The sequence below is a fragment of the Miniopterus schreibersii genome (assembly GCF_964146895.1).
Source record: "Miniopterus schreibersii genome assembly, chromosome: 11".
NCBI lineage: Eukaryota > Metazoa > Chordata > Mammalia > Chiroptera > Miniopteridae > Miniopterus > Miniopterus schreibersii.
In genome coordinates this window covers 45235884-45380062 of record NC_138111.1, presented here as the reverse complement: position 1 = coordinate 45380062, position 144179 = coordinate 45235884, and the positions used below count along the sequence as shown (strand labels likewise).

Sequence of the window (144179 nt, the reverse complement as noted above, 5' to 3'; positions counted from 1 at the left end):
GCGATGAAGACTTTCCCCTGTTTTCTTCTAAGACTTTTATAGTTTTAGCTGTTACATTTAGGTATTTGATCCATTTGCTATAAGGTAAAAATCCAAAACCTTCTTTTATGAAGGATATTTGATAGATATAGGATTGATGGAATTTTGTTTTTTCCTTTCAGCATTTTAAAGATTTCATTCCATTGTTTTTGGACACCACTGTTTTTCATATAATTGTTCCCATGTGGGTTAATGTATCTTTTTCCTCTGGCTACTTTGAAATTTTTCTTTTTACTTTTGGTTTTTAGCAGTTTGTGATTTGCCTGGGGATGGGGGGGTGGGGAGACATATGTATATGTGTATACACAATTATGTGTATTTTATCCTGCTAGGAGTTTGCTGAACTTCTTGGATTTGGATGATGTTTTTGTCAAATTCCAAATTTAAGATTTTTTGCCATTATTTCATAAAATATTTTGCCTGCCCATTCTCTCTTCTCCATCTAAGGCTCTAATTATACATGTGTTAGCTCATTTGATGTTGTCCCATAGCTCCCTGAGATAATTTATTTTTATTTAATCTTTTTTCCTCTGTCCTTCAGATTGGATAATTTCTATTGATCTGACTTCAAGTTTACTCTTTCTTCTGCCATCTCCAACTGTTTCATTAGCCCATCCAGTAATTTTTAAAAAAATTTTCTACTGCACTTTTTAGCTCTAGCATTTTCATTTCTTTTTAATAATTTCCATTTCTCTGCTGAAATTCCTATCCTTTCATTCTTTAAAATTATATTTTCCCCTAAGGAGTTGCTTCATCTCCTCCCCCATTCACTAGGCTGGTTCTAGGATTAAATCTCAGCATAACTCAGTTGGGTGAAGCTGGGCCTATAAGGGAAGAAAAAGACCATATTCCAAATAAGTTGCAAGAATTGGCTAGCATGTGTGCCAGGGGAATACCCTTGGGATTGTATGTTGAGGGTTCTTGATCAAGGGGCCTGGAAAGTAAAACTGGATAAGCAAGATTTCATTGACTTGGGGGCACTTTCTTGGAATATGAGATTGAACATATTTGCAAGGACCTGAGACTATAAGACCAACTGGCTGACAGGGTGACTCTTAGAAGGTTGGAAAGAATGATGGTAAATGCTGAGTTTCCCAGAAGGTAGCAAAGTTAGGAAAGCGGCTGAAAGAAGTAGGCATGCTGAAATGAATAAATTATGTGAAACCAGAAGACCTTCAGAGTATTATGTACCACAGAAGGGCTCAGAACATGTCATTTACCAAGCTGTTAGATATGTACTGGTCAGAAGTTCCTAGGGTCATTAAGAAGTTCAATGGTAGCTCTCCTCTGCATGTCTGGGCTGATGGTAGGAGCTGCAGTCACAGAGCTGGGTTCATTAATATCCATGGGGATGATGGGGCCCCTAAATAGTAGAGGCCACATGGTAGTGCTTCACTGCCCAAAGCTAAGGCGTCACAATTATCATAGTGGCTAGCAAGATCAGAAGGGCTACCAAAAAAGTTTGTGCCGCAGGAAGTTGTGGAGATGATAATGGAGTTTGGCATCCCTATGGGGAAAATAGACAAGCAGCTATTTTAGCAGGCATTCATAACAAGAGTGCTGTGTAATTAAAAGGGGGAAAGGCAAGCATGGAGGACAGAAAGCTGAGGGCAGTAGTTCTAATAGAGTAATCATGCCTTGCACAGTTCCTAGACCTGAGCCAATTTTTAAATCTAGACCCCCCATTAACTGAAAAGGTGGATAGGTTCGTAGGAGGAAGGACTGTGAAACATGAGAGCAACTAAATACTATAATGATTTTTTCAGTTCTTCCTTATGACCATTTACTTAGGTAACTGTACACTGGAGAAAAAGGAATGTCCAAACATTTTGGGAACCATTAGATACAGAGTCTGAATTAACATTGGTAACCAGACAGACAGAATGTCATTATAGCCCTTTGATAGAGTAGGCTAAGGGAGCTAAGTAATAAACAGTTATGATAAAGTCCAGCTCATAGTGGGGCCTAGTGGGCTCACTAACCCACTCAGTTGACATTTCCCCAGATCCCAAGGGTATAATTAGAATTTATATGCTTTGCATTTGGAGTAATCCCCATATTAGGTATTTGGCCTAAGAGAGAAGAGCTATGATAATAGGGAAAACTACCTAAAAACTTCTGAAACTGCCTTCCCCAACCTGTGAAGATATTAATTAAATTATAACAAACAGCATCACAACCTTGAGGGGGGACAGATGCTGATGGAAATTAGTGCCACTTTTAAAGGCCTAAAGGATACAACAGTAATGGTCTCTATCATATCTCCAGTCTGATCTGGCATAAAACCAGTCTCATAGATCAATGGAACAGAATAGAAAGCCCAGAAATAAACGCAAACATATATGGTCAAGTAATTTTCGACGAGGCCACCAAGAATACACAAAGGGGAAAAGATAATCTCTTTCATAAATGGTATTGCAAAAACTGAATATCCAGATGTAAAAGAATGAAATTGGATCTATATCTCACACTGTACACAAAAGTCAACTCAAGAATGTATTAAAGACTTAAGCATAAGACCTGGAACCATAAAACTCCTATAAGAAAATATAGGGGAAAAGTTCCTTGACATTGGTCTTGGCAACAACTTTTTAGATATGAAACCAAAAGCACAGGCTACAAAAGCAAAAAATAACTACATCAAACTAAACTGTTTCTGTGAAAATAAAATAAAAGTAAAAACTTTCTGCAAAGGAAACAGTACATACACACACACACACACACACACACGAATATTAACATTAAAAAGAAGAAATCCTGCCATATACAACAACATGGATGAATTTAGAAGACATTATGCTGGTGAAATAAGCCAGACACAGAAAGACAAATGCTGCATGATCTCACCTATATGTGGAACCTGAAACATTCAAACTCATAGAAAGAGAGAGTAGAATGATGGTTGCCAGGGAGTGGGGATGGGAAAATGGGGGGAGGGGATGCTGGTCAAAGAGTATAAACTTTCAGTTGTAAAATGAATAAGTTCTGGCAATCTAATGAACAGCATAGTGACTATAGTTAAAAATAATGTATTGTAAACTTGAAATTTGCTACAAAAAAACAGAAAGTAAAAACTAGTCTGATCTATTTGTCTATTTTTATGCCACTACCACGTTATTTTTATTATTATAGCTTTGTAGATTTTTTGTAACGTATGTAATTAAATATTTATTCCCTTTCATACCTAAGAAGATTAAGTTGTCTGAGACTTTTAAAAACATCTTTTAGTTTTAAACTTCTCATTTGTGTACCTTTCTTACCTTGTTTAACAGTAAGACACCTGAGAAGTTAAATTATCTACATGATTGCTTAAAGCAGTTTCTGCCAAACTTTTTCACTTAGCATGCATAGAAAATAACATTTACACAGCTGCCTAGAGTAAGCAGAAGAGGCAACTCAAATCCAGGCTGAGCTGGGAGCCCTGGCGTCCAAAGAGCCTGAGGGGATTGTATGTTCACATATCTATAACTCTCACATTACATGAGGTGGAAAGTTCTGGAATGCTGAGGCCAATGGAAGCATGCTGACTAGGTCAGCGGAAGGGACAGGATGTGGTTCATAGTGACAGTGGACTAAATGCACCATAATCTTTACTCAAGTGGTAACAAATTATTAAATTTTGTATATATTATGAAAGTTGACTCAGGCAAGTCACTTAACATCTCTGAACATTAGTTATAAATCATTAACATGAGGATAAATAACATCTACCTCATAGAGTTACATGTAAAGTATTTAGTTTGTAGATAGTACAATGTAAGGTATTTAGTTTGACTCATTGATCAAAGTAAGCAACAGGGGATGGAACCAAAAGTCTTATTAAAAGACTTCAGAAAATCACCCACCCATTTATTTAATATGCACCTAGAAAATACTTATCAAAGTAAGTATTTGCACTTTGAATACAAGTACAAACTTGAAGAGGTTACAGTTAGAGTTCCTCCAGGAAGCCACTTGGATGAATCTGAGACTCCTACACTTTGAAGTGCAAAGTGATTTGATGTGAGCTACAAATGCCCAACTATAATGACCAGAGGAAATACCAGGTACAACTCTTATTTACTAAAGTGTCTTTTGAGGAGAACACACCTGTGCATTTTACCAATCTTTCAGCATCTATGCAGGGCCAGATTATCCAACAGGAGCTTTAGGTCAAGAGAAAATTGGAGAAGAGAATTAGTGATACCTGATACAGCATTTCAAGGTTAAACTTTAGATTTTTCTATCCTGGCTGACCCCCAGACTTTGGGGTCTAATGTTTACTACATAGAAGACCAACCTTTCAACAATCCTGGTTTCCGTGAAATTGAAGGAGAATATGAGCTAACAGTTTCAGACTCAAGAAGGAACACGTACAGTCCAAGTCATACCACACTCTGCTCAATAAGCATTCTTTTTAAAAAAATATTTTTAATTGATTTTAGAGAGAGAGAAGAGGGAGAGGGAGAGAGAGAAGGAGGGGGAGAGAGAGATCGATTTTTTGTTCCACTTATTTACATATTTATTGGTTGATTCTTGTATGTGCCCTGACCAGAGATTGAACCTGCAACCTTGGCATATTGGGACAACATTCTAACCAACTGAGTTACCCCGCCAGGGCCTAAACAAACATTTTGACAATGGGGAAAAAACATTTCAAATTAATTTTTAAGAGATTATCCAGAGGGTCTTGTGTAATATGATGCTCTGAAAATGGTGTGACAGAAATAAGTGGCTCTGTGCATGCTCAGTACTGTACCTGCATCTGTATTGCATCTCCATGGGCAAGTGCTGAGCATAGAAGATAAAAGGAACAATGAGGAGCCATTAGGAACCTTATCTAGGAGCAGGTGTGAGTCTGGGAAGACACTCAGTGACCCTGGAAAACCATGCTGCCAGCTCTGTCTCAAGCTAATCTCCTGGGCCTTTATTCGAGGTGTCTGCTCAGGGTGGATGCCTAGAGACAAGGACCCCTGGCCTTTGGGCTGGATGCCTCTGAGTGCCCCCCCAGGCTCACTCTTCACCCCCACAACCCTGCTCTGTGACCACAGAGGCCGACTTTATAGGTTGCCCCACTTAACAACCTTCTGGTGGGATCTAGTGAGCTTTTACCAAGTGATGCTGTGTAACCAACTCAGGTTATCACAGCAAATGTTTATTTCTGTCTCGTGTTACACAAAGCTGAGGGTGGGTGGGACATACACGGCTTTGTGGCTCAATTGGGCGTGAGAGCCCTGCAGGTATGTTCTACACATCTGTCTTCTCATCCAAGGACCCTTGCTGAAGGATCAGTCACTCTTGGGGCATAAAGGAACAGAGTGAGACTGTCGCTCCTCCCCCTCCCCCCCTCCCCAAGTCTCTGCAGGTTGCAGATTCCCTGTCCTGAACCCTCAGCTGCCACCTGACAGTTGCTTCCTAGAGCTATGCTCTCTGGGCCCAGTCCTGCTCCTTCTGGAGGCTTCCAGCACAAGAAGCAGCACCATCCTTGGTTTCCCTTCACCCTTCCCAAACTTTTGTAACTGATTCTTTCATTAACCTGCCTCAGCTTCCCTGTTTGGGGTCCCATGGTTTTCCTGTTAAGACCTGTCTGATAGAGCCTTGTTACAGAGTTAGAGACTGCACAGACTATTCTGTGGATAGATCAGGGCGCAGGAGAGGCCTGCGGACCTGAGACAGCAGAAACTGAATCCCAAGCCAGAAACGAATCTGCCTGGCAGGCAGCCACAGTAAAGCCAGCAGGCTGCTGCCTGGCCCTTTTGTCTTGTTTCTGGCAGCACTGGTACCTGTCCCAGGTCAGAACTTCATTTCATTTGTCTCCCTGGATGTGCCCTGTTATTTATTTCATACTCCTCTACTTAGCAGGTAGAGTTGCGCTCAGGCCCACACCCTCAGATTTGGAGCCTCTTTGACACTGATCCCTTTCTGGAATTGGATTGGAGTTCTGCCCCTTTCCTGCTGGCTGATGGGGCCATAATCTGTAGGTCCCTCCTTGGTGGGAGGTGATAGATGTGTCAAGAAGTGTACCCTCTCCCCCCCTCCCCCCCTGTGATTGCTTTCCATGATCCCCCTTTCTTTCCCTTCTCTCTGGCTTCACTCTGGGAACATAAGAAAACCTTGGTATCTGAGAGTGATGGTTCACAACCATGGGTCTGGACATTGGTAAAGTTCAAAAGCCCCCAGGTGAGTCCAATGTTCAGCCTACTGTTCTAGAGAATGGCCCTGGCAGAGAGTCTTCTGGGAGGTTCAGCGATGAGAGGGCTAAGGGCACGAGTGTGCAGGGCAGTATCTCTGTGGAACATCTGAGCCCCCAGCTACTTCAGAGCAACCAAACCACGTGTGAAAAGCATGTGGTGGTCTTGGGACCTGGCATCTCTAAAGAGTATCAGGCTGGGCCCTTGAGTACCTGAGCCTCACGCCAGCCCTGTTTGCTCTGTGGTGACCCCTCCTGCAGGTCTTTTGCATTCCTCTGCTCCAGCCCATGTTAGTCTGACAACTTGGGCTGCTGGCTTTGCCTTCACTACCTCTGCTAGTTTGTAGTTGGTCTCCTTCCTACCTAACTTTCTGTTACAGAGTAACTGTCCCCTTTGGTTGGATTCAAGGATCTTCTGTTAATGATGCTAAAAGTATATCCAATGGACCATGTCTGGGATCCCCCCTCTCATTCTTCCCTGGGTCTGGTTTGGGGTCCTGGTGAGAGATTTTCCAAAAGACCCAAAGTAATTTGGCGAGTGTGCTTACAGATTGGGATATTAGTGAAAAAGGGGCAGGAGTGAGTGGTTGACTCTAAGAAGATAATTATGGTCTCCTGTGCCATTAGCACAAGGATTATATGTAGGTTAAAATAACACTTTTCTATAAATTAAAACTTTTTTTAAAATAAAGTTTTTAAAAGGTTACCACAACTATAACACAACTAATAATAATAGGAGTCCCTACTTTGTTGGCCTCACCAGGTACTACAGTCAAATTTGTCAGCTGATGAAGAATATATGTTAAAATTAGGAATGAGAAAAGTTACAGGTGTGTATTGACATAATACACTTACAACTATTAAGAAAATTAAGCCTTTGGGATCCATATCTGTAGCACTCCTCTCCAGCCATTTTTTCGCAAAGAATTTTGGGCCTTGTGAGGCACATTCCAAGGATGATTCTAAAAAAAGGAAACCATGGATTCTACCAGGTAGCTTAGCTTAGCACCTACTAAAACTAAAGAAAGGATTCTCCCACACATGGTAAGCTAACTTAAACCTGGGTGAGAAAAAACTATCCAGTTCTTAGATATATGGAAATTTGTAGACTTTTTGTAAAAAATGACATACATTGGTGTGGGATTCACTGATGAATCAGCCTGACAATCAAACCTTTTGTACCTGGAAAATGGAATGTGGTCATGAGTAAGGACAGCCTGAGTGAGAAACACTTTTGCATGAGTGCACAAGATGAGCAAACAGTCATAACAGATAAGAGTAGAGTGGTTTCCATGGTGGGGATGAAGTTGCACAAAGGAGATCTGGAGGAAAGGAAGCACCACAGGCTGGTGCAGAACCTGTGCCCTAAGCCTGACTCCAGACCCTTGACTGTATCTTCTTTCTTCTCATATCTTATCATGCTCACTTCTAGAAAGAGCCCTGCTTTGATGTAGCTCTGCATCTTTCTTCCATCCTGGCTTGTCTTGGAACGTGCTCTTTATTGGATATGAACCAACACAGGATGTTCCCTTGACAAGTGGTCATTTAAAGTAGTTCCACATTTATATGTTTATATAAAAAAGTATTGTGTAAGATCATATTTGAGAACGGGTTTCTGCCTGTGAAAAACAGTTTAAAAACCACTAAGCTAAATTAGGCCTATAATGCATGGAGAGTATCATTTCTGCCCTGCAGGGAGGAATCTGAGCTGTTAGATCCAACTAAATAAGAGATGGGGTTCTGACTCCTAGTTCCTGCTACCTCTGAATTAGTAACTGAGGTAGTTACCAGAAGAAGCTGAGGTCAAAAGGATGCAGTGTAGCTATGAAGTGGGGAAAGTCAGGACCTCAAAGTAGAGTAGAAACATGAGGGGTCATAGCCAGTCAAACAGCCACATGAGTCAGTCTTGTTTCATCCACTTTCCACCCAGCCACCTACCACCACACTACTGGATGTTTGAAGCAAATCCCAGACATTATCTCAACTCATCTATCAATATTTCTTTATGTTTCTATAAAAGAGAAGGACTCTTGCCCTGCAGGTGTGGCTCAGTGGTTGAGCATGGACCTATGGACCAGGAGATCATGGTTAAATTCCTGGTCAGGGCACATGCCTGGGTTTCAGGCTCAATCCCCAGTAGGGAGCATGCAGGAGGCAGCCAATCCATGATTCTCTTTCATCATTGATGTTTCTATCTCTCTCCCCCCTTCCCCCCTCTTCCTGAAATCAATAAAAACACATTTTTTAAAAGATAAGGACTCTTTTCCCCTCAGCTTTATTGAGATACATATAATACTGTGTAAGTTTAAGATGTACAACATGAAGATTTGATACATGTAAATATTGTGTAATAATTAAAATTCACATACCCATCACCTCACATAATTACCTGTGTGTGTGTGTGTGTGTGTGTGTGTGTGTGTGTGTGTGTGGAGAGCATTTAAGATGTACTCTCTTGGGAACTTTCAAGTATATAATAAAGTATTGTTAACTATAATCACCATGCTATTCATTAGATCCCCAGAAAGTATTCATCTTATAACTGGAAGTTTGTATCTGTTGACCAATATCCCATTTTCCCCACCCTGGCAACCACCATTCTATTCTGTTTCTATGAGTTTGGCTTTTTTGGATTGCACAATGTAAGTGAGATTACGTAGTATTTCTCTAAATACTATGTAATCTTTTAAAACAAAACACAATTCTATTATCACACTTAAAAAAAAAACACATTGTTTTCATTTTAAATTTTATTTTTGTTTAAAATATTACAGATGTCCCTTTTTCTCCCCAATGACCCATTCCACCCCGTCCCATCCCCCTCCCCAGTCCCGCTCCCCACCAGTGTCCGTGTCGTTGGCTTGTGCATATATGCACATAAATTCTTTGGTTACTCTCTCCCCCTCCACCCACCCCCCTCCTCCATCCCTCTGACATTCGTCAGTCTCATCTATGCTTCCATGTCTTTGAATCTGTTCAGTTCATCAGTTTATTAAGTTCTTTAGATTCCACGTATAAGCGAGATCATGTGATGTTTGTCTTTCATTGCCTGGCTTATTTCACTTAGCATAATATTCTCCAGGTCCATCCATACTGTCCCAAAGGGTACGAGGTCCTTCTTCTTTACAGCTGCGTAGTATCCCATGGTGTAAATGTCCTACAGCTTTTTATCCACTCATCTACTGATGGGCACTTGGGCTGTTTCCAGATCTTAGCTATTGTAAACTGTGCTGCTATGAACATTGGGGTACAAATATTCTTTCTGATTAATGTTTCAGGATTCTTAGGATACATTCCTAGGAGCAGAATCACTGGGTCAAAAGGCAGCTCCACTTCTAATTTTTTAAGGAACCTCCATACTGTTTTCCATAGCGGCCGCCCCAGTCTGCATTCCCACCAGCAGTGTACTAGGGTTCCCCTTTCTCCACACCCTCGCCAGCACATGTCCTTTGTTGATTTGTCGATGGAGCCATTCTGACAGGTGTGAAGTGATGCCTCGTTGTGGTTTTAATTTGCATCTCTCTGATGATTAGCGACGTCGAGTATTTTCTCATGTGTCTCTTGGCCATCCATATGTCCTCTTTGGAGAAGTGTCTATTTAAGTCCTTTGCCCATTTCTTAATTGGGTTGTTTGTCTTTCTCTTGCTGAGTGCTATGAGTTCTTTGTACACTTTGGAAATTAGCCCCTTATCTGATTCATCCTTGGCAAATATGTTTTCCCAGACGTGGGGTTCCTTTGTATTTTGAGGCTGTTTTCTTTTGCTGTGCAGAAGCTTTTTAGTTTGATGTAGTCCCATATGTTTATTTTTTCTTTTGTTTCTCTTGCCCTAGGAGATGTCTCGACTATGTGGGATGTCTGTGACTTTATTGCCTATGTTTTCTTCCAGGATTTTTTGGTTTCGTGACTTATATTTAAGTCTTTTATCCATTTTGAGTTTATTTTTGTGTATGGTGAAAGTTGGTGGTCTAGTTTCATTTTTTTGGCATGTATCTGTCCAATTTTCCCAGCACCACTTATTGAAGAGACTGTCTTTACTCCATTGACTACTCTTGCCTCCTTTGTCAAATATTAACTGACCATAATGGCGTGGGTCTATTCATTTTCTTCTTTTAAAACAAAATACAATTCTATTATCACACTTAAAAAAATAACATTATCTTTAACATTTTAAAAGATCCAGTCAGAGTTCAGATTTCCTTGTCTCTTACCTTTTTAACCTTTTGTTTGTTTATATCAGGATCCAAACAAGATCATCCTCTTGCATTTGTTATTATGTGTCTTAAATCTCTTTGGTTATCTATGGGTTCATCTTTTCCTCTTTCTTTCCCTTGCTGTTTGTTTGTCAAAGAAACCAGATAGAATATTTTTAAAATATTAAAGTTTGAACAGAGCAAAACAGCAGTTCTGTTCATCTGAATCATTGTCTTCAGTCAGAAATAAAACAAAAGTTTTAGTTGTGGACATCATGTGAAAACTATACAAGTTTGATAAAACTCTTTCTACATGGCAGATGCAAGCAATCTGAAGTAAACTGTGATTGGTCAGAATTATTTTTAATTGAAACTTAGTTTAAGTGGAAGAGTCTAGTAATATATATATTTATTATTTATATATAATAATATATGTAGTTTTTTTACATCCTGCACACAGAAAAATTTTTAATAAATGTCAGTCCACTTATTTAATAATACCTTCAGCCACCTGACAACATTTGGCCATGGATTAGGTTATGTATTTACTGAAATTTTCCTATGTCCTTCTAGAAATACGTGGTCAGAATCATCAAGACCTTTTATATTTATTTATTTATCCTTACCAGAGGATATGTTTTTATTGATTATTAGAGAGAGGGGAAGGGAAGGAGAGAGAGAGAGAAAGAGAGAGAGATGAGAAACATCCATCGGTTGCTCCCAAACGCACCCCAACTGGGAATCAAACCTGCAACCTTTTTGGTGTACTGGACAACCCTCCAACCAACTGAGCCACCTGGCCAGGGCCATCTTTTAATGGAGCGGGTTTGAGGAGCTGAGGAAGAGGACAGTATCATGTGGGCATCCAGATATGACATTTGGATAAAGGGATGGATGGTGGGGCCTGTCCTAAATTAAGGAGCCCAGGAGGAAGAGCTAAACTCAGGAGGAGTTGGAGAAGAGACGATAAGTTGACTTCAGGAGACAACAGCGGCAGTCACAGGCTCTGCTCCTGCCCCATCTCTGCCAGTGCTATTGAATCCAATCATTTTTCTGAGAGCCATGGTGCTTCTCCCCGAATGGAAGAGCTTGCTCTTTCAGCTCTCAGAAAGAATGACCTCTACATGATTTAGCCATTAAGCAGCCACCTGGCCAACCCAATTGGGGGCTGCTCTTAGGGGGTAATCTATAGGAAACTCTTTGGAAAGTGGATGGCAGAAGAGACATAATCTTGTGAACACTTTACTGATTCTGCCCCAAATCTCTCAATTCCTTCTGACATGCGCGAAAGATTCTGGTCTTCCCTTGTCCCTCCTATCCTACTACTCCCAGGCCTTATACCTACAGCAGTCTTAATCTCCCTTTATTTAATGGAGAGTCTTAAACTCAATGTATAGGGCCTGAACAGGCCCAAAGTCCCCCTCATTTCTTCTCCCAAGTAGTCTCAACATGTCCCTTACCCAAATTATACTTCTGAAAAATTTGAAACCACCATATTACCCCCCAAATCAGTAAAGTTGTAAGTAAAATATTATGTAAAATATAGCACAATCTGTTAAAAGTAATCACATTGTACAGGGGATAAGTAAAATTAACTGGGTTAAATAAAAAAGGACACAAAAATATATGCAAGCTGTGTGATAACTATGTATGTGTTAAAATTGTGTTTGTAAAAAAAGAAAAAAAGGAGCATTTTCTTTTGCTGGCCTTCTCTCTTGCTTTCACTCTCTGATGAAGCCAGATGACATGCTGGGAGAAGTTCTATGGAAAGGCCCACGTGGAAAGGAACTGTTCTTACAGGAATCATGTGAAATAGAATTTATCAGATTCTTGTATTTGTAGGTACAAACCTATAAGAAACCTACGAGCAGCAAATAAATCCTTTATCGTTGATATGTGAAAGAAACTTGATGGATGGTTCCCCAAATTTTTCTACAAAAACAAACAAACAAAAAACTCAAGGGAAATAAATGTGTTATAAAAGTATTTCAGACAACTAATCAAAAAATATGTTTTCTGGGAAAAAATTTTTTTAAAAGAATAGAAAAACAGCAACAATTTTACCAGGGGTATCAGGATTGTTGATGGATATTTTCACGTTAAAATTTGCTTTAATACACATAATTTTAAATAGAAACAACATAAAAATGAGTTTGTTGGATTAAAAAAAAGAAAGCACGATCCTTGAAAAATAATCAATGTAGGTGAAGAAAAGGATAATATAGTGAAAAATAAAAGTCATCCTTATTTCTAAAGGTGGGAATGGTTAACTACAAAGCAATTGGATAGATGATTTCCAATTGATTTTTACATTTATTTTATTTACTTTATACTTTATTAGTTCTCTGATGTGTTTAATAAGCTATATGAAGTGTTTAAATCATTTTGGAAAGCAGGGATATGTATCATATCTCTGATACATGTGTCACATTCATTAATCAAACTATAAGAATCTGTTTGGAAAACAGCTTGTAAGATAACAAAGTCTGCCACAAAGAACTTTGTTTGGCAGTTATAATTCCCAGTACATTTTTATGTAATTACTATATTTCTTGGAAAACCACAGAAAGTAGCAGACTGATGAATTCTCATTTTGAGAGTGTGGGATCTGCCAGGGATTTTGCTCTGTAGAGTATGGTAGGTTGAGTTGGGCCCCCGGACAGAATCAGAGTTGAGTGGAACAAGTCCCCGTTCAAACAAATTTACACTTGAATAGAGAGCCCACAGGGTGCAGGTCAAGGCAGGACTGCATTGTAAAATTCTGCTCAGAAGATGAATGCCAGAGAGAGATGGTTCCTTGAAAACATTACAGGAAAGCCCAGCTGGGCCTGCTCAGAGTTGAGCATTGACCTATGATTCCCTGTCAGGACACATGCCCAGGTTGGGGGCTCAGTCCCCAGTGTGGAGTGTGCAGGAGGCAGCAGATCAATGACTCTCTCATCATTGATGTTTCTCTCTTTCTCTCTCTCTCTCTCTCTCTCCCTCGCCCTTCCTCTCTCTGAGGTCAATAAAGATATATTTTTTTAAAAAAAGAGGCTATGTTATCGAGGAAGTTGGGGTATCCCTTTCCCCACTGAGTGCTGGGGGTGGAGTCCTTACGATAGGTCAAGAAAAAGAATTTTCTGAAACTCAAGTGAGAGGATGAGTGATTTTTTATTTGCATGGAATTACATCCCTGGGTTTCCAAAGTCCCATTTCCCTTAATCTAGTCCTAGAAGAAGGGTAGCTGGGGATTCAGTAGAGCTGAAAGCAAAGCCAGTGTCCAGAGTTTCTATTCCATGTTGCAACCAGGTACAGTTTAGTATCAGACCAGTTACAGTTCATTAGTTCATTGTGTTTGGCGGTTCACATGGCCATGGGCCATGTGGATGAATTCAGGAGAGCTGAGAGTATGCCCACCTCCTGCAACAAGAGTCCCAAGAGAGCAAACTCCTTTGTTTAGGCTGCCAGGGGTGAGGAACCTTTTTTCTGCCAAGTGCCATTTGGATATTTATAGCATCATTTATGTGCCATACAAAATTATCAACTTAAAAATTAGCCTGCAATATTTGGTCAAACACTTATAACTCGCCCCTAATGTGATGGCTGGAACTGCTTCTCTTTGGTGAGGTTTTGGCAGGGCCAGACCAAATGATTTCCCGGGCTATATAAGGCCTGTGGGCCCGATGTTCCCCACCCCTGGTTTAGGGGATCAAATATCCCAAATTTTGTGCCCTTCCAGTGGCTATGCCCATTCTGACCAATGACCTGTTCCCAGGTGTGACTGACAGCAAGCACTTTGGCTAGTCTCCCCAACTTTACTGGGCATGTGTCTGTCTCCCCTCTGTTGGACTCCTGGGGAGTGTAAAGTTGTAGCTTCCTGGTAAAGCTGCCCAAATGACGTGCTTATAATATTTGGCCTTCCCTTTGTTCCTTTCCTGTTATTAATAACTAAGTTAATTACAATGCTATCAGCTAGATAAACTGAAAATCAACAATTTTTCATGGACCCATCAGAAAACTGACTAAGGTCACAGTACAAGTCACCACTCTGAAATCTGAAGAGACAGGCACATCCAGAGAGGCAAAGCTAAGATACATTTACCTGAAGCAGAAGCTGCTAGAACCATAAACTGGTATAATGCTTAAATGGTATTTTGATGCATTGCTGGAGATTGTGTGGACCAATGGGCTAGTTTGAAAGTGAAAAACTCCTAGGGGACCCTACACTTTTTCAGCTTTTAACCCACCAGGTTCTCACAGTAAAGATCTAAGAAAAATTTCTTGTGGCTCTGGCAGAAGAAAAAACCAAGAGTAACCATTGTGAAATACGTCTGGAATCTTCTCTGTAACAATGGCTCACTCTCCAAGTGAAAGTACTTTGCCAGAACCTTAGAACACTGGGAAAGGGCACCCCTTCTACTTCAGCCTCTTCCAGCCTTCCTGTCTCACCTAATTGGGTGGGTGGGTGACGAGCATAATCAATAGGCATCGGGACTTCAAGAAGGTAGATTTGGAAAGATGAAACCAGGGAAGGAAGTGGGGGATAGGATGAAAAAATTGTATCTCTGAAGAAACCCTTGTGAAGGTCACTGCCTGAGATATAATCAGAAGATAATAGAATGTTCCCCTGCCCCACACCACACTGATGGGGTTGCACTATGACAACAGTGAATCACAGCTGAAAGAAGCAAGATACAAACTTTCTGAGGACGAATACTGAGGGAAGCCCAAAGTCAAGAGATGAGCCAAAAATAAGGACGCTATAGGAATTTGAAGCCTCTGACACCAGTATCTACAGGAAATATTTAAAACAGCCCAACTCCTAACCAAATTAATATCCTCTAAAGGCAGTCTAAAATCACAAGGCAATTAGCAGAACCAGATTCAGATGTGACATAGATATTGGAATTACCAGACAGTGAATTGAAAATACCTATGATTATTAAGAGCTGTAATGAAAATAGTAGACTACATGCTAGAACAGATGGAAGGTATAAGCAGAGAGACAGAACTTCTAAGAAAGAATCAAAAGGAAGTTGTAGAAATAAGCACAGTAAGAGAAATAAAGAATGAATTTGATGGGCTGACTCATCAGTAGACTGAACATAACTAAAGAAAGAATCAGTGGCCTTTAATATATGTCAATAGAAACTTCCCAAGCTGAAATGCAAAGAGAAAAAAAGAAAGACAAGAAAAACGGAACAGAATATCCAAGAACTGTGGGACAATATCAAAAGATGTAACAATGTCCCTCTGGCCTGGTGGCTCAGTTGGTTGGAACATCGTCTTTTACACCAAAAGAACAAGTCTCAAGAGGAAATGAAAAATACTTTGAACTAAATTAAAATTAAAATACAATTTATCAGAATTTGTGAGATGCGGAGATTAGAAGGAAATTTAAAGCATTAGATTCGTATATTAAAAGAAGATTTAAAATCAATGACTTAGTTTCCATCTTAGAAAACTTAAAAAAAGGTACAATTTAAGCCTAAAGCAAACAGAAGAAAATAAATCATAAAAAATTAGAACAGAATTAAATTGAAAAAAAGGTGTTTAATGAAGAAAATCCATGAAACCAAAAGCTAGTTCTTTGAAAACATCAATGAAATTGACCAAGTTCTAGTCAGTCCAGCCAAGAAAAAATTAGAGAAGATACAAACTACCAATATCAGAAAAGAAGGAGGGTCATCACTACTGATTCCGACACATTATAAGGTTAATAAATGAATGCTATGAACTTAATGCCCATGAATCTGACAATTTTTCTGAAATGGATCAGGTCTCTATTTTTTTTAATCGTTAAAAAAATTTGGATTTTTATTGTTTTTGCTAAATAATACTTTAAATTTTTTATTTTGAAGGCAAGGCTTGAATTATTTAATTTTGATCCATTTATTTAATTTGTTTAAAAAGGAAGGGGAAAGAGATCATGGCCAGAAAATAGTAGTTGACCCCCACCCCCAAAGCTCTGGCCGGTCACATGAGCATCACCCACATCCCACTCAGTGCCTGATACTCCATTGGATCACCTGAAGGCATGGGGCAATGGGTGCCAGTTTTAGCTTTCAGCAGGTTATTCAAACCAGACAAGCTGGTGGGCTAAAGCCTGGAATTCTTTCCAGGTTTTTCTGCCCATCGGCTGAGCACATAGAAACTGTCATAAGCTTGTAAAATTTAAAGAAAGTGGGGATGGGCATACGAGCAGGAGGTTGGCAGAAGAGAAACTATAGGTAACCCAAGCTTTCTCCTGGGCTAGTGACTCTGGATACACACCTAAAGAGAGGTTGCCATACATGGACTCCAGGTTTCTGATGAAAGAGTATCATCTCTCGAGGAGGAGCTGAGATGTGCCAAGCAAAATGGCTGTGATTAGGACACTGGAGAAAAAGCAGCTGGCTCTCCCATCTAGGAGACAGGAGAGTGGTGAAGAGGTTTTTCCAATACCATGAAGTAAGACAAAAGGCAGAGGGAGCATCCTGAGGTTTCAGCCAGATGTGAGACCGGTACACACATAAAGACTGAAAACCGTCAGGAACCCTCGGATGAGGAAAGTCAAAGGTGAAAAGATAGAAGCCAGAAAGAAATTTTCAAAAATAAAATGAACAAGGTGACTGTTCCAGTAGAGGGTTGTGGAAAGGACAAGGTAGACCAAAGTCTGTTAGTCAAGTAATGACTCAACTTTTAAGTTTTTCTCTTGTTATTTTTTGTTGGGTGTTTTGTTTGCCTAAGTCTAAGATTTGGAAATGCTGACTGGCCCTTTGTTAACAAGAGCCAACATGAAATATAGGATCCCTTCCATATCCTGGCCTGCCTCCGCCGAAGCCACCCCCATTGCCTCAGTGTGACAGAGCAGCCTCCTTCTGCGGTTGCTGAGCTTGTGAATGCCACAGTATCTTTTGGCTTTCCACATTTCTAAAATGTTTTTCAGCTGTTTTGCATACATCGTTCAGTGCACTCCCTTCTTTGTCTTTATAGTTTTCCAGAAAAACCCTACCAAACATTTATGGAAGAAATAATACCAGTTCTCTAGGGTCTTTTCCAGAAAGGATAATGAGAGGGAATAGTTCTTAATTTATTCTATAATACCAGTATCACCTTAACAGCAAAATCAGATGTAGACATTACAAGAAATAAAAACTGTGAATCAATATCTTTCATGAATGTAAATGCAAAATTCTTTAACAAAATATTAGCACATCGATCCAACAAATCATAGAAAGAATTATACACCAAAACCAAGTGGAATTTATCTCATGTATGAAAACTGGTTCAATATTTTTAAAATTAGTCAATATAATTTACCATATTGACAGACTAAAGAAGAAAAATATATGATCATATCAATTGATGCAAAAAAACTATTTGGCAAAACTCAGCACCCATTTGTCATAAAAACTCTTAGAAAACTAGAAATTGCAGGGAATTTCCTCAACTTAGCTAAGAACATCTACAAAAAAACCTATAGCTACTCTCATACTTAATAATAAGAGAACGAATAGATACTTTAACCTTAAGATTGGGCAAGGATATCCTCTATTACCACTCTTATTCAACATCATATTGGCAGTCTTAGGTAGTGCAATAATAAAAGAAAAGGATTTTTAAAGTACACAAATTGAAGAGGAAGATCTAAAGCTCCTTGGTGCCTAGATGACAGGGTTGTCTATGTAGAAAACCTGAAATCTACAAAAAAAACCCAAAGCTTCTGGAACTAAAAAGCAAGGTCACAAAGCACAAGGCCAATTATATAAAAAAGTTAATTGCTTTCCTATATACCTTAAATAAATATTAAAATTCAATATTCTAATAAAAATTAGAATTTCTAATAAAAAATTACAAAATTACAAAACATTAAAGAAATAAATAATATATAAATAAATGAAGAGATATTCTGTATTCATGGATAGGAAAGCTCAATATTGCTAAAATGTCAATACTTCCCAGCTTAATCTGTAGATTCAACACAATCCCATCAAGATCCAGCAAGCAGTTTTGTATATATCAACAAACAGATTTTTAAGTTTATATAGAAAGGCAAAAGTCCTAGAATAGCCAATACAATATTGATGAAGAAACAGGTTGGAGGATTCATACTACCTAAAATCAAGACTTATTATAAAGCTACAGTGATACAGCATAGTATTGACAAAACAATAGATACATAAATTAATGGGACAAATAGTCCAGAAATAATCCACACAAATATAGTCAAATGAGTTTTTACAAAGGTGCAAAGGCATTCAATGGAGAAAAGATAGTCTAGATGATGCTGACCAATTGGAAATCCATTTGCCAAAAAATGAACAGACACAGACCTCCTACCTTACACAAAAATGAACTCGAAACAGATCTTAAGCCTAAATGCCAAATGCAATACTGTAAAACTCCTAGAAGAAAACATAGGAGAAAATTTATGTGACCTTGGGTTTTCTGATGAGTCTTTAGATACAACATCAAAAGTATAATACATGAAAGAAAAAAATTAATTACCTAAAATTTCTTAAAATTAAAAACTTCTGCTCTGCAAAAGTCACTGCTGAGAGAATAAATCTGGGAGAAAATATTTGTAAACCATAAATGTGATAAAGGGCTTGTATCCAAAATGTACAAAGAACTCTTAAAACTCACAACAAGCAAACAACTCAATTTAAAATTGCAAAAGATCTGAATTAACACCTCATCAATGAAGATATGTAGATGACACATAAGCATGTGAACAGATGCTCAACATATTTGTCTTTAAAGAGATGCAAATTACAACAATAATGAGATACCACTCATACCTATTGGATTAGCTAATAGCCAATACATTGACAGCATCAAATACTAGTGGGGATGCAGAGCAACAGGATCTCATTTATTGCTGGTGGGAATGCAAAATGATACAGCCACTTTGGAAGATAATTTGGCCATTTCTCACAAAGCTAGACATATCCTTGCAATGCATTCAAGCTATCGTGCTCCCTGATATTTACCCAAGCTGAATTGAAAATTTATGTTAAATAAATTAAATTTATGTTAAATAAAGCTTAAAACAGCTTTATTCATAACCACTGAAAACTGGAGCAACCAAGATGTCCTTACTAGATGAATGGGCAAACAAACTGCGATACATCAATTCAGCAATTAAAAAGATGAGTTACAAAGCCTTGCAAAGAAATGGATGAATCTTAAAAATGCATTTTGCTAAATAAAGTAAAATATAAAATAAATCCCCAAAAGGTTTAAACTGTACCACTCCATTTACATGATATTCTGAAAAAGGCAAAACTATAGAGATAGTAAACAGTTAAATGGTTACCATGATCTAAGGGTGGGGGTGAACTGAATAGGTGAAGCACAGAGAATTATGTTGAGTGGTGAAACTATTCTGTATGACACTGCAATGGTGGATACACAATGTTATATAATTGTCAAGACCCATAGAATCTTACGGGGCAAAGAGAAAACCTTAATGTAAACAAATTTTAAAAACTTATTCAGGGGGTTGGGGGATCTCAGCAAGCCATTTATGCTGTGATAAAAGAACCTAGCTGCATTACGAGTATATGAAACATCCTCACCTAAGGACATGAGGGGAAAGGTGCTAAACTACATAACTTTGGAAGTAAGTGGAGTCTATAAGACTAGAGGCAGAAAAAAATCTACATAAGCACTGTACTCTGGTTGATAAGTTGTTTCCCATGAGGCTACGGATTAACAATTCTGCTACTGCTCTATATTTATCCTGGATTTAAACAATTAAGTAAATTGGGAAACAGGTGGTGGGAGCCAGATTTCTCACTGTTGGAGTAGGAATTTACAGGTGAGCACAGGGAGGAAGATAAAATGATCTGTGTGGTAATGGATTCCTTTTAGACATTTGTGTGAACTAATGTTTAGCTTAATATTGATAGAGATGGTTAGGTATAGAAATATTTATAGATGTGTTTATATACATGGATTGGTATACATACATATATTTCCTTGCTCTGTCAGCTATGGGGACTTAGAAGCCATGACACACCAGTGACAGTGACCACATCTAGCAACCAGATCTTGGTGTCTAATACCATAAAAGGAGCCAGGACTCCTTGGAGAAATGGCTAATTTTAGAACTGGGACAGGAAATACATAAGATGAGCCTGGAGCATCTTGTAGTGCCAGAAAGTAAGAAAGTGCTAAAACAAAAGAAAACAAAATACAATAATGGGACACAGGAGCCAACTGAAGAACTCCTGATGGACAAAGAACAATTTGAGCAACAAAATAAATAAGTATTGAATTATAAGGAAAACTATAAAATAAATACTATCAATGAGTCCATACTGATATAAATAAATAAATGAGAACAGACAAATCTCTTTTGCAGAAGAATTATAAATAATTCCTGTAGACACTGCACTCAGGAGGTAGAACATAACTCCCCACTCCTTCAAAGCGGCCCGTGCACAGTGACTTCCTTTTGAAGAGTACAGTATGGAAAGGGGAAAAAGAGTAACTTTACAGTGGAGAAACCTGACAAACACTACTTCGGCCAGATGACCAAAGTTGATATCAACAGTCGTAAGTTATGTTGATGGCATGTACCCTTGATAGGATGTGATGAGAATGACACTCTACTACATGGTCTTCCTCGCCAAAACCCATAACCCAAATCTGATCATGAGGGGGAAATCACACAAATCTCAATAGACAAATATTCTACAAAATACCTGACAAGTACCTCTCCTTTGATGTCCAGGCTATCGAAAACATGGAAAATCTGAGAAACTGTCAGGCCAAGAAGAGCCTACGGAGGTGTGATGATTAAATGTAACATGGTACCACCCTGGCCTGTGTGGCTCAGTGGTTAGAGTGTGAGCCCACCCACCGAAGGGTCACAGGTTCAATTCTCAGGGCACATACCTGGGCTGCAGGTTTGATCCCCCGCCCCGGTTGGGGCACATGCAGGAGGCAACCAATCAATGTGTCTCTCTCACATAGATCTCTCTCTCTCTCTCTCTCTCTCTCTCTCTCTCTTCCTCCCACCCTCCCTTTCTTCCCCCCCCCCCTCTAAAAATCAATGGAAAAAATATCCTCAGGTGAGGATTAACCAAAAAAAATAAAAGCTATGTCATATCCTAGATGAGATCATGGAACAGAAAAAGTACATTAGGTAAAAACTAAGAAAGTCTGAATAAAGTATGGACTTTACTTAATACTACTTGATCGATATTGGTTCATTGTAACAAATGTACCATACTAATGAGATGTTAATAATCAGGAAAGCTGGATGCGGGCTATATGGGAAATCTGGACTATCTTCACAGCTCTTCCGGAAACCTAAAACTATTCTAAAATAAAAAGTTTATTTTATAAATTGAAGGATAAAAGTAAAGAAAAATAAAGCACTGACCCAGAAATTCCAATATTCAACTAACAGGACTTTCACAAACTCAGAAGAAAGCATGTAAATTATCAAAACGTGAGAATATTTCCCAGAAGTGAGGAATATGAGTTTCCAGACTGAAAGGAGAAGATAATGAAGAACCTATGTTATAAGAGCTGTGTTATAATGGTGCTTCTTATCGCAGATAAATAGGAAACTCTAAATGCTTTGGCGGTGGGGGTGGGCAAAGAAATGAAATGGAGCAGAAATTTAAAAGGCATCTAACTTCCCAGCAGCATTCCTAGCCGTAGAATGCGTTGGGAAACACCTTACACATTCTGAGGGAAAACTGTTTCCATCCTAGCCATGCCAACCACCAGGTACAATGGTGGAATCAGTACAGTTTTAGATGCGCGTGGTATCAATAAATTTACCTCTGAATATCCTTCTAAGGAAGCCATGGAGAATGTGCGTCACCCAAATGAGAGTATAGCCAAAAAAGTGGAAGACACAGGATCCAGGAAACTGGACCCCAACACAACAGAGAGACAATGGAGGTGCCTGGGATAGAGGCAAAGCTGGGCTGGGGTGGCAGCTGTGTAGTGCCCCAGACAGCACCGGTCCAGGTCAGAGCCAGAGGACGGAGCTCAGGAACACAAGCAGACCCAAAGCCAGGCAAAACACCACCTAGGTAAAGCGGTGTGTTTGACAGTGTGGGAGACTGTTGAGAGCTTGTTGTAGACTGGAGTGTGGAAGAATTATAACAAATACACAGAAAATTAAGCGAAAAAAAAGAAAAGGTAATGAGTGATTAATTATGGAGAGGTCACTATCAACAAAGGAAATAAAAGCATAGTATCCTTATTATTTTATTAGCAGGAAACGGTATGTATCTGGATATAATAATGTAAATATTGACTCAACCAAAAATCTTAATAAAACTTCTGAGATTAGAAGAGTAGGCGTAGGAATGAAGGAAATGAGCTGAGATGAGGGGGGTGCAGATAAGCCAAGCCCTCTCTCAGTGTTTTAGTTTCTAAAGGTTGCTGTATCAAATTACCACAAACCGGGTAGCTTAAAACAACAGTAATTTATTTTCTCACAGTTCTGGAAGCTAGAAGTCTGAAATCAAGGTCTTAGGAGGGCCATACTCCCTTGAAAGCCTCTAGCAAAGAATCCTTTCTTACCTCTGTTGGCCCCAGGAATTCCTTGGCTGGTGGTAGCACAGCTTCAGTCTCTGCCTCCATTTTCAAATGACCTTCTTCTCTGTGTGTCTCTATGTATCCTCTCCTCCTCTGGTAAGGACGCCAATCACTGGATCTAGGGACCACCTTAAACCCAAGGTGATTTCATCTCAACATCATTAACTAATTGCATCTGCAAAGGTCCTAATTTCAAATGAAGTCTCATTCTGAAATTCAAAGTGGACATGAATTTTGGGGGACACTATTCTCTCCAGTACCATACAAGGAAGTCTATGAATAATGTCAGAAATTTACGTATCAAGAAGAAAAAGTATATTCTACATGGAAATAAACCCTAAAAATTGCATTAAAACAATTAAAAGTGGTTGTCTTTGTGGAGCAAGAATCAAGGGTGGGGAGAGATCAGATAGGAACTGCTAAGTTTTATTTCAAACTAATATTATGTGACCTTCACAACTAAGTGTGTATATTGTTCTCTCTTTTCCCAAACAGCATAAACAACAGGCTGAGAAACATTTTTCTTGGCCTTGAGCTGTGCCACCTGGGGGAGGGGAGATGTATCCACTCCAGAGATTAAACTCGGATTTGTTTTTGCTCCAGCAGTGTGCTGGAATTTCCCCTCTAGAAACCTGGACTTCCACAAAGGCTCTGTCATCCGTAGATAATTGTCTAAGAGGTTGTTTTCCAAAGGTAACCCAGACTGCAGCCAAGAGGAGGGGCTAGAGCTGGTTTAAAAGGCTACTACTGCCAAGTCCACAACTAGAACTAAGGTTTGTATACCTGTCACCCAACTCATGAGTGGGTGAGAATTCCCCTGGGCCTCTTGGTGTATTGTGCAGGGTCCCACAGCTCCCACAAAGGCGCTTTTGTCTGCAGATAAATGACAAATTATTATTGTTGGGGGTGCGGGGAGCAAAAGCAAGGGGTGTCTTATTCCACGAGGATGCTGATGTCATTCTTTCTGAGCCATCTTTTCATTTGGGTTTTTGAGACTTCTACATTGCTGCTTAACATGCAAAGAAGCCCTCTGTAAAGACAGCTCTGAGAAAAAAGCATTAAATATAGATTTTGACATAGATAGTAACATAACCATTTCTCTGCCAATTTTTAAAGAGGAAAAAAGAGGTATCAGAGCTAGAAACCTTGTAAATGAGAATGAAGTGGAGATGGAGATAACAAGGGCTAAGTGAGTAAGTCTTTGTCAGTTGCCAATCCCCACAGCTGCTTAAGGAAAACTGATCTCACCTAAGGGAAAAAAGGGTTGCAGAGAAAATGCAATTTCTCAGTCTATGACTTGTTTCACATCTTGACTTTGCCTGGGTCATTGGTTCTCCGTAAACCTGATCTTATGACTAATTTTGCGCCAATAATGATTGAATAGAAAAAGAGAAGTGTTAATATCACTGGTTAAGCAATAGTTTCTTATCCCAATTCCCAGAAAAGATTGATTGTTGCATTTTAATTTCTCTTCAGCATGAGCTCTGCCTCAGGGGGCCAGCCTGAGCCAAGACTTTGGAAGTAATCAAAGTTTGCTATCAACATTCTTTTCACGTCACTTTTCTGCTCCTTTCCCACTTTCAGACAGCCATTTATCTCAGTCTACCACCTGGCTGTGAGGACAACACACTCAGACGTTGCCCCCTGTCCCACACCAAGTCCTCCCCACCTCAGCTGCCCCATGCATTTAACACATACTCACTGAGGACATAATGTGCCCATGTCGCCAAGAAGGTCCTGAGGATATAGGAGGATATGGAGTTGAAGGGCTCCTAGGCCAGTTACGGAGACCTACAGTGCTCTGTGTTCCAGTGGGATCTACTAATTCATGTGAAATTATATAAACGACACCACACTTACTCTACCCTCTGAGAAGTATCTGCATTTTAAGAGGATCTCCAGAAATGAAAAACTCATCCTAAGAGAATGATTCCCCCGATGGTGGAAATTTTAGTAGGCAACAGGCTCATGAAGGAGATATGCTGGGGCCAGAAGGTATATTTTGGACCACACCATGTAGAGAATTGTTTACACCACGTCAGACTGCCAAGCAGTCTGCACAAAATATGTTGATTCTTGATAAAAATGTACCAACTAGCTAAGTAGAGAGAGAAATAGATAAGCAGAGAGACAGATAATAAATAAGTACACAAATGGTCTGGGAAGTTTACTGATGATGACTTAAATGACATCTTGTCACATATTTAATAACAGAATTGTTTGCAGGTATTGGAGAACTGATGAAGCAAACAGGGAATGCTGAAGGTACTGTGGAAATGGAAGAAAGCTGCTACGGCCCTGGCCGGTGTGGCTCAGTGGTTAAAGTGTCTGCCCAGCAACCGAAGGGTCGAGGGTTTGATTCCTAGTCAAGGGCATGTACCTGGGATGCAGGTTCGATGCCCACATGCGGGAGGCAACCAATCGATGTGTCTCCCTCACATCGATGTTTTTCTCTTCCTCTCTCCCTTCATCCCTTCCACTCTCTCTAAAAAAATCAATGGGAAAAGTATCCTTAGGTGAAGATTAACAAAAAAGCAAAGCAAAGCAAAACAAGAAAGCAAGAAAGAAAGAAGAGAGGGAGGGAGAGAGAGAGAGAAAGAGAGAGGAAGGAAGGAAGGAAGGAAGGAAGGAAGGAAGGAAGGAAGGAAGGAAGGAAGGAAGGAAGGAAGGAAGGAAGGGAGGGAGGGAGGGAGGGAGGGAGGGAGGGAGGGAGGGAGGGAGGGAGGGAGGGAGGGAGCCATGACTGCTAGGGCTGGGAAAATAGAGGAGAGTTTGGAAATTAAATCTTATAAGCTTGAAGAAGTCTTTAAGGACTGGGATTCAGACTTCTGAGGAAGTGCTGCTCAGCAGTTAATGGGGCTAGAAGTGTTTGGAGGAGGGACCACAGAGCTGGACTGAGGCCTCTGAGGAAGGGACATAAGCTAGTGGGGGCTGCTGTCTCTGGAGAGGTGCAATGGAGCTGGTTCTAGGAGTGTTGGGGAAATTGCAAATTAGAATCAACTGTGGCTAAGGTAGGACACTGTACTCAAGGTGAAGATCTTTTGCTAGGGTGATGGGAGAGGAATGGGAAACAAATAAGGAGCCAGCCCCTTCTGCTTCCTCCAGCCTTCCTCCAGGCTCTGTTCAGTACCACCTATTGACAGGGCCTAGCAGGGTCCAGCTGGCAAAAGAGTAGTGGGGTTTGCAGAATCCTGGCCCCAGCATCATAAAGGTGAAGAGAGAAGGGTGAGTTTGAAGCTAAGGGGCAGTAGCTTAATAGCCCACACACATCTCATCTTAGACATTAGTGTTTCCCACTTTTGTTTTTCAGAAATCTCTTTTGCTTTCAAATAAGTGATTTAAAACTTAAAATTATATTTCTTAAAAGTTATCTCTGACTGATATAACATTCAATTTATCAGTCATCTTTCTGCATAGAAATTAGACCCTCATTTGTTGAAAAATATATACCCATTTATTAAGGGCTATTGTTCCTTCAAAGGAAGTAAATATAGAGAGTAGCCACTTTACTATAAGGTTTGGGAAACCTTTTTCCCCAGAGGGACATGATCAGGATTTGAATTGTATATTAAAAATATGGAGATTTCTCAAAAATTGATCAAAACACTCAGAACATAGCAAAGTGAAGTCTCAAAAGGAAATTACTCTGCCAGAGAGTTTTGAGGGCTCCTTGTACATGTTCAGGTCTTTGAGGGTAAATGTGTACTCTGCAAAAACTGGTAAAATATTCCTTCAACAATGTAAACAACAGCATCAACAAAAACTTACTGAGAGGTTACCACATGTCAGGCACTAGTCTAAGTACTTAGCACAGTATAAAATATTTAATCCTCACAATGACTCTAGAAAGCATCTTTATTTTACAGACTAATTAACTTCCCAGAGTCACACAGCTAGTTAGTGGCACAGCCAGGATTTCAACCCTGCAGTCTGGTTCCAGGCCCCATATATCTAGCTTCTATTCTATCAGTCCTCGGTGTGGTATTCTCATGGAAATTTATATATTTTTAGAAAATGTGCTCCTAAATCGAAAGCAATCAAATGCCTTTTCTTAAAAAGGTGCTATAAGAATAAAGAAAACTTGCCAAGGAACAACACTGCCACAGTTTACCATTTATGAAAAAGAAACATAGTCAGCATCTCTCTCAGCCATGTCATCCCACTGCTGGAGGACACCGGGACGTGGGCTCAGGATTCTGTGGTGAGTCCTCCGCCATCTGGTTCGGGCACAGGGACATCCAGTGCAGGCCGAAAGTGTAGGCAGAAATACTCACAGGTCACATCATGACATGGAGAAAACAAAACTTACCTAAACAAGAAACTTACCACAAATCATTCTCTCTAAAAGATTATGCAGAGCATAAGAAACCAGGCTCCAAAGAGCGCATACAGCATGATCCCGTTCATATGAAGCTCTGGAGCAGGCAAATCGAACCCGTACTGACAGTGCAGCCGCGCTGGGCGGGCCGGGCGCGCTGACGGACAGAAGCCCAAGGGGAGTTTGGAAGCATTGTCATTGTTCCCTGTCTTGGGTATGGTGGTGGTTATGTGGGTATGATCATTTGTCCAAACTCATGGAACTGTATACTCAGAATAGGTACATTTTGCTCTATGTACATTATTCTTCAGTAACATTGATAAGAAAACATTACTACATATTATTTCTGGAGAAGGAAGTTTAATTTACTCAACATATACTTACCGAGTGCCTACTATGTCCCAGCTCTCTTCTGTAAAGTTTTATATCAATAGTGAACAAAACAGATAAAGATCTCTGCCTTCGTGGAGCTTACATTCTAGCAGGGGAGAAAAGAAAATAAACAACAAATAGGGAAAAAATAAGAAAATTATGTAAAACTTAATGGTTCAAAACTGAGCGTTTGGCAATACTAACTCTAACAAAAATTGTTGAGTTGTGACCTTGAGTAAAATGCTATATATAACTCATTCACTCAATATTTAATAAGCACCTATCATGTGTCAGGCATTTCTAATAGCAATCACAGTTACAAAAAATATATAAGACATAATCCTTATGCCGAACGGGTTTACGGAGAACTATACATGCATAAGCAATAAACTCCCATGTGATAAAGACTGATAGGTAGGCGCAAGCACAGGTGCTTTAGGGATGTAACTGAATCTTGGATCAGGGGAGGCTCTGTAGAGGAAGTGGCTCCTAATCTAGAGCTAATCGATGAGCAGAAGATACAGGTAAAAGAGAAAGGAGAAGGTGCCAGGGAGGGGAAGAGCCTATGCGAAGACTCACTGGAGAGAAAGACTATGGCCTGCTCTGGAAACTGAAAGGGAATCATATGATTGCAGTGGGAGGTTTGGAAAAGATAAATGTTGGGAAAAGAGAGGTTGAGAGGAATCACAATCTTCTTGAAAACCTTCTAAGAATCTCGGAAGTCTCGTGGAAGAGATTGGATGTTTTCTTAGAGGCTGAGAGAAACAATTTGAAAGGTATTAAGCAGAGAAAGTATATGAAAAGATGCATACTTAAAAAAAAAAGTTAGCTTTCTTTAATGCCAACAAGTATTGGTATACAGCCCCACCACCCAGACAAGCCCCAAAGATATACTAATGGTTAAAAGTGATATATTCCTGGTTTAAATGTTTTACAACTTCTAACTATATAGATTGATATAAAGTAAAAAATTAGTACATCATCACCAAATTGTTAAAGAAAATTTAAGAGATATATCAACCCAACTATAAAGTATTTGCATTTAGATTCAAACAAATTAACTGTAAAATGATATTTATGATGGATCTGGGGAAACTTGAGCCCTGGTATAGAAAATTTGGTTATATTAAGAAAATATTGTTATTTTTTTAGATGTGATGGGTCCTTATATCCAAGAGCTGTGCTAGGGTAGCCACTAGCCACATGTGCTATTTAAATTTAGATTTAAGATCATTAAAATTAAAATTAAAAAGTTTAGTTTCTCAGTCACATCAGCCACATTTCAAGTGCTCAATAGCCACATATGGCTAGTGGCTACTGTATTGGACAGTACATATATAGACTATTTCCATCACTGCAGGCAGTTCTGTTGGGCAGCGCTGTCTTAGAGATATATCCTGAAGTACCTACCAATGAAAAAATATAGTGTCTGAAATTTGTTTTAGAATAATCTAGTGGGGATAGAAGTAGAGTGGTCAGGAATATAGACAAAACAAGACTGACCATGAATTGATCATAACTGAAGCTGCCCGTTGGTTATCTATTCTCCCTACTTATATATATGTTTGAAAATTTCATTAATAGAAAGTTAATAAAGAAAGACTCCACGCTCCCTCCTTTTACCACTCTCAACCCTCAGTACTTCTCCTGATAGATAACTGTTTTTTCTGGAATCCTTAGGAAAATAATAAAAATAATGTACATATGCATATGACAACATTTCATATATTTTATAAATTTGCCAGAAAGGATAATACCATAAATTCTGTTCAATACTTTGTATTTTTTCAAAAACAATGATTTGTAATGAGATAGAGCAGATTCTTCTCAAGGCTAAAGACTAAAAAATGAAATAGTATCATTCAGATAACATGGAAATGGATACTTGGCTTGCTCAAAAGTTATTTCCTTGTGAACTTCAAGACCTGGAACCAGAATGTCAGGATGTTCTGAACAGTTGAATTTCCACTGTGGCTTCATCTGACCAATGCTCGCTTTGGAAGTCAACAGCATCAAAGAGCCTGGTCTAGTCACCTCATATCCCACAGAGGAAGAGACAACTCCATCCAGGATGAGGTGAACACAGTGGGCATAGACACACCTGTTGGCAAAGAGGAGTGCATGTCTCCTGAGAAATCTACCAAAAATCTAACAAGGCCTCCCAAATCAATAACCAAAAGCCCAGAATTCAACAAAATAGCCCCACAAAGAATCGCTGAAAGATCTGATGGTGATAGAGCCAAAGGCAACTGTAAGAGAGAGAAAAAAACACCTCAATATCTTTCTAGCAATATGGATGACACCATACCCAAGAAGTATAGAGCAAACCATTATGGGAAAAAAAAAAAGATTTTTTTTAAACAAAAAAATACATTCTTAAAATCTACAGGAAAAAAATCCCAATTACATCAACTACAACAAAAATAACACTACTTCAACTGGGCTTGCAACTGGGTTTGCTAATCACACACTTGAGAAGACGCTTATATTCTAAATATATTTGGAAAAGCTCATGTGACAACAGTAAAAATAAAAGACTAATATAAAGACAAATAATACAATTAAATAATGGACACAGAATGTGAGTAGATGTTTCTCAGAAGGAGAATTCAAATGACCAATTAGCACATGAAAGATGCTAGATGCTAGTCGTCAGGAAAATGCAAATCAAAACTAAAGCAGGTAGCTGATCACACAACTAGCATGACTGTGAAGACACACAGACAAATGGCGGCAAGGATGTGAGGAAGTGGGAACCCTCACACATGGCTGATGGCAAGTAAAGTGGGAAGACATCTGGCTGTTCCTCAAAATGATGAACCTGGTTACCACACAATGCAGCAATTCCACGCCTAGGCGTCTACATATCCCAAGAGGAGTGAAAACAACTATCAACACAAAAACTAATGCGCAGACACTCACAGAAGCATGGAAACAACTTAAAAGTAAATCAGGTGACTTGGATACACAAAATGTGGGCTATTCGTGCAATGGAATAAGAAAAGTGAAGTGCTAATTCATGGCACAAAACCAATGAACCTTGAGGACATTACCAGTCTTCACAAAGACCACACATAGTATCATATCACCTACATGAAATGCACAGTAAAGCCACTCTGTAGAGTCAACTAGTAAAATCTCTGACTCACAGAAAGTGGGTGGACTGGAATGCAGGGTAACCGCCAGTACAAATAACTTTTCTTTTGGGGGTGATAAAAAAATGTTCTAAAGTTAGAATATAAGGATAGTGATATAATTCTGTAACTATACTAAATATAATTGAATTTTATACTTTAACAGGTAAACTTTAAATTATATCTCAATTAAAGTGGTTTGCAAATAGGTTTAGAAAGCTAAAAATATCGTTAAACTAATGGCAACTTTATTCAAAAGCAATAGATCTTGAGCAAATAAAATCTAGCATGAAAAAGGAAAAATTACAGATGTTTCAGAGATTGAGCAGGTTAAAAAGGTTCTACAAAGTACTCATGGAAAAATTTTTTTACATAGGATGTAAATTGTTTCCGGGGGCAGGGGTTCCCCATACTTCAAACCAAGCAATCCTTAGAACACCAGCTGCTTGTCCAAGAATCCAACTCAGTTCTCACACTGTGCACCCAGCAATGCCTCCAGACACAGCAGGTTGATGGCTCAGTCCCAGGAGACTGCACAGCACCCCACCCCCCGTTCAGAGGCCAGTCTCAAGCCCAGACTGTCACCTGTACTTCTAAGTAACTGGCTACAAAGCAGAAGTTCTCAAGACCCGCTCCTTGAATTCAATCAACTGGCCGGAGAGGCTCACAGAACTCAGAGAAACAGGTCATATCCCTGGTTTAGTGTAAAAAGTTATATAACTCAGGAACTTTGCGTCTTTTATTAAATGAGATATTCTTCTAGACTATTTCAATTCAGCAGGTACAAATCTTCATTCTTTCTAAAAGCTACTCAGTATTACATTGTATGGGCATATCATAATTACTATACTTTATTTAAATAGTCACCCATGGATAAATACAAAGTGGAGAATGAATTTGGGGGATATCGGAGTAGGTGGGGAAGACCTGCAAGATACTTACCTGAGCGAGATGTATCAGATTAAGGTAATTCAATGGGGTAGAGAGAAGAGCTTAGATTTTAAAAAATATTTAAAAGGTAGAATTAAGAGAACGTGGTGATTTCTTGAATCTGAAGAATGAGGGTGTGTCTGAAAGGAGGAGGCTGCCAAGCCTTCTAAGGTCAGGAGAAAGTGGAGACACTTTCAGCATATACTTGATGGAAGCGAAAAGATTGAGTGAAATGACCTCCGGCCTTCATGGGCTACAGTTCCCTCCTTGAAGAGCATGAAAAGGCACCTCTGACTCTCCATGTCTGGGTCATATGCACAACCAGCGTGAAACCATTCTAGAGCCAACCCCATGAGGCACTGTCATTCGACATGCCAATGCTGACATGCATTATTCACGAGCACCCAGAGAGTGACGCAGAGCGCGCTGCAGAAAGGCTAGTGCGGAGAGTGAAGGCTGGGAAGCTGTGGCTGTTACGCTCGTCATCGGTGCGAGCGAGGTGGAAAGCCTGATCTAAATGGGGCAGTGGGCGAGGGAATGAGGAAACAGGTTTGAGGAATAACTAGGCTAGTTAGCTTTACGAGTTGCAAGGTGCCTAGGCCCACTCAGATTATCTCAAGTGACTGTAAAAGCCACAATAAGAAACAGGAAACTAAGTAATCTCAGGTTTTGTAGAGAAATGGTCATTATCAGGATATGACAACTCACTCACTCATAGTTTACAACTTACTCACAGCTTTTGCTTGCTCGTGATTTCACTACTTCATGGCTTTTACTTTTACAGTTTTCTCTCCGTTATTGTCTGTGTCTGTGTTTCTCTACTATCTGTGTCCCTCTCTCTATGTCTCAAAGTCTCGTATGCAGAGAGAAAATATGACTGGTTGAATAAATCATTAGCCAATATGAAGAGGAAAGCTTCTATGCCTCCACCTGGGTGGTCTCTGAGTCAGATCCCATTCCTTGTTAAGTGGAGGATTTATGTATTATCAGCATAAATACAGAGGGTACACAAACTGTAGCAGTTCAAAAGGAAAAGCTTAATGTGTTTAGGATGTTGCCGCGGCCGGGTGGGGGGGTGGGGGGGTGGGGGGGGTGCCGGTTGGTCTAACACCTAAGAAACTCGCAGAGAGTGATGAATTTCTCAGTGTCCCCCAGTTGATCTATGAACCAGAATGCCAAATTATCAATTCACAATGAGAAATTTTTAATTATAAGGACCTAAATTATTAAGTCCGTGTGATTTATATATTCTTTCCCAATGGGAAGACTTACATCTTCATTCCCTGAAGGGAGAGAACGGAAGGGCAAAGGGCACAGCGTGCCTGCCGGCTGGACTGCCTCTACCCCTACCTTTCTGGGGACTTTTTAAAGAGCTTATATGGCAGCAAGCAGGACCACGTCACATGCCCAATATATCTACAAGTCCGGCTGAGAAATATGGGTTAAAGGGATGTGACAGTTTTACAAGTCATAAAACGCTAGAGGGGCATTCTGGAAATACAGCAGTAGCAGTGACATAACTTTTGAATCCCCACATAAAACAGAGCAACTAATCAGTAAACTAAAAACTCTTAGCGTTTTATATACTAGATAATAATGGATTTGCATTTTATCCACTAGAAACTGAAACTTTCTCTCTCTCTTTCAATCCTCACCTGAGGACATTTTTTCCATTGATTTTTTTAGAGAAAGTGGCAGGGAGGGGGGAGTGGAAGGGAAGGGGGAGGGGAGAGGCACAGGAGAGAGAGACAGAGAGACATTGATGTGAGAGATGCACATCAATTGGTGGGGAATCTGCAACCCAGGTATGTGTCCGAAATCGAACCCAGGACCCTTCTCTGCACCGGCAGACGCTCTAACCACCGAGTCCCCCCGGCCTGGGCCAAACTTCCTTTTGAAAGTAAGATTACTGTCAGTATCTGTAGCCACATCACCCCTTTGTCCCTCAAGCTTCTCTAAGGTAATTCATATTCTTGTTGGAGGAGCACGGCTTCTTCATCCCTACCCTTAGAGCAATAGCACCACCCTGTGGCAACACGGAGATGTTTCCTCACAGAACTGTTCTTAATGCGCCAAGTAACTCTTTAGCAGTCTGGTGAAGTTTGAGATGCCTTCTCAGATTAATGTTTTTAAGTGCAGAAAATACAATACATAGAATTACAAAAGAAACCAGTTACATGAAAATAGTGTTGTAGCCAAATGTCCATGGACTCCAGTTGAGAAGCCATAATAGAATAGGAACATGAAATTACTGTTCCTTCAAAAACAAGTCCTCTCTATTATTCTTGTAATTTAAGGATCTTTATTGTAATTGAGTTTGCAGATATTCCTTCAGAAATTACATAATGGTTTTTGCTTAATGTCTATGAGTATTTATACACATAATATTTATTTTAAGAAGAGAGAGGGTATGAGAGACAGAAGAGGAGTTTCTATGGAATAAAAACAGTCTGAACAGTGAAAAGTGTTGAGTTTTGTATTCAGGTTCTTTAAGTACTTGAAATTTGGATACTCCTGCCAAGAAGAAAGAATGGATTTCATGGTACTCCTGAATGGGTGATCTTGAGCATAAGGGCTGATTGCTTTTATGGGGCCCACGAAGTGGGACAAAGTGGACAATAAATGCTATTATATAGCCCTGCTGGGTAAATTCTGCTCCAGAATGCCCAGAGTTAAGTTCCTTCAGAGGGTCAGAGAAGTAGCTCCAGGTACCACACTACAGGGCATTGTGAGGACCCTGTTGCCAGTCAGGTGAGGGGTGGCTACTGGACTGCAGCCTTCTGAAATGGGGGCACAAGGAGGGGGCTGGGAGGATGGGAAGGAGACAATTAACACTGCAGATTTTAGCAATAATAATGATTTACCCAATTTTTCAGGCTCTCCTGGGTATATGGCAGGATTGTACTTTGCAGCCCCCTGTAGTAAATGGAGTCATATGATAGGTGCAGGCCAATGAGTTGTCAGTGGGAGTGACATGTATCTCTTCCTGGTCAAGAATTTAATTGTAAATATAAGACCACCCAGAAGTCTCTTTCCCGTTGACATAGGGAGCAATAACATTCAAGACAGTAGCTACTTGGTCAGCCTGGGTGTCTGGGTAATTACAGTGGGCAGAGTTCCCCTGCTGACTTTCCATGGATATGTGTAGTATGATTGAAAAAGAAATCTCATTTAAAACCATAGATATTTGGGAATTACTCATTACTGTGTCATAACATAACCTATCTTGACTGTCTCACTCAGCCAGGTACTTAACTAAATGCTTCAAGTATTTTCATGTTCAATCCTCTCAATATATGTATTTTCTTTTTCCCATTTTTCAGATGAGGAAACTAAGGCTTAGAGAGTTTGAAGACTTAGCCAAGGTCAGGCAGCAGGGTGAGTCCTTTTATTCTATATTATTTCTCCTTAGTTACTGTCATCCTACCTCCCAAGACCTATTTGATGCCGCATTACACGGTCCCAATAGTAGAAAGAGAAATGCATGGAACCAGGGAGGCAAGAGGAAGGATTGTTTCTAGCCTGTGGATACTGAGTCATCCTCCACATGCAGCGCACAAGAATTCGGCCAACCTCTCCTCACTACTTTGAACTGGTTTTATGCTCTCTTTCCCCACAAACCTTCCCTGGGTTTTGCAAGTTTCCTACCTGGATTCTTTGCCTCCAGCCTCGGCCTCCTTTTAGTCATCTCACTTCTCAGCTGCCTCCCAAATCATCTTTTCAGGTAGCAGTTCTTAACTCCAGCTCCCCATCAGGACCTCCGGTGGAGCCTTGCAGATACACATGCATAGTTCAGTAGGGTGTGGACAAATGTGTTTTTTATATTTGGCTACACTAAGGATCATAATATGAAAGACTGACTTCGTGTTTCCATACCATCAGGCCCCAGTTAACCTTTTCTAACTTATTGGTCACCCTACCCTACTCCCATGCTTCAGTTACAATAGAAAAATTATTATCCCTTGAATAAAATTGAGAATATTTTTCTGACTCCAGGCTCCTGCTCCGTTTGTTCCTTTCACCTGGAATTGCTTCGCTTCCCCACAGGTGAAAATTCTACCACCCTTCAAGTGCTGCCTCCTCTATTTAGTCTTCCCGTACCGCCCCAGGTCAGAATAGCAACTTGATTCCTTGGGCTCCTCCTGTACTTGGCTGGATCTCTACCATGCTTTTGATCATTCTGCCTTTATTACATTTATTTATATATGTCTGTCTTCCCCATTAGCCTGTCAGCTCCTGAAGGGGGGGCCAGGTGTTTATTTTTTTCTTTTTGCTCAGTGTTATATTATCCTTTTATTCCACAAAATACCTCTCACATTGCTTGATATCCATCTAGCAAGTGCACAATATGCTTTAAAATGCAATTTAAATTGATGAATTACTTATTTATTCACTCATTGTACAAATATTCACTGAGTGCCTATTATGAGCCAGGCACCAGAGATACAAACAGACAAAAATCCCTGCCTTTATGAAGCTTATGTTCTATTTGGGGACACAAACAATAACCACCATAAATAAGTCATACATGTAGTATGTTTGAAGACAATAAGTGCTAAGGAGAAACACAAAGCTGGGATTGTAGTTGAGCATCTATTGGAGTGATTTGTATGCAGATGAAAGTTTGTGAAGCTAAGCAACCTTCCCTATAGGGATTCTCCTCAGAACAATGAATGGAGAAGATCCAAGGCCAGTTTTTTGGAGTTTCAGAGCCAAATTCTAACATCACACAGGTACAAATTCCATTCACAACGGGATCAAAGCATTGTCTAATAACGTTTCCTCTTCTCTTTTGACAAAGATGTGTGTATACAGTTGATCCTCGAACAACATGAGTGGGCATTGTGCCAGTCCTCTTATATGCAGATTTTTTTCAATAAACATACAGTCCGCCATCTGTTTCCCTGCATTTGGCATCTGCATGCAGATTCAACCAACCCCAGATGGAAAAGAATATTTTTGATCTGCAGCTGGGACTCTGGTGGATGTAGAGTGCCAACTGTATGCATTTTTCTGTGCCATTTTATATAAAGGATTTGAGCATCCTGGGGTATTGGTATCTGAGGAGGTGGAGTGGGTGGGGCTCTGGGGGTTGGGGGGTGTCCTGGAACAATCCCAGTGTAATCAAAAGTTATACTCAGACTTTCGACTAGGGGTGGGGTGGGAGGTCAGTGCCCCAACCCCCTGTGTTGTTTTGTTCAAGGATCAACTGTATATGTTTTGTGCATATGCTTGTATGTTCTGATGTGTGGTTAGAGAAAGGGAACTAACTTGGTTTTTTAAAGCACCTGTTATGTTACCATAGCAGCATTAAATCTTAGACCCCCCAAATAAGGATATATCAGAAAGATTATATTTGCATTTAATCAAATTAAATTTGTTTCTACCCAAAAAATACATGCATTGCTTTTTTAATCAGAAAATTATTTGTTTATTTTTTAATTCTCACCTGAGGATTTTTTTCCATTGCTTTCAGAGAGTGAGAGGGAGAAACATCAATACACGAGAGACACATTGATTGGTTGCCTCAAACTTGCAACTGTGGTACGTGTCCTTGGCCAAAACTGAACCCAGAACCCTTCAGTCCACCAGCTGACACTCTAACCACTGAGCCAAACCGGCCAGGGTAGGAAAATGAATTTTTAAACATCTTTTATGCTTAGTCATCATTGAGCCTCTTTGCCTGTGTCAGACACCTGGAGCCCCACTTTATATCCTCTAGGCCTCAACTCAGATTCCAGCCGTGGCTGCCTGCCGCAAAGAGATCCCCGCAGGCTTCCTTCCTTTTTGCACAGAAAGCACCTCGCCTCAAGCCTGTGCCTTGTTTCTCTCCCCTCCTGTCTCCAGGCTTCTCTTGATTCCTTTCTGTGAGAGCCCCCTAAGTGCCTGCTCAGCACTTACCCCAAGGGCAAACCAGAGAGGTTAACGTCCTAATAATGGGAGGCAGGAGCAGATGAGTAAACCGTTCTCCCTCTTTGTTTCTGGTCCCTTTGGGGGACAATTTTTATTTCAGCCATGCAGGTGACCAATCTGATAATGCAACCTTGTATCGACTTCCCCTCGTTCCCTGCACCATACTCCTGCTCCTTGGGATTACTTCTCAAATAAATTACCTGCAAGCAAGCCTTTGTCTTAAGCTGCGATTTCAAGGGAATACAGGCAAAGACACACTCTCAACCAACTTAGTGACATAAAGGTCCAGTGGGTCTTATGAAGAGTAAAATAAATGGAGAGACCTCTGCGGGCACTGGGCCCCACTTTGGGCCCCACTTTGAGCCCAACTTTAGATGTTCATTACTCAAGCGCAAGTAGTTCCTCAGAAGCATGCAGTTACCATACCACCTCCTTTTGGGCACAGGAGTATTTACCAGGGTTGCCCCAGTATTTGCATCCAGTCTCACCTGTACCTGACAGACCCAGCCACCCATTCTTATGGAATATCCTTTATCCCCTATAAATTTGGGAACAACGTCCACTTTCTCTCTGTTCCTATTTCTCCCCATCCCACACCCCCACCTAAAACAATCTCCTCGATGAGGTGTGTTTTTTTATTTTCATCCTCACTTGAGGATATTTTTTCCACTGTTTTGCAGAGAGAGTGGAAGAAAGAGAGAGAGAGAGAGAGTGATAGAAACATCAATGTGAGAGAGACACATCGATTGGTTGCCTCCTGCACACACCCCAACAGGGGAAGGGGATCGAGCTTGCAACCAAGTTTCATGCCCTTGGTTGGATTTGAACCCAGGACCCTTCAGTCCGAGGGCTGACACTCCAACCATTGAGCCAAACTGGCTAAGGCCTCAATGAGTTTAAGCTTTCACAAAACACAAGAAAAACCTTTGTCTTCAAACAACTGCTTTCCTCCTTATAAATTACTCCCAAGGAAGGGGTCCATGAAGGACCTTCTTGGAAAATGGGGAAGGGGAAAAACAATACACATTAATTAATTTTCAAAAAAGCTTTCTACATCTATTTTTTATCTCACTTAGATGTCACAATGACCCACTGAACTAGGTCTCATTAGTCCCATTTAAAATGAGCAAACTGTGGCTTGAAGAAGTTTAGTAACCCTCCCAGAGTCTCACATCCCATAAGGGATGAAGCTCATATTTGAGTCTAGCTCTGTCTACCTCCTAAGCCTTCCCACTGTTAATACTGTGTACTCAGTATGGAAGGTTTTGTTTTGATTCTTGGTGTCCTTTATCAAGAGAAAAGGTCTTGCTTTTTCAACGGCCTTCTATTTGTCACTGTTATCTCTGTATTTCTCTTGCTCTATAGAATTAATCTTCACAGGAAGACTGCATTGCCTAGAAATATTTCAAGAAATTAACTGGTGTTGCTTTAGATTTATCTTGACATAAATAAAAGAAGGAGAACACCTAAGTTCTAGGCTAACCAGGGAATTTCTGCAACTGCCAGTCATCACAGGTGCCAAAACAGTTATTTAACTTCTTTGAGCCTAGGAAAGGTTCTGTACCCATTGTCGACGAATGACATGTAATGACACTAGTCTACAGTACAACATTTTTAGTTGGTTTCTAAGAATACTCATTGGTCCAGCCATTATTCTATCACTTTTTATAATATTTTCATTAATTTTGTTGATACATCATTTTCTCCATTAAAAAATGCATAAGTAAAGACCAAGTAAATGCTACAAACTTAAAATGTTGCACTGAATTACTATGTAAATTAACATCTTTAAAATAAGTCAGAAATCTTACCATGCAATTTGTGGACTGGTGCCCTGCTGGCTTCAAAATTGGCATTAATTACCAGCTTCCCACTATGGTACCTGGTGGAGACCTGGCCAAAAAATAGCGAGCTGTGTGCATGCGGAGTAACACCACAGCTATTGCTGAGGCCTGGGCTCCCCTGGACCACAAGTTTCACCTGATATATGCCAAGCGGGCCTTTGTTCACAGGTATGTGGGTGAGGGCAGGGAGGAAGGAGAGTTTTCTGAGGCCCAGGAGGACATGGCTGCCGTTGAGGAGGATTATGAGAAGGTTGGTGTGGATTCTTTTGAAGGAGAGGGTGAGGAAGAAGATGAAGAATGCTAACACTGAAATGTCACAAAGGTGCTACTTTCACAGGGAAGCTTATTCTCTTTTAAACACTGAAAAGTTGTGGTCTGATCAGTTAATTTGTACATAGCAGTGTGTATGCTCATATTCAATCACTGGCCTATGCTCTAAAACATGAGGTTTTGTTAGAGACCCAACCTGTCCATTTCTCTGATGGGTTTGAATACAGTATTCCATCTTTAAAAAAGTCAGAAATCTAAGAAACTTTGCAGGAAAACAAAACCCAAAGAACATACAGCAGTATTTTTATACAAAGTATATGTAGTTGTGTACATATTGTATATTCTCTTTTATCCCACATAAACAATTCAACATGTTTAAAATATCATGGTGTATTCAATAATTATCCTACTCATTCTCTGGTTATTTTCAATTTTTTCAGTACTCTAATATACATCTATTGTGAAAAACATACACTTCATTTTTTACTTCTTTTTTCATCACCTACTTAGGATCCATTGCCCAAAGTGTAATCGATGCATCCAAGACTTTTGTAACCACTATTCAAGGTTTTCAGCTAAGTGATCAGGGGTCACCAGCAATATGTTTATTTTTCAACAGTCTATCAATGCTCTCTTGTCAGTGTGATTTATCTTGAATAGTTACGTAGAAATGTGGTTGTGCCTTTAATTTGCTTTGCTTTAATTACTACCAAAATTGAGAATTTTTTTTCATGTCAAGACTTATAGTCTATATTTCTTTCTTGGTAAATCATCTGCTCTGGCCATTTATTGAGTAGGATATAAATCTTTTGTACTTTTGACTATTTGATTTTTCAAATTATTTCACTGTCACTGTGTAGTCATATTCTATATGTTATCCTAGAAGAGGTTATTTGTATTGATTTTGTATATTAGTATAAATATATTTGTGTAAATTAGCATATCAAGGATAATAATATTTATAAATTTTAAAATAATTTTGCTAAACTACCTTTCTAATCCTTGGTTTTATTAATTTATGAGTTTTTTTCTGTTTTCAAAATTAATTTAATCTGTAAGTTCATGTCAAAATCCTGGCAAGAAATAGAAAACATATTTAGAACTGTTAAAAGAGAATGTATAATAATCAAAACAGCACGGTATTGACAGAAAAACAGACACTCAGACAAATGGAGCAGAATTGAGAGCCCAGAAATAAAACCACATGTGTATGGGCAAATAATTTTTAACAAAGGACCCCAAAACACACAATGGAGAAAAGAAAGTCACTTCAATAAGTGGTGTTGGAAAAATTGGAAAGCCACATGCAAAAGAATGAAACTATGCTAAAATTTGTCCCCATGTACAAAATTTAATCCAAAATGGATCAAAGGCCTAAATATAACATCAGAAACAACAAATTACATAGAAGAAAACATAGGTTCTAAACTCATGGACTTTGGCTTTAGAGATTTTATGGATTTGACCCCAAGGGCAATGAAAATAAAGGCAAAAATAAATCAGTGGGACTATATCAAACTAAAATTCTGCATAACAGAAGAAACCACCGACAAAACAAAAAAGCAACCGAATGAATGGGAGATGATATATGCAAACAGCTCAGACAAGGGGTTAATATCCAAAATATATAATGAACTCATTCAACTCAACACCAAACAAACAATTAGGTTAAAAAATGGGCAGAGGACCTGAACAGACACTTCTCCCAAGAAGACATATAAATGGTCAACAGATATATGAAAAGATGCTCAACTTCACTAGCTATTAGGGAAATGCAAATCAAAACTACAATGAAATACCATCTCACACCTGTTAGAGTGGTTATTATCAACAAGACAAGTAATAACAAGTGATGGAGAAAAAGGAACCCTCATCCACTGCTTGTAGGAATGTAAACTGGTACAGCCACTATGGAAAACAGTATGGTGGTTCCTCAAAAATTAAGAATAGAGTTACCATATGACCCAGCAGCCCCTCTTCTGGGTATCATCTACCCAAAAAAACATGAAAAATTTTATTCGCAAAGATATATGCACCCCTATGTTCATTGCAGCAGCATTCACAGTGTTTCCAGGACATGGAAACAACCAAAGCATCTGTTGATAGGTGACTGGATAAAGGTGTGGGACATGTACACGATGGAACACTACTCGTCCATAAGGAAGGAGGAAATCCTGCCATTTGCAACGATATGGGTGGACCTTGAGGATACTATGCTAAGCAAAATAAGTCAGAACAAGCTAAGAACCATATGACTTTACTCATATGTGGGATATAAAACTGAAACCCACAGACACAGACAGCAGTGTGGTGGCTGCCAGAGGGAAGGAGGGGGCGTAGTAAAAGGTAAAGGGGGCCAAATGCATGGTGACGAAAGATGATTTGACGTTGGGTGGCGGGCCCACAATGCAATATACAGATTATGTACCATAGAAATCTACACTTGAAACCTATATAATCTTATTAACCAATGTCACCCCAATAAATTCAATTAAAAAAGAGAATGTACTGAAAGGATCATACACAAAGATGCAGGCAAGATTAAGAGGACAGAGCAAAACCTGGGGATTAGAAACAATTATATCCTTCTACCGTCTTTAGGCCTAAAGGGGATATGAGGGAGAATGAGCCTCGAGAGAATGTGTGGCATGGAACAGGGCCTCCCCCCTTATAAGAACTGTAACTGTAGAGTGCAGTGAATGCCAGACCCTCAACAAGGTGGGGACAGAGCAGGGCGGGGCGATGGGGACCAACTACCTCAGCCCCTCTTCCCGGTCCCTTGCTGAGGCCTCTCACTGGCCATTTCGGCCAGAAGCCGGAGAGCAAGGGAGTCTGAGTGATACAATTCACAGCCATCAGATTCCTGGGCTACAGAAAAGGGCAGAGAAGGCAGGGAGGCGGGGTGCAATGGAGAACACCCAGCACATACTGACACTCAGGGTCTCTCACATTTCTGCACATCTCTCATTATTGTTATTACTTCTTCCCGGTGACACAATTTCCACAGCTTACCTAAGAAAGTCAGAGTTACTTCTTACGGCAGCTGGAGATGCAGATAAAAATGTTTTGGTAATGTCCACGATTATTTTACCAAGTATATTTTCCAATTGGACAGGTCCTTTTTATAATTTATTTTTTGTCTATTACCTAAAAAACTTTTAAAACATTATCTCTAATTAATCAGATATATTTAATTTTATAACCCTAATATTATTAGTAGTAATAATAGTATACAATAGACACTTTTAAAAGTGTTTTATCTTTATAAGAAAGTTTAATATGTCTGCAATGTCTTTTTTCTTAAAATCACAGCTCATGTAATCTATCAGTTGGTGACTGCATGAACAAACTGTGTGCATTCATATGATGGAATACTACAAGGAACAGACACCAGAACAGGTGAATGTCAGAAGCATTGGGCTGAGTGAAAGCTGACAGACACAAAAAGCCACCTGCCGAGTAATTCCATTTACAGAAATTCTGGCAGAGACAAAGCTACAGCAACAGAAATCAGGTCAGTGGTTGCTTGAAGCTAAGTAAGAGTGGGAAACGTCTACTGAGAAACCCAAAGGAACTTTTTGGGGGTAATGAAAATGTTCTATATAGGAACTCATCTAATTATACACTTATAATTGGTGAATCTATTGCATGTAAATTTTATCTCAATAAACCTGACTTAAAAAGATTTCTTAGGAACTATGAATGTATCACTGAATGCCTGGTAGATGAGTAAAGGTTCATTTGGGAAAACAAACCACGCTGAGTACTCCAAGAGAAGATTTCATTTAAGGGATTGGTTAGGCAGGTGCGGAAGATCTGAAAGAGTAAATAAATAGCACTGAGGTAATCGAATGATATAACCGAAGGAACTGTTACAGTCCCTAAAGCTGAGGGAACAAAATGGAACTGGTGCCTGTAAGCTCAAAGAAGGGGCCCCTCAGAGCTGCGGCGAGACCTCTGAGGAAGGGGCGCCCCCAGGCTCCTGCCGGGGTTTCTGCAAAGAAGGCGGAGAAAGGGCTTTTTGAGAGCCCTGAGAGGCAGGAAACTGCCACCAGGAGGAAGGGCCACTGCTTGGGCAACCTAGACAAGAAACGGAAAAGCAGGAAGGGTTAATACTTTTTCTGTCCCCTTTCTATCCTCCAGTCTCTAGCGCCTCCTGTTGGTGGAAATTACCAGGCACCCAGCTACGAGAAGGGAAATTTTGTTTCCAGAGTCTAATCTCAGCCTCAGAGAACAAATTATAGGAGGTATGGGTGTGGGGCTGAAAGACAACAGGTAGATGACACCACTGGTTTATCCCACTTTTAATAACATTAAAATTAATCTGTAATTTCAGGTGGTCTCAGCCTAATCCCTCTGTTATTAAATTCCCAACTGATGTTTCATTTAATGATTTTAACATACATTGCTTAGTGTTACCTAGATTAATTATTTCATTTGGGGTTATGACACAGCAATTTTCTGATTTTAGCATTCTTTGTGAACTTGGTAGGTGGAATTCTATAAAGAAGAACGTACCCTCATCAACTATTTAGTTAACCTGAAATACAGTTTATGCAAGAAAGATAGGAAAAACCTTGATTATTTCTCTTTATCAGTTTTCAGAGTTGGTGACCTACCAACCTCCAAAAATGATCAATGAATTAGTGGCTTTTGTTAATATTAGAAACTCATCACTTTTGTTTATATCTTTGATGGTTTTTTAATCCATGACAGGCATTATTCTTTTTGATATTCATATTGTCCCATTTTAGGCAAGTAGGCGCCTTCATAATATTTTTTTTCTGTATTTTTATTTATTCCGGATTATTCTTATAAAAATGTCAAGTGTGTCCAATTTAATTCCACCCCTTTCATTAGACTCTAAATCTTTCATATCTTGGAAGAAATTTGCAACTTATTTTGCTCTTTCCCCACTTAGTAAAATGCTAATAAACACTTGCTTTGTCTGGTATTGAGCCACTTACATTCTTAAATGGCCTCTCAACAGTTCAAACAATTTTAAAAGCCAATTTTAATTACAAAATGTAAGAAAGTTGTTTAACTCTAACCAAATCTGCAAGTCCAGTCTTGAAAGCTTGGGCATAAATTATGTTCACTCCTTAGGGGGAAAAAGAAAGAAAATAACAATGCAAAAAGTAAATATAACAGAATTATGCAATCTAAGAGGAAGTACCTTAAGATTTTAAAGCAGTGTATGTTTTCTCTAAAATAAAACATCACAAATAACTTACCTAAAATGGACTCAGTTTAGCTCCTACTGTTGAAATGATGACTGTCAGTATAGCATGTGGGAGCAACTAGACACTAAAATACGGATTCTGGGGCCCACCTTCTTAAGGAAGCCTCCTTTTCCGCCACAAAGAGTTAGCAATCTTTTGGTCTGCATTAACACTGCTCTTTACTCATATATAGGTAAATAAATTGGTACATTATAACACCTCCAACCAGATGCTCAGTCTGAAACTTGGGGAGATTTCTTAAGCTTCTCCTTCCCCTCTGAGTGCTTCTTTAAACCTCTCCAATCCTTGCCCTCATTTCTTTCCCTCCACTACTGCTATGATTTAGACTTTCAGTTAAACTAAACTAGGTTATTGTCCTCCTAAATGCCTCTAGTCTTCACAATATTACCAAATTAATCTTTCTAAAAATTGATTATTTCAAGACCCTTGACTAAAATCCTTAAAAAACTCATTTCCTTTAGAAAAAAAGATCCTAATTTCTTCACACGGAATATACGATCCTTCATGATCTGGGCTCTGTTTAATCATCTGCCTCCTTCCTGCCTCCTGTGTCATCCCCAGGCCTCCTCAAGTCCCATACCCAACGCTCTAGCAGTTCTAAAATACGGGCAAAACCCTCACCCCACTAGGCTCTAAGGCCTCTCTGCATTTGAGCAAAGTTGTTTCACTTGGAACAACCTTCTTCTCTCTCTTCAAATAGTTAATGAAGATTCACCCTTCAAAAGTCAGCCCTGGTATCATCTTCTCTTACCCGACTTCCCCCACATCAAAAGTAGATTAGCTGCCTCCGCAGCCCCTTGTGGGTCCATGGCTGACTTTCCGTCACCACAGTGATCACTACGCTATGTGACATTTACTGTCTCCCATGAACAGCATGCAACACCATACTTTACTATAGCCCTCAATGAATGTTTGCTGAGAGAACAAATGAGTTATTAAATAATCTTAACCCAGCCTTGTCCATTTTTTCAAAGTGTTTATGCCAGTTTTCTTATACTTCCACCAGAAGTATAACTGAGTTTCCTGTTGTTCCACATACTAACCGACACCTGATACTGTTATACTTGTAAATGTGAAACATGGATCACCCTGGCTGGCGTGGCTCAGCTGTTTGGAGCGTTGTCCGGGGCACCGGAAGGTCTTGGGTTCGATTCCAGTCAAGGCTCACACCCAGGTTGCAGGTTTAATCCCCAGTCAGGACGGGTAAGGGAGGCAACTATTGATGTGAGAGGGAAACATCAATGCTTCTCTCTCTCTCCCTCTCTCTCTCCTTTCTTCTCTCTCTCTAAAATCAATGAGGACATGTTGTTGGGTGAGGATTGAAAAATAAATAAATAAATGAAAACACTGTGGTGGGTTTGTGGTGATATCTCCTTATAGCTTTTTTTTTTTTTTTCCCCATTGCTTTTCAGAGAGAGTGGAAGGGAGAGAGGAGAAAGAGAGGGAGAGAGAGATAGACAAAGACAGAGACAGAGACAGAGACAGAGAGAAGAGAAACATTGATGTGTGAGAGACACTTGGAATGGCTGCCTCCTGCAAGTGCCCCAGCAGGGGTTGAGAGGGGGCTGAGCCTCCAACCCAGGCACATGCCCTTGGCCAGAATCCAACTGGGACCCTTCAGCAAACAGCCTAGGGCTCCTTAGAGTTTTTAATGTCTTTAATATGCTAATAGATACAGTGTTAAGAGAAGCCTTTCCCCTTAATACACTTACTAACATTTCCTGAAACAACAAATGCAAAGGCCCTGTAGTTAGACTTTTTCAAGAAACGGTGAGAAAACCAGTGAATCTGGAGCAAGATGCAGAGCTGTAGTTAAGATCTCGGAATCAGAACCAGAACTCAGCTCACCCATGGTTCTCAAGCTTTGGTATTCATATGAAAACCCACAGTGCTGGTTTAAAATTGAACGCTCTTGGGTTGCATTTCCCCAGAAATTCTTTTTTTAAAATTTTTTTTTCTTATTCTATATTTTATTTTTTCCCCATCACCATTTATCCCCCCATACCCTGTTCCACCTCCACCCATGCCCTCTCCCTGCAGCAGTCACCACGCTGTTGCCCCTGTCCATGACTTCTTTCTCTTTTTTGTCTTTTTTGCTCAATCCCTCCTCCCCCGCCCCTCTCAGTGCTGTCTGCTTGTTCTTTATCTGTGATTCAGAAATTCTGATTCAGTAGTTCAGAGCTTGATACCTAATATCTATGTTTAAAATACTCATCTCAAGTGATTCTGACACGGTTGATTTTCTGAGAAACATTGTTTACAGAATGTGGTTTCCTCCTGAAGGAGCATAGTATTCCACATTACAATGCAATTTAAGGAACTGACTACTTTGTGATTTTTCTATCTTTGTGGAAATATACAGGAGCATTTTACAAAATTAAAATTAAGCCCACTTGGAGAAGTTTAAGACAGACTTTGCAATAGGTGAAGGCCTCTGATCATGTTGCAAAACCAAGAATAATCATGGGCCAGTGGTATGGAGAAAGAGCATTAGTGTTGCTTTCTGAAGAGGTGAATTTGACACTCAGCAGTGTCATCTTAGGCAAATCCCTTAAACCTTCCTGAGTTTCCATTTCTCATCTAAAATTATATTGTATTATACTTATCCTACCAACCTTGCACACTAAAGGTCAAAATGACAGAGTGGCAAAGCAATAATACAAAAGTAAGATCCAATCATTATTAGAGGAATGATTGTTTTGAGTGACACACCTGCCTGAATTAAAGAAATAATATTTAGCTTCAGGGGCATATTTTTGGAATAATCTCAGCAGCTGCCTACTGAAAGAAAAATTTTAAAAGCATTTTACAGTTTAAACGACATGCAAGGAAAACCTTGAGTGACATGACAAAGGATACAAAATTAATTTAGAGGTAAGACCAGGATTCAAGTCTTCTGATTACTAGTCCAGGTCACTTTCCACATCATGCTTAGTTATCTTTCTCATTCTTTATTATGATCCATAGGCCAGATGATTCTGATACACACCAGAGTTTGAGCACCACGCTCTACTGCATTAGGTGAGGTGGTAATAATTGTCTTTATCTTTTATTGAACTTACTTGCTAAACAACTTTATTATTCACATACCATACCATTCACCAATCTAAATTGTACAGTTCAATGGTTTTTAGTGTAATCACAAGGTGTGCAACCATCACCACAATCAATTTTGATCACCCAGAAAGGAACCCCATAATCTGACAGCCCTCATCCTCCATTCTCCCCTCCCCCCAGCTTCAGGCAACCCCTAATCTACTTTCTGTAGAGATTTGCCTATTCAAGACCTTTCATATAAATGGAATCATGCAGTATGCGACCTTTTGTGATCGGCTTCTTTCAGCCGGTTTTCAAAATGTACTTTGTTTTAAAATTATAGGGTAGGGTAACTATAGAGATTAGAAATAAAGGGGGGAAATCACCCATAATCCCATTCTAACACAATCAATATAATCTTCTTTATTTTTTTCCCCCTCTGCAGGTGCGCTTTTATTGGACTGGAATACAGATTAAGGATGCCGCCCGCCAACAACCGGCTCCTACGAATCCCCGCCCCCCCCGCCCCCCCGCCCCCCCGCCCCCCCCCGCCCCCCCGCCCCCCGTTACCCCGCTCCCCCCGCCCCCCCGCCCCCCCGCTCCCCCGCTCCCCCCCCCCCGCCTCCCCGCGCCCGCCCAGCACCCCCGGCGGCGCCGCGCGGAGCGGCCCCGCCCACCCCGCCGGCGCCTCGCTTGCGTCACTGCCCGGAGCCGCAGACCCCTTCTTTGCTTCCCGGTCGCGGTGGCTTTGACAGAGCGCGATGGCGGCGACCGGGGCTGCAGGCGTACCGGCGACCGTGTCGGGAAAGCAAGAGTTTTACCAGCTTCTGAAGAACCTGATCAACCCAAGCTGTATGGTGCGGAGGCAGGCAGAGGAAATCTATGAGAATATCCCAGGTCTGTGTAAGACTACATTCCTGTTAGATGCCGTCAGAAACAGAAGAGCAGGTTATGAGGTGAGACAAATGGCTGCCGCACTGCTCCGCCGGCTTTTGTCCTCTGGGTTTGAGGAAGTCTATCCAAATTTGCCTTCTGATGTTCAGAGGGACGTCAAGATTGAACTGATACTGGCTGTTAAGTTAGAAACACATGCTAGTATGAGGAAAAAACTTTGTGATATTTTTGCTGTGCTGGCTAGGAATTTGATAGACGAGGATGGCACTAACCACTGGCCTGAAGGTCTGAAGTTCCTTATTGATTCAATCTACTCTAAAAATGTGGTTCTGTGGGAAGTTGCACTTCACGTTTTCTGGCACTTTCCTGGGATTTTTGGGAACCAAGAGCGGCATGATTTGGATATCATCAAACGGTTGTTGGACCAGTGTATTCAAGATCAAGAACATCCAGCAATCAGGACGTTATCCGCTAGAGCTGCAGCTGCATTTGTACTTGCCAATGAGAATAATATTGCTCTTTTCAAAGACTTTGCAGACTTGCTTCCTGGAATCTTACAGGCTGTGAATGACTCATGCTACCAGGATGACGACTCAGTGCTAGAATCCCTTGTTGAGATTGCAGATACTGTACCTAAATACTTGGGTCCTTACTTAGAAGATACTCTGCAGCTGAGTCTGAAGTTATGTGGAGACTCTAGACTTAGTAATCTGCAACGCCAGCTGGCCCTTGAAGTAATAGTGACCTTGTCTGAAACTGCAACCCCAATGTTGAAAAAACATACAAATATTATTGCACAGGCGATTCCTCATATATTAGGAATGATGGTTGATCTACAAGACGATGAGGACTGGGTAAATGCTGATGAAATGGAAGAAGATGATTTTGACAGCAATGCAGTTGCTGCTGAGAGTGCACTAGACAGACTGGCTTGTGGGCTCGGTGGAAAACTTGTTTTGCCAATCACTAAGGAGCATATCATGCAGATGCTTCAGAGCCCTGACTGGAAATATCGACATGCTGGATTAATGGCCTTATCTGCCATTGGAGAAGGATGCCATCAGCAAATGGAACCAATTCTAGATGAAATGGTTAACTCTGTTTTGCTTTTTCTTCAGGATCCTCATCCAAGGGTGAGGGCTGCAGCTTGTACTACACTTGGACAGATGGCTACAGATTTTGCACCTAACTTCCAAAAGAAATTCCATGAAACAGTGATTGCAGCTCTGTTGCGTACCATGGAAAATCAAGGTAATCAGCGTGTGCAATCACATGCGGCTTCTGCACTTGTTATTTTTATTGAAGACTGTCCCAAATCATTGTTAGTTCTATATTTGGATAGTATGGTGAGAAATATACATTCCATTTTGGTGATTAAACTTCAAGAGTTGATTCGGAATGGAACTAAGTTGGCTTTGGAACAGCTTGTGACAACCATTGCCTCAGTTGCAGATACAATAGAAGAAAAATTTGTCCCATATTATGATATATTTATGCCATCACTAAAACACATTGTTGAGCTTGCTGTTCAAAAGGAACTCAAGCTTCTGAAAGGAAAAACTATTGAATGCATTAGCCATGTTGGTCTTGCTGTTGGAAAGGAAAAATTTATGCAAGATGCATCAAATGTGATGCAGCTATTGTTGAAGACACAATCAGATTTAAATAATATGGAAGATGATGACCCTCAGACTTCTTACGTGGTTTCAGCATGGGCTAGAATGTGTAAAATTCTTGGAAATGATTTTCAACAGTACCTTCCACTGGTTATTGAGCCTCTTATTAAGACTGCTTCAGCTAAACCCGATGTTGCTCTCTTAGACACACAGGATGTGGAGAATATGAGTGATGATGATGGCTGGCAATTTGTAAATCTTGGAGACCAGCAAAGTTTTGGAATTAAAACTTCAGGACTTGAAGCAAAAGCAACTGCTTGCCAGATGTTGGTTTACTATGCTAAGGAATTAAGGGAAGGACTTGTGGAATATACAGAACAAATTGTAAAGCTGATGGTTCCTTTACTGAAATTTTATTTCCATGACAATGTTCGAGTGGCAGCAGCTGAGTCCATGCCTTTTCTCCTGGAATGTGCAAGAATTCGTGGCCCAGAGTATCTTGCACAGATGTGGCAATTCATATGTGATCCCTTAATCAAGGCTATTGGGACCGAACCTGATACAGATGTACTCTCAGAAATAATGAGTTCTTTTGCAAAGTCCATTGAAGTAATGGGAGATGGCTGCCTTAATGATGAACACTTGGAAGAACTGGGAGAAATATTGAAAGCAAAACTTGAAGGGCACTTTAAAAACCAAGAATTGAGACAGGTTAAAAGACAGGAAGAAAACTATGACCAACAGGTTGAAATGTCCTTGCAAGATGAGGATGAATGTGATGTTTACATTTTGACCAAAGTATCAGATATTTTGCACTCATTATTTAGTACTTACAAGGAAAAGATTTTACCATGGTTTGAACAGCTGCTTCCTTTAATTGTAAATCTAATTTGTTCTAGCAGGCCATGGCCAGACAGACAGTGGGGATTGTGCATATTTGATGATATTATAGAGCACTGTAGTCCAACCTCATTTAAATATGTAGAATATTTTCGGTGGCCAATGCTACTAAATATGCGAGATAACAACCCTGAAGTCAGGCAAGCTGCTGCTTATGGCCTGGGTGTTATGGCACAGTTTGGTGGAGATGATTATCGTTCTCTATGTTCAGAAGCTGTTCCACTGCTGGTAAAAGTTATTAAGTGTGCAAATTCCAAAACCAAAAAAAATGTCATTGCTACAGAGAACTGTATCTCAGCAGTAGGTAAGATTTTGAGGTTTAAGCCTAACTGTGTAAATGTAGATGAAGTTCTTCCACACTGGTTGTCATGGCTTCCACTGCATGAGGATAAAGAGGAAGCTATTCAGACTTTGAGTTTTCTCTGTGACTTAATTGAAAGTAACCACCCAGTTGTATTCGGTCCAAATAATTCCAATCTTCCCAAAATAATCAGTATAATTGCAGAAGGAAAAATTAATGAGACTATCAACTATGAAGATCCTTGTGCCAAACGCCTAGCTAATGTTGTGCGTCAGGTACAGACTTCTGAAGAATTGTGGTTGGAATGTATATCCCAACTTGATGATGAACATCAGGAAGCCTTACAGGAGTTGCTCAATTTTGCTTGAAGCACTTGAATATCACTTGAATATCATCTACCATAAAAGTAACTCCAAATAAGTGTTATGAATGGATTCCATTATAATTGAGAGAACCGTTCTTTCCTGCTAAGCAGTTTGTATTCCTTCCCCATGTTTCTCCAGGATTAGTCAGTGTTATAGCTTTCTGTTCACCTTGCATGTTTTATCTCCTAAACACAGATCCTGGTGATAACCTGTGCTTCCATTGTCTTAGAATGTTTGTCACCTTTTCCCTAGTTAATGTGAAGTATATAAATCGTTGCTATTTGTTTCAATTATTGATGCTGGGCAGGCATTATACTTGGCTTCAAGACGTCATGCTGCCTATCACAAGATGCTAAGAACTCACAAAGTTAGGATAGAACTTACAGGACAAACATCTTTGGAATTATGGGTAAGAATATAGTGGCAGGCTTATTTGTCCTTGATAATGTTCCTGGTTTTCATGGTAATGGGAGGATGCTGAAATTGGGACAGAGTTTTGAGATATTGCAGTGGATGTGGGGAGTCTTCTCTATGTCTATGAGTTTTTTCATAATGCCTTCCTCAGAACTGGGTAAAACATTCACATTCTACTTCCCATGGTGTCCAGCTGAGAGTTATGAGAACTTTAGAATTTTCTTAGCCAGGCTGGTCTCTATTTGTTAAACTATCCAGGACTCTAGGAATCATGTTTACTGAAAAGGGTGTCTTGACATCTAACATTGGTAGCATGTAACATATATGATAACACAGTGTTTGACAAATGGAAAGTAATAAATTTTGTGGGAGTCAATCAATGTTATGTGTTTGAGCAGACTATTGTATTGTGTATATATGCTATTTTTCCCCTGCAAAGCAGTTCAACAAAAGAGTAGTCCTGATTTAAAGTGTGGCTTAAGTAGATTTCTATTTTGAAGCAGCTCTTAATAGATTCTGTAGTAGCACTAAAGAGTATTCTATTGTGAAAATGAAAGGGAAGCAAGTTTAATTTTATCTTTAAACATGAAAAGGGAAACAGCTTTGAGACCAGTCATGTAGATGTACATTATAAGAAAACAGATCTAGAAATCTAGGGTTAATTATATTAATTGGAATGTCAGTCTTTAATGTCGAGCTTTTGTAAGGTAGAAAAGAGCTTTCTACTCAGCAAATCATTGATCCAAAATTTAAAAATAAATACATGTCATGGTTCCCTGGTGTTAAATGTGAGTACTGTGTATGTAAACTTTTTAGCAAGTACTAATAAGTGCTGAATAAATGGTAGCTATTATTGCTGTTGTTTGTACTTGTACTGTGTTCTTTTTTATAGTTTGGGATTCCTTTTACATTAGAATATCCCTCATTCACTCCCTACCAGTTCAGATCAGCAGGCCATTTAGGCCATTGTGGTCAGAGTTATGAAGGGGAGATTTTAAGGTATGTAATTCCTGTCCATTCTGTACAATTATTTATTATTAATGAGGGGGGAAAAGAAAAGGATATTAAGTACAGTATAGTCACAATTTTAAGTTTATTTAAGATAAAAAAGTATAGATGAATAAATAGAAAAATACCACCACAAAGTATTAATAGAGGTTTTCTCTAAGTAGTGGGATTCGAGGACAATTTTTCTTGAAACTATTTTCTAACTTACCTACAACCAACATATATTTTTTAGGTTCAAGGACCTGATCGAAACATCTTGGCCTCTTCATGACCTATAACTGAGGTTCCTTCAACTCAGCCATACTTCTTTATCTTAATATTCCTTAATCAAGAAGCCCTTGATCAACATTTCTTGCAATTTCCTACACTCTTGTGCATGCAGAATTGGAAATTCTGCCATATGACTAGGAATTAGGCCCCTGGAAAATTTTGAAGTATGACAGACCTAGATTTGAAAGTTGGCAAACTACTTTCTTAACTTAAGCATCAGTTTCTTTATCCGTAAAACAGACATAATACCCAGCTGATAGGATTGTTGTGAGAATTAAAGGAGGTAAGAATATAAAGTGTTTAGTATAGGGTTCAATAAATGCAAGCAAATATCTGAGAGTCCTGAAATAGGGTTGGTGGCTAAAGAGGAAGGGGGTATTTGCTGGTGTAGGGTGGATTCAGATTCTTGGGCTTTGTCAAAGGAAATAAGGGATGTCCAGTCAGACCCATTTTTTGGTTGCCAGTTGCTTTTGTTCCTGTGAGCTGAAGTACATCCTATAGGCTCCAAGGAGAGAATGCTGTAAGTACCTAATAAATTGCAAATGTCTTTAAAAGGTCCACATTAATGAGAATCTTGTGTCAGAATGATGTGACTATTTATTTATATAGCTTTTACTTTAAAAAATGCTTTATTTTTTCATTCTAAATAGTATTATGTGCATCTTTCAAGTAGAACACAAGAAAATAGTAATGTCTGCTTTATGGAACCATTAGCTCCTTTCTGCTCATTTACTTTTAAGCAATATGTAAATTAATGTGAAGGATGAGTCCATTTTAGACATCTAAACAGTAATTTAAAAATGTGTCGTGAGATTGTAACGCCACGGTAATGACTATTTAACAGCTAACTAATGCTATATATAGCCTAGACTTGAAATATCTTAAAACTTTTTAGTCCCAAGAATATTTTTAAAATGGGGTTCCATTCCCTTCCTTTATTCTTGGCAGATCTCAAGAATCAAGAATGTGGGAATATGTTTCTTCATTTTAAAAAAACGAGGTTTCCAAAATAGGAATCGATGTTAACTAGAGACAGGAGTTTCAGCAATCCAAGTTCTACAAATCATCTCCTTTTCTCTTGCATGTGGACATGTTTCACTTAGTCGAGTTCTTGAACTTTTCAAAATTCTAGTTTTATATGCATAATTGGAAAACCCAGCAGTCACAAGGGGGAGGCTGTGTGCAAATAAAATGTAAATTTTACAGAATAGGATTTACATTTTGTGCCTTGCTTTTAATTTGCTATTTAAAAAAGTATCTAGTAAGCCCCTTCTGGATTAATTTTAGTTTTTAGGGCCAGTAAGGGTCTCTTGCAAAAGAAATACCCTTCTGCAGTACTTGCTTTTAAAAATCCCTTTGCCCTCTCTGCGGGTACTGAGTAAAGCTGCGCAGGCGCCTCGCTTCCCTCTCCACTCCGCCCTTACTGTCGTCTACAAGCTGATGACATCATTGGCCCGCACAACCTACCAGAACTCGGGACCTGTAGCTAAGCCTAAATGCTCGCTGTCGCGTAGAGCGGGCGTGAAGGGGGTGGGGCTGTTTTGATGCGCATGCGCACCGTGGATAGCTACGGTGCCTCTTTCTTCGCCTATTTCCACAGCTCTCCCCAGCGGTGGGGGGGAGTGGGGACCTGAGTGCCCTCCCTCTTCTCTCTGCCCCTCCCTTTCCCTCTCCCCCCCCACCCCGCCCCGCGGGACTTCTAACTGACAGTTGTCGCCCGGCTCGGTCCGCGCGCCGCCTCCTCTTTCCCCGGTCCCCTGCAGGTAGAGAGGGGCGGGAGGGGTGTGAGGGAGAGGAGGAGGAGGAGCCCGACCCGCCGCGGCCCTCCGCTGCGGCCCGCTCGGGGGAGGCGAGAGAACCCCCTCCTTCGTCCTCGCCCCCTCCCAGTCCCCTAGCCGGCCCGGGAGGGGGTGGGGCGCCGAGGCCGCGGCGGCCCTGCTGGGCCTGGCGGGTGAAGAGCGGGCGGGGCGCGGAGGGGTGAGGCAGGCGAGAGCCGCGCGCGCGCCGCCGCCGGGGGGAGGGGAGAGGAGGGCACCTAGGCTCTCCTCTTCTCTCCCCCATCCCCCGCGCGCCATGTAACCCCGCCCCACTGGCGGCGAGCTCGAGACCCCCGCACGCGCGGAGCCCAGCCGGCTGCTGAGGAGAGCGAGGCCCGATGCGGCTGGGGCTGCGCGGTGCGGCTGAGCCCTGAGAAAGCAGCCCGCGCTCACGCGTCCCCCGGCGCCTCGAGCGGCAGCTCCACATCGCCCAACCTGGGCCTGCCCGGGGCATGAGCGTGCCCCAGACGCCGGGGGAGATGGAGCCCGCGGGGGAGGAGGAGCGGCCGCCACCGGCGGCGGAGGACGAGGAGGAGGTGGCAGCGGCGGCCCCGGCCTCAGGGCCGACCCGAGGGAGGAGTGCCTCGTCGCGGGAAGACGCGGACGACCAGGAGGAGGAGGAGGAGGCGATGGTGGTCGGGAGTGGTGGCTGCCAGGAGCAGGAGCTGAACTACGAGCTGCAGCAGGGATACCGCATCCTGGGCGAGTTCCTGCAGGAGAAGCACCGGGGCCTCACCGCCCCCTTCCTGCAGCCCTTGGGGGGCGTTGCCACCAGGGAGGAGGAGGTGGCTGAGGGGCCGCGCTGCGGGAGCCGGGGCAGTCGATCCCTCCCGCAGCAGCCCGGGCTGGGCATGTGTCTGCTGAAGATGGAGGAGAAGTTCAGTAGCGGCCAGTACGCGGGCATCACCGAGTTCGTGGCGGACTTCAGGTCGATGCTGGAGACGTGCTACCGCCTCCATGGAGTGGACCATTGGATCTCCAGACAGGGCCAGAAACTGGAGATGATGCTGGAGCAGAAGTTGGCGCTTCTCTCTCGGTGAGTGAGCCGCGTCCCAGGTGGGACTGGCTGACTGACACAAACACACCCTCGCACGTGTCCGAGGATGGGTTGGGCCAGGGGCCGGGGGGCGTAGCTGATAGGTGCTGAGTCGGTGCTGGAGAACCCTGGGAGGAGCAGCCTCTCTGGGCGGGGGCCCGCAGGGGTGTGGTAGGTGTTGGTGGAGGAGCCCTGCACCCAGATGAAAAGAAGCTGGGAAGGAAGCCGAGGCCAGAGCCTAAGAGCAGGTAAAGTTTGTAGGTGGAAAGTGAAGTGGTGCCCGTCGGAAGAATTATAGGGGTAGGCAGAGGAAAAGTTTTAGTGGGGATGGAATTTGGATCCGTAACTTTCAGACAGTTTAGCAAGACAGTATAAAAAGGTTTAAGGATGAAATATCGTTAGAGAAATAATTTTAGGTCATGTAAAAGGTGGTTGTTCCCAGTCATTAAAAAAATAATAGTATCGTTTTTCTACCCATGTCGGCCATCGGAGATTTATGGAGTTATTAAGTGGTTAATGATTACTCTGGTGTACTCCTGATCTTTTCGTCTCAGCTTCATCTGAGGAGACTGAAGTTTTCCAATAGTGGGTGCTTCAACACAAAATTGTTAGTACGTTTAGATATTTGTGTTTATTCTACCACAAATCATTGGCAATTCAGGTGACACTGTGCTGTTTGTTGGTGTACTCCATCCATATATCCAGTCAGTTATTTTAATTTAGTGAGAGGAATTAATGGAAGCCACTGAAATAAACGTAATTATAAAATTTGTACAAGCCAAACTAATTTCTCAAGTGGCAGTTTTTTAGGAATAGAAAAGTAATTGACTGTTGTTGGAAACAGTTGAGTAGTAGTTTGACTCTTTACTAGCTGAAGTGAACTTATTTAGCTTTAGTTTCCTCATCTGTAAAATGGAGATAATAATAGTACTTACCTAATAGGGTTGTTGTAGGATTAAATGAGTTAAATGTAAAGTCAACAGTGCCCGTCCCATAGTGAGCCCAATATAAATGTTTATCATTATAGTAGTAGTTGAGTAAAATGAATATTTTCCTCATATCTGAAACTGGGCATTGTACAGTGTTTTTATGGAATAGCTCCTGAAAAGTTGTGTTAATTTTTTGGCCCTTGACTTACAATTGTAATATTAAAATAATCTAATTTGTCACTGACTTCTATATGCTGTTTTCACCACAATCAGTGACTTCTTTCATTGAAAACAGTAGTTAACAATGCTTGACTCATTAGGGAAGCTGTATTTAAACTAAGGAACCTTTTCTTGAATCCTTTCATAAAATAGAATTATTTGGTAGCAGAATAATGATTCACAAATTTGCTTTGTAAATTACTTTTAATACTTTTTTAGTGTATTTGTTACCCTTGACTCCACAGTGCTTTGTAGTTATGACCAACATAAAAAACAATCCATACATGTTATTATTTTTAAGTAATAAAATATACTACAAATTGATGTCATAAGATTTTAGAACTGGAAGGAACCATAGATTTAATCCAAGCAGACAATTTTACAGCTAGAAACAGGATTTAGAATGAGGCAAGAGATTGACTGTATGAAAATGCCAAGAAGTAGCATATAGATTTTAATGAATTACAGGTATTTTCAAAAGCATTGTGTGTATAATAAATAATTTTTCAAGTCCCATAACAGAGCAGGGAGACTATTTCTCTTTCACATAAAGGTAAATTTCTGAATACTTAGAATCATTCCCAGTGTCTAAGCTCATTCTGATATGATTTAATAGCATCCATACTTAGAAATTAAACTTGTAACATTCTTTTGTTTGTAAACATAATATATTTCTGATATTATTAGTCTAAGAGAGATAAATTTCTTGCATTTTAGTAGCAAAAAGTAATATGATGGTCTCAAACAGATAAAAGTTTTGAGTCTCACTTTTTTAATGTTTCGTGTATGTAAACATTTTGCAAGATCACACTTGTTGATACTAGGAAATCATTTCTTTTTATGTACTAGCCTAAAATCTGAGTTATTACTCAATAAATGCTTTGAGTGGACACAACTTTGAGAAAAAGCATAGGTTGCAACTCTTCAGTATGCAGTTAAAATATATAGATGTTCCAGAGCATGCTATAGACTCCATATGAATATGATTTTCAGCAAATAGATGACTCAGATACCTTATTTGTAAATAAGTGGTATGTGATATTTTACTAATAAAAAAACAATCATTTAGATATTATCGCTTAAGTAGTGTTTTTTTAAAAAAAATTATTTATTGATTTTTAGAGAGAGAGGAAGGGAGAGAGAGAAATATCAGTTTGTTGTTCCAGTTATTTTGCATTCATTGGTTTGGTTTATTTTTGTATGTGTCCTGACCAGGGATTGAACCCACAACCTTGGTGTATATGGAGGACACTCTAACCAACTGAGCTACCCAGCCAGGGCTTATTTAAGTTTTCTCTTGTCTTCTGGTATATATTTGTTGAATTAACTCTTATTTTCAAATTTACACTAAGAAGAGCTTTACATCTACTTTATATACTAGTGAGCCTGTTAGTGAGCATGAAACGAGTTATCTTAGGTAAAAAGGATGCTATATTATCATTGTAGAGCAGCCCAATGGCATTAGTACTTTGGACTCATTATATGACTTGAATCTCAATTTCTTCATCTGTGCTATGAGAGTGTTAGGCTAGATTAGTTGATTGTATGTGAGAGTTTATCTGCCAGAGCTAGACATTCAAATCCCTGAGATCAAAAGATAAGTTCTCTGCTCTTAAATGGTTTACAGTTGAGTAGGGAAACAGAGACTTAAAAAAGATGAGTCTGTAATGGACATATAGACCAGGTACAGGGAAATTTAAGAGGGAAGAGACCTAAATCTGAAGGGGAGGGGGAGAATACTGGGGATGGCAATTGAGAAGAAAGATAAAGGGGAAAGAGAATATAGTAGTTACAAGATATCATATAAAAGTTTACACTTGAACTGATTCTTGAAGTTGAATATTGCTATTGGGGTTTTTTTTGGAGTGTATGAAATGGACATTCCAGAATGCTGAACTGCAGTGAATGCAAAGCATGAAATAGTATACAGTTTCTGGGAACTATTGGTACTTCTGTATGGCTACAGTATGGTCTCCAGAGTAGTGTCTGCACCCCAGGAGATATGAAGGATGATTGGTTGGGGTGAGGAAAGAAAACATTACAACTTCAGTATATTTCATTTTATCCTTTTTAATTTTTATTTTTGTCTTGCTCTTTGTGGCATTTTTAATAGCACTATGTATATCGTTTATAATCACATATAAATATATATTAGTAATATAGAACTAGATTATATATATTATTTGTAATATAATGAACTAAAACAGACAACATATCTATTCTCAAGAGAGTTATATTTCTAGAAAGAATCTCATTCATTTATTTGAAGCAACTAAGATAAATATCAATTAACATTAAAATAGGGAGAAAAATCTAAGTAGAAAGGAATAGAGAATACTTCATAGTTAGGAAGTTATGCACAAAGCTTTAGAAACTGTCAAACTGTTATAAGAATTTTTGCCTCTGGCAAATTTTAAATGATCATGTTTTTTGAAAGCTTTTAAATTTTAAAATATTTTGAAAGCTTTAAGAATATTGCTATATAGTTAGAAGATGGCTTTTTCTAGTTTTAAAAGGTTGTAGTTATAGAAGAGGCATCACCAGTGACCCCAACAGAGCTGAACCTAAAATTTTTATTTTGGCCACTTAAAATAATGTTTTGGTGAAAATAAGCTTTAATGTAATATATATTTGTTAAAATTATTTTTCATTTCTGAATTAAGTTGCTGTTAAATGGTACATGGGTAAAAAGCTTTCTTAAAATAGAACTAAAGGTTATTTTTTATCATTGCTTTTTAGTTGGTAGAATATTTTTCTTGGGGATGAGAGTGCAAAAGCATCATGAAACCTCAAAAATTTTAAAATAGAGATTTCCAAGTAAAAGTAGTAATTGAAATACGAATGAATTTTGTAGACCTATTTTAATCCCCTCCTGAGTTAAATTTGAATTTTGCTGACTAGCTTATTCTCAGTTAAGATCAAAACTCAGAAATTAATTGGGAATTTTAACAAGATGTTTCTTTTTCCCTAGTAATCTAACTCTCCTCACCCCCATTGGATTCTGTAATTCTGTCTTTTTTATGTAAATCTTTAGAAATTGGGGACCTTTGGTAATAGAATCTGGATTTGTCCCTTGTTCAGAACTACAGAATGTTAGAGCTTGAAACTCCATGTAGTTCTGTTTGTTATAACTGCCATTCTTTTTTATTATTATTATTGATTTCAGAGAGAGAAACATCAATGATGAGAATCATTCATCAACTGCCTCACGCACGCCCCCTACTGGAGATCGAGCCCACAACCCAGGCATATGCCCTGACCAGAATCAAACCATAATCTCCTGGTTCCTGGGTGGACGCTCAATCACTGAGCCATGCTGGCTGGGCTATAGTTGCCATTTAAAAAAAAAAATAGCCCTGTTATTTAGAGAAGATTCAGAAAATGTTTAAGTGCAGTCATGAAAGGATGAGGGATTTTAACAAGACATTTATTGAGTACCTGCTAGGACTTGGGGAAGCAGTTTCTGTCAAGAGGTTTAAAAGATGGTACATACACAATTATGATAAAAAGTAAACTATCTTAAAACTGATTCATTCTCAGACTTGTTCCATTGTCAGAACATCTGGAAATCATACTACTATTTGCAGAATATCATAAAATAATTGATATATTTAGTTGCATCATATTATTTCTTTTGTTAGGGGGTCCAAAAGGCTTTGTAAAATTATGGGAGGAAATGCTTGATTGAAAAGATTGTATTTAGTACCTTAGTTCCCCCCCCCCCCAAGTTGGGAGAAAATAATCATGGTGGTACATCTTGGTTCAGCTCATGAAATAACTATGTTCCAAGGGTGCATACTTTGAAGACTATTGTGGTGAGCTTTATTATAGAGTATTAGGGGAGTACAAAGAAGTTGTAACTGCAAGGGGGGAGGAGGGAGCTGGGATTGAAAAATACTTTATTAGATTTCATTCTAGAGGTTAAAGTTTTGGAGGGTGGGTAGAATATTGATAGGCAAACTTGAGTTCATTAAATAGTTACTTGAACTATTATATGATAGGTAAAGCCCTGTGGAAACAATGATAAATGTGACATTATACCTTCAAGGTGGTAGGTAAACAGAAACAAAGGTATAGGTCAGAAGAGTACGGAGTATTCCAGAGAAACAGTTTTTACCCAATGATTAGAGTATAGGGCGATGATGAGGAGCTGTAGTGGCAGATAAGTCTAGAAAGGTAGGTTGGGGCTAATTATGGATATTCTTGATTGCTTGCTAAGGAATTTATTTATTTACTTATTCATTTATTTATTTAATTAATTTATCTTTGTTGTTGGAAGTATTACAGATATCCCCCTATATTTTCCCCATTGATCCCTCCAAGCCGCATTCACACACCACCCCCCCAGGCCTTCACCATACTGTTGTCTGTGTCCACGGGTTATGCATATATGTATATAAATTCTTTGATTAATCTCTCCCCACCCACTCCCCCACCCCCACCTTCCCACTGAGATTCATCAGTCTGTTCCATGCTTCTATGTCTCTGGATCTGTTTTGTTCCTCAGTCTATTTTGTTTATTAGATTGCATACAGTGAGATTATGTAAAACTGAATCAGGAAGAATCAGAATACCTGAATAGGCTAATAACAGCTGATGAAATCCAAGCAGTAATAAAAAAAACTTCCAGCAAACAAAAGCCCTGGTCTGTATGGCTTCACAGGGGAGCTTTCTAATTATTTACGTTTTAGGGTTAGATAGTTTACTAAAAATTTTTCTTGCCTTTTGAGGTGGGCCTGTAGTGCTATGAACTTCCCTCTTAGTACTGCTTTCTCTGTGTCCCATAGGTTTGGAGTTGTTGTGTGTTCATTTTCACTTGTTTCCAGGAAGGTTTTTATTTCTTTCTAGATCTTATAGGTAACCCATTCATTGTTTAATAATATGCTATTTAGCCTCCATGTGTTTGAATGTTTTTGAGTGTTTTTACTGTAGTTGATTTCTAATTTCATGCTGTTGTGACCTGAGATACTTGATAGGATTTCAGCCTTGAAATTGTAGGTAGAGCCGTGGGCTCTACCTTAATCGTGGTAATTGGTGATGAGCTTGGGGATGAGGCTGAGGTGGGCTATCTGTAGCAGCCCAGCCAAACTGGAAGGTGACAATGAAGGGCTCGTAGTAGAGGAGCCCTAGCATGTGGTCTGTGTTTGAGCATGACCCATGTGCACTTGAGAGGAATGTATATTCTGCAGCTTTGGGGTGAAATGTTCTGTAAATATCAATTAAATCCATCTGATCTAGTGTGCCATTTAGAGTCACTGTTTCTGTGTTGACTTTTTGTCTGGAAGATCTATCCAGTGAAGTCAGTGGGGTGTTCAAGTCCACTTCTATGAATGTTGATCTCTCCCTTAAAGTCCTTAAGGTTATTATTGATAGGTCCTTACTTATTGCAATTTTAATTCTTTATGCCTATGTTTCTCTCTCTATTTCTTCTTATTACAGCAGCCCCTTTTACATGTCCTGCCATGCTGGTTTGGTAATGATAAACTCCTTTAGCCTTGTCTGGAAAGCTCTTTATTTCACCATCTATTTTTGAATGATAGCCTTGCTGAATAGAGTAGTCTTGGTTTCAGATCCTTGTTTTGCATTACCTTGAATACTTCATGCCATTTCCTTCTGGCCTATAGAGTTTCTGATGAGAAGTCAGCTGACAGCCTTTTGGGAGCTCCCTTGTAAGTAACAGATTGCTTTTCTCTAGCTGCCTTTAATATTCTCTCTCTGTTTTGAATTCTTGGCATCTTAATTATGATGTGTCTGGGCATGGGCATTTTTGGATTCTTCTTGCTTGGGACTCTCTGTGCCTCCTCAACTTGTGTGACTTTTTCCTTCACCAGGTTAGGGAAGTTTTCTGCCATTATTTCTTCAGACAGGTTCTCTAACCCTTGCTTACTTTTGACCTCCCCTGGCACTCTATGATGCGAATATTGTTACGTTTCATGTTGTCCCACAGCTCCCTTAGACTGTCCTCCTGTTTTTTAAATTTTTTGTCTTTTGTGCATCTCTGATTGTGTGATTTTTTTCTCCCCTGTCTTCTAATTCACTGATCTGATCCTCAGCTTCCTCTAATCTGCTGTTTATTCCTTCCAATGCATTCTTTATTTCTGCTATGTCATTCTTCATTTCCTTCATAGTTTCTGTATCTTTTTTCATGCTGTTAAGCATCCTTACAACCAGTATTCTGAACTCTGTATCTGATAGATTGCGTATCTCCGTTTCATTTAGCTCTTTTTCTGGAGACTTCTCTTGTTCTTTCACTTGGAGGCTTGTTTTTGTGTGTGTGTGTGTGTGTGTCCCCATTTTGGCTGCTTATTTGGGTTTGTTCCTATGTATTAGGTAGGCCTGCTAGGGCTCTCAGCCTCTTTAGAAGGTCTCTGGTGCAGGCCAATGTCAGATGCTTTGTGACTGGCCTTGAGTACCCTGTTTGGAGCTATCAACCCACAGCTTGAGGTCCCCTCTGTTGGGGTTGGGTGCCTTTGGATAGGACCAAGATGCACACCAAAGTCTGCTTTTCCAAGGCCTGGGTCCAGAAGCACATCAGGCAAAGACTCAAAGCACTCTGAGGTCTTCCTGTGCCTGCAGATTGATTAATCTGATTCTCTTAATGAGCCTCAGGCTGTAGAAACTCCACAGGATGGGGCAGATGGTTGTTATCAGCCTCTTAAGGAGGCTCAGGCTGTAGAAATTCCTTGGGGTAAGGGGAAATGTTTTCCAGCAGGGTGGGGCTATTGCTTCCCCCTCAGGCAAAAGCTGCTAGAAGGTAAATGTCTGCCCAAGAAAGATTTCCTCTGCAGTATGGGGGAATGACTCAGCACAGGAATCCAGAGGGGTGCCCTTTGAGCTCTGTCTCCAGAGCCCACAACCCTAGATTCTCCTCACACAGCTCCAGTTCTCTCTGCCCTCCCTCTGTTGGAGCCCGAGGTGAGTGGGTGCATGCAAAACTTTGTGTGTTGGCTCTTTAACAGGGTGCCTGCATTTCCAGCCGTCTCTCCATGGCAGACAGAAAGCCAGCTGTTTTTCACGGCCAGTTCTGTGGGCCCCTTTCTCAGTTCTGGTGCTCTGGCTGGGAAGCCCAGCCTGGGGTTTAGGCCCTAGAGTCCTCAGTGGGAACCCCCCATAGCTGAGATCTCCCTCCAGACTTTTAGCTACTGGGTGTGGTAGCCCAGCCAGCCCTCTTGTGCCTCTGCATTTCCTACCATTCTCTCTTTGGTCTCCACTGTTCCTCCTTGGTTAAGAGGGTGTTCTCCAACTAGTCTTCAGTTGTAGTTGATTATTCAGGATGGCTTTTCTATATTTTAGTTGTAATTCCAGTTTGGTCCAGGGAGAGTGTCAGTGTGGCTTCCACTCAGTCCGTCGCCGTCTTTAATCTTTCTACTTGTTAGTTTTCTTGATCTCATCTATATACATATGCATTATTTACTCACATACAAAATTTTAATACAAAATTTGGATTTGCCATATGTAGTTTTATATTCTGCTTATCACCTATTAGATTTGATTTTACTTATTGTTAATCATATGTTACATGTGAAATTGTTACATGTGGGACTGTACACTAATAGGGTAACAATAGTAGAACTCTGTAATGTGCCTTTTGTTTTTTAGTTTTTTAATCCTCACTTGAGTATATGTTTATTGATTTTAGAGAGAGGAAGGGAGAGAGAGAGAGAGAAAGAAAAAAAGAAAGGGAGAGGGAAAGAAATATCACATTTGCCCCAACTGGGGGGTCTGAACCCATAACCTAGGTATGTGCTCTGATCAGGAATCGAACCAGTGACCTTTTGGTGCACAGGACGATGCTCAACCAACTGAGCCATACCGGCCAGGGCTGTTTTGCTTTTTGATCTGTATTTTTTTTTCTTCTAAATTTTAACTTTTGCCATATGGATTAAGCTACCTTTTGCTTTGTTTGACTACCAACAAAAAAATGACAGACCACTTTCACTAGTAATTAGCCTAAGTTATCAAAAAGTAAGTTGAAGTTATCAGTCATGCCTTGATGAGTTTGTGAAATATGTATTAAAAATATAGGTTAAAATATATTTTTATGTTTCTGATCACACAAGTTAGCTAACTTTCCAGTATTATTATTAGTATGTTTTATGACTATCCTCTTCAACAGAACTCATAATTTGCCAAAGTAGAACAAGTAGAAACAGAGCCTGTCTTGGCTGCCTTTAATATACAAAAGCCCAGCAGAAAGTTTGAAATTACATTTTTTATCATAATTTTAGTAATAGTTAACATTTATTAAGTGCCTTTGTGTCACTCTGGGGCTTTACCTATATTAAGTTGTTTAATCCCCACAACAACTCTTGAAGTAATTAATGATTTACACAACCTGCTTTACAAATGAAGAGATAAGGCACAAAAGACTAATTTGTCCAAACCTAGTTAGTGGCAGGACCTGGATTTGAATCCAGACTGTTTGGCTCCAGAGCCCAGGTACTTAACTATTGTGCTTTCCTGCTTATGAACGAGAGCTATAGGGATTGAGGGAAAGGAGTTTTTCTACCTGAGAGAGGCTGGGGAGAATAAGATTATAAAAGATTTAAAGAAGGGAGCATTTAGATACCTGTGGTGGTAGGATTGACATTAATATTATGCTAAGTGAAATAAGTCAGTCAGAAAAAGCTAAGTACCGTATGATTTCACTCATATGTGGGATATAAAACTGAATCTTGTGGATACAAACAGCATTGTGGTGGTTGCCAGAGGGAAGGGGGTGGGGGCATAAGGGGCACTTTGGGTGGTGGGCACATAAAGCAATATACAGATCTTGTAACATAGAAACCCACACCTGAAACCTATATGTTCATATAAACCATTGTCACCCCAATAAATTTAATAAAGTGTTATAAAAATATATATATACATTAAGAGAAGGAAGCACTCTGCTTAAAGCACTTCAGCAGCACTTAGGCTAGAGTAGAGTAAGGAGTTTTGTTTACTGTTCTTTATATACTTGCCATGCCATTTCTCAAGCGAGGGCTTTTATACTTGTATTTTCTTTTATCTAGAACACTATCTCCAAAGGTTTTTTTGTTTTGGTTTGGTTTGTTATGGTTGGTTTGGTTTTGTCATGGTGGCTTCTCCTCCTTTCACTTCCTCAGAGAAATTATTCTTGACTATCTTTCACAGAATTGATAATATTTGACTTATATTTACAGCTTATATATGTATGCACACATTTGTTCACTTTTTGTATATTTTTTTATATTCTTTTTTCTTTTTTTAATATATCTTTATTGACTTCAGAGAGAGGAAAGGAGAGGGAGAGAGAGAGAGAAACATCAATGATGAGAGAGTTATTGATCGGTTGCAGCCCGCAACCCGGGCATGTGCCCTGGCCAGGAATCGAACCCAGATCGCCTGGTTCCTAGGTCGATGCTCAACTGCTGAGCCACGCCCACCTGGGCTGTATATTTTTTTACTAGCATGTAAGTTTAATGAGGACAGGAATCGTGCCTGTAAGTGTTGCTGCTGACACGTAAATTAATACTGAATGAAGGAATAAGTGAACAAATGAACAAAGGAATGGATCTGTCTGAAATTTATTTTGATCAAGGAGTAAGGTTGAAATCCAGCTTTACTTTTCTCTCATGTCCAGCCAGTTGTCACAGCATCACTTTTCTTTATTGATTTTATTTACCATTTTTATAATATATTAAATTCCTGATGTTTTTGGATTTTTTTGTTTTGTTTTGTTCCCCACCCTTCTCTCACCTCATGTGCCCCCCCCCCCCCCGCCATCCCCTCACCTGATGTCCTCTGGGTCCCTGTTGCTCACATTTGGCCTCACCCCACACCTCGCAACACGGTCCCATTGCTTGCTGGCCGTACCTCACCTCATGTCTTCCTGGTTGCTTGCCTCAAGAGTGGTCCCATTGGCTCATCCTGACCCTGCTTATTTGGATCTATTTTTGACTTCTCTTCACTGTGCTGTTGGTATGTCTCACTGTTCATCTTCTGGTATTAAACTTATATAATACTGTAACTATAAAATCCATTTTATTTTTTTATTTTAATTTTTAATTTTTTTTATTGTTCAAAATATTACAGATGTCCCCTCTTCTCCCCACTGACCCCCTCTACCCCTTCCACCGTCCTCCCCAGTCCCTCACTACACCATTGTCCATGTCCTTGGGTTATGCATATATGCATATAAATTCTTTGGTCAATCCCACCACCCCCTTTTTAATATATGGTAGGATGAGTCCTCCATCAAATGATTTTTCTTTTTCTGAATTTTCCAGAAATGAAATTTTTATGTTTTTATTTTTCCATGGTACTTTTTAATAATATAATATACCTTTTAATAATATATTTTTTAATAGTACAGTGGAATCAACGTTTGTATCACTCATGTTTTGGTCACTTGACATAAGAAATATGTGAGAGAAGAATAGAAATTACTGGTTTGTGGGGGAATAAAAATGATATTCTTTCCATTCTGCAGGCACTATAATGCCTTCAGTTCTTGATGGGCTCGTGCATCTCTTTGTTATGACCTGTTTTTTCAGGTAGGCAGTAGCAAGATTAGCCCTAGCTTTCCTGCCTTTCCTCTTTGTGCCATTGTCTGAATCTGAAAGTGTGCTGAATTTACAGTCTTCTACCTTAAAGCCTCATCAATACTTGGCAAATATTTAGGGGAGTTGGCCAACAATAGGAAGCCAAGCTATCTATCAGCCCCCTTTTTGTAGACTTGTCACAACTTTAGCATCTTCATTGGAACATGAACATAACTGGATTGTATGAGAGTTAGTGACCTAAGAAGCCTTCTGCTCTGCCTTTACTGAGAACTCCTGATTGCTTCTGGATGGTGAAGAACAGCTGTCATGGTAGTAAAATGTTTGTTCAGCAGAACAGTCCTAACTTATTAAAAATGCTTATCAAAGTTGTTGAGGTTGGTAAAGCACTTTCAAAATACCATTTCAATGTAGCTAAAAAGTTTACCTTTGTGCCTTAGTTAAATTAGAAGAACAAAATCAAGAAATGGAAATTTATTCTAAGCAAAATGTTTAGTTTTTTAAAAATTTGTTATGATGGTCTTCAGTTGTTCTTTTGGGAATTAAGTCATTTATTTGGTGCCACAAAGGCCTTGAAAGGTTTTTTTAACTTATAAGGATCTTTGCAATTAATTCCTTATTGAAGTTGCCCTCTTGAATTTTACTAATGAATGTCTTACTGCTTAATCCTTGGCTTTTACTTAGCCCTTTCTCCATCTGTCTAGAGAATTAAATTGTGTAGATCACTTAGTATTTGAAATTTTTCTTCTTTGGCCTCTCTGTTTCTTAAACTATTTCTTTAACTTATCTTTTCAGTATTTCTCTTCTTTAGCTGTGTTTCTCCTTATAACTGGATAATCCCTAAAGTTATGCCTTTAGATTGTATCTCCCTATATTTATTTCTCTGGAGAAATCATTTTTTATTAAAACTTTATTATGAGAACTCTTAAAACAGTATCTTGAGCTTTCCCTTTTGTCTTAGTTTTGTGTTTATGTCCAAATAATTTTTCCAATTTATTCTGCAACTGTTATCTCAAAATGTTAAAAACTAAGTACATATTTCTAACTCAGGTCTGCTTCCCAGTTGTTTTATTTTTCTTTTCAACTTTCACATTCTTTTCCAGTGGTGTCACCATTGTTTCAACCTAAGTATATTAAAGCCATCTTTGATTTTTATACTTTTCACTTAGTATATACAAACTGTCACAGTGCTCATTGCTGAATCCTTTGCTGCTCATTTAATATTTTGAATGAATGAATTTGAATAATATGAATGTTTTCCTTAATTACTATTTTTCTTCTTTCCTTACTGATCCAAAACTGCCCTTTCTGCAAAGTCCAGGTTAAGTGCTTGACAAAAGAGTAATCAGATGGTATAGAGACATTGAGTAGATAAGAACTGAAAAATATCAATTGAATTTCATAACTAGGAGACTAATTTTGGTGGAGGAGATGCATGCGAATGCCAGATTAAGGTGTGAATGAAAGGTGAAATGGACCAGCAGTTTAGATGTGACTCTTTTCAAGAGTTATGGTTTGTTGTTAATATAAACTTTGATGTATTTTTATGCTAAAGGCAACTAGCAGGTTCAGGTTGAAGATGCAAAAGATAATTAATGAAATACAAATTCTGAAAACCTATAGCGGAATCACTTTTTGATCAGAGGATGGGAAGCGCATTTTTCACAGCATCTTAAAGTTGCATTTAGATAATTTTGTTTGGATTCAGACAATTTTGTTTTTTGAGAAACAGGAAGTTAATGGAGCTCTTAAAACTACCATTTTGTCTGTGAAATAAATGGCAGAGTCAGCTGCCAAGTGATGATGAGCAGTGGGCTAAAGTTTTTAAATAATGATGGCATTTGCAGGTGGGTACTAGACTTATTGGGGGAATAACTTTATATAAATATCTAACCCCTATGCTGTACATGTGAAACTAATATAATATTGAATGTTAACTATAATTGGGAAAAAAAATTTTAAACTGAAAAAAGATGGCATTTGAAATTTTTGTTATGGAAAACCAATGAGGAAGTTGACTTCCTTCAAAGAAGTGGTTTTAGACATGGTTGAGCCCAGTTTAGATTACAGGTAGACAACAGACTTTAAGGTGGGACTTTTCCCACAGTGCTTAGTAGTGTAAGTATAGGAGTGAAGGAGTTTTTATGGCTGAGATGCATGAGAGAGGTTGGGTGCCTGAGCCAGAAAGATAATTGATTAAGGGAGATGAGATAAGCGAAGAGGTTAGTCATATATGATGAGTCCCAACTAGTTATCTGTGTGAATAGCTGAAAGAGGCTGGATTATGTTAGAGCAAATGAAGGAATCAAACAAGGAACTGGAGGTCTGGATAAAGATAAGTTAAAAATACAGGAGCAATAGAGAAACAACTGGGAGAGTAGATGGTAAAGAGGATCAAGTAGGAAATAAGTTTACTAGTCTGTGATAAATGCTCTTTTAGTAGGTATGAAGACTTCTTTTTACCAACAACTCTTTTGGGTATCCAATATATAGGATGTCCCCTCAAAATGTATACACACTTCGAATGATTATAGTTAGTGTTTATTGCCCTAGCCAGTTTGGCTCAGCCTACAGACTGAAGGGTCCTAGGTTCGATTTTAGCCAAGGGCACATACCTTGGTTGCAGGCTTGATCCCCGGCCCTGGTCAGGGCATGTGCAGGAGGCAACCAATCGATGCATGGCTCACATTGATGTTTCTCTCTCTCTCCCCCTCCTTCCACTCTCTCTGAAAAACAATGGAAAAAATATCCGCTGGTGAGGTTTTTTTTTAAAAAGTCAGTGTTTATTAACATTCAATTCATTTTCAGATTTTAAAAGAATCTACAGAAGTGTATCTTTTTTTGTATGTCAATGCTTGTTTTCAAACTGATGACCATTCCGGGCCAGGCACTGCTGATAACTTGAAGCAATGGAACCACAAATATCAAGAATCATTTTTGCCCGGCCGGGCGTGACTCAGCGGTTGAGCGTGGACCTAGGATCCAGGCGATTGGGGTTTGATTCCCGGTCAGGGTACATGCCCAGTTGCAGGCTTGATCAATGACTCATCATTGATGTTTCTATCTCTCTCTCTCCCCTCCTTTCCTCTCTCTGAAATCAATAAAGATATATTAAAAAAAAAAAAAAAAAAGGAATCATTTTGTTCAGTGTTTGTGCGCACTCAATTCCACTGTTGCCTGTTTGTACCGTAAACTTTTATCTCTTATGTATCCCCATAAAAAAGTCTAGTGGATAAGTTTTCTTTGTTCAGAGCTTAGTCTGGCTTCACCGATTATTTCAAATCAATTAAACCTGAAAAGGAGTGACAGTTTAGTGAGTTATCAGCTGTTAAAGTATGTATACATTTTGAGAGGGCAGTGTTTGTACTTCAGTTGCATTTTCAAACTTCCAGTAGCATTTCAGGATAAATTTCCTTTGTTCATAGCTTAGTCTGGCTAAAAAGAAAGAAACATCAGTTGAGCTGTCAGCTGTTAAAGTGTGTATACATGTTTTTGGGACACCCTGTATAGTTGCAGATAAAAGTAGTGGTCTCCAGACTTTTATAATTTGACTTCTAAGCAGAAAAAATTTTAAAATATACCCCATTGTATGCATATTTATTTATAAATCATATCTACATATTTATATACTATTATGTTTTCTATATTATAAAGCATAAAACATTAAACTAGATACTTAAAATATGAGATTAAGCATATTGTAAGTAATTTTAAAATATTAATATTACAAAAGCTTATTTTGGTGAGGCTATTATGGTATTTCATTAGTTTTGAAAATCATGGTTTAATACTTGGCTGTAGAGCCATTTGAAGGACTTGTTTTAAGTTAGATTTATTTTGGTACTTGGTTTTAATGATTTTTGTAGTTCAGCACTCATAAGTATACATAAATCCAGATGGAAGAAGGCCATTGCAGGCCAGGCTGACTACATATAAAGCATATCTATCAAACATGAAAAAGTTTTTGCTGAAATCTACCAGTAAAAGTTCTGTCTTTCCTAATTTCATTGAGTTGCTCTTAAAAACTAATACAAGGTCTTGTTGTGCTGAATAATCTTCATTTGCCTCCTCAAATCCATTCTCCACCTGTGCACTGCACCCCAAGAGGCTTATTTCTAAGGACTGCATCAACTGGTCTGCCTTATTCTCTGGCTTCTGATTGGGGTCAGTCAGTGGGAGGCACTGACAGGACAGGGAGGTAGGGATATTTATTCTAACAGCTTTCTCTTTGCTAGGCTGCAGGTTGTCAGTAACTGCTTTATTATTGTGTGGCCCTCTTCTACAATTACAGCTCTCTCAGTTCCAGTAACTATTGCCTCTCATTCCCCTATTGGGCCTAGAGTGTGATGGCTCCGTGACTAGCCCAGGAGTGCCTCACCATCCCTTCATAGTTTCCTTAATCTTGCCTGTACATTCATAAATAGTGTCTTCATTAACTATCACCTCATTTTTAGTATTCTCTCTTGCCAGTACCCCTGAGGGCTATAGTTGCATTTTAATATTTTTAAGTAATGGATTTTTTAAAAAGTGACTGAAACTTTAGAATATTTTTAAGTAGGTTAGATAATTCTGTTTCTAAGTTTTAATTGTACAGATACAATTTTTATAAGTGACACAACAACATCATAATAGTAGAAACCTTGCTATATGTATTTACTAGGGAGTCAGTATTAGTCCATATATTAACCATAAGTAAAGATTAATATCAAATCACTTCCTTCTTAATACTTATTTTAATAATTTTAAACAGAATTGAGCCTCTGAATTCTGAGATTTGGAATGTATTAACAACAGAGAAAATACCTTTCATGCTTTGTGGGGGAAAAAAGATAACTATAAAACTCAGTAAATCAACTGTAATTATTGCTTAGCTTTTGCTTATAATTAGCAATTTGTTATTTTCAAACTATTATCAGACTGACTTCATGAAATAATTTTCCTAATAGGCAGGGGAAAAAACAAATTTTAAAAAAGATAGTTATTTTAGTGTATTATTTGATTATTGATTAATTATCTGACAATTCTCTTTGAAGGTAAGACTTATTTTTTACTGCATTTTATTCCCTGATAAATGAAACTCAAGTATTTAGTTACAAATGTTTAACAGGGTGTTTTTTTTTGCACTATGGACAAAATAGATGATGGGAATTCTTCAACTTTAATTACGTATATAAATTTAAAATGATAAATAAGCCACTTGGCTTGTATTCTTCCAAACCTTCCCCCCCCCCCCCCCCACGAGACTCTGAAGCTACAGCCATTAACTAAACAAAGCCCTTATGCTCCTAGAACCTTCATTCTGGTGGGGAGATTTAATTACCAATTAAATAATTATATGATGCAATGTAGTGATAAGTAGCATGAAGGAAAAGAAATCATGTTAAAATAGAGAGTGACGGGATCCTCTACTAGTTATGGTGGTCAGGGAAGTCCTCTCAGGTATTCTGGCGTTTGAATAGACATTTGAATGAAGTGATAGTGCCTAGCCATACAAATATTTGGGGAAAGAAGGCCTTCCAGGAGGAAGATCAGGTGCAAAGTCGATGTTGGTGTGACTGAGAATAACGAGACTTTTGTGGCCAGGACACAAAGATCTAAGGGCAGAATGGTAGAAAATGAGGTTTGGAAAGGTAGGTAAGGGCCATATCACACTAGGTCTTCTAGGCCATCAGAACTTTATATTTTAAGTGTAATTGGAAGGCTTTGGAGGAGACAGAGCAGGGAATGACAGGATCTGATTACCTTTTAAAAGGATTATGTGGGTTGCTGCATGCAGAGTAGATTTTAGGGAGATGAGAGTAGAAGCCAAGAGAACTGTCATGAAGAGATTGCAATTGTCTGGGTGAGTATTTGAACTCGTCCATGTACACACTACTCGGTGCCATATGTATGTTTACATATATACTTGTATATAATTCCTTTTGGGTCAAAAAATATATTTTGTTCAGAAACTTTGCTTTTACATTCAGCAGAGTGATATGGACATCTTTTACAGTGAGCACATGTAGATTTACCTAATTTCTTATAATAGGTGGATGCTATTTCTTATTGTGGGTACATTACCTTAGTTAATTTGTGTTGTATCAAAGGATATTTATGTTTTCAAGTTCTTTTTAAATAACAAACAGTACTGCATGTGTGTGTGTGTGTGTGTGTGTGTGTGTGTGCGTGTGTGCGTGTGTGTTTATTGCTTACAGTTGTGGAGATATATCTATAGGGTAAATTCCTAGAAGGATGATGCGTAAAAGGATATGTGCATGTTAAATCTTAATGATTATTACCAAATTGACTTTCAAAAATGCTGTGCCAATTTTACACACCCACTAATGTGTGAGAATTTTTCTTTCTTAAAACCCCCTCCAACACTGAGTAGTATCAGTCTTTTTATCTTGTTGATATGAGAGAAACATAGTTTTCTGTTTTATTTTTAAATTATAAATAAGTATTAAAGCTTATAAATTTTTATTTTTGATAAGTAATAAAGGTTATTTTCTCTTTGGTCTTTGTTCTGAGAAAATACTGTTAAAGAAGTAGTTTATTAATTTCATCTTCTCTGTTTAGAAGACTGAATGAAGTTAAAGGATAAAATTGAGTTTCTCACTTTTTTACATAACAATTTACCCATGTGACTTACTATTTTCCTCAACTCTCTTTATCTCCAATTCTCAACATACACTGTGACCTCTGAGAAGTCATAATGTTTTGGTGTAATATTAGTTATTAATTTTCTCTTCTATTACTGTTGATGAGGAAGTGATTATCATTACAGATGTACTTAGTTCACCAATAAAAACTATACTAAGATGAACCCAAGTATATCCATTCAGATCTGTTATTGCCAGTCATCTTATTTTCCTTGGGCCCACATTGCTTACTCTCAGCCTATTAGCCATCATACAGGTGTAATGCTGTTGTGCATGAAAGAATCATAGCCTGAAAACTATGGATAGTTTAGCCCAAATTTTTGAGAATTATTGGAAAACCAGTTTAAAAGTTCATTCCCTACCTAAAGCTGAATTAGTTAAAATATTATCTTCTTATAACAGAGAAAACACATAATAATGCCATAGTTCAGTAGAAGCTTGCAATCATACCATTTGTGGGACCTAGATGGCCTGAGAGTAAAATTGTTAAGTTTTTCTTAACTTAGAGTAATAAACCACTGCGAATGTAGTCCAAGATGGACAGGAGTTTGATTGTACTTCATGCCATGAAGGTTTATGTTTTGGTGATTTTTTTTAGACTATCTTCTATTAAGACGTATAGGAAAGCAGGAAATTATGACTACAGGGTCAACTTTGAATTTGTATAAATTCTTATATAACATATTGAATGCTTACTTTGAGTATTGACTTGATTTTGCCACTGTAGAAACAACATGTACAAAACCTTCAGACTGGCAGACTTTACAAAGTTAGAAGAGCAGATGTTTGTTTTTCTGATGCTTTTTACAGTTAACACATACAGGTACAAATCCAGAAGTCATTTTTTAGTCTAGACTTAAAAAACTTTGTTTAATGTAATGTTTCTTTTTCCAGTGTGAATGGTTTTAAGCAAATTGTTGAGAAACTTTTTCATCAATATCTTTAAAAATTAGGTTAATACCTTATTATATTAATAAAATATTATAAAGTAGGGAAACATTTGTGGTGAGGTTGAAGAGGAAATCTAGATTCTTAGGTTTTTCTTATAATCAGACGATTTCCAAATTTACAATTGTATATTGTAATACAACTTAAAATTGTATATTTTAATGCTTCATTTATCTATAATTTCTTCAAAGTGTTTATGTGTCATAAATTTTCTCTCCCAAAATCTTTTTGTATTATTGTACATTTTCCCACACCAGTGATAGGTAGTATGAAATATATGAAGAGATATAAAGATAAGCTACATATAATTTTGCTAACAGAAAACTTGTTTTCATTAAAAAGATAGTGCTTTAATCCTTAATTTTAATGCTTTAGTTTTACATATTTTTTAAATGTAGGGAAGGAACTATCACTCAGTGATTTTATGAGATAAGTACGGAAAATTAAAAATTATATAGGGAGAATAAAAATCTAGAGCATAACTAGTTTTTGTGTAGTTAGCAAAGGAATTCTTCTTAAGATGCTGGTTAAGGGGGTTTATTGCTTACCCACAAGATTTGACCTTGTGAATTGACTTATTCTTCTCCAAGGCACTTGAGAGAAAAGACAACGATAGCAGTTACATCTAGAGGCTATTATGGATTGGAGGATGAGAAGGGAACTGCATGTACTTCAACAAGGCGTCGGTCAACACCGCGAAGTTTGGCGGGCTTGACAAGTGGAGTTTTTGAATCTATAATGGTTCAAGTTTTGAGACAGGAAGAACAGCTGAGAGCAAAAGAAGAAAAAAGGTAAATGTTAAAAAAAATTAAGTTCATGTTGTTCAAATTTTCAGGACCTACTTTCAAAGAGTAGCTGTGTAACTTTTGTATGCCCATATCAAATTTCTGGGCTCATTTTAATAGTGTTCCAAAATGCATTGCCACCAAAGTCTGAATTTATAATGAAATATCACAATGAAATTTGTTTTAAAATACAGTTTTAAATTTTAAACCAAATTATTTTGAAGCAATACAAAAATAATTTTTATAAAAGATTTCAGAATGCTTTCTAGATTTCTAGATTTTCTTTCAAATTATTAATTTTAAACTAGAGGAATTTTATATAGATTTGTATAACTTAGGATAGACTCATAGACCTTTAAAATTAGGAGAAACTCCAGAGATTACGTAGTTCAAAACAATACATAGGTCTGCCAGTTCCTCCACTGGTATTAATTTCCTTGATAACTATGCTTACTCTGGGCTCATCAGGAAAGAATGCTGTGCTCAATTAGTGTTACCTTCTAGGATCTGGAAGCATAGACTGATGGCACTTATAACCATTTTACTTAAAACAAAAGAGACTAGGACCCAAACAGGTGAGTACTCAAAAGGACTGGTGATTTTTATCCTAAATAAAATCTTCAACTATGTTAGGAGTGATTACTGATGTAATAGGGAACTTTGCTAATTCTACTCAAAGGCAATTTATAATATGTTGTTGCTCCTCTCATAGAAATAAATGTAGCTTGCTTTGATATTTGTAGGATTAACACTTGACCTTGAGACTTTCCACCACCACACTTTTTATAATGGTGGTTAATTGGGAACCCAATAGTGTGTAATAGATTGGAATAGCAAGAAATTAAAGAAAAGGAAGGCCTGTAGGAAGGAGGCTATAGTAGTCTAGATCTCCACTACTGATGTCCAGAAATAGGGAGAGGTCAGATTGTTCCAGGAACAATCAACAGGAATTAGTACCTTCTTTGATACAGGGGGAACAAGGAAGAAACAAAGATGAATCAGGACATAGTTGTAATAATAGTGATAGTAGCAATAAGAATAAGATTTAAAAAGAGAGTGGTTAACCTTTATGTAGTGTGACTGTTTGCCAGGTTTAGCTCTAAGTACCTGATATGTATTCAACATTTATTCTGAGGCACAGAGAGATTAAGTAATTTACCCAAGGTCAGGCAGTGTTTGAGCTGTGTGTGGTCAGGATTCAAACATAGGCAATTTGGCTCTAGAGCTTATGCTCTTAAACAATATGCTATCCTTATAACTTGTGAAGTGGTGGAACCAGCAAAGAACAAAGAAGAGTTTGAGTCCATAATGTGAGGAGAGATCAGTGAACTTCAGTTTTTAATAAGCTTGAAGTTAGGATGAAAACATTTAAGCATCCAAGTAGGAATGACTAATAGGAAACTAGAAATTTTTTATCATTCGGTCTATGGTCCATTTGAAATTAATTTTTGTGTGTTATCTGAAGTAAGGATAAAAAATTTATTTTTCTTCCATATGGCTAAACAGTTGTTCCAGTATTTGTTGAAAAAACTATTTTTTCATCACTATATTCCTTTTGCATCTTTGTTGAAAATCATTTCAACATATATTTGTGAATGGACCTTCTATTCCATTTATCCATAGGTCAATACTATATTGGCTTGATTACTACAACTTTATATAGTAAGCCTTGAAATTTGGTAAATAAGTCTTTCAACTTTGTGTTTTGTTTTCTGTTTTTTTTGTATTTTTCAAAATTGTTAGGTACACAGGATCTTTGTATTTCCATGTGATTTTAGAATCATATTGTTAATTCTTACAGAAAAACAGAAGCCTAAGGGAATTTTGATTGAGATTGCATGGAAGTTATCAATCTGTTTCTGGATAATTGTTTAATTTCCCTCAGCAGTATTTTGTAGTTTTCAGTGTTGTACACATTTTCCACGTATTTGGTTAACTTTATCCCTACATATTTCATGTTTTTGATGTAATTGTAATTTTTAAATTCAATTTATAATTTTCTGTTGCTAATATATAGAAATATAAATGAATTTAGTATAGTGAAAATCAAAATACTTCTATTTCTGCTCTGAGTTTGAAAGATTTTACTTCATGTAATTTGAAACTCTGGTATTGGATGCATACATATTTATGATTCTTAACATTTTTTTGATGGATTGACTTCTTTCTTAGGAGTGTGCCTTTTTAATCTCTGATAATATTTCTTATATTTTTAAATATTGTATGTAATCTTCACCATTGGCTTATTAGGTATACATCATTGTTTGGAAATTATTTTTAGTGGCTTCTCTAGGGTTTATAAGATGTGCCTAATTTATCACAGTTAACTTCAAATGTTATATACCACTTCACAGTATACTTCTGTTTACCTCTTCCTATCCTTTGTGCTGTTGTTGTCATACATTTTACTTTATAACTACATGTGTTATAAACCCCAGTACACTGTTATTGTGTGTGCTTTAAATAGTTATCTTTTGAAGAAATTTAAGAAAAAGGATTTTATATTTACCCATACATTTACCCTTCCCATGATGCTCTCTGGTGTCATTTTTCTACTGTCTAAAGAACTTCCTTTAACATTTCTCATAATATAGGTGTGCTAGTGATGAATTCTGAGCTTTTATTTTGTGTTGACGGGTTTTTTGGGGGAGGGGGTGTTTTGGGTTGTATTTTTTTTTCTATCAGCATTTTAAGCATGGCATGTTTTTTACCATACATAGTTTTTGAAGGGAAGTCTGCTGTTCTCTTATCTTGTTCCTCTCTTTGTAATGTATTTTATTTCTCTGACTGCTTTTAAGATTTTATCTTTATTACTAATTTTCAACAGTTTAATTGTAATGTGCATTTCGTGTGGGGTTGAGTTTATTTATATGTGTGCTGATTATCTTGTTTGGAGTTACTGTTACCCAGGAGAGAGTTACAAAGAAGAGACTGTGTTGAACCAATACCTTCTTTTGAAGGACACAGCTCAAGGCAACTTCATGGAGAGGAAGCCATTGGAATAAATACTTTACTCCTGTAATCAGCTGCCAGGGGCACCCTTAGCTGAAACCAAGAGAAACTAGTGGATGAAGTTGCTTATTGATACAGATAAACTGTATAGTGATGGGTAGAGATAAATCTAAATGCAAACAAGATATTCTGTATAGATATCTCCAAATTGATTACATCTAAAATTAACTATGAAAACATGATCTTTCCTCCTAATATTTGGTCTTACTCTAATGCTCCTTATCTTGGTGAGTGGCACCATTCATTGTCTACTGGATTATGCAAGTTAGGAACTTGGGATTCATCCATGACACCTTCTTTTCCCTCACATATAAATCGAATCCAGCCCCAAATCTTGACAGTTTTATTTTCTAAGTCTCTCTTGAATCTGCCACTTCCTTGTATCTTCTTTGCCTCCATCCAGATCCTTCATCTCTCACTTAGACTACTATTTTCTCTTATTTAAGTGACTCTGCTTGCCTCATTCCAGTTTGTTTTTCACATTAAAGATAGAATGAACTTCTCCAAATGCAAATTTGATCAGGCCACTTACCTATCCCATTGCCTACTATCTCCCCAAAACAAAGCAAGTACAGTTGATTCTTGAACAACGTGGGGCCTAGGGGTGCCGACCCCACACACAGTCAAAAATCCAAGTATAATTTTTGACTCCCTCAATGCTTAACTACGAATAGTCTATTATTTACCAGAAGCCTTACCAATAACATAGTCGATTAACACATATTCTATGTTATATGTAATATATACTGTATTCTTGTAATAAAGTAAACGAGAGAAAAGAAAATCATATGGAAGAGAAAATATGTTTATAATACTGTGCTGTATTTATTGATATTGTAAGTTTACATAGTTTGTTTACAAGGTGAATTGTCTGTCAGTTACCTGCATCAGTATTGTCTTATATGATATAAAACACTGTAGATGTTATATATATTCCTGACACTAGACATCATAAATGAAAAGATAATGTGAAAAAGAAATTCATATTTATTTATAGGTATTAGCAATTCATACATTGATAACAAAGAAACAGCAATATGATATTTTTTATGATACTTTAGTGTAATTGGTACAATTGCTTCATGGTGGTAAGAAAATCTCCAGAAAATTTTCCAATATATGTATTGAAAAAAATTTGCATGTAAGTGGACCCATGCAGTTCAAACCTTGTTGTTCATGAGTCAACTGCACACACAAAAACTTTAATGGCTGAATATAATTTTTAAGACCCTACTTTCACTTTTTGGCCTCACCTTATCTCTCTAACCTCGTATCTTTCTTTCTCTCGTTTTTGATATCCTAGCTATAGTGGCCTTCTTTACCTCTCTTCATTGCCAAGAGATTATTAACTTTATGTGCATCCAAATTTAGAGTTCACATAAAAACACATGTGAAATGTATCAAGAATGGTAGGACTTTTCTTTTAACCTCTGTTTTCTAAATTTTCTAAAATAAGGATGCTTTTCTTTTATTATTGAAAATATAAAAAGTATTAAAATTTGTAATGTGTCACATTGCTAGTGCGACAGGCAGAATTTTTGAAATATCTTTTGAGCTTATCCCAAGATTTCTTTTGAGTCTGCAGAAGGAAAATGTGGCAATTAGGCAACATGTGGTGTGTGACACATTAGACTGCTAAACAAAGTCCCCGTTTGTACAATTTCCTTACCATCTATCATGATATCTAAAATTCTTTCTATCAGTCTGTCAATCTAATACTCTTCCAGGAGTTAGAGACCAGCAGAGATTATTGATAGTGTAAAATTAGGTCTATAAAGGGACTTTGAAATCATCATAAGGAAAAGTCATATGGGAAGATGGAGAAGGTTGCAAAGATCATTTGATTACTGTAGTTGTGCTTTAGTCCTGGGCATAGGCTTTTTTTTTTTTTTTTTTTAAATATATCTTTATTGATTTCAGAGAGAGGAAAGGAGAGAGAGACAGACAGACAGAAACATCAATGATGAGAGAGTCATTGGGGATCAAGCTCGCAGCCCTGGCATGCACTCTGACCGGGAATTGAACTTCTGTCTCCTGGATCCTAGGTCGATGCTCAACCACTGAGCCACCTGGCCGGGCATAGGCATAGGCATAGGCTTTTAAAAAAAATTAAAACCTTTGGCATAAGATGTGAGAAGATAAAGTTTCCATCCTAAGTAAGTTAAAACAATTTTTATATCAGAAATTTAAGTCAGCAGCAAGCTGAACAATTCTAATGCATATTTTAATATGGTAATACTTAAGTTGTGTGTTGGGCATTTTATTTTTAATCCTCACCTGAGGATATTTTTCCATTGATTTTTAGAGGGAGTGGAGGGGGGAGAGAGAAACATTGATGTGAGAAAGATACATTGATTGGTTGCCCCTCTTCCTACACACACCTGGGGATTGAATCTGAAACCGAGGTATGTCCCCTTCACCGGGAATCAAACTCCAGACCCTTGAGTCCACGGGCTGACGTGCTATCCACTGAGCTGAACCAGCCAGGGCCATTTGATCATTTTTAGTTGATTACCTTGGCAGATGCAAACCTAAAAGTAAATTATTTTTAAAAAAATCTTTAAGCCCAACAATTAGGTCTCTGATTTGTTATCTGTTCCAGTTAAAGGAAGGGAATCCCCACTTTGTATTTTAATTTTTATACAGTAAGTAGCTTTCCCTCTTTGGAACAATACATGCCATAAAAATTGTGGGTTTTTAAAATATATCAGATTGCAAAAATCTAAAATCCTGGCATTCCTTTATTACTATCTTTATTTATTTGAACAGCATTGGAAACCAATGCAAAGGAGATGGCAGATGGTATGTGTTGCACAAAGAGGAATAAATACTAAATATGGTTTGGTAGTCTTACCATGTTCAGGTAAATGCTGACAGGGCAGTAGGCATCTTTGAGGCTGATTGGTATAGAGAGGCACTATTGAATTAGGAGACAGCAACCCTACAAGTCAAAGTTCTGGGGAAATGGAGTGAAAGGGCTGGTTAATTTATAGTTGCTGAAGTAGTCTTTAAGCTACTTATGACAACAATGCATTCTGTTTACAATGGTGACCTCAAGCCATTACAGAAAGATTAAATTATGCTTTATACACCTTGTTTAATAAACAGGAGAGTATATAATACATTTTAGATAGTTTAAAAATTAAAATTGGTTATAATTGAAGGTTAGCTCTCATCAACTAAATTTCTTTTCATCTGGAATATGATATTATTAGGTAGCAGTTTTGATCATTAAAGTCTACTTTAGCTGTATTAAAAATATTGGATCTGGTTTACCAAAAATAGTGTGTTTTATACTCTTGTTTCACATATTTGTATAAACTTAATGGTGTTTTATTGATTTGGAAATCACAATTTAAAACAAAATGTTTTGTAAAATAAAACTGACTTATGATTGACTTATTTTCAAATTGTCTATAATTTTAAATAACAGTGACTTAATGAAGTATGCATTCATCATTTGTGAACCACACAGCATTTTTTAACACCTTCCGTACATTTTGGTAATTTCCCATATTACAAGTCTTGACTTCCCAAAGTCGAAGCCAGAAAATTTATATTATTATACTCAAAACTAAGGTAGAGGAATGTCTCCAGTCATATACTTCACACGTGAAATTGCATAGGAGCAACGTGAGGTGGTAGTCTTGGTCAGGGGAGTTATCTTTTGGCACATGTAATGGTGGGAGCTTCTGATGGTTCTAGGTTTCTAGTATTACAGGGGCCAAGTAGTGATGGCAGTCTAGTTTTTCTTAGAGAAGCTGTCAAAGTGTGGTTGGGATTTATATCTTCATATCTTCTGTAGGTTTAGCTCTCTGAGCCTTAACAGCTTAAGTAAGCTCCCTAATAATCTTTAAATAAATTCCTTTTCTGCTTTAACTAACCAGATGAGATTCTTTTGTTGACAGCTAAGAAAAAAGCTTGACTGAACATTTAATATGAAAGGTTGGTTTTGCTAAAATGCAGTATTACATATTACTCATTTTATTTATTTTTATTATTTTTTAAATGTATCTTTATTGATTTCAGAGAGAGGAAGGGAGACGGGGGGAGAGAGAGAGAGAGGAACATCAGTGATGAGAGAGTCATTGATTGGTTGCCTCCTGCATGCCCCCTACTGGGGATTGAGCCCACAGCTCAGGCATGTGCCCTGACCAGGAATCGAACCTCAATCTCCTGCATCATAAGTCGATTCTCAACTGCTGAGCCATGCTGGGCTGGGCTATATTATTCATTTTAGAAAATGTAAATAAATGTATCACTTTCCTTTTTCATGCCACTAATTTGCATACATTGTATTGGTTCCTGAATTAATGGATTATTTTGGATTAAAGCTCCTATGTATGTTTTGTAATCTGAGAGTGGTGTGCCTGCTTTCACCATTTTGTATCGTCAAAGGCTTACTTCAACTCACCTTCAAGTCCATGACTCAGAAACATCCACTTTTAACTTTTAGTTATTTCTTCTAGTAATTATTTCTACATTTCTAAATACAGCACATGCTTATATTGCTATTTCTTCATTATTCAGTTTGGCATTTTCTATTGACATCTATAGAAGATGAAGACTCAGTTCTCTTACAATTAAATTTAGAACTTATATATGCTCAATTTATCTTAATTTTTATCTCTTCTGCCTCATCTATCTTACATATTATTGTTGATTAATAATTTAGCTCTGTCTCATTTTAACCCCAAACTAGACAGTTATTATTACTATCTTTTTGTAATGTTTATTTACCTACGTGATCAACAATTAATTTGTTCTCCAATCCTTTTTTCATCTTAGAATTTCCTATGGTCATTTTTTTCTTCCTGAAGTTTATACTGTAGAAATTTGGATAGTTTCTATTACTGTCTTCAAGTTCACTAATTTTTTTTCTGCCACATCTAATTTGTCATTAGTCCCATTCAGTATATTTTCATTTCAGAAATTGTAGTTTTCATATCTAAAAGTTTGATTTAGGTCTATTTTATATCTTCCATGTCTCTACTTAACTTTTTTACCTGATGGATTACATTTTTAATGACTACTTTAATGGCCTTATTTGCTAATCTAGCATTTGTTTCTTTTCTGGGTCAGTTTTCATTGATTGATTTTTCTCCTCATTATGGGTCATGAGTTCTGCTTCATTGTATGCCTGGTAGGTTTGGTTTTGATGCCAAACATTGTGAGTTTTATCTTGGTGGGAGCCAGGTATTTTTATATTCCTATAAATCTTTTTGAGCTTTTCTGAACTATAGTTATTACTTGCAAACAGTTTGATCATTTTGGATCTTTTATGATTTGTTACTTGGGTCCAGAGCAATGCTCTGCTTAGTCTAGGACTTATTATTCTCTGCTACCAAGGCACAACCTTCCTGAGTATTTTACCCAGTGTCCCATGCATTATAAATTTTTCCAGTATGTATATTCTTGCCTCCTTTGTCAAATATTAACTGACCATAATGGAGTGGGTAAATTTCTGGGTTCTCTGTTCTGTTCTACTGATATGTGTCTGTCTGTTCTTGTGCCAGTACCAGGCTGTTTTGATTACAGTGGCTTTGTAGTATAACTTGATATCTGGTATTGTGATCCCTCCAACTTTGTTCTTCTTTCTCAAGATTCCTGTGGCTATCCTGGGTGTTTTTTGGTTCCATATAAATTTTTGAATTTTTTTTTCTAGGTCTGTGAAGTATGCTGTTTGTATTTTAATAGGGATTGCATTGAATCTGTAGACTGCTTTGGGTAGTATGAACATTTAAATGATGTTAATGCTTCCAATCCATGAACATGGTATATTTTTCATGTGTTTGTATCTTCCTCTATTTCTTTTTTCAGTGTCCTGTAGTTTTCCGAGTACAGGTCTTTTATATCTTTAGTTAAGTTTACTCCTAGGTATCTTATTTTTTTTTTTGGTTGCAATGGTAAATGGGATAGTTTTTTTAGTTTCTCTTTCTGAGAGTTCATTACTGGTGTATAAAAATGCCATCAATTTCTGGGTGTTAATTTTGTATCCTCTTACCTTGCTGAATTCATTTATTAAATCTAGTAGTTTTATGGTGGAGTCTTTAGGATTTTCTATGCACAAAATCATGTCATCTGCAATAATGACAGTTTTGTTTCCTTCTTTCCAATTTGGATGCCTTTTATGTTTTCTTCTTGTCTGATAGCTGTTGCTAGGACTTCTAGCACTATGTTGAATAAGAGTGGTGAAAGTGGACACCCTTTTCTGTTCTTAGGGGAAATGGTTTTAGTTTTTGCCCATTGAGTATGATGTTGGCTGTAGGTTTGTCATATATGGTCTTTATTATGTTGAGGTATGATCCCTCTATTCCCACCTTGCTGAGAGTTTTTATCAGAAATGGGTGCTGGATTTTATTTAATGCTTTTTCTCCGTCTATTGATATGAGCATGTGATTTTTGTCTTTCAGTTTGTTTATATGATATATCATGTTTATTGGTTTGCAAATAGTGTACCAGCTTTGCATCCCTGAAATAAATCCCACTTGGTTATGATGTATGATCTTTTTAATATATTGCTGGATCCTATTTGCTAATATTTTGTTGAGGATTTTAGCATCAGGGATATTGGCCTGTAATTTTCTTTGTTTGTAGTGTCTTTATCTGGTTTTGGAATTAGGCTAATGGTAGCCTCGTAAAAAGAGTTTGGAAGTGTTCCTTCCTCTTGGTTTTTTTGAAATAGTTTGAGGAGGGTAGGTGTGAATTCTTCTTTGAATGTTTGATAAAACTCCCCTGTGAAGCCATCTGGGCCAGGGCCTTTGTGTGCTGGGAGCCCTTTGATTACTGCTTCAACTTCATCAGCAGTTATTGGCCTATTCAGGCTTTCTGACTCTTCCTGATTGATTTTTGGGAGGTTGTATTTTTCTAGGAATTCGTTCATTTCATCCACATTGTCCAGCTTGGTGGCATATAGTTGTTCATAGTATTTTCTTACAATCCTTTGTATTTCTCATGGGCCAGTTATTTTACCTCTTTCATTTCTATTTTGTTTATTTGGGTCCTCTCTCTTTGTTTCTTGATGAGTCTGGCTAAAGGTTCATCAATCTTGTTTATCTTTTCGAAGAACCAGCTCTTGGTTTGACTGATCTTTTGTATTGTTTTTTAGTCTCTATGTCATTTATTTCTGCTCTGATCTTTATTATTTCCTTCCTTCTACTTACTCTGGGCTTTTCTTGTATTCTCTTTCTAAGTTTTTAAGCTGTAGGGTTAGAGACTCTATTAGAAGTTTTTCTTGTTTTTTGAGGCTTGTAGTGCTATGAACTTCCTTCTCAGGACTGCTTTCATTGTGGCCCATAGATTTGGAGTTGTTGTGTGTTCATTTTCCTTTGTTTCCAGGAAGTTTTTGATTTCTTTCTTGATCTCTTTGATAACGCATTCATTGTTTAAAAACATGCTTCTTAGCCTCCATGTGTTTGAATGTTTTTTAGTGTTTTTGTTGTGGTTGATTTCTAATTTCATACCATTGTGGTCTGAGAAAATGCTTGATATGATTTCAGTCTTCTTGAACTTGTAGAGACTTGTTTTGTGTTCTTTTTCAAAACTGTTTCGTTGTTTTTAATACTGTCTCTTTCACTTTATCCATAATTTTAATTTCTTTTTACTAAACATTGTATTTTCCATGCCCTGTAATTTTTCTATATCTAAAGTTTTTGGTGGATCATATTTTTTTTTTTCCTGTCCCTCATAATACCTTATTTCCTTTTATATTTTGTATCTTTGACTATGAACTTGTTTCTTGTGACTGTATCAGTGGGAGTTTCTGAAGATCTAGGAATAAGGTGCATTTCTTTAAGAGATTTAATTGTTTTTCTGTTCAAGTAGCTAACAATTTTGCAATGAGACCACTTTAGACTCATTTCTTAGTGTGATGTTTTTCTGAGCACCCTGGGAATGTGAATGTGGGAAAAAATCCACATGAGAATCAACCTTATAGTTATAAATTCTTAGGAGAAATTTTTTTTCTCAACTCACCACTTCTGTTGTGAAGACAGTTTTCCTTGCAGTCCCCTGGTTAAGGACAGAGGAAGGGGTTGGTATTTCTAGTACACCCTTCTACTGATTGTATGGGCTTTTCGAGACCCAGCTTTGTATCAGGGAAACTAGATTCTGCCAGCCTACCACCAACCCCCATTTGGTAAAAAGTTAAAACTCTTCAAAATTATAAGCACATTTGAAAAAAATATTTTTTTATTAAGAATATGTTGCATTATTTGGGTGTTCAGATGTAATCATGTACATAAATGCCAAATCAGAAATGACAGTTTAATATTTTTAATGAACTAGGACTATTTAATCAAATAATTTGTTGTATCCGTAATAGCAACATAGTTATAATATCTCTCAGCCAAAAATATAAAAGTAGGCTTGTTCAGTAAAAGAAAACATCCTGATATTACTAAAATAGTGTTCTTACTGTGTATTTGTTTTAACAAATTACAGTAAAGTAGTACAGAAAAATAGCCAATGTCAGACATTATACCTCGATTTTAATTTAAAGCCGAAGAATTAGTCACATTTCAGTGCTTTTATACATCATTTCTAGAGGTAGCATTCTCAATCTTGAAAAATCAGGAATAAGATAAATTATTATATTTTCCTTCACTTGTTATTCTAATTTCCCCCCAAAATGTTATATGCTTTAATTTCTTTTTTATACAGCTGTATTTAAATAAAATTCATACACTATACAGTTTACCTGTTTAAAGTGTAAAAATCAGTTATTCTTGGTATATTTGGTGTTGTGCAATCATCACCCCAAAAAGAAAGATTGTTAACTGTGACTGTCCATTTTCCCTGACTTTCCTGACCCTAGGAAACTACTAATCTACTTTGTCTCTAAAGATTTCTGGACTTTTCATGTAAGTGGAATTATACAATATGTGGTATTTGTGGATGGCTTCTTTCACTTAGTGTCATGCTTTCAAGGTTAATCTATGTTGTAGCATGTATCAGCACTTCATTTACTTTATTACCAAATAATATTCTATTGTATGGATATGCCACATTTTATTTATCCATTCAGGAGTTGACAGACATTTGGGGTATTTCCACTCTTTGGCTATTACCAATAAGGCTACTATGAGCATTTACGTACAAGTTTTTGTGTGAACATGCATTTTTATTTCTTTTGAGTATAAACCTAGGAGTAGAATTGCTGGATCACCTGGTGGTAATCTTAAACTTCTGAGGAACTGCTACACTGTTTTCCAAAGCAGCTGCACCCTTTACAGTGTATAAAGTTTTCAATTCTCCACCTTTTTACCAATACTTGTTATCTGTCTCTCTGCATATAACATTTTGGGGGGAAATTAGAATAACAAATGAAGGAAAATATAATAATTAGTATCTCATTGTGGTTTTGGTGTGCAGTTCTCTGATGGATAACAATGTTGAGCATCTTTTCATGTGCTTATTGTTCATTTGTATATCTTCTTTGGAAAAATACATATTGAGGTCCTTTACCCATTTTTTAATCCAGTTATTTGTCTTTATTATTGAGTTACAAGTGTTCCTTGTATTTTCTAGATACAAGTCTCTTATTAGATATATGATGTGCAAAAATTTTCTCCTGTGGGTTGTCTTTTCACAGTACAAAAGCTTTTAGTTTTGATGATGTCCACTTTATTTTTTTCTTTTATTGCTGTGCTTTTGATGCTATATCTAAGAACACATTGCCTAATACAAGATCAGAAAGATTTATGTCTATGTTTTCATCTAATTTAAATTTTTTAATTTAAGATTTTGTGGCAGTGTCAGTAAAGAAATTTTTAAGGGGGAAAAAACACCTATTATCAACCTAGGAATCATTCATTTTTGAAATGCTCTTATGTCCTTGTTCAGTGTATGCATGTTTTTATTATTGCTGTTGTTTGGTAAGTACTATATTGTGTTCTAATATTTTTGTGCTTATACATGATATTCATAATTTTAATTTTAAGGCTATATAATATAGCCAGCTATTTTCCAGTTGTGTAATATAACTTCTTTATAGTTTTGTCTTTATTATATGATAAAACTCTGGTTAACACTGACAACACATAACTTTTTACTTGTATTGAATTATTTTCTTAGTATAACTTTCTAGGAATGGAATTATGGGCTTAAAGGATGTAAAGATCTTTACAGCTCCTGTATGATGTCACATTACTTCTAGAAAGCACTAAACTGCTTTACTTTTTTTTGAAGTTGACACACATTATAAGAATTTTACTTTGAGTGGCATTATTGTCAATGATAATCCTCTATCAATAAACTTATGGTCAAGTTAAATGTGTATTTCTTCATAAAAAAAAAAAAAGGTATTTTAATGGGACGCTTTCTACTGATACAGAAAACTGGACCAGCCAGTTGCCTTGTTGACTGAAGATAAATATGACATACTTAAACTTTATTATTTTATGGCATCCTCTACTTTAAGCAATAATAGTTACATTTTGTTAAATTTCCTTTAGGCTTCGGGAGCAGGAAAGAAAAGAAGCAGAAGAAGCTAGCCAAAAGGAATTAGAAGAATGGGAAAGAAGACTTCTAGCTCAAGCAGCCCCAACTTGTATGGAGACCATGTGGGAAATTCCAGCTATTGGGCATTTCCTTTGTTTAGCCCAGCAAATTCTAAACTTGCCAGAAATAGTCTTTTACGAATTGGAACGTTGTCTTCTGATGCCTCAGTGTAATGCTTTTTTATCTAAAATAATGACTTCTCTATTAAGTCCTCCTCATCGCAGACCTACCTTACATCGAAGACCTACTTTGCCTTATAGGACCTGGGAGGCAGCACTGAGACAGAAAGTACAGCAGTGGTACACTGCTGTAGGGCAGACTGAAAATCCCAATAACTGTGCTGAGAAACTTGGTTTGTGTCCTCAGTTTTTTAAAGTTCTTGGAGAAGTTAATCCATTGGAAGAAAAACCTTTTCACGAACTACCTTTCCACCAAAAAGTGTGGATACTTAAGGGTCTTTGTGACTTTGTGTATGAAACACAAAAAGAAGTTCAAGATGCTGTACTTGGACAGCCTATTCATGAATGCAGGGAAGTTATCCTTGGTTACGATTATTTGGAGAATGCTTATGTACATTTTCCACAGTTCTGTGGTGCAGATGTACGGATTTACAAGCAGAGACCTTTTCAGGCCCCAGAATTTCCAATTCCACCCATTAAAATACAAAAAGTACCTCGGATTAAACTGGAGAAATTGAAGTGTGACTATTTTAGTACAAGTAATGGCGAACATAGGTGTAGCAGAGAAGGCCTGCCCTCTGCCTTCAAGAAAGAGCAAGAAATTAATTTTGATTCAACTTGTCCTGTTAAAATGAACTTGAGTAATCATGGCATCTCTGTTGAAATGGAAGTGAAATCCAACTGTGAAATTAGAATTCGCAGGCCCTGTGAAATTAAAAGAACTGATTGTTGTAAAGAAAATTTAGAGAAACCAGGAAGTCCAGGAGAAGTTACTGGCTTTGGAGAGCCTCTCAGTCCAGGTGAAATAAGATTTATAGAAAATCACGAGAGATATGGTGAAGCTTCCAGAGTAAAGCCTGAACCTAGTCCATTAAAAGAAAATGCTCTGAAATCTTGCCAAATACATGTAAATGGAAGTCACAGTGATCATGGAGAAATTAGCTGCCACAAAGTTGTAAGGGATATTCTGTTAGAGCAGTCACTGCAGAGCCACAAGAAACTCAAGCTAACTAAAATGAGGGCAAAAAAGAAGAAAAAGAAAAAAAAGAAATTAAAAGATGTTTTGAATGAAAACCTACAGAGAAAGCGTGAAGGTCTTCATTCTCTTGCATTCAAGTCTTACAAACCTGAGATCCAGAATAAGTTATTGATCATCAAAAAGAAAGCAAAACACAAGAAGCACAAATCTGGTAAGCTAACACAAATGGGTGAGAATTATATTTAAGCATACTTCAAGTTCTTTCAATTAGGCATCATTAACAGAATGAAATGCACATGTATGTGCATGTGTGGTCATGCATGTATGTGTGTATCTGCATGTGTATGTAAGGGTCAAGTTTTACATTATTCCCCATGATTAAAACCCAGAGCAGAAGAAATTTCATTACTAACAACAAGAACAAAATACTGGTGCAATAATTTGAATTTAGTTCTCAGTTGAAAGTCCTCGGACATTATGTGTCTATATCTCTTTAGACCAATTTCTCCGTAAGTGATGCTTTCCATCACTGATTAGAAGTGGGGTTGTTTCCCCTGGGTAAGGGCAGTACAGTACAGTGGGAAAGACACTGATATCAGGAGATAGCATTCCTAGGACTAAAGTTCATAGCAACTAGCTTCTTAAACCAAGGCAGGTCAGATTATCTTTTTGGCTCTCAGTTTTTCCCCACATCATATATTTTTCAGTGCTCTGTTTTCAGTTTGTATTTGCATACCCACAAAATGTTGTGAAATGTAAGGAAAGAACTATATCAACTAATAAGACACGAAACATTTATATAAAAGGAATTGTAAATTTGTCTTACACTGAATTTAACTAATGTATCTGTCACAAGCCTGTTTAAATAATAAAACAAAAAATCCTATAAATATAGTATTCATTTGCTGGTTGCTCTGTTTCTTAATTACTCAGGTGCTTTTGCTTTTCCTATTCTTTGCCTTTTAATCGGTTTAAGTGTTTCATTTATTGAGAGCATAGGTGAGATAAAAGCAGATGACTAACTTTATTTATTAACCCTAATAAAAAGTTGCCTGATTGGAAAAAACTTGATTCGTTTACTAAAGTAGATTGTGGTTTATTGTCATTATTTGCGGATTTCAATTTTTATTCCCTCTTTCAGTAACAAAGATAAGATTTGGCAGTAATTTAATAATGAAATAGCAAATGAGGGAGTGAATTTAGTTTAGTTCTATAGCTGTTATACATTAGTTATTTAAATCATTAAATACAATTAAATGTGTTTTTAAATGTATATGTAATGTATCATTGATAAAGAAGTAGTATAAAATTTTATCAAGAACAGGATGTGTGTTGAACTGAAAATTGCAAAGTGGTCCACACTGATCTAAGCAATGAAAAACTACAATATTTTAAAGTAACTTTCAGAAATAAACCTTTTAAATTTTACAAGCAATCCATTAGGCTGTATAAAATTTAGTTTGATTAATTTGGTGAGTTCTCTGAAATGTTAGCCTCTGAAATACTAAATATTTTTAAATTTGAAAAAGTTTTCAATTCTAAAGTACGTAATATTGTTTTATTAATATCATTATTTCCTAAAACCTTTTATTAAGTTTATTTATGACCTACTAGTCATGTGTTCCAAGTTAATTATTTATTAAATTGGTTTATAAAATAACATAGTTATCGATGTAGCAGAATAAAAATATTAATTGCTAAGAATTGGATTAAATGAATTTGTAAGCATATAAGTGTTGCTACATTTTTTAATATAAGTTCAAAATGTAGATCAGAGGGGAAATTTATGAGAATTTCATGTCCAGTTCTAGACAAGTGAATAAAAAAAAGTCAGAAGCAAATTCAGCTAGTACTTGCGTACCCTCTCCATGCCTTCTTAACTGAGGAGAAAAGGCTTACAGGAATGAAATGGAAGAAAATAATGCACTTGCCTATACACTTTCTCGTATTTATCTTAAGGGAAAATTTTAGAAAGTCAGTCTTCAGTCTGAAAATACGTGGATTTCGCAAATACAGTTTCTCTGTCCATTGTTAGCACTGGGTAAGCATAGGCCAATTCTCTTTCTTCATCAGATACTAAACTTCTTACTGTTATTACATTGTTACATAAAATGTTATAACAACACAAAACATTTGTTTTACATCATTTTGCCCTGAGGTTCTTTAGTAGGTATAAGACATTGGCCTTTTATAAAGTCAGTTTGGGCATACTCTAATCCAGTATTTCTCATTTTAAGAGTAAGCTGAATGGTCACAGATTTGGGAGCTGTTCCTCTTATAGATTCACATTGTGCATTAGTACAGGTCCATAATGCATTTTATGAAACTTGTACCATATATGTTTTAGAAGTCAGAAATCTTCAGATTTTAGAAGGGTGTTAACGATGTATATAGTGTTTATGAAGTAACATCCTCAGTGGAGTTTGGAGCAGCCACTGTAATCAAATACATAATTTCTACAGAAAACATTTTTTTTAAATTGTTAGACCAAATGAGATAAAGACTATAAAGAACCTCATAACAGTTCAGGTTAGATTTCTCTACTGTATAAATTATTTTTTAAAACTTTTAGTTTTCAGAATCTTTTGGACTCTAGAATGGTGGATAATTGATTATGTGTCTGTATGGTAAAGACTCTACGAAGTCTTGAAGAAAAAGAAACTGTTTAGTTTCCTTTAACTTAGTATTTTTTCAAGTTTATTTGAACAGAGAGCTATTTTATTTATTTTATTTTATTTTATCCAAATTATAGTATTGTATAGAATATACTTTGGGATAAACTGTGTCATCCGTGACTGATTTATGAACCTTAATTTAGGATGGACTGAATTCTATATGTAGTTAATCTTTTTCCTTTTATGTTTTAATTTTCAGTTGTATCTTCAGATTTAGTAACCCTTCTTATTGTGATGGGAGATGATTTTTAGTAGAAGGCACAAAGGCAAATTGATTAAAAATGATTTGATAATTTTAATGCACTATGAGACAGTTTCACAGTTTTTAAGTATTTTTATTTTTCAGAATTGGAGTTTTCTTTTTGCTTTTTAAATTTTTGAATTCACTTTTAGTTATTTAAGCCTGTTCCTTACTCTTGGAAACATTATAGAATAGAAAAACATTGGAATTTTCCTTAATGTGCACACTTACAGCACCAGATACTTCTCCTTCATGATACTTATTTATAAGATCTATTCGTAACAGTTAAATTTATTTCTAGGTTATTTTGGTTATTGTCTCCCCTCTATTCTGTAGCATTCTTTTTTTAGCCTTGATTAAAATTAAGTTTAATAATTTCCATAGCAGTAAATCTGAAAGGATTATAAATTGTCAGTGAAAGTGTTTTTGAGAAGGCAAGCATTGCTTTACATAGATTAGGAATATTTAGAAAACATTTTACAATAGTTGCAAAAAAATGGGGTTAAATTTTTTTTTTTTTTTTAACTTATTTTTAACATGTATCTTGTCATCATAAAGTTGATTTTAGGGCTAAGTTGGTTTTCTGGAAAGGCAGTTTTCTGTAATAGCCAAAAGTTTACTTAATATAAATAAACCTTGGAAAGACCACTGACTGGTAACTTTGAGACCATTAGTTTGTGTTATAATGCACTACATTTGTTAGAGCATTTATTATAGAGAGCAGTGTTTATCACTTAAAGTTGTAAACTGTATTTGCCACTGGAGGTTAAATTTATGGCCAACCTTGGGATCATCGATCCTCTGTTTATGACCTCTTGATCTTGTTGTAAGTAACTAGTAATTGTATGAAAATTGAGTGTTTTGTGTAGTTTTTAGGGAAAAAATGTTTCTCCTCCACAATTTCATTTAAGTAAAGGTAAATACATGACTTTAGCAGGCAAAAATACAAAGTAAATGCTCTTTCTCCCACAATGGGTTCGGACCTTTTCCCTGCAGCCTAATGAAGTTTTGTGGAAGAATTACTGAACATTTGGGGTACAATTTTGAAAATGAAGATGTCATACAAATGACCAAAAAGCCCAGGCTTTGACTGTACAAAGATTAGCTTTTTTGTTTGTTTACGTTTTGTTTCTCAATATTCTATAACATTCTTGAGGACAGAAGGATTATTTCTGGTTTAGCATTCCTAGCACTTAGCACAGTGACTGACACATTGTGTAGGAATCTGTTGAATAAATAAGTGCACACACAAGTATGGTTCACTCAGATATAACTAAAATTAACTCTTTAATATGTCTTTCATATCCTTTTTAAGGTATTTATATTGTTGAATAGGATTGTACTACACATACCATTTTACAGTCTGCTTTTTTTCACATAATAGAATACCATGAAAATCTTTGTGCAATAAATAGATTCCTGCAGAATCATTTAAAATGATTACATAGGATTCTGTTATATGTACTTTGTACTTATTTAACCAAATTCCTTATTGGGCATTTTTTTTGTTTTCAATAATATGCTATTATAGATTATATAGAACAGGTAGAGTTGACTGAACTTAATTAGAAATTTAAAAGCCTGAAGAAACAGATAAAAATTTTTAAAGATATATTAATTGTTACAAAAACTTAGTCTTTTAAGTTATTCATTACAGCCAGTTTGGTTTGGAGGGTTTTTTTTCCTTCCACACGTGATTATTTTCAACCAGATCATTTTGTGGTAGCTTCTCTAAACTGATTAAAATAAATAAGACAAGTGGTGGTATTCTCTTACAGGTATAGAAACTAAGATTCAAGATGGTAAAAAACCTTATTTTAATAATTGTTAAGTATATGTTAAAGACCATACAATAAAATGTCAAGTAGAGTGTAAATCAATGTGTGCTAATAGTCTGGGAAGCGTTCTCTGAGGAAGAAGGGCTTTGAAAATAATGACGATTGGATAGATGAGAAATGGTTAATAATGTGAGCGAAGGCATGGCAGCATAATTAAGTCAGAGGTCACTGAAAAATTAACACAGAGAAAAACTGAAGGAAAAGTTGAAAAGTTGAGGTTTTAGAAGTTGTTTGAATGATGAGAATATGCCATTTTGGGGCAATATTTTTCTATTTTAAATAATTGAATCAGGAGCCCAGTACAAGGAAATGAGCATTAAATAAGGTCTATCAAATGTGTAAAAAGCAATGAGCTGGTTTATAGGGAATGACTAAGAAAGTAATGTAATCTACAATATTTGGTTATATCCAGGCCCATATTTGTAAAAGATTGTACAGTTCTGTGTTGCTAGCACTATAGAACTTAACTATGTGTGTCTTTATGGGGAAAACTTTTAGAGGACCAACTCAACATGGTAAAAGAGTAAAAGGATAAACTGTACTCCATATCCTTTTATTTTGTCTTCTACTCTCATGCCCTATTCCACCCCCACAAAATCTAATAATCTGATGCTTTATGTGTGCCAGGCACTGTTCTAAACCTTTATACATACTGTCTCATTTAACCTTCATAAAAACTCCATAAACTAGATGCTATTATTATTTCCCATTATATAGCTTTTATAGATTTAAAAAAACTGAAGCACAGAGAAGTTTATTCATGTGCCCAAGGTAACGCAGCCAGTAAGTGGCAGAATTAGGAGAAAGGATCTTGCAAAGTAACTGGGATATCGTTAAATAGCTATAAAAAGAGACTGACAGGGTTTAAATGAAAGGGTAGAGGTAACTTTAGAAACAGGAAATTCTAAATCAAGATGAGCAATGATTACATGACTTTTCTATCACATTGACAGAAAAAAAATTTTTTTTGAGAGAGATGCTGCAATAATCAGAATATGACAACTGACTCAATATTCTAAATTTAAGGAGAAAAAAAAAGTAGATGTTTAGCAGTTATTGAATTACAGGATAGGGTTAAAAAATTGCCAGTGTTAAGGCCAAATTGCTTACATAGAAATAGAACATTCCAGAAATTTCTGTAGAATATATATATTAGTTCAAGACATGCACATTTAGTAAATAAAAGTCAAGTTTAGATTCCAGTTGTGGCTTGACATTCTAAGTACTTCCCAGATTTACTGTTTAATAATGCAAATGCCCTTGTATTTTTACTTTTAACAGTGATTAATGTCTTAGTATCCATTCACTTATGGTGCCTAAAATGAAAACACTGAGAGAGTAGAGAATGTGTTAATGGGATAATTGTTAAACATGAGAAGGCCAGATCTAGGAGGGCATTGGAGTGGAAGTCCCTGAATAGCTCAAGGGGCCAAGGGGTAAAGACAGGCAGGGCAGCCAAGTGAAGGAGAGGGGTAAAGGTGAGTAACGAAAGACTGAAGAGAGAGGACTTGGATTGGTGGTGATAATCACCTTCCTTGTTCTAGTCTGAGGTGTATCTCCACATTTAGAAGACTAGAGTTTTGTGCCTAAGTTTATAATGTAAAATATATTTTTAGTTATATTTTACCCTCTCAAGTTGGGTTTTCTTTTCTAGAGCTGTTCTAAGCATAGTTTTAAAAAGCTTCATTATGCTGCACTTGTAACATTAATTACTAGGCCATATTAAGGTTTTCTTACCATTTTTCTGGTACAAGTTGAGGCTCAGCTTTTTGCCCATGTCTGTGTTTTAAGCTCAAGAATTAAGTTGAAATTCTGTGTATGTTTTAAACTGTTCCTGACTTCAGCGCAATCCTAGATCTGAGAATTACATTCTATTTTATGGGACCAGGTGACTTAGGGCAGTGGAAGCCCACTGGGAGGCAGTATGTAACTTGCTCTGTGTATATCTTACCCTGAAACAAAAACAGATTACCAAATGAAGGCTGTGTAGTTTTGTATTATACCATGCTCCATTTTAAAAGTATTTAATAAAAAAGGAAGAGCTAATTTTTATTGAAGAATATAGGAACTTTTGTATTCAGATTGTTTTTATAAGAATATAGACTGAAGGTATTAATAGTGAATAGGCAAATCTTCTAACCCTAGTAAAAAGGAATGCTCTGACATCAGTCTGAAGCATATTACATCGCTACAGAAAGTCAGAAAGAATGCAGTATTTTACCATTAAAAAGAGCACAGCATTATCTCTGGCTGGGCAGCTCATTTGGTTAGTTTCCCTAATATGCCAAGATTGCAGGTTCAATCTCCAGTCAGGGCACATACAAGAATCAACCCATGAATGCATAAATAAGTGGAACAACACATCAGTCAATTTCGGTATCTCTCTCTCTCTTTCTTTCTCTTTCTCCCTCTCTCTCTCTCAAAAATAAAGTAACATGCTTTAAAAAAAAAACAAAAAAAACCCCACACAGCTTTGAAGTGAGACAGATCTAGTACAAATACATGCTCCAGTGCATGTTAGCTACAAGTCCTCCATTGATTTATTTACCTGTTTATAGCCAGCTTCTTTATCTGTAAAAAAATGAGGTAATACCTACCTTGCTGTATCATTACAAAGATTAATTTGAATAGCAAAGCATAGTACCTAACATGGTGCTTGGCAGGTTATAGGAGTCAATAAATGGTTACTATGACTTTTGAGAGGTTAGAATTGCATAATAGAACTTGGACTTTGGCATTAGAATTCCTGGCTGTGGTGCTTACGTACAGTGTAACACTTGAGTAAGTAATCTTTTTGATCTTCAGTTAGCCCACATTAAAATGGGGGATTGCCTATCTTGGAGGGTTGTTTAAAGAATTAATTAGGTAATTTATATAAATCACCTTACTAAGTGTCTGATAAATAGTAGCTTCTCAGTAGATACCAGTTTTCTTACTACCACTTCTAGGTCATGTTATGAAACTTTGGTGAATTGTGTAAATTATTTAAAGTCATTATCAGTATTTTCCTTGTTATAAAATGGTCTCCAAAGGACCCTCAGAATAGTAACTCGCCTCCCCTTTTCTGTCCCCACACTGGTGAAATTTCTGTTGAAAAGTAGAATTCTTTTATTTAGGAATCATTTCTCATTACTGACTGTATGCTAAATGCTGTAACTACAAAATGAATGTGATTTCTGTCAGGAATAATTCACAATAAAGTAAGGAAAATAAACAAAATGGATCATCATACTGTTTGATAACTTATAATAATTTATATATGTACAAAGTAGAGTGGTAGAAAGAGGGCATGAGTAAGAAAAACTAAGGTGAAGGTATAAGTTAATAAAAGAATTTGAAGAAGGTTAAGATAAATACTTTGTTTAGACTCTTATCCTCATAGCTTAGTTATGGTAGATAATAACTAACATTTATTAATCAGTCTGCCCACCAGTAGTCTAAGCTCTTTACATGTTTTAACTCATTTAATTCTCACAAAGTAGGTAATATCATTATCCCTATATTACAGATGAAGAAACTGCACAAGGAAATAAAGCAATTTGTTCAAGCTCTTGCAGCTAGTAGGTGGTTACAGCTGGTATTCAAACCCAGGTTGTTTAATTCCAAGACTCAAGCTTAAAACCACTGTACAGTACTACCTCCAGTTACTTAATAACATTTAAGTATCCTAATGACATGGTGAAAGGAAATACCCAATAATCACCTCAGCTTTTCTTTTTTCAGTTATAGTTTATATTCAGTATTATTCTATGTTAGTTTAAGATGTATAGCATAATGGTTAGACAATCATGTACTTTATAGAGTGATCCCCCCAATATTTTAACTGCCCACCTGGCCCCATACATTGTTATTGTGGTATTATTTTTTTCTTTCGGTTCCACATATAAGTGAAATCAAGTGGTATTTGTCTTTATCTGACTTATTTCACTTACCACCTCAACTTCTTAATTCATTCAAATAGAGTGGCTGCTAGAGTTAACTGAGAATTCAGTACCTGAGTTTAGTGCCTATCTAGCGACAATATGAAATTCATTGAGAATATCAAGGGTTATGCTGATAAATAAATAAAAAATAATGTGATGTTTAAAACTAATTAGAGTGGTACAGGAGTGGAGGTGGTGGGGAGAGGGGGACATTAAGGAAGGATTTCATTTCCTTCAAATTGTTGTTTTTATAGCCTTCCTAGTTTTAGATCAGTAAGGTCATTAAATCTTTTCTCATGAATTTTAATAAATAGTAAAGGTGGAATATAGAGGAAAGGTATCCTGGTGTTCAAATCCTTGAGTCCCCTCTAGAGGTGCCTATTGCACTATTTAGAAATTAGTTGCTAATTACTACTTGTATTAGAGAGATACCAAGAATTTAATCACTTTTCCCTGAATATTGCTTGTTTAAACAGCCCATCCACTTATTTTTGTACGAGTTAGTTCTCATATAGGTACCATGTAAGCGCAAAAGCAAATAAAACAAAAATATGTTAGCTTTTTAAAATTTATTTAAAAGCAAATGTCAAGTGACAGCAAGTTGATAGTTACTAGAACCAGACAATAAAACCCATGTGAACCTTAGTAACTCAAAGTTTTCAGTAGTTCAAGCATAGTATATGTATTTTATTGATTTAGAAGTTATCCAAATTACAGTTCTGTGATATGAAAATACAGTTATTTTGTAAACTGGAATTGTGACTTGTGCCTACAAGTTGAATAAAATGTTGCAAATTGACTATTTTCAGTGAGGAAATTGAAATAACCATAAAAAAAAAAAACTCCCAAAAATTAAAAGTCCAGGACCAGGTGGCTTCATGTGTGAATTCTAGCACACATTCGAAGATTTGATATCTGTCCTTCTCAAACTCTGCCCAAAACTGAAAAAGAGGCGATATTTCCTAACACATTTTATGAGGCCAACATAACCCTGATACTAAAACCTAGTGAGGATAACACAAAAAAAGAAAACTATAGACCAATATCTCTGATGAATACAGAGGCAAAAATACTAACAAGTCAAATACAACAATACATTTAAAAAAATACATCACAATGAAGTGGGGTTCATTTCACGGGCACAAGGATGGTTCAACATATGCAAATCAGTCAGTGTAATACACCACATTAACCAAACAAAGGATAAAAATCATACGATCTCATCAATAGATGCAGAAAAAGTATTTGATAAAATACAACATCCATTTATAAATGCTCAATAAAATGGGTATAGAAGGAAAGTACCTCAACGTAATAAAGGCCATAGATGACAAATCCTCAGCCAGTATCATACTCAATGGTGAAAAACTAAAAGCTTTTCCTCTTAAAGTCAGGAACAAGAAAAGGATGCCCATTCTCACCACTCTTATTCAGCAGGGTTTTTTTAAGTCCTAGCTAGAGCAATCAGGCAAGCGAAAGAACTAAAAGGCATCCAAGTTGGGAAGGAAGAAGTAAAAATGTCACTTTTTGCAAATGACGATTCTATATATAGAAAACCCTAAAGACTCCACCAAAAAACTATTAGAAACAATAAATACAGCAATGTTGCAGGATACAAAATCAATGTACAAATATCCACTGCTTTCCTTTATACTAACAATGAAACTTCAGAAAAAGAAATGGAAAAAAAAATTCCTTTTGCAATTGTAATCAAAAGAATAAAATACCTAGGAATAAACTTAACAAAGGATGTGAAGTACCTATATACTGAAAACTACAATGCATTAAAAGAGATTGAAGAGGACACAGTAAAATGGAAAGATAGTGTTCATGGATTGGAAGAGCCAACAGAGTTAAAATGTTCATATTACCCAAAGCAATATACAGATTTAACACAATCCCACATCAAAATTCCAATGCCATTTTTAAAATAAATAGAACAAAAAAGAAAACTTTGGATTTGTATGGAACCAAAAAGACCCTGAATAGCCAAAGCAATCCTGAGAAAAAAGAACAAAGCAAGAGGTATCATGCTACCTGACTTCAGATTATGCTACAGAGCTACAATAATCAAAACAGCATGGTATTGGCAGAAAAACAGACACACAGAACAATGGAACAGAATTGAGAACCCAGAAATAAAACCACATGTGTATGGGCAAATAATTTTTGACAAAGGACCTGAAAATACACAATGGAGAAAAGAAAGGCTCTTCAAAAAATAGTGCTAGGAAAATTGGAAAGCCACATGCAAAAGAACGAAACCAGATACACTTAGTCCCCATGTACAGAAATTAACTCAAAGTGGGTCAAAGGCCTAAATATAAGATCTGAAACAACAAATTACCTAGAAGGAAACATAGGTACTAAACTAATGGACCTTGATCTTAGAGAAGATTTTATGAATTTGACCCCAAAGGCAAGGGAAGTAAAGGCAAAAATAAATCAATGGGACTGTATCAAACTAGAAAGCTTCTGCAGAGCAGAAGAAACCACCAACAAAACAAAAAGGAAACTGACTGAATGGGAGATATTTGCAAACAACAGCTTAGACAAGGGGTTAATATCTAAAATATATAACTCATACAACTCAACACCATAGTCCAGTTAAAAAATGGGCAGAGAACATCAACAGACACCTGTCCCAAGAATTCATACAAATGGCCAACAGATATATGAAAAGATGTTCCACTTCACTATTAGGGAAATGCAAATCAAAACTGCAATGAGATACCACCTCACACCTGTTAGAGTGGTTATCATCAACAAGACAGGTAATAACAACTGTTGGAGAAAAAGGAACCCTCATTCACTGCTGATTGGAACATAAACTGGTACAGCCACTATGGAAAACAGTATAGTGGTTCCTCAAAAAATTAGAGAATAGCATTATCGTATAACCCAGCAATCCCTCCTCTGGGTATCTATCTGAAAAACTCGAAAACATTCATTCGCAAACGTATATTCACCCCTATGTTCATTGCAGCAGCATTCATGGTGGCCAGGACATGGAGATAACCAAAGTGTCCTTGGATAGAGGATTGGGTAAAGAAGATATACATATATACTGTAGAATACTACTCATCCATGGGAAAGGATGAAGTACTGCTATTTGCAACAACATCGATGGATCTGGAGAATATTATGCTAAGTGAAATAAGTCAGAAAAAGCTAAGAACCATATGATCTCACTCATATGTGAGATACAAAACTGAAACTTATAGACACAGATAGCAGTATGGTGGTTACCAGAGGGAAGAAGGGATGGGGGGTAATAAAGAGTAAAGGGGGCCAAATTAAATGGTGACGCAAGATGATTTGACTTTGGGTGGTGGGCACACAATGCAATATACAGATCATGTGTCATAGAAATGTACACTTGAAATCTATATGATCCTATTAACTAATGTCACCCCAATTTAATTTTTAAATTGACTTCATGTAAGATCTTATCTGTATAGAAAAATGTTTAAAAAGGAGAAATAAGGGTGTATGTAGAGCAAAGTTAATTTATGTACTTAAGTCATTTTCCCTTTTGAAAAACTAGTAACTTTTTACGTTTATTTTAGCCTGCAGATGATTGTGAACTAAAATTAACTTTTAAGTATTTCCAGTTTTTATCCCCTTACATAGATTGTAAGCTCCTGGAGGACAGGGTTTCCATTTTATAATTCTTTGTTATTCCCATAAATTGTATAGTGTCCTATATCTCATGTTTGTTGAAAAATTAACAACCAGTTTATTAATTGATTTTGCTAATTGCAAATGAGGAGAAAAACATTTACTTTTAACACGATTTATACTAAAAATAGAGGTTATATGCATGAACGTGTCTCTTTTGTCAGATTAAATACACAGAGTAGATTTACTTTATGCTATAAATTTGATTTAAGAATATAGGTTTATTTTTCCCAGTAATTTTTAGTTACACAGATGATTAGGTACACTTTAAAGGGAGATGTTTACTTTGTTTTAAAACTGGTCATTGAATACTGCCAAAGGCAGCCCTTGAGGAAAGATTTGGTGAGTGCAGAGCTAAAGGGATAGAAAAACACTGTTTCCTGAGCTACTGAGAGGATTTTTACATTGGGTTGGCTCAAGAGACCATAGTCTTCAGAGTATAATTCTATGCAGGTTCCTGACTATGTAAGTTACTGTTAAAGGTAAGGTTTTTTCCTGTGTAACCTCATTTTTAAGTTGTGAATTAGATTTTAACTGAGTTGTAATGTGACTTTTTTGCTAAATCTAATTTGTAGTAAATTCTGATACTGTGCAACACACTGGAGATTGTAATAGTTTGGTTCTTATATAAGGAAAACAGCATTTGTTAATGTTTCTGTTATAGGTAGTTACAGTTTAATGTTTGCTTTCACTAGGGCCTGTTTTGATTCATCATTTTTATTTGACTCACTAAAATCCATCTGTTAGTTATAATTTAACTTTCAAGTTTCTATGTAATTTTTGTTAATGAAGGTTTATTAACAGCATTATGAAGCTTTTCTCTTTTAATCTTGAAAGGAAAAAAATCCATATCTAAAAAAGCAATCACAAAGAAGAGGAAAACTGTCACAAAGTCATCTACTGTACCAGAATTTCAGGTAAGTGTTTTAGTTTTCTCTCAACATTCTTTAATTTAAGTTTTGTTTCAGTGTTTGTATCGTTTGTCAAGAAATTGGCTAAATTCCACTGTAGCACACATATACTTTCAATGAAATGTTTCCAGCTGTGACTTTTCCCTGCAAGTGCAGACATAGGTAGTACTTATGAGTTAATCTGCTAGTATTTCAAAAAAAATTTTACCTCTATTTTTGTCTCTGATAGAATTTTTTTTTTTAATATACTATGTTGTTTTGTGGAAGTAGTTTAATAGAACTATATATACAAGTAAATGTGTAAATGAGTCTTTCAAGAACAAACCGTATATATGCATGGAAATACTGCCTAGGTAATCCATTTTTATTTATTTTGGCACTGTAGAAATGGTCAAGTTGTTAATTTGAAAAACAAATCTTTTAACTTTTAGTTACATATAAACTTTAGAAAGACTATTAAGTAAAGGTTAATTCAGTTATCTTTAAATATTTCTGCAAAAAGAAAAAATCACATGCCTGCCATGTGATTATGTGAAGAGTTTTTTGTTTAAAGCGGATACTAGAATAAGCAGAATCTCACCTTAATTAAATATGTTTATCTTCTATTTTATAAAAGATGTTTTCTTCAACAAATGATTTTTTTCTTTAAAAATATCTTTTTATTAGTGTGTCCATCCATTTCCAAAAGTTTTACAACCTAATATGTCATTGCTGAAAATAAAAATACTAAAATGAGTTTCTGTGAGTTAATTCAAGTAAAGAAGAAAATAAAGGAGTAGTAACTATGAAAATATTGATAGTATGTAATGTGAGTTTGAAGTCATCTTTTTTTCTATAAAGTTCCTATTTTTGGAAGTGTTTCTTTGAGAGTTATTAATTGGTAAAAGTTTAATATTTTTAATTGAACAATGAAAGGAAATAAACATGCTTTTCTCTTAGTATTTTAAAATAGAGTATTTCTAATTACATTCTTAGGATGATTTATTTAATATAAAGTAACCTTGGTCCCACCATATTCAGTAAAAAAAAATAAAAATGTGTATTTACTAGTTACTTAGAGGCCTTTCTATCATTGCTTGTACATGTTATTTAATGTTATAATAGTGTATTATCGTTCTTCCACTGATGTCATGCTAGCCTTTGCTATTTCTTTCACTCATTTTTTTTTTCTCAATCCCTCAAAGTATTCTGGCCCAATATTGGTATTTTGTCTCCATTTGTATCTTAGTGGATGGACTTTTATATGTAATAACTGGCATAGACACTGTTTTAAAATAAGCAGGTGATATTCATTAGTGAAGCATGAAATCAGTTTAGTGGATTGCATGACCAGCATTTCTTTTATAAGCTAACAAAGTTAAAATAGAAAGAAATTATAAAAGTGTGTCCAATATAGTAAGAGTAATATTGTTTCATGAAACATTGGTTTTAATTTGTGTGTGTGTGTGTGTGTGTGTGTGTGTGTGTGTGTGTGTGAGAGAGAGAGAGAGAGAGAGAGAATGAGACTGACATGCAGTGTATTTTTGACCATGGGTTGTGAGCAAAAAAAAAATTGGAAAACACTGTCTTAAGTTGTGCTTTTAGTCAGTTACCATTTGCTTACCACTCTCAGAAATTTAAGGTCAAAAGTACATGTTTTGCTAGATTGTGCTGTTTAAATAAATAAGTGAAGGAAAGAGGGAGGGAGTGAGAGGAGAGAAAAAAGAGAAAAGGAGAAAGACCTTTTCCAGGTTCTCAGGCATTATTGTGTGTGTGTGTGTGTGTGTGTGTGTGTGTGTGTGTGTGTGTGTGTGTGTGGCTAAAGATGGAAAATAGACTATGACAATAGTGGTTCTTATGCCTAGTTTACAGTTTGAATACCGTGCTATTATTCATGAAGAAAATTAACACCTGTCTCCCAGGAAATAGGTCATTTGCTTCAAATAAACAAATAATAGTAGATAGTTTTAGCCACTAGTAAACTTTGTTGTTACATGCAAAACGTAAAGTTTTGCTTCTCAAACTAATTTTATGTAAAGTTTGTTTCTTTATTTGGAAGTTCCCCACATGTAAGATTATTATATACTAAAGAAGTGAGTTATTTCCTTCACAAAAGCTCTAGCATTTTGACATTTAGCACCTCAGATTCTGCAAGTTATTTATTTTATCCAAGTTGTGTAAGTATCACATTTCTAGTAGTAAACATAAAAATACTTTATAGAAATGTTTAGCTGGAAGATTTGCTTCATAGTATTTATGCTAAAATGTCTTAATGCTTAAAATAATGAAACTGTTGGTGGATAGCTATTACATCCCTTTTGTAAAACCTGACCTGTTTGCCAAAGGACTGTCATCTTTAAATTGCCTACTTGTCTCCAGAAGAATCCGGGTTTATTTATATACACACCTAATATTTATACCTCAGTTTAAGAATATAATTATCCCATCCCTATTAACGTATACACTGTAGATATTCAAATGGTGGATTGGATTTATTTTTGTGTGTATACTGTAACGGGACTAACCATATCTGTGCCACTTTTTCCTAAATGATGTCAGTGGTTCTCAAACTTTAGATAGTAAAAAAATAATCTGGCCCAGCCAGCGTTGCTCAGGAGTTGAGCATTGACCTAGGATCCGGCAGATCGTGGTTCGATTCCCACTCAGGGCACATGCCTGGGTTGCGGGCTGGGTCCCAAGCAGGGTCGTGCAGGAGGCAGCTGATCAATGACTCATCATTGATGTTTCTATCTCTCTCGCTTCCTCTCCCTTCCTCTCTCTGAAATCAATAAAGATATATTTAAAAAAATACACAATAATAATATGATGCCTTTATTAAAAATGAAAATACCTGGATTTCATCCTTGATTCAATGGGTCTAGGTGGGTACCAGTAATCTGCATACTGGTTAAGCATATGGGTTCTGGAACCATGCTGTTTGGATTCAAATGCCAATTTTACCACTAACTCTGTAAACTTACGTAAGTTACTGAACCTCTTTGTGATTTCAATTCCTCATCTGTACAATGGGTAATAATAGTATCTACCTCAGAGGGCTGTTGTGAGGGTTAAATGATAGAGCTTACTACTTTTATCTGTTGGTATTTATTTTTTAAAATGGGCATACCAGAAGCTTCAGACAGAAAATACTGTGTTATCAGTAGGAAAATCAATTAAGAATTGGCTTAAGAGCATGTATTATTAGACCTTTACCACTTTTTCCAGCTGCCTAAGACCTTGTAATAAATTTTAGATTTGGTCATGTTTCAGAAATCATGAAATCTCATGATTAAGCCTATAAGAATTTGAAATGTGAAAAGAACAAAGTAACATTATTTGCATCATTATACTTAACCAGAGGAAAAAAGTTATGCTTAGCCCTACTCTCATATTAGGCTGAGTTATGCAGTTGGCCTTTAGGGGAACTTGTCAAATTTTTTAGTTAGAAATAGTTGCAAAAAAATTAGGAAATATTTTTATTTTAATAAAATGAATTTTTACCAAAAAGCTTTTTATTTTAATTTGTTTAATATTTGAGAGAGAAATCTCATATATGAATTATCTTATTGTACATAATTATAACAAAGTCATAGACAATATTTTAAAAACTTAGTGTGTCAAGTCTCAATAAAATAAGTTTTTTAAATAGTTACCATGACTCAGCTTTTCATTGATAACCAAAATCTTTCATATAATGCATACTTGCTCCTGTTCTATATGTCATTTATTCTAAAGGCTGCTTTGCAGAGACAATTCAGAACCCAGCTGCTAAGACTTACATAAAAGTATTGTTTTCAAATGTAAACATAAACTCACTGAACTTTAATATACCTCTTAAAAAAACAACTGTGTTTCTCCATTTAACCAATGAAGAAACTAAGGAATATGAAATAAAGTACTACCTTCAATGTAATAAATTGGGACCAAAATTAAAATTAGAGTGTAACTGCTTCACTATATTAAGGACCTTTTGATTACATTAATATTTTGAATTGCTACCTCTTAAGTATTTCCAACTTCATCTTTTTGTTTCACTTTTAACAGCATTGGTTTTTACTAATCCCTTAAAATTCTTTTAATTTTCAAATCTATGTAGTACATTGAGAGAAACATCTCTATTTAATCATATAGTAGTTTAAAATATTTTAACTTGTTAATCAGACTTATTTTTCACATCACACATAATATCCTTATTTGCAACTTTTTTTGTTTTTTAATCCTCATCTGACGATATTTTTCCCATTGCTTTTCAGAGAGAGTGGAAGAGAAAGAGAGAGAGGTGGGGGGAGAGAGACATGGGTGAGAGAGACACATCAATGGGTTGCCTCCTGCACGTGACCCGAGCCCAGGGATTGAGTCTGCAGCCGAGGTATGTGCCCTTGGCTGGAATCGAACCCAGGACCCTGCAGTCCGTGTTCCAATGCTCTAATAACCCCTGAGCAAAACCAGCTAGTGCTTATTTGCAGGTTTCGAAGTACTCATCATTTCTGGTATGGTGATCAGAAGTGAGAAGGAATTTTCCTGTCGTAGTTTTAACAAATGTTAATATAATTTTAGTTTAAATACAATATAAATTTTGAATTACCACCTTGCATTTAGTGTTTTGCTCACAATTTTCATAATAAATTGTAGGAATGTTTTATTAGAATAGTAGTGAACGTGATCCATTCCACTTGGAACTGTTCATTTTGATTTTTCTTCTTTGTATCCTTTTGCTTTTTAATGTAATTTACTATATTGTTTTATTTTTGTATGCTACCTTTTGTCCTTTTTGGAACAAATGAAGTACATATCTCTCAAACCTATTGAGTTTATACCCAAAGGACAAAATTTCTAGCTTGAAGTAGTAATAAAGTAAGGAATGAATTATTTTGTAATTTTTCTGAGATGTGGTTATGGAGTTCTTTTGATCTCTACATGACTTTTCCCCCACTACATACACACATTTCTGCTTCTTGAATTTAAGAGAGGGTCTTTTACTATTTACCACTTAATAGAAGTGAGAGGTTAGATATAAGTTAAATCCTAAAACTGTAATACATTTCCAGTTGTTAGATTGTTTAGTTTAGGAAGAGCCCTTAAAGAACATGATACATGTAGTAATATACATATAGTAGGAGAAGGGTGGATCCTAGGTTCTGTCGTTTTCTCTACCAGTGTGTTATCTTAGGTTAGTAACTGTTAGTTTTAATTAGTATGTATATGAATTGGAGATACAGCCTAGGCCAAAGTTTGGATCAGATTACATATTAATGGTCCCTTTCGCTCGTGGCTCTGTCACGGGTTGCATCAAGTGAAAGGTTAACTTGAGGGGAGATTGTGACTGCCTAAAAGAGGCTCTTCTTGGGGGATAAGACTTCTCGTAACCTTTGCAATGTGACTGAAAAACCCCTCATGAGTGTTGGCAGTGTGATCCAAGTGTAATCTGAGCTGCTGTGGAGCTTTCCTTCCCCTCCGCACCTCCCCCAGAGGCCCTGAGCCTCAGATATGTTTTTCAAATTCAAAGTAATGAGAAGGAGTTTTTAATAAGATGTTTTGCTTCATTCAAAAAATGCATCTGTTTTCCTTATTAAGGAGAACTTTACTTATGGGATTTTTTTTAATCCTCACCCTACGATATATTTTTTTCCCCTTCTCAGAGAGAGAGAGAGATCGATCGATCTATTGGTTGCCTCCCACATGTACCCCAACCATGGCCAGGGATTGAGCCTGCAACTAAGGTATGTGCCGTGCCCTTGACCAGAATAGAACTCAAGACCCTTCAGTCCACAAGCCAACACTAACCCCTGAGCAAAACCAGCTAGGGCTGGATCAATTGTATTTTTAAAAGCATCATTTGAAGTTGAATTGAGTTTAAAGGCCACACATATGCCTTACTTTGTAAGAGAAGAAATACATGAAAGAGTTGGGATAAATCAAATTAGAATTATGTTCCTATACAAGAATTTTCTAATAGCTTAACTTGACCCTATTTTGGATATATCAGGTATGTATTACAAATTTATGTAGAGAGAAGTATGCATTAAGATATAAAGAGTATAAATTATGTAGCTATTAAGTCATTTTAAAATAAGGTAAAAGTAAATATTGCTAAAATATTTTGACTCAAATTCAACACAATTTATGTTTAAAAGTCATGTCAGTTATTTTAAGAAACATTTGTCTTCTCATTGTACATTTACTTCAGTATTCCATCCTCTGTTTGGAAATTTGTCTTTCTGAATTTTCATATTCACTAGCTCCTTAGTACCAGAAGGTTTTAGTAGCCTTGCAGATTTGTAATTCATAATCATTCAATACCTTACTGCTCAAAAGTGTGATCTGTATACCATACCTGGAAACTTGTTAGAAATACAGAATTGTAGGTCCCACCTCAGACCTACTAAATCATAAACCATATTTTAACAAGATTCCCAGGTGATTCCTAGGCACATTAAATTAATGTTTGAGAAGCACTGATTTAGTACAACTAAATAACTGGGTAAGCCACTTGAAAGTGTTATTTTATATAGCTCTTAGGATGTGGAAATCATTCATGGTTTGACTTCAGAACTGTTATTTATTCGTTTAAATTGAATATAAATATTTGTTAACCTCATAACTAATTGTTAATTAAAAGATCTTTACTTTTTTTAGAGTGTGTTGTAGGGATATATGTTTTCATTTTAAGTTTCTAAAAACAACATGCAAAATATACCCTTATTTTTTGCATAATGAGAAAGCTAAGATACAAGTGCAGATTCCTCTGAACTTTGCTCTACGTGCAAATGAGATGCTGTGATGTTAACTAGTACACCAAGTGCAGTGAAAAGGGGTGTAACCAACCATCAGCAAGCTCTGGGGCAAATTTTACATGGTAATCATAATAGCAGATTATACAGTGGGAAGTTCAATTTCCACTGAATACTTACTAAAAATCTGGTGTAGGGCCAACATTGTTCTTAGGCTTTATAGATGTAATAGAAATTGAAGACATTACTTGGTTCTAGAGGCACTTACATGGTTAGCCACTCCACTGCTTGCTTGACTATCAGCATTTCTTCCTTAACTCTAGATTTGGCAAATGGGAATGTGTAGTTCATAACAAATATTAGTTGCACTGACCTGCTAACATACTGTGTACTGTTTTCTACTCTGGAATTGTTTTGAGTTACTTAAATACATAATCTTAACTGCTCTGTCATTTGTGTGAGTTTAAATTATGCAGATATTTCTAACAATGGCTAATACTAATTATAGTTTATAATATCTGGATAAACTTTCCATAGGCTATTAGGTTGAATCATATCGCCATTTTTGTAGATCGAAGGCATATCAACAATTTCATGTAATTCAGCCCAGTAATAAAGGAAGTTTAAGGGGCTCCTAGTCTTCCATTTTTGTCATTCAGTCATCACTAGGAATTACCTTTTTGTAACCTACTTTTCCTTTTGTCATTTTTGTTTGTTTTATTTTAAAAGAAAGTATGCATTTTAGGAAAACAGTATTCTTACGCAGAAATTAATGAATGTACCAAACATGGGCTAATAAAAAGTAATGGTGAATTAATAGCTTTATAAGTATAATATATTTTTAAAGTTATCACACAGTATACACATTACAGCAAGACTTTCATTAATCTAAAACTTTTCCTCTGTATGTGGTTGCAGTTTTGTTTAAAATATGTTTTGTTTTAAAATAGCTTAAATTATTTTAGGAAAAAATGTTAAGTATATTAAACTAATTGGAAAAACAGTATAATTTTACAAGAACTAAAATGTAGTTACTAATATTTTTGTTGTTGCTGACACTTTACTGTTTAAAACTTTAGTAATTAAGCCAAACTAGTTTGATTATTAAAACTAAAAACCAATTATTTTGACTATTTTCCAATATTACCAAGGTGAAATAAAATGAGCCACACAGTTATAAAAGGAAATGTGTGGAGATGGTCTTACTAAGGACTACTAAGATCATATTAAGAATGTGTACAAATTTCATTTACATCTTTGAATATATCATATATAGTTGAAGTCCTTTATTAGCAGTCCCAACAACAGTAATACAGCTTGTTTAATTGTATAGTTAGCAAACCAAAGCAAAGGTATAATGACAGTTCTCCAGGGGTGCATTTATGCACTTACTAGGCGACTGCCTGATGAGTATTTCTTAAAAGGTGATTCAGTAAACTGTGAAATCTAGGGTGAGTTTCCAGATCTTTGTCATTCTGGGCTGAAAGTTAAGAATGTTAAGAAAGTACCTGTATTATAAAGCAAACTGAGCGGTAAGGATGTGGGATGAAACCACCAATGTTGAAATTTCAGCTATTTTTATACTAAGCCTGAAGTTCATACATCATAACAAATATCTTTTAAAGTATAAACTGTGGAGCTTTCTCTGGTTTTAGCTATTACAAATAATTGTGAATTCAGTGTGTGTTAAAACAACTTCTGTTACCACATTTTGGGTGTTTTATATTATGTGTTATCAAGCTGTGTTTTTGTGTTTTATTTTAGCTTATTTGCACTAATCTTGATGAACTCAGGGACTTAATCACAAAAATCGAGAATGAACTCAAAGATCTGGAAAACAGTAGAAAAAAATCGGTAGGTGTTGATCCAAAAGTTTTATGTATTATTGTCAGCATAAAAATTTATTCCTGCTTTTTTCTAAAGCCTTTTTATCTTGTTCTCCTGGATGACATAAAAATTTGCAATGAATACTAGAAACATTGTTTCTTTTATTTCTCCTATGTGGTCTAATTTTCATTTTTAATAAGACAAAAATTGTGCCAGAGCAAGTGCCTGGTTTATATCAGGTATAATTTTAGATATTTCCCAACATACTGGTTGGTTGTTTTCTGACTGGTAGTTTTTTGGGTAATGCTTACCTTGCAAATATTCTTAATAATTATGTGCTTTCAATGGAAGTTTATTGCTTAGTAACATAAAATTTTAATTAGCTGTGATATAAATAACATGTAAATTGTTTAATCTTGCCCCAGATGTTTTTGATACATGCCTAAAACTATGTCTTTTTTTAAGAATATTTGTCAGCTAAAGGTCTTTTTTTAACTTTCACTATATATTCTAAATTCACAATCTTTACCTTTATTTTTTATTGTTCTTGAGAGAATAGAGCATAGGGGCATTACATTTATTCACTCAATACTTGGTAAAACAATTTTATTTTTTATTAGTAATATCCATTTAACTGGCATTCATAGTTCAATTATATCACAAGTTTGAAAAACAATTGCACATCAATTAATAAATGGGGAAGGCTTTAAGCATTGAAGAAAATCAATTATCTTTTTAAAAAATCCCTTTGTTTTATCCCTTAGGAATGTCATGAAGCCATTTTTAGGTCTTTGCTCAGAACCTGTTATCTAGAATTATGTATAAAATAAGGTTAGTGATACAGCAAGCTTTATATCAACAGATTTGTTGTAGTAATTTTATGTGCTCTTTAGAAGACATATTGGTAGCACTCTGAAGGGAGGAGACTGAAATATCATAAAACTACAACCTTCCAAGGTTATTTTAGAACAGGAGTAAAACAGCTTTAAGCATATCAGAAGTCTCTCATATGATACCCCAGAGAATATCGCTATAATCTTACAGAGAGAATAATGTTCATGATAGTCATCAATGAACAAAAAAAAATTATATTCAGTATGCAATCTGAGAATGCAGAAAACTGTATATTCTAGAAATATTTCATTAAAAATTATTTAAACCCTATTGTTTTTATACATATATATACACACACACATACACTTTTGTTATACAGGCATTCTTTCTTTTTGTGTGTGTGTGTGTGTGGTATATGGGCATTCTCTTGATGTGGAACACCAAGTGTGTTTTGAAATCTACTTCTGTGATATATTTCACAAACAACATTTATACTAGACTATTTTCTCTTTGGCCAAAATTTTTAAAAATATACTTAATGTTATATGCTCATAAAGGACTGATGTTCTGTAATAAGAAGGAATAGTCTTTTAATCAGGGTGTTACAGGGTTTTTTGCAGAAGCTATTTATTTTTAGTGAATACTTTAGTATTTATTTTTGTCCATACTTCATGACTAAATAGAGTTTTGTTAAATTAATTTGCTAATTGGTTTATTCTACAGTAAAACAGAATATATGCATCTTAATTTGTTCCCATATTATAAATTAGGGTTTTGTTTTTAAGCATAACTGATTTATGTACTTATTTATGTCATGTATTATAAGAGAAAAAGATTTCTGCATGCATCCTAGAGTTTTTCTGTAAAGCCATCTACCTCACTTCCATGGGGTATTATGAGGTATAAGCATATTGCCTTCCTTCACAGGGACAAATAGAAGAGTGAAAAAAAGAACACCATAAATTACAAATACTTAATACTCTGGTCCTTGGGGGACATATTTATCAGAAAGATTTAAGAGATGTGTAGGGTTTAATTGATTAGATTTCATGGCTAAATTTTTAACTTGTCCATGATTCCTGGTATTTGCATATCAGTTTTAAAATACGATTTCTGCTCTTCAAGAAATAGAAATTTAGTGGGGGTAATCTTATTGAGTTTACCAACATATAGGCTATTTCCCTTTAAACTGCCTAAAAGGTTTTCATGAACAGCTTCTCCCAACCACTGAAATAGCCACACAGCATTCTAAGGGAAATAGAAAGTAAAAGTTTGAGTCTCAGTATCATTCTTTATTTTTTACAAAAAGCCAATACTGAGTGTGATAGATATTAGTTGCAGGAATTAACTTTATTGAATGTTCATGTTAATATTGAATACCAGTTTATTTGGCATCATTTGGAATAAGGTATTCCACATAACTGAATTTTCTACATAACTGAAATTCATCATAATTATACTAATACCCTAAAAATCTGTTAATATCAGTCACTGAACATTCACCAAAGGCCCTTTATGCTATGTATTATGAAAGTTTTTGTTTGTATTTTTGTTTTTGTTCTGTCTCTTCATTGTCAGCCTGTCATTTCTTATATGTGTGTATATATTCGCCCTGCCTGATATATACTGTGGATTACAAAGCAAGTAACCATACTTATTGGAAGTGGGTTCATGGTAAGGACCTGAGGGACTTTCTTAATAATGAAATGCATGAACTTGGTGATAGTGATAACCATTTTGACTGATTCTTTGCCTTGTAGGCTTGCTTCATTCACTATTGCCAGACAAATGAAGTATAAGAGGATATCACTGCCAAAACTTAAATAGTATTTAGAATCAAAACAACTTTATTATCATCAACTTTCCTATTTACAGTAATGGCTTCAATAACAAAGAGGGTGTATTCTATATAAACATTAATTTGTCATAAATCTACATTATATATGTGAGAAGGTAGAAATTATATATGTGAGAGGGTTTAAAATGGATTCATATAAATGCCTGACTGCTTTAGGGACCTTCTTTGCAGGGCTTTTCCAGAAAGTTTTTCCTACCAAGGCAGCAAGGAAGAATTATCCCATTTCCTCACCTAGCTCTTCCATTAAAAAAATGTTCTTCCCTGGCTGGGTAGCTCCGTTGTTTAGAGCTTTGTCCTGATATCCATCCCCAGTCAGGACACATACAAGAATCAACCACGGGATGCTTAAGTAAGTTGAACAACAAATCGATGTTTCCCTCTCTCCTGCTCCTTCCTCCCTCCCCTTTCTCCCCCTGCTTCCTCTCTGACTAAAGTCATTAAAAAAATACTTAAAAAAAAAAAAATCCTCACTCAAGGATGTTTTAGTGATTTTGTTTAGAGAGAGAAACTGAAAGAGAGAAACATCGATGTGAGAGGGAAACATTGATCAGCTGCCTCCCGTACAAACCCTGACTGAGGATCAAACCAGAAACCTAGGTATATGCCCTGACTGGAAGTTGAACCTGAAACCTTTTGGTGTGAGGGACAATGCTCCAACCAACTGAGCCACTCGGCCAGGGCAATAATTTTTTTTTTTAATGAAAAGAAAGCTTTCTTAACCACTTAGAGGCTTTGCCATTGAACCACTCATTGTGTTGGAAGATGTACAGTCTTTTAAAATCTAGATTGATCTACTCATCCTTGCAAGACAACTAGTTCTATTTTTGGTTAATAACGTGAGGAGAGAAAAATGCTTTAAATTTCTTGAGTGTACTCTAGTTCACTTGACCACATTACTTCATTTAGGGGCTTTTTCAAAAAGGGGCTCAACATCCTATAGATCCTACAGTGCTGTACCTAATTATCTACCAGAGATTTGTTTAAAGTGAAACAACTGGTTGAGATAAATAGAGGTGTATAGTTTGGCAAAGTCCTTTGACTTTTTCTTTCTCATTATTATTTAGATCATAGGATTCCTCAGCAAGCTAAGGGAGAAATCATAACATTTTTTATTGTTTTTGTGGTTTTAGTCAAGATATATAATTTGCATTTTCTTAATTATATGGAAAATACCCTTTTCTGTCTGGGAACTTTATTAGTTTTCCAGAAGGAGGATGCAATGAGGTATTAATAAACTTTTCTGATCCTATCATATTTGAAATTCATTAGACATTACTGCTTTCCAAATAATCAAAGTTAGGTGATTTTGCCAGGCTTTTATAGAAGTGGTTATATTTCTGAGTTTTTCATGTGACCCTTTTTTTTCTCATATTGGCTTTATTTCCTTATGTTTTAGATCATAGATTATATTTTCAAAGAGACTTCTATCTTTTTTTAATAAGGAAAGATCTGTATAGAGATTGGGTATAAGGGAAAAAAAGATGTTATTTATAAGAAAAGAAACCCTGTCTGGATTATATTATGGCAAATGATAGTCTTATCAAATAGATAAACTAAAATTAAAATATAAGATCATATATTTTCTAATACATCTTTTAGCAATTAAACACTTAATCACTGAGAAGGATTTAAAATAGACTTCTAATATTTCTAAATATCATAATCAGTATGTAAGAAAAGCTATAAAAGTGTGCTTTTTAATCCTGTAATCTTATTTGGGATTTAACATTTATTCCCATTTTACCCCGACCTGACCTCCCAAAAAAGTAATTTACACAATGGTGTTTTCCACAGATTACCTCTAATAGTGGAAATTTGGAAAATCTCATATGTCCAGCAGTAGGGAAATGACTAACCAAACAGTAATATTAACACAGTGGTACATCATATAGCTAGTAAAATAAAATATTTGTAGATCATTGTTACTACATGGAAATATTTGTGAAATGTTAAATGTTAAATACCATACAAAATAATTTGTGTGTAATGGTTACAGTATGTAAAAAGACGTGTTAAAAAGAATTGGAATTTCAAGTAATGAATGAAATTAATTTTAATTATGTTAAGATAATTTAAATTCATAATACAATAATACCTCTCCTGCCTAACCAAAGCCTGTACATTAGCTAGGCCAAACATTAGAGAAATCAGAAGCTGAGATCAGAGATGGTGGCACCCCATTCTTTTGGTCACAGCATTCTTTCTAAGCCCGTGGTTATCAATCAGGGATGATTTTGCACTCCCATGAGACTTTTTGGTTGTCATAGTTGAAGAGGTGGTACTGGCACTTAATGGATAGAGATCATCAATGCTACTAAAAATATACTACATTTTAATGACCTTATAATGCACATGATAGCCCCACATAACAGAGTTATCTAGCCTCAAATGCCAGTTGTATGTCAACTGCAAAACCCTGGCTTAAGCCCATATTTGCTAAGGGCCCTAGTCTCAAATTTTGTCTGCTGCTGCCAATTTATTATGTTGATATTTTGAAAATTATGTAGAAATCAATGGAATCATATATCAATCCCATTATTCAAAGTATTTTATTGCATCATATATTCCTAATTCAGGCCTGTATTTATATGTTCTTGACCTTATCTTCAGATCCATCTCAGCTGTCTTCACTCCATTATGATTTATGGCCTCTCTTAAGTTTGTTCACTATTTACCTTTTACTTTCCTTAGGAAATGAAGAAGTTACAAATAACATGGTTGTATAAATATTTTCTTTACTCATTTCTAGAAAGATGATATATTTTTTAAAGTGAAGATATAGTAAGGAATGAAATACACAGGTAAATGGAAAAATAGTCAAATTATGCATAAAATTTCACTTATATGAATTTACATGGACCCAAAAAACCATAATTGAATATGGTAAAGGTTTGATATGAGGCAAAGAAATTATTATATATTAATCTTATTTTCTGACACCTTGTAACAAAGATATTTTACTCTATTAAATAGGAAGGATTATGGTATTTCCACCCCCCCTTCTTTCCATTCCATATCCCATTTGCTCACAGTGAAGCATCAAGTCAAAATTATCTTTATAGTTAGGTGTTTACTACAAAATCTATTTTACTAGAATGTGTAATGAACTTTAGGTATATTCAGAGTCCTGAATGTACCCTGATTAACTTTATTTAATGGCGTCAGTTGTAGGTATGGTTGCAATAATTGCAAGAAGGACAATTGTTTAAATTGTCCTTAAAATTAGTATTATTTAAGTTTTGACAATTGTGTCATTAACTGTATTTTCTTATTCTAGATCTCCTGGTAAACTGTTTAATGGTTAACAAAACTGAAAACTATTTCAGCTATTGAGGGGAGTGGGTTACTTTGTCTTTAAATAGTCATATTTAAAGCTTTAAAAAAATTTAAGGGACCTTTTGGAAACCTTGCACAACAGATAAGTTTTTTTACCTGTCTTAGTTACAAATTCTAGTCTTATTCATTAGGAAATATTTCCTCAGTGTTTCTGTGTGCTATGCATACTATCAGGAACTTGATAGGAATCTAGAGATTGAAATAAAGTTCTTGTCCTCAAGGAATTCATTTATAGAGCTTAAGATTCTATCCCCAACTCTGGGAATAAATTATTAACTTTAATCAGGGGTTGGACTAACTCTTGTTTTTTTAAATAAAAGATTTAATCTTTTATTTTCAAGCTGTGTTTATTCAGAAGTCACTATGCACTCTGGACACTTGCTCACTTCCATTGATTACGTGTTTATGTGTTGTTTGGGAGTAGAGTGGAAGTGCACATAACATGAACTTTATGAAGAATCAAATGTTAACTGACATGTTCAAAATAATCTCGAGAAAATAAGCTAGATGACAGGAAATGTGAACCAGAACAGTACATTACTGGTAAGACAAAGCTTCAGTGGACTATAGTCACTGAATTGTGTGAGAATGCATTTTCATTTAACTATGATAAGTCTTGCTTTTGGGTATTTTTTGACATTTAATAACTATGTTCAACTAAGAACTGGATTTTAACCCTTATTAATAATGTTCACTATTTCTACTTACTGCAATTTGGCATAGTTTGAATCCCATCAGGGAAACTTTCATAAAAACAATATTTGAAAACCTCTTTTCTTCCAGAGGAAGTTCCAGTTACAAGGGAAAAGGGTTGTTTGGCAGAGAATTAATGCTGTATATTCCCAGCATAGAGTGAGCTTCAAGCAAGAGTTAAACTAGGTGACAGATCTTTCTATAGTTAGAGCTTCATAGTGTGGCTTTTATAATTTGCCTTAAACCGTTTTGAATATCACACACATTTATTCAAATATGAATAACATTTTAAATATCAATTTTTTTCACAGCCCCAAGTAAATTTATGTTATCTTCTATTTAATGGTTATTTTACCACCTTCCAATGACAAGAGTTCTGAAAAACTGAATTTAAATCCTTGAGGTGCAGAAGGCCAAAACTATTAGCTTCATCATTCTGGTTTTTTTATATTATAGAAGATATCAACATCTTTTGAAAGACTCTAAAATTTAAAGATATAGTCCAGAGTCTTTTTTTAATTGGGGAAGAATATTATCAGAAAATTGAGAGGATTAAACAATAATAAAACTTCCCTACCATTTTAGCAGACTCTGTAGAAAAAGAAAAAAGTGATACATTATATATTGAAGGAATCAGGCAGAGAGTAAAAAGGAGCCTAGGTAGAGGGCAGAGTCCACATGTGGATAATCTAGTACTTTAAAATAGAAAAAGGCCTTACATAGAACCAATTTCTCTTAAGATGTGATTCTCATGAGTAGTACATGCTTTTAATTAAAACAAGAGCAGTTTGAGGCAGATGGAGCGTGAAACACTGATAGGCAATTGAAAAAAAACACCACCTATATAAGCAGATCTTCTGAGTCTAAATGTATTAATATTTAATAATAATTTAATATAGGAATATAGGTTATAGCCCTAGAAACCTGAACAGTGCCTGAGAGTCATTGTATTAAAATATAACAGTAACTTGTTCATAATGATTATCCAAGTAATTGAGTTACTAATTGTGTGTTCAGAAAATTTGGAAGGCATATATCTTAGGAACATTTCTGTCAGTTTTTTAGTATTTTTTTATTGATTTTAGAAAGAGAAGAAAGGGGAGAGAGAAGAAAAAAAAAAAACATTGATGTGAGAGCGAAGCATCAATTTGGTTACCTCCTGTATGCACCCCGACCAGGATGGAATCCAAAACCTGGGTATATGCCCTGACCGGGAATCGAACCAGCGACCTTTTGGTGCATGGGACCATGCTCAAGCAACTGACCCACACTGGCCAGAGCTCTGTCAATTTTTAAAAATCTTTTGCATCTAAGGAGAAAACCTCAGTTAGCTAACACATTTACTTATGTAGTTTGAATACTTACTGTGGGCCTTCTCTATGCTAGGCATTGTGATAGGACCTGAGAAAGTAAAAATAAGTAGGATACTCTTCCTGCTTTTAAGATATTCCCATTCTTAATTTCACTTAATTGGAACTTTTTATGCTCTCATGATACCAAGTATAGCATTACTTAGTGATTCAGATTATACAGTGAATTGCAGAAGCTACCTTTCTGATATCAGGTAGGTTTGATAAAATTTTATCCACTTCTTTGCCCATTGATTTGCTTAAAATGATCTAATTCAAATACTCAGCCAGTGGTTAATTTTCAGTCCAGGATTCTTTCTTCTTTATAAATGAAAGTGGTTGGATACCATCAACTACACAGATATTGTTAGATCCCCCCCCCCCCCCCCCAGTAATAGTAACTGCCTCACTAAGAATGGTGATGTCATCTAATTTCTCCTCTAGAAAGCCAAATGACACCAAAACTTGAAATTTTATTGTTGATGTAGTTGTTTTTCTTCATGCTTTCTGGTTAAATGCTAATTTAGAAATATAATGGAAATTTGGTATATGCTGTTTAGTGTGGGATTCCTTTAAATAAAGTACCGCCCTGCTGATGTGGTTCAGTGGTTGGGCTTCGACCCATGAACCTGGAGGTCAGGGCACATGTCTGGGTTTCGGGCTGGATCCCTAGTAGGGGGCTCAATCCCCAGTAGGGGTCGTGCAGGAGGCAGCCAATCCATGATTCTTTCTCATCATTGATGTTTCTCTCTCTCTCACTCTCCCTTCCTTTCTCTGAAATCAAAAAAACATTTTTTTTTTAAATAAAATAAAGTACAAATGCTTTCCTTTTCTATTAAATTAGTCTTAAGTGAAAATGTGTAAGAGTACCTCAAGAGAAAATACTAGCATATGATAGCTCATATTAGAACTTCTGGCAGTGTTAAAATACATTTTAACTTTTTCCATACTAATATGCAGACATTTCACTATACTGTCAAGCTAGCACTTTTTCAGGGGACTTCACCAAGATAAACATGATGTTTTACTCCCAGAACTGTGAATATGCAGGAATATGTTATGAATATGGTGGTAGTTTCTTTAGGTAAGCAGTAACAAAAAGGTAAATAGTTATTACCTTTTCATTTAATATTACTTGGACTAGGAGAATGCCAAATCATTAGTTTATTAAAATACTTAATTACAGTTCATTTGATTTGTGCTGTGTTATTACACATATGAATTTAAATTTGCAACCTTTTGGATATTGCTAGTGATTTTAAATGAGACTTCTTTGTGTATGGATCCATTTGGCCTTACTAAAAGTTCTTTGAAAACAACTTTTCGAACAATGATATGTTGTTATTTTCTCTCTTTTCCACGATGATATTTATTTATGGAACAAGAACCAAGCCTGTAATAAAAAATACAATCCACATTTGTGTGCTCTAACAACGTATTTATAAGTAAAAGTATATAATGATACCTTTATTATATCCATCATGGTTTTGTACTGTTCTTTTTAATAAAAATGTTCTTTTATGTCCATAATAATGCCCTCTCAATTTAAAAAAACATTCTTTGTATCATTTTTCCTCCATTTGACTGTTAATACTTGTTTTGTTTAGATACAATGTTATAAGAAAATCTATATAAAAGAATTGTTTAAACAAGTTACTTTCACCTAAGTTTAACAGTCAACCCATCTAAATTTATTAAAATGTGCAAAATATGTCCGTGGTGGTGAGATAGTTGATAAATCTGGAATTTATTTTTTTTCCTCTTTTTCTTCCTTTTAGGTGACCAATGTCCCCAACATCAGTAGATTGCCAACTCCCTCTCTTTGCAACACCCCAGCCAGCGTTATGCTGGCACTGTCATACCCATTTCAGATTACTGCCGCAGAATGGAATTGTTCTTTAGTTGTAAGGTAAGTTTCCCTCCCCACTCATTTTACACACATAGACTCAGCTTTTCATTTTACAGTATTGTGTAGTTTTATAAGTTTTTTAAAGTTTCTTTTTCCATATAGTTCCCTAGGTTATTAATGTGTCATATTCAAAAACTTATAAAACTGCATAATATAATAAAGGACTTACCTTATGACCATAGACCAGCTCCTTTTTGTAGTAATCCCTATGAGGTTATAAAACCTCCACTATTTGGCAGTTGGGGGCATCTTATGAAAAGGGAGCTGGCAATCTGCAGCTGCTGTGGACATTGGATAAGAAATTATTGAAAGGTAAGCTTCAGATTTAATCTACATTGTCTGCCTTTGGTTCCATGGTGTGTGCTTGAAATTCATACTCTATTCTATGGTAAATTTTATAATAAATTCATAAGAGAAAAACATTATTCTCCTTTTTTAAAGTGACTTTCAGTAAATGTTTGAATTATTAACATTCATATAACACATTGGGATTATTTTAGAAAATATTTTTTATCCCTGAAAATAGTGAGAATTCTAATTTTGAGAACAGTTTATTCTCATTCATATACCTGTTTATGAAGAAAAGTCAGAGCCAAATTTACATACAGAAAGCTTATTAAATATATTTTTATTAGAGAAACAGTTATAGCATTGTTCCACTAATGACCTTTTATCATTTCTTCTACCTACCATCTTTATCTTTGATTCTATATTGATCAGTGCAGATACAGATTGTAAGAGCTTCTAATTTTCATTACATTCATATTCTCTTTTGAAAATAGGGGAACTTGCTATTTTCCTTATTTTTTAATTTACTTTTAAACTTTAGATCACTATAATTTTAAGTACTATTGTAATTAAACAATAAATTTGAGATTGTAATTTTTGCATTACAGAGATACCCTACATGCAAATATAGGTACTTATACCATATAGTTTCTTTCTTTAGGAATTGCCTGTGTATAGGTTAAGAAAGGCAGCATTATATAGCGGAAGGAGAGGAGAGTTTAGCATTTAGAAGACCTAGGATTTTATTCTAAAGTCTACTGCTATCTACAAGTACTTCCTTATATGCTACTTTAACTCACTTTCTTCTATAAAACTATGTCCTGAGTTCCCTTTTAGCTTTAATAATTTTATCCTAGAAGAAACATGATCATTTTTCTTAGTTTTTTCATTATCTGCATATGTAAATCAAGTTGACCAGTCAGAAGAGCTATTGCCAGTATTTAGTTAATGACCTGACTTGAAGTTCTGATAATACTCAGATAATCTCTTGGTAGAAAAGGACTTAATTATTTTAATTCCATTTGGGTTGTATTGACCAAGCAAGAAGAGAAATGAAACAAGCAGTATGAGTTTCTCTTTTACTATCAAGTAGTTAAAGAACCTTACCTTAAATCCCAGTCCCATAGCAGCGATTCTGAACTTTTTTAAACCTGTGCCCCCTTTTGATCAACCTAAAAACTCTGGACACCCATACACCATGGCAGGGTATAGGAATGCCCTTTGTCAAGGTTATTGTATTCTTTATATGTATCTTCTAATCAAAATATTTTATTCTTTCTATAACTTGTGTTATGTAAACAATAGACTTTCTGTTTATTTCCCAAATACAGAATGATTAAATATGTACTTTTAAATGTAAATGAAATACCATATCACTATCTCAGTTTGGGAATATGCAATATAAAGAAAGGGAAGAAGACAAAAATAGGTATATAAAGTTAGAAGGCCATAGACATTTCCATACAGGTCAGTGGGTAAGACAGAATTATATGGAACTTAGAAATCTGTTCTCTGATTTAATATTTATGACCCCTTTCCTGCGTACATCAACTAGTTCGGTAGTTTATTTTTTGGGCATTTGATTAATTAAAATTTACTAACCAACGTAAAACCAAAAGGTAAAATCTTCCTAATCTTTTAAAAATTCTTCTCTACAATAATTAATGTTGTTATTTAGTACAGACACAGCTGACAAATGTCTTGAAATAATGACATCCGCCTACACAGTCTCCCCTCCTCTGCCTCACCTGCCTAGTTCTAAGGTCCCATAACACTGGTAGGCCTTCTGCATTCCTCACCCCATCACCACCACACTAACCTAGACAGCAGCCATACTGCCTGAGTTCATTCTGCATCTGCCATTCTTCCCTATCTGACCCCCAGTTAAAAGGAATTTAGCACGCCCCCTGGCCTGTTAACACTTTTCCAGTTATTTATACCACATAGGATATTTTCTGCATCTTCATTCCTCATTTCTTCCCTCTTTCTGCTCTAACTTAGGAAAAGTTTACTTCTACTCTCACCATTTTATTTTTGAGCCACATGGTAGTTATGAAGGGGAAAATAACATTGCTGACATGCCTTGTTAAAGGGGAAAATCTCCACCTTCATATTTTCTATTTTTTTCCCCTTTTTAAAAATTTTCTGTTTTTTACTGAAATAAAACCCTATCTCATTCCACAAAGGATTTAGGGCAGCTTTCATCTGCTTTTTCATCTTCCTCAATTAACTTTCCCTACATGAAAGTTATTTCTCGTTCAGTTTTGTGTGTTTTTTTGTTGTTTTTTTTAAAGATATATCTTTATTGATTTCAGAGAGAGGAAGAGAGAGAGATAGAAACATCAATGATGAGGAAGTCACTGATCGAGCCCACAACCCAGGCATGTGCCCTGACCAGGAATCGAACCCTGATCGCCTGGATTCTAGGTCGACGCTCAACCGCTGAGCCACGCCTGGCCAGGCTCTCGTTCAGTTTTATTTTTTTTGTTGTTGTTTTGTTTTTGTTTTTGTTTTTGTTTTTGTTTTAGAACGGTTTTGTGTGTGTTTTTTAAATATATCTTTATTGATTTCAGAGAGAGGAAAGGAGAGGGAGAGAGAGATAGAAACATCAATGATGAGAGAGTCATTGATCGAGCCTGCAACCCGGGCATGTGCCCTGACCGGGAATCGAACCCCGATTGCCTGGATCCCAGGTTGACACTCAACCGCTGAGCCATGCCCGGCTGGGCATCTCGTTCAGTTTTATTGTTTATCATTTAATAGTTTTGTTTTCATGGGTTAGAATAAGCACTTCATACTATTTCAAAACATTCCTTTGAGCGGGAAAAGACTTGAGGTATAATTTATTGTTATGTAGGGTTCTTTTAGAAAGTATTTGCAAGAGAGAAGATATGTCTGTCTACGTTAGTATATTACATGAAATAAAATTACTTTTTTTGAAATTTTTTCACAACGCTATGATTTGTCATGCCACTAAGACGACACAAGGATGAGTGAGCCTAGGTTCTATATTTAGGCAAACATGCACATAAAATCTCACATCTTCCTACTCTTTTAATAAACAGTTCTCCTTCCAAGATTGAAAAATCCTCAGAGGAAGAAATAATAGTTGTTTATTTTTATGTGCCTAAACATTCTGTTGGTTTAAAACAAAACTTTGGGGGAGTAGGAACTGTATACTTAATCCCTTAGATTTATATGCGACTAAAATTTCCATGCTGAAATCTTGAAGGTTTTACACACACACACATACACACATACACACACACACAAAATTGGGAAATTTATGCACAAATTTAGAATACATTTTGCTCTACATATGTGCAAATTGACTCAACAGTTGCTATGAAATTAAGTCTAATTCTTGGCATGCTAAATGTAATCCATAACATATATACTAGTATGTATTTTGCTATTAAAAATAAAACAAGTGGACACATGGTATGTGAATTATATCTCAAAGCTGTTTACCAAAGTAAAAGGGAAATGCATGTGTTATATAACAGTAAATGATGATGACAGTGGTGGTGATGTTGATAGGTGTACACTAACATTGTGGAGAATGGGGTATAGGCTACCTAGAGATATAATTTCTATAAACTTATTCCTGTGGTATTTGAATAATTTTATGGGAACTGGTAAAGCATATCTTAGAGATTTTTATGCCCTATGTCAGATTGAATTTATGTGATACAGTTTTCAAGAGATAGTGATGTAATTTTAAGAACTGGGAACTTCAGTATCAGGCAGTTGCGGGTTGAACTCATAGGACTTTAAACAGATCATTTAATCTCTGTGAGCCTTAGTTTTATCATTTGTTAAGTGAGACTAAAATGCACATACCTCAGAAGGGTTTTAATAGAGTGTGTGTGCACTGTCATGCTCACTTCATCTCTCCTTCCCTCTCCCCATCCCCCCCATATATGAATGAAATGCTTTCGATAATGCCTAGCAAATGGAGTAATTATTAACTCTGTAGCATTACAGTATTGAAAATGACCAGTTTATCAAATAAGATTTATTACAGTATACTCCCTGCTTTCTGCAACCTTCTAAAGAAATAACATTTATTTTATGGGATTGGTGGTTTGGTTTTTACTCAGAAAATAAGGCTTTTGACGTTCACTTTTTGATTAAATCTAAGGGATTTACTTTTAAAATTCTGTTTTTAGGGCAAATGGTATCATCGGAGGCAAGCTGTAAAAGAATTGCATAGTACATTGATACGCCTTTTAAATGAATTGCTGCCATGGGAACCAAAGTTGATGAAAGCTTTTCAAAGAAACAGGTAACTCAAGCTTTATCATTTGTTTTACTTACTTTAGGGCTCTTAATTTAGGATTTATGGGGAAATGTCCTGGAATATTTAGTAGTTTTCTGTTGATTTGTAACTTAACATATTTTGAGTGCCTCCTGTGTACAGGGACTTTGTAAGTCCTGAAAAAATAATGTTGATAAATCCCTTACTCTACGGCTTACATTCTTTTTCTTTATTGTAAAATGCACAGAATTTACCATCTTAACCAGTTTTAAGTGTGCAGTTCAGTGATTTAAATACATTCATAATGTTTTGTTACTATTATCCATTTATCTCAAGAACTGAAACTCTATACCTGGTAACTCTGCATTTTCTCTGCCCCCTAGCCCCTAGTAACCACCATTCTATATTATGTCTCTATAATTTTGACAACTATAAGTTCTTATATAATATATAATATTTGTCTTTTTGTGACTGGCTTATTTCACTTAGAATAATGTTCTCAATGTTCATTCATGTTGCAGCACATGGCAGAATTTTCTTCCTTTTTAAGGCTAATATTCCATTGTGTGCATTTACCCCATGTTCCTTAGTGGACACTTAGGTATCTTTTGTGTTTTTAGCTATTATGAATAATGCTGCACTAATGAATATAGGTGTGCAAATATCTCAGGACCCTGCTTTTAATTCTTTCTGTATATACCCAGAAGTGGGATTACCAGATTATAGGATAATTCTATTTTCAATATTTTGAGGAACCACACATTGTTTTCCACAGTGACTACAATTTTACATTTCCACCAACAGTGCACAAGGGTTCCAGTTTCTTCACATTCTCACTAACATTTGTTATTTTCTAGTGTTTTTTTTTTTAATAGTAGCTGTTTTAATGAATATGAAGTGGATGGTATATTGTAGTTTTTATATTCATTTTTTTAATGATTAGTGATATTGACTATCTTTTTTGTGTGCTTATTGGTCATTTGTATATCTTTTGGAGAAATGTTTGTTCAAGTTTTTTTGTGAATTTTTGAACCAGCTTGTTTGTTGTTGCTGAGTTTTAGGAATTCTATATATAAGGTGTTCCAAAAAAATGTATACACACTTTGAATGATTATAAAGTCACTGTTTATTAACATACAGTTCATTTTCAAATCTCAAAGAATCTACAGAAATGAGTCTCTTTCCTTTTTTGGTCAACACCTGTTTTCAAACTGATGACTGTTCTGGTCCAGGCACTGCTGATAACACAAAACAGTGGAATCACAAACATCAAGAATCATTTCATTTGATATTTATGCACCCTCAATTCGTCCACTGTTGCCAGTTTTATACCATAAATTTTTATCTTTTATGTATCCTCATAAAAAACTCTAGTGGACAAATTTTCTTTGTTCAAAACTTAGTCTGGCTTCACCCATTATTTCAAACCAGTTAAACCTGAAAAGGAGTGAAAATTGAGTTATCAGCTGTTAAAGGGTGTATACATGTTTTCAGGACACCTTGTATATTCTGGCTCTTAATCCTTTATTGGATATAAGATTTATGAATATTTTCTCTCATCCTTGGGCTACTATTTTACTTTATTGATAGTGCCTTTAATGCACAAAACTTTTAAATTTTCATGAAGTCCAGTTTGTCTTTTTGTTGGTGTTGCCTGTGTCTTTAGAGTTATGTTACGTCCAAGAAATCATTAGAAAATCCAATGTCATGAAGCTTTTGCCCTGTATTTTCTATTAAGAGACATTTACATCTTTGATCCATTTTGAGTAAATTTCTATACAGGGTGTTGGGAAAGTGTCTAGTTTCATTCTTTTGTATGTGGATATCTACTTTTCCCAGCACCAGTTGTTGAAAAGATTCTTTTTTCCTCGTTGAATGGTTTTGGCACCCTTGTAAAAAACTATGTGACCATATAACAAAAGGGTTTATTTAGAAATAAATAATGCTGCACTAATGAACATAGGTGTAAAAATATCCCTCTATTCTATTCCATTGGCCTATATATGTCTGTCTTTATGCTGGTACCACACTATTTTGATTACTGTACCTTTGTAGTAAATTTGAAATTAGGAAGTGTGAGTACTCCAGCTTTGGTGGGGTTTTGTTTTGTTGTGTTTTTTACAAGATTGTTTTGGCTATTTGGGGTCCCTTGAGAGTCCATATGAATTTTAAGATGTGTTTTTCTATTTCTTCAACAAACACCATTGGGATTTTGATAGGGGGTTGCATTGAATCTGTAGATTAATTCGGGTAATATTGACATCTTTAAATATTAAGTCTTCCCACTACAAAGAAAGAAAATTATAGGCCAATATCCCTGATGGACCTAGATGAAAAAATGCTCAAAAAATATTAGCAATCCAAATTCAGTAATACATTAAAAAGATAGTATGCTGTGATCAAGTGGAATTTCTTCCTGGGGTGCAAGGTTGGTACAGTATCCACAAATCAGTTAACTTGATATGCCAGATAAACAAAATGAAGAATAGAAATCAGATGACCATATCAATAGATACAGAAAAAGCATTTTATAAGATCCAGCACCCATTTATAATAAAATCTCTCAGCACAGTGGGAATAGAGGGAAATTACCTCAACATAATACAGGACACATATGATAAACCTAAAGCCAACATCATACTCAGTGGGGAAAAACTAAAGTGCTTCATTTCAAATCAGGAACAAGACAGGGATGTCCGCTTTCACCACTCTATTCAACATTGTACTGGAAATCCTGGCCACATCAATAGACAAGAGAAAGAAATAAAAGGCATCCAGATCGGAAAGGAGGGAGTAAAACTGTCATTTGCAGATGGCATGATACTGTATATAGAGAACCCTAAAGATTCTGCTAAAACACTACTAGGACTGATAAATGAATTTAGTAAAGTAGTAGGATACAAAATAAATATTCAGGAATTGGTTACATTTTAATACACCAATAATGAACTATCAGAAAAAGTACCTAGGAAAATTTTTAACCAAGGAAGTAAAGGACCTATACTCAGAAAATTATAAGACAGTGAAGAACAAAATTGAAGAAGATACAAATAAGTGGAAGCCTGGATAGGAGAATTAACATCACTAAAATTCCATATCCTCCAAGCAATCTGTAGAATCATTGCAGTTCCCATCAAAATACTTATGGCGTATTTCATAGAACTACAACAGGTGTCCAAAAATTTATATGGAACCACAAGCACCCCAAATAGCTACAGCAATCCTAAGAAAGAAGAATAAGGTTGGATGTTACTACCTGGTATCAAACTGTACTACAAAGCTACAGTAGTTAAAACCGCATGGTACTGGCATAAAAACAGACATACAGATCAATGGAACAGAATAGAGAGCTGAGAAATAAACCCATGCCTATTTATGGTCAATAAATATTTGACAAAGGAGGCAAGAACATATAATGGAGTAGAGACAGTCTATTCAATAAAGGTGTTGGGAAAATTGGACAGGTACATGCAAAAAAATGAAGCTAGACCACCTTCTTACAACATATATAAGAATAAACTCAAAATGGATTAAAGACTTAAATGTAAGATTTGAAACCATAGAACAGCTAAAAGAAAACATAGTCAATAAAATATCTGACATTTCTCTTAGCAATATTTTTTTTCTGATACACTTTCTTGTGCAAGGGAAATGAAAGAAAAATAAACAAATGGGACTACACGCTTTGCACAGCAGAGGAACCAACAAAACAAAAATACAACCTACTGAATGGAAGAAAATATTCACCAGTTATACATCTAATAAGGGGTTACTATTTAAAACTTATAAAGAACTCATACAACTCAACACACACACACACACACACAAATAAAACAATCCAATTTAAAAAGGGACCCTGGCTGGGTGACTCGGTTGGTTGGAGTGCCGTCCCATACACCAGAAGGCTGCGGGTTCGATTCCCAGTCGGCACATACCTAGGTTGAGGGTTTGATCCCTGATCAGGGTGCTCTCAGGAGGCAACCGAACGATGTTTCTCACATCAATGTTTTTTTTTCTCTTTCTCCCTTGATTTTTAGACATCTAATTGGAGTTATTGAGTAGGCAGTTTAGTATAAGTTCCCAGTCTAAGGGAGTAAGCCAGATTTAAGTTTGGGAGTTGTCAGAATATAGATTATATTTAAGCTATGAAACTGGTAGAAGTCACTTAGTATGTGAACGTAGATAAGAAGGAGAGATACCGAATCCTGTGGCATTCCAATATTTAGAGATGGTGGAGATGAATAGTACTAAGCAGAAGAGACTGAGAAGGAAGGGGAGTGTTCGGTAAGACAGGAGGAAAACCAAGGGGAGTGTTCGGTAAGATAGGAGGAAAACCAAGAGAAAGAGTGGTGTCGTGGAAACCAGGTAAAGAAAATGTCAGTGAGGACTGCTCATGATGGATTGAGGAATATGAGGGCTGAGGATGCATTATTGAATTTTGGCAGCATGGAGATGATTGATGACCTTGATGAGCTGTGCTGGTAGAAAAGTGGGTAAAAGTTAGGAGTCTCTTCAAGAGAATTAGGGGAGAGGAACTAGAGTTTTGCTGTAAAGTGGAGCAGAGAAAGAGGGCAGTACCTAGAAGGACAAGTTGGAGTCAAGAGAGGTATTCCTGTGTGTTTTTGTTGTTTTAATTAGAGAAATAACATGGTTGTATACTGGTAGAAATTATGTGATACAGAGGCAAAAATAGACTCAGGCAAAGAAAGGGACATTTCGTAGAACGATATTCTTGAAGAGGTGAGAGAGGATGCTTAAGTGGAGAGGTTAGCTTGTATAAGAAGACAGAAAATATGAGTACAAATGAAGGTCTTAAGTTGCAGATGAGGTATGAGCATGTGAAAATTCTTGTCTGATAGCTTCCATTTTCTCTGAAATAAGGAGCAGAGTCACCAGCTGACACTAAGAAGAGGACTGAGAAGGAAGGAAATGATGAGTTCCATGTAGATATTTCTAAAAGGAAATTAATTTGTTATCTTTTTCCATTCTAGTACCTTAGAGCCCTTGCCTACTCCATAAAACCCATAAGCATTAATTTAAAACAGATAAATTCAGAGTAATTATTAACTAACATTTGTTCAATATTTATGTGCCACAAATACTGAGGCAAATACTTTTATTATCCGTGTTATACAAAGAAGTAACCTGATGCTTGGAAAGTCTTGCCCAAAGTCGTAACAGCTGTTAAATGACAGGAGTGAGACTTAAACTTCAATCTGCAAAAATAAGAATTTGTAGCAAAAATAAATTAGAAGATGTATATTCATATTATTTTTAAAAAACAGAAAATAAACAGGTAGTATAAAGGTTAGGGGTAGAATAGAGAAACTCAGTTGGAAACAAGTGGAATAACAAAGAATCTCTAAAATACCGTATAATCATTTGGAAATGTTTCCATTTCTCCATAGTTTCATAGAAACATAGCTTTTATGTTTTTATGTGAAAAGGATCTCGGGAAGACCACCTTTATGCTTGGTTTTCCTATGCTTAATAAAGAATTATATCTAATGAGATCCAAAGGTTTAGAAATAATTACCCTCAGGATTAAATGATGGATTTTTTGTTTGTTAATCTCTGTAGATAGTTACTGTTTCTTAAAATTTCTTGATAAGCTTTTTTTAAATGACCTTTTTAATTTATAATCAGAAATTTTAAGAATATCTAAAATCAATAACTTAGAAAAAAATTACCTTTCTAACAGCAGCGTTTAGAAAGCAAATAGGTGGAATGCTCAAACACTTTATTCTGAAATTGCAGATAAAATCTTTTCAATTTCTTATGCCTATACCCTGGGTTTTATCTTCTTGAACAATAATCATTGGCAAGACTGAACTAAGCATTTTTTATTATGTCGGGCATTGTATTTCAGGAGCCGCCTAAAGAAAGACTATGATGATTTCAGAAGACAACCTGATCATGATAAATTTACTAGAGAACTATGGGGTACTGAAGAAGGTGAAGGAGATCCTGGAAAGGAATCTCCTAAAGTGGACATCAGTAAGTCTGTAGACTTAACAGAACCTCTAGATATCCTGGAGAAAGATCACTTTGATTCAGGTAGGCATTAAAACTTTTTCTTTAACTTAACACTAAAAGCACAAAGAGAAGTTTTAGTATATTTTATGGAGCTAAAAATAATCTGGTTAATGACATATATTGATTGGGGGAATCTGATGTTTTGATGGTGTACTGTGTCCTTATGAAAGGTTCTTTGAAGTCATTATTATGTTTCTAGGAGTTTCTGGAGCCAGCACCTGACCTCAAACTATAGGGGTGCCATTGCTCATACAGAGCACACGTCCTTGGTCTGCAGTTCCTTTGAAATAGGTTCATCCTCCTCTTATCACTGTTTTTGAAGCACTATTTCAACTCATCAGTTTCTATTCTATAAATCTAATTAAATAACTCTCGTTATATAAGAGGGTTAGTGTGAAAATTTGTGGTTAGAAATGAATTAACCTGTTGTAGTTTATGTCTTTGGTAAATTGAAAAAGAGTAACTTCTTATCAACCCAGTCTGACCAGATATGAACATAAATTTTTTGCTGTAGGGATAATTAAACACCAGCAAAGCTGGACCCTTTTCGTCCTTTAGAGTCACTAAAAATAGATTAGAATGGGAAACCATCTCTCTTTGACATCAACATTTTCCTATGAAGAAAACTAGACTAGATTCCTTTCCAAATCTAAATTATTCTCCCTAATTGCTGGCTTGATCTCTTTAAAAGATGTAAAATTTCCTTTTGCACTTGTACGGTCAGCAGAATTAGCAGAAGTTGACCAAAAATAACTTTCTCATTAATAATAGGTTGTTCTTGGAAATGTTTATAATATCAAGATTACCATGTCATAGGTCACCTTACCTTTCCATCAGTGGTGCTGAGACTTGAATCACCCTATAGGTTTCTTACTAAATTGTCAGTTCAAAGATTGACTTTTTAAAAAATAACTGGTTTTATTACTATTCACTCGCTGTTTATATTAACAAAAAACTTTGTTTTATAATTTTCAGATGATATGAAATTGTCAGAAATAGATTTTCCTATGGCCAGAAGCAAGTTATTAAGAAAGGAATTGCCTTCTAAAGATATACTGAAGACACTGCCTAAAACACTTAAGCGACAGTCCAGACAAACTAGTCATCTGGATGATAGCACAAAGGAGCTTTCTCCAAGAAAGAAAGCAAAGTTAAGCACAAATGAGACAACAGTTGAGAATGCAGAAGATGATATGCAGATTGACTGTTTGAATGAGTCAAACCATACAGAGCCACTGTTTCCAGAGTCATTTGCCTCAGTGGATTCAACACCAGTGTCTACTCTCCAGAAAGGGACCAAACCTATTCAGGCCTTGCTTGCAACAAATATTGGGAACAAAGTGACCTTAACAAATCAACTGCCCCCTTCTACAGGTAGAAGTGCTTCTGCTGTGGAAAAGCCAGTTTTATCTCCCCCAGAAGCAAGCCCCATAAAGCCAGCATTGACCTGCCACACCAATACAAAAGGTCCTTTACAGATGGTATACAAAATGCCCTGTGGCCAGTGGTTGCCCATAGATCTTCATAACAGCTCTGTAAAGATTCAGATGCAACCTGTGCTAGATTCTAAAACAGGAGAAAAAATCATGCAGCAGGTCCTCATTCTGCCTAAGAATTTTGTGATTCAGCACAAGGAAGGGAGAGCAGTTGCAAAAGAAATACCGCCACTTCAACAAAAAGGTACAGAACAGCATTGTTCATCTTTCCAGCAGACAGCAAATGTAAATGCTTCTTCAGCAACAGTTCCTGTCAAGTCAACAGGAGCTGTTTCTTCTACCCATCTACCTAACGCAGTTTTCAACAAGACGATTACACCTTTGTCAAATGTGAGCAGTGCTAGACCACAGCCTTTGTCACCTGTAACCTCCGTAAGTAATTTATTAACACCACCAGTTAAGAATAGCCAGAATGAGGTGGGAAAAGTCAAGAATGCAGTTTCAGCAGCCACGTTCCCCCAGCCTGTTGCTTCACCCACCATTTCGTCAACAGTTCAGCCTCTGTTATCAGCAACAACACTAAGTGGATCTACAAATCCTGGTAGCTCCCTCAACTGTTTTGCACAACAAACTTCTGATTCTTCTGAAGCAAAGCAAGAATTGAAAACTGTGTGTATAAGAGATTCACAGTCAATTCTTGTTAGGACACGAGGTGGGAACACTGGAGTTGTAAAAGTACAGACAAATACAGATCAAAATTCACCCAACAGTTTATCTTCAAGTTCAGTTTTCACTTTTGCTCCTCAGCTTCAGGCATTTCTGGTGCCAAAATCAACTTCATCATCCTCTGCTTTTCCACCGGTAGCTGGAATGACTACAACATCTAGTCTCCCACCTTTTGGCCAAACACCGACTTCTGTTTCCATTCCAGCTGGTTTTAATCCGTCCATGGGGAAAAATCTCAAATTTACATTAAGCCAACCTAATCTAAGTGGTAATTTGGGCCACATGATAGAGAAGACTTCACACATGCCCTCTTCTCCCTTAAAGTCCTCTGTTTCTTCTAGTACTCTGCTACCATCAACAGCAAATAGTTCAGTAAGTGTAATTAGCCTACCAACAGGAAATTTTGGACAAACCAATGCAAATTCTATTCATACTCCAACTAAACAGCAACAAACAGATTATATTACAAAATGTTACCCTGTTACAAGATCAGAAGCAACAGTAGCAACAAATGGAGATGTGATCAGTGGGACTGCGGTTCAGAAAGTTATGCTGGTATCGGCTCCATCTGTTCTTTCTTCTGGCAGTGGAACTGCAATCAATGTGACACCTGCACCGACACCTACAGGTGTTTCTGCCCAGAAATTAGTTTTTATTAATGCTCCCATTTCCAGTGGCACTTCAACTATTGTGGCAGAACCATTAAAACAAACTCTCCCTCCCTCTTTGAGTAAAGCATATGTTAAGACTCCAGAGCAGCCCCAGATAGTACTAATTCCATCTACAGTGGGAGCACCAATAAAAATAAACTCATCACCAACTGTGTCTCAGATAAAAGATGTGAAAATTGGACTAAACATAGGTCAAGCAATTGTAAATACTTCAGGCAGTGTGCCAGCTGTACCATCAATTAACATATTGCAAAATGTAACCCCAAAAGGAGAAGAAAAAAGTACCAAGGGCTATGTTTTGCCATTGTCAACAAGTGGTAATTCAGTTCCAGTAAGCTCAAATTTTGTGAGTCAAAATACTACTGTTAATGAATCAGTGGTTTCTGCAGCAAGAGCAGTAAACATGTTTTCAGTAACAGGAGCAAATGTATCTCTAGGTTCTCTTTCAGTGACCTCAACCTCTGCTTCAGTTGGGACACGACCTCCTGTTTTAGTCAGTGGAAATGATACCTCTTCAAGAATTATGCCTATTTTGTCAAATAGACTTTGCACGTCAAATATCGGAAACACTGTGGCGATATCAACTGTGAAAACAGGACATCTTGCATCATCTGTTCTGATTTCAACTACACAACCAACAGTGTCTCCTAAATGTTTGACATCAGCTTTGCAGATCCCTGTTAATGTTGCCTTGCCTACACCTGTGACTATATCCCCTAAAATAATCAACAGGGTTCCACAAGTGGCAACAGTAACAGGAGCCTCACGTTCTTTATCTCTTTCTAAAAGACAATCTCGGACTTCTGTCCAGTTTCAGTCACCAGGGATTTCAGCTACAGTGCCAACAAATATAAACACAAATAAACCTCAAACTGAATTGCCATCCCTTTCACCGAGTCCAGGTAAAATAATTAATATTTCCAGTTTTGCTTCTCTGCCAAACCAGCCAGTGTCCCCTGCTTTAGTAAAATCAACCTCCAGTTACAATTCTACTCTGGGTGGCTCTGCCCTTCACACTGCTACAGCACCATCAAATGTAACTAGTGTGGTAGGAGGTCAGTTCAGTGAACCTTGTATTCAGCAAAAAATAGTCATCAACACCAGTACACCTTTGGCACCTGGTACTCAGATCATGATTAATGGAACCCGTTTTATTGTTCCACCACAAGGTCTTGGAGCTGGCAGCCATGTTCTCCTTATATCTACTAATCCAAAATATGGACCTCCCTTAGTGCTTAACAGTGGCCAAGGCATTCAGCCCACACCAATAGATAATCCTGTCCAGAAGACCACATTAGCATCAAATAATTCTTTAAGTGGGCAACCTGTAAAACAATCTCTAAGAACCTCTACAAAAATTGTAAACTCTCATGGGAATACAAGTTCTCCACCCACAGTTCATACAACACCACAAATCATAAACACAACTGCTAAAGTTTCTGTTCCACCTCCTGTTCCAACGGTGTCATTGACTTCAGTAATTAAGTCTCCTCCAGGTACTCTCTTAGCTAAGACATCTTTGGTTTCTGCCATTTGCTCTAGTAATTCTCCACTGCCAAGTAGTACTTCTGTATTTCATTTGGACACATCAGTCAAAAAATTGTTGGTTAGCCCGGAAGGAGCCATTCTGAATACCATAAGTACTCCAGCATCTAAGGTTTCTTCACTCTCTTCATCTCTCTCTCAAATTGTTGTATCTGCCAGTCGAAATCCTGCCTCTGTCTTCCCTGCTTTTCAGTCATCTGGTTTAGAGAAGCCCGACACAGCTGCATCTTGAATTTAGACTAAACGAGCCAGTTTTTAAATAATGGGGCATTGTTTTGACTCCCATATAAATTTTAACCGTTTATTATACTGTTGGAAACATACTATACATAATGTGTGTGTGTGTGTGTGTGTGTGTGTGTGTGTGTGTGTGTGTGTTAATGTACCTTTCATTAGCTTGCAACAAGGCTTTGTTTTCTTGGGGAGGGAAATATCTGTTCCATTTCACTCATTGGTATATGTTCTCAGAGGTTGTTTGTTTAGACAGGCTTTACCTGTCTCAATAACAAATTGAACAAAGTCAAGTTTGACTAGTTTGGAGTAAGCTAGCCTTTTGCGCACTTGCATTGACATGTTTCTTCTTGAATTTGGACTGTTGCAGTGTGTATCTACAATATGGTATTTTGTGTCATTAGTGAAATCTTATTTTTGTTTCTGTAAAAAATATATATATATTTATGCATTGTGAAAATGCAGTCCATGGTGTAAAATTGTACATATTCCTAAATTCCTAACAACCTGTACTAAACTGTATGTACAAAGAACTATGCTGTCTTATTTATGTTTTGTTTACATAATGTATAGTTTTTTAAGTATTTTAGTAATTTTGGACCAGTGAACTGTTAGCAACAATGCAGAAGAATCTGCATGTAATAAACTGAGTTGCTCTATTTGTTTGTTTGAATACTATTTTTTAAGTGTGTCCTTGTTCCATTGAAAGAATATATGATATAAAATGAAGATAGTCCTTTACAAAAAGGAATTAAAACTGAGAAATTTGAATTGATAATAGCCTTTGTAGAAGGCTTTACAGTTTACAAACTACTTTCTCACATCTCATTTGATTTTCACAGTACTTAAACTCTAGAGAGGTTAAGTGATGTGTCCAAAGTCACCCAGCTGGTGGGTGGTAGAGCCAGTATTTGAACATGATGCTTTAAATCATTTTTCCATGATTTTATATTGTTATAAAATTTTATTCTAGATCTTATTGTTTTATCTTTTTTCTAAGTCCACCACCAAATTCTATATTAACCAAAATAAGTAATCTTTCAGGCCATTGTATTTGCTGTCTGTTTATATACCCCAGATACGTTTTTTTTTAAACTTTTTATTTTTAAATAATTTTAGATTCATAGAAAGTTGCAATGATAGTACAAAGAGGTCCCATGAACCCAATACCAAGTTTCCCCTGATATGTTTATTTTTATATTGAGATGTTGGTTCATAGTGACTGACTTTCCAATATGATATTTAAAAACATGATTTTTATTTTTAGAATAATGTGTGGACACCTTCAATTAATTTGTTATCAGTTACAGAGCAGTTACTTAAATTCCATTATAAAGCAGTTTTTATGAGTCAGCTTATTTTCAGAGTTTGACATTGTAGTATGACAGAATATTTGTCATTTTAAATAAAAGATAGATTTTATACTTACTGGATTTTTATATCCATTATCTTATTTGGGGTATTGTATCTTAACATCCACATTTTATTTATAATAATATTGTTAAACCTTATCACATGGAGTTGTGTATCCTGGGGTTGAAATGGTAGAGAAGAGCAGGCCTGAAGGCTGCCTTGGAAACTACACTGAAATGTATTAGTTATCAAAGTGGATAGGTCAGCGAGGGTATTCCTGGAAGGTTGCTAAAGGCTCTTAAAAACCTCTTTTGTGTTCTAAGGTAGTACTTTCACCGGTCATGTCTATGTTCAACTCTACTCACCCTTCCCCTTTCCCTGTTTAGAAAGACCATGGATTTCAAGGGGAAGTATGTGATACTGAAATGTGTTATGTTGTACATAGATGGTCCTCAATGAATGTATTTATATACTTAACTTTTTTTTTTTAATATACCTTTATTGATTTCAGAGAGAGGAAAGGAGAGGGGGAGAGAGAGAGAGAGAAACATCAATGATGAGAGAGTCATTGATCGGCTGCCTCCTGCACGCCCCCCCACTGGGGATCGAGCCCGAAACCCAAGCATGTGCCCTGACTGGGAATTGAACCCCGATCGCCTGGATCCTAGGTTGACGTTCAACTGCTGAGCCACGCCCGGCCGGGCTATACTTAACTTTTTTAATATGGTTTTTTTAATTGATGTTAGAAAGAAAGGAAGGGAGAGAGAGAGAGAAACATTGATGTGAGAGAGAAACATTGATCATTTGCCTCCTGCCTGGGGACTGAGCCTATGTGCCCTGACTAGGATTCAAACTGGCAACCTTTTGGTGCATGGGATGACCAGCTCAACCAACTGAGCCACACTGGCCAGGGCTATGCACTTAATGTTTAAAACAAAACAACCCAAAACTATTTCTCTTTTGTCTGAAAAGAATTCTCTAAGCCAGAATTAACTTCCAGAAACCAACTGAATTACCTACCTATGGTCCAATTGTAATCTCAGTGAGGGACTTAAACTAATTATTAACCACTAATTCTTTTCTAACTCCTAAATCCAGATGCCTGAGTCCCCACAGCTTAACCTCTGCTCCTCCTCTGGGGATCTGATAACTTAGGGAGTGACCTGATACTCCCTGGCCTCTGCCCGGGGCTGCATCTGGGACAGTGGAGGCCACTTGGGAAAAGCTGGAATTTAAGCTTCAGCCAGTTTTTGTCTCTCATGATTTTTTTTTTTTTTCTTGGCTTAGGGAGCTTTCTCTCAGCCAGGCTACCATCCAACTTTCTTGACCTTTTTTCTCATGGGAGGCAATCCAGCTTATCAAAAACGAATTGCTTCTTTCCAATTTTGTCTCAATGCCATCTTCTTGTAGGAGTCGTGCTCCTGACGTATATGGCTAATGTTTTCATACACTCTGGGAAGTTCCTTCTAGATTGCTAAGCAGTAAGCGCTCTCCTCAATTTCTGCAAATTTGCATTCCATGTTCTTGACTAGTCCAGCCACCAGTATTTGAAGTTTTAGCTGAAGTTTTTGAATCTCACTTTCAAACTATTTTCAGACTATAAAGATGTTTGTTCAGTTTGGAGACCATTCATTTGAACTGTAAGTGATTTGTTCATTTAAATTTCTTAACTCTTTAAATGATCCTTAATTTTCTCCTTCAAGCCTTTTTAAAGAAACACTTAACAGGATTGGTGTATTCCATCAAATTGACTTCTCATTGACAGCAGAGGAGTTCTCATTTTTTAAATCTTCTCTTCGTCTGGTTTCGGTAGCCATCAGGCATGTAATCTTTTCTGAAAAGAGCAGGCAGACTTATCCTCAGTATTGTTCCAGAGATTTTAATGGGCTCTCTGTATAATTTAAAGCCTCTTTCATTCATATTTTCAAGCTATCAAGCCTTTTTGTTGTTGTTGTTCCTTCATTTCTCACACTTTTTCATCTCACAGCTTCTTGGGAAAGGAGTTTTAGGCTTTCTTCAAAATGAGTGCCTTTATCCAAAGTATCCATGATTTCCCTCTGAACTTGCTCTGCATTCTTCAGAGACGATTTTATGACGTGTTGTCATCAGTCACCTGAGAGAGAGGGATTTTGAGGCATTTTTGAGGACTGTGTCAATCCTTAAAGTTAAACCATGAAATGAAAATTTAGGGCGCTTACTATTTTCTGTCCTTTTAGGAAAAGTTCTGTAATATTCTCAAGTGATGAGCGGATCTGTCCAGATTTATAAGTGCTACCAAACTCGCTGTTTATAACTTCAGAAGACTGGTCTGCACTGGAGGTGACTTAGGGTTCATTGGTGACTCAGTCTAAACTCCTCACTGACTTCAACCCAGGCAGAAAATCTTTCGGCTAGTTCTTTTTCCCTCCTTAAGTTTCCCTGCTCTTTACTCTCTTTACAATCAGAAACTCCTGGGGACACCCATGGAGACTGGGGCCTTGATTCCAGCATCAGACAGCACCTGAGGGCTGGTGGGGGGCCAGAGGAGGAGGGAAGGCCAGGCTCTATAAAACAGAGCCCACTGTGCACATGGAAAATGGTATTATTTATGCAGTGCATTTGGGCAAGTAGAAAACAAGAAATATGGCCAGAGGAGACCAGCCATGAGCTCTGACTACTTCAGTCCTCACTTGATCCTGCAGGAAACCTAGGAGGTCAGAGCCATGCCATGCCGTTACCCACTCTGCGAGCATGTCGGGTGTCGTGGTGGGGCACACTGCAGCGGAGCACTCCTGTCCCAGGGCCCTGGGTGAGGCTCATTCTCCTCAGTTCAAGTTTCCTTGGGCAGCAGGGAAGTCTGGTCCCACCTGCAGAGGTCACAGGGATCTCCCTCCCCAAGAGGCACCCCTCCCATCCCCATTTGTGTGTGTTTGGTCCAGGTGGGTAGGGACAGAGCACTGAAGGGCCTCAACAAAGGAATTAACTAACAGCCCTGGATTTCAGTATCAGATCTGGCAATGTCCTAACAGTTTATGGATTTTCTGTGGGGCCAATCTGTTCTCATTCAATCCAAGCCAGTGTGTCATTGAATCCATGGGGCAGACTCTGTTTGAGTGGGGTCTTGGTGACCCAGGCTCCTTCCATCATGTGGCCCTTCAGCTCCTGGCTCCCAAGGTTGTGTTATAATTGGTCTCCAGTCCAGGAAACAATTTCCAAAAGAGTGGCTGCCTTTCTGTAGGGAGCTGGTCCTTCTTTTGGCTGAATCTGGCACCTTGTGTTCCTTTAAACAAAATTGCACTCTCCTAACTTCTCTCTGGAAGACAGCTCAACCCTCCTTGCCCATCTTCTGGGACACTTGCCTTGAGGAACTCTGCAAAGAAAGCCAGGGGGAAAGGAGAGAACTCTCAGCAGATGATGGATGGCCTGGGGGTCTTGGAGGGGTCCAGGGCTCAAGCCACAGGTTATTCTATGAATGTGAAGGATTAAGGCTCAGACTAGGCTTTGCAATGAGGAAAGGAGCTGGCCAAATGCCTCATGGAGTTTATTTTGTTTAGAACTCATGTATTTGTTCGAAAAGGGCGAGGGGTGGGGGTGATGGGGACCCAGACAGGGCTTATTTTAAGTGGTAAGACTGGACAGAGTCAGAAAGGGCAGGGAAGTATTTTAGTATTTTGTTGAATGGCATTTTTTTCAGTATGTGTAATGAGTCTCTCTATTCAGTGTGTTTTCTGTGCAATCCTGTCTTTTGTAGGAAATGATGAGGTTAGGCTACATGGTGTTTCCAATGACAGAAGATGATTTTAGGTGGTTTGCTTACTCAGCATTAGATAACACTGAGTCACATGGTGAGAAAGTCATTTCTTTCTCTGCAAGCCTTTTAATTATGTTGAAAGCTTTTCTCTGATTCTTGCTAATCTCCCTCTTTAAAGAGAGCAGGTCTCAGGTTGACAGCCCTCTGCTACCATCAGTATCTTCCTAGGTTTTAATAAAAATAATTTGCTTTCATTATCTTCATGTTTATGATTATCATCTACTTACGGAAGATGATACTGATTTTCCATTTAGGGCGGTGTTACAAAATTTAAGCCAATTTTTTAAAACATGAGCTGACTGAAAGAAAAATACTGGATAAATGATAGTATACATATGTAGATGTCAACAACAAAAACCATCATGTTGCCAGCAAATAAGGACACTGTTCCAGAATCCTCCTGCTTTATGATTTCTTCTATATGCTCTTTTGAGAGGGATTTGGGAGCCCAAAGGAACTAAACTGCCATTGGGACATCTAGGGCAAGACATCAGCCAAACTACAGTAGCTTTTACTTACTTAAATTCTGACATCACCTCTGGTTTAACAGGAAATTCTTGTCATTTATTATGACAGCACTGAGCCCTGAAATGAAATGTAATTAGAACTGTGTTTATGAATCACTTAAGAAAGAGGGTCTCTCCTGGCCAGCCGTGGTTGAGCATTGACCTAGGATCCAGGAGATTGCAGTTGGATTCCTGGTCAGGGCCCATGCCCGGGTTGCG

General features: G+C 36.9%; 2 protein-coding genes across 7 annotated transcripts; both read left to right on the top strand.

The window, feature by feature from the left end:
• The first annotated feature begins 48703 nt into the window (after positions 1-48703).
• Positions 48704-53336, top strand: RANBP6 (RAN binding protein 6). Of its 4 annotated transcripts, XR_013999924.1 has the most exons (3): positions 48704-48890; positions 50006-50138; positions 50709-50783. XR_013999924.1 is itself a non-coding variant. In XM_081152358.1 (2 exons), the coding sequence occupies exons 1-2, from the start codon at positions 48755-48757 to the stop codon at positions 52070-52072; spliced, it is 2262 nt and encodes a 753-aa protein (XP_081008484.1). In that variant the 5' UTR covers positions 48704-48754; the 3' UTR covers positions 52073-53336. The 4 variants fall into 4 exon arrangements, 3 of the variants coding, with proteins under 3 accessions (XP_081008484.1, XP_081008483.1, XP_081008482.1); XM_081152358.1 differs by having other exon boundaries at positions 48704-48949; positions 50006-53336; XM_081152357.1 differs by having other exon boundaries at positions 48704-50138; positions 50709-53336.
• Positions 53337-55947: 2611 nt separating this feature from the next.
• Positions 55948-138970, top strand: BRD10 (bromodomain containing 10). 3 transcript variants are annotated; one of them, XM_081152353.1, is made up of 8 exons: positions 55948-56614; positions 76468-76668; positions 90129-91543; positions 104528-104607; positions 113076-113165; positions 127578-127693; positions 133536-133723; positions 134678-138970. In XM_081152353.1, the coding sequence occupies exons 1-8, from the start codon at positions 56031-56033 to the stop codon at positions 138310-138312; spliced, it is 6309 nt and encodes a 2102-aa protein (XP_081008479.1). In that variant the 5' UTR covers positions 55948-56030; the 3' UTR covers positions 138313-138970. The 3 variants fall into 3 exon arrangements, with proteins under 3 accessions (XP_081008479.1, XP_081008481.1, XP_081008480.1); XM_081152355.1 differs by lacking the exon at positions 76468-76668; XM_081152354.1 differs by lacking the exon at positions 113076-113165.
• Positions 138971-144179: the final 5209 nt, after the last annotated feature.

What these genes read in the sequence shown, in the direction of transcription:
- RANBP6 (XM_081152356.1), top strand. Translation starts at nt 48,755, where the DNA reads ATGGCGGCGACCGGGGCTGCAGGCGTACCGGCGACCGTGTCGGGAAAG.
- BRD10 (XM_081152353.1), top strand. Translation starts at nt 56,031, where the DNA reads ATGAGCGTGCCCCAGACGCCGGGGGAGATGGAGCCCGCGGGGGAGGAG. An exon ending in AGAGCAAAAGAAGAAAAAAG is followed by an intron (nt 76,669 to 90,128) that starts GTAAATGTTAAA and finishes AATTTCCTTTAG; the next exon opens with GCTTCGGGAGCAGGAAAGAA. An exon ending in ACACAAGAAGCACAAATCTG is followed by an intron (nt 91,544 to 104,527) that starts GTAAGCTAACAC and finishes TAATCTTGAAAG; the next exon opens with GAAAAAAATCCATATCTAAA.